Source organism: Microtus oregoni, unplaced genomic scaffold, assembly GCF_018167655.1.
Source record: "Microtus oregoni isolate MIOR12 unplaced genomic scaffold, Mior012 000018F_ref0000195, whole genome shotgun sequence".
Taxonomy (NCBI): domain Eukaryota; kingdom Metazoa; phylum Chordata; class Mammalia; order Rodentia; family Cricetidae; genus Microtus; species Microtus oregoni.
Window position 1 is genome coordinate 1,813,795 of NW_024543077.1, and position 141,478 is coordinate 1,955,272.

General features: G+C 52.0%; 3 protein-coding genes across 5 annotated transcripts; 2 read left to right on the forward strand and 1 right to left on the reverse strand.

Moving 5' to 3' along the window:
* Positions 1-5,619: 5,619 nt before the first annotated feature.
* On the reverse strand, positions 5,620-17,012 carry LOC121458606 (tsukushi). Of its 2 annotated transcripts, none has more exons than XM_041667921.1 (2): positions 16,935-17,012; positions 5,620-8,059 (listed from the first exon to the last, which is right to left on the reverse strand). In XM_041667921.1, the coding sequence occupies exon 2, from the start codon at positions 8,046-8,048 to the stop codon at positions 6,984-6,986; it is 1,065 nt and encodes a 354-aa protein (XP_041523855.1). In that variant the 5' UTR covers positions 8,049-8,059; positions 16,935-17,012; the 3' UTR covers positions 5,620-6,983. The 2 variants fall into 2 exon arrangements, with proteins under 2 accessions (XP_041523855.1, XP_041523856.1); XM_041667922.1 differs by lacking the exon at positions 16,935-17,012 and adding an exon at positions 15,965-16,179.
* Positions 12,557-100,323, forward strand: LOC121458641 (guanylate cyclase D-like). The gene is made up of 24 exons (XM_041667947.1): positions 12,557-12,646; positions 16,737-17,202; positions 21,009-21,109; positions 26,951-27,150; positions 27,793-27,883; positions 29,095-29,176; positions 70,637-71,392; positions 73,859-74,154; positions 75,181-75,535; positions 77,327-77,411; positions 77,939-78,035; positions 78,123-78,251; positions 79,975-80,055; positions 82,250-82,426; positions 82,950-83,106; positions 83,334-83,483; positions 86,440-86,588; positions 88,493-88,656; positions 89,753-89,945; positions 94,793-94,967; positions 95,152-95,250; positions 96,007-96,101; positions 97,740-97,825; positions 100,215-100,323. The coding sequence occupies exons 1-24, from the start codon at positions 12,557-12,559 to the stop codon at positions 100,321-100,323; spliced, it is 4,383 nt and encodes a 1,460-aa protein (XP_041523881.1).
* Positions 100,324-111,243: 10,920 nt separating this feature from the next.
* On the forward strand, positions 111,244-123,244 carry LOC121458617 (transforming growth factor beta activator LRRC32-like). 2 transcript variants are annotated; one of them, XM_041667930.1, is made up of 3 exons: positions 111,244-111,353; positions 115,318-115,412; positions 119,526-123,244. In XM_041667930.1, exons 2-3 carry the CDS (start codon positions 115,326-115,328, stop codon positions 121,428-121,430), a joined length of 1,992 nt encoding a protein of 663 aa, XP_041523864.1. In that variant the 5' UTR covers positions 111,244-111,353; positions 115,318-115,325; the 3' UTR covers positions 121,431-123,244. The 2 variants fall into 2 exon arrangements, with proteins under 2 accessions (XP_041523864.1, XP_041523865.1); XM_041667931.1 differs by lacking the exon at positions 115,318-115,412 and having other exon boundaries at positions 111,316-111,353.
* Positions 123,245-141,478: the final 18,234 nt, after the last annotated feature.

Consider the following 141,478-nt stretch of genomic DNA (forward strand, 5'->3'; position numbering starts at 1 on the left):
GAATTGAACTCAGGACCTCTGGAAGAGTAGCCAGTGCTCTTAACCAATGAGCCATCTCTCCAGCCCCTCACTTTTTAGATTTCTTTTTATTTGTGTGTGTGTGTGTGTGTGTGTGTGTGCATGCGCGCAAACATGCAAGTGCCCATGAGAGCCAGAAGAAGACAGAGGACCCCCTGGATCTGAAGCTATAGATGGTTGTGAGGCACCTGACGTGGGTGCTGAAAACCAAACTCTGCAAGAGTAGGAAGCACCCTCAACCACTGAGTCATCTCTCCAGTCCTGCAAAGACTGGTTTCTGCCCCAAGCTTACAGTTCAGCTTTGGGAAAGCCACTAAACCTCTCTTGACCCCCACCTAACCACCAGCAACTGGTGTGTTTATTAATTCACCAGATTTGTATGCCACCACCTGCCTATGCATCAGGCATGAGTGTTAAGGGCCCTTTAGGGACTGACAGCGGCTGTCTTCAGTATATGGAGGAAGCTGGACAAATAACCAAAGAGTAAGTGTGAGGAACACCACCCTGCTGGGAGGAGGCGGCCAGGAGGCTGAAGCAGGAAAGGAAGGAACTAATCTGGCTGGAAACTTGTAAACAGTGAAGCATTCACTGCCCCTGCACCCCAGACCTCACGGGGCTGTCTTCCTTCACAACGTGCCAGCGAAGTGAAGGTCTGTGTAGACGCCACCCCTGAACATACTCAGAGTGCAGAGCCCTTCCTCCAGCTGCACAGGTCACCCTCATGATTCTGGAGTGTGAGACAAACTGAGTGACCACAGGATATTCAGAGCTTGAGCTAAGTATGACTTTGATCCTATCTGTGGGAAGCAGAGAGGCTTTGACTTTGCCAGGGTGCTCTAGGAATGGCTCTGGGCTCTGACAAGCGCCCCTCCTCCCCCGTGCTCACTTGCTCTTTGTCCTGTCCGACCGCCAGGAGTCCCTCAGAAAGTCCCTGGGTGTGAGAAAATCTCTGGGCAGGGTGAAGACAGCCAAACAGAACAATGGACTCTGGTCAGCCTGGCAGGGAGAGGAGACAGATAGGGCAGGGCGAGGGTAACAGGTGCTCCGTCTGGAGCAGGGGTGGGGAGGGGCTGAGCTTGCAGGGTGGTTGTGATGTATGCAGGCAGAGGTGAGCCTCCAGCTGAGCTGGCCCCTGAGACACTTTAAGCCATCATCCAGGTATGGCTCTTGACGATGGCAATGTTCCAAGAGCATGTCCTTTTCACCTAGAACTTTCTCTGTATCTTCAACCACCCCCTTTCCCATGGCTACATCAACAGGAGGGCAGGAATGTGGCAGCAGGCTGGGGGTCTCCGGGGGGGCTGTGACTTGGGCTGAATTCATTATGGGCTATGCTAATTCAGCATCAGCCTAGAACAACAGCCACGTTATCTGCTTTTGATTCTGCAGCAGGGCAGGGATCCCCTGGTTGGCCCTTCGGTTTTTGCTGCCATTGGAATGAATTCAGCTGGGGCCTTCCACTTGCTTGGAGAGAAACTGAAGTTTCTCTTTCCCTTCACGTAGTTTTGGGGCCTTTCTATATGTTCTCAGTAGAATTTGCAAATGGCAGTCCAGGGCTGCCAAGGTAGCGAAGTCAGATCCTTTTAATATTTAGGTTTTATGCTAAGAATACACACACACACACACACACACACACACACACCACACACACACACACAAACACATACCACACACACACACACACACACACACACACACCACACACACACACACACACACACACGTATCAGTGGTGGGAAATTTGCATGTTCCAAGCTCCAGCTTCAATTCCCACAAAATTAAAAGTTAAAGATAAATAAGTAAGTAAGAAAAGACTTAGGTTTAACATGTACCTGCTTCTACAGCATCCTGCATTTAAAGTACATTACCCTGAGCCAGGCAAGGTGTCATATGCCTATACTCTCAGCACTCAGGAGGCTGAGGCAGGAGGCTGGTAAACTCCAGGCCAGTATGGGCAAGATCAAGTAATGAAACACGGGCCAACACAAAACTCAGTAGGGAAAGGTGGTTGCCACTTGACGCCCTGAACTCCATCCCCAGGACCCACATGGATGGAGAGAACCAGCTCTTGCAAACTGTCCTCTGATGTGTGTGAACACACACACACACACACACACGTGAAAATAAATTTAATTTTTTGCAAAAAAGAAACAAAATGAAAATACACTGTCCTAATCAAAGCCATAGGCTCAGCCCAGATTCAAGATGAGTGTGAAGGCCTGGCTGTGAGCCCCAGGCACCGGGGTTTCCTGGGACCACTGGTTGGATGAGGATATCTCATCGATAGGAGAGAGGCCATACGGGGACGTGGCCCTGTCATCCCACCACCTTCTCTGCGGGCCTGGCCCTCTCACCTCCTGTGTTTCAGTCTTCACCTTAGAAAGCATCTCTAGGAGCCGGGCGATGGAGGCGCACGCCTTTAATCCCAGCACTTGGGAGACAGAGGCAGGAGAATCTCTGGGAGTTCGAGACCAGCCTGGTCTACAGAGCTAGTTCCAGGACAGGCTCCAAAGCCACAGAGAAACCCTGTCTCGAAAGAAAAAAAAAAGAAAAGAAAGCATCTCTAGGGACCACACACTTTGACAGGGGGCAGACACCTTTTTGGAGCCTTTTAAAAGGGAGAAGGACAGGGTTTCCCACTAGTCTAGCGCATAAGCTCGAACTCCTGTGCCCAACCAGAGAAGTCCCCATGTCTGGGGCTGCTTCCCATGTTGTCTCCCCTGGGCATTGACAGTCCCAAGAAAACACAAAGAAGGTGGAAGAGGAGGAGGAAAGTGAGGAGGAGGAGGAGGAGGAGGAGGAGGAGGAGGAGGAGGAGGAGAAGGAGGAGGAGGAGGAGGAAGAGGAGGAGGAAGAGGAGCAGAAGAAAGAAGGCTTATAGATTTGGCCAAGGTGTGTGGGGGGGGATTCAAAAGAAAATATTTCACAGATATAGCATCTAACCGTACTGCGGCGGATATAGCATCTAACCGTACTGCGGCAGCATGCTAAAGTTTGCCAACATGACCTCCCTAGCAGGAGCCACCATCACTTTTACAGAGAAGAGACTATGGCTAAAAGACAGGGTGGACGAATTTCTCCAGGACTCAGAAGTGCCAGGCTTTGAGGCCAGGTGACCTGCTTCTGGATCCCAGGAGCTACCCAGGTCCCCTGAGTCACTGTCCTTGCTTCATTGGGGAACCCAGCTTTTCTTTCCTCCTCTTTTTTTTTTTTTAAGCCCTAAGTGGGGCTTTCCACCCTCTGTCTTAGCAGGAGAGTCAAGCCTCCCTGTTTGTCACTCTGCTTAGTAACTGCTTCTAAGAATCAGTTAATTAGAAAATCATCCTTAACTTGATCCTTCAAGTCTTCAACCAGTATCTCTTCTGAGTCTTCCTGTATCAATGTACACAATCACCACACACGTGGTACACACACACACACACACACACACACACACCAAGAAGCGTGGCATATGCTTGTCTTCCCAGTTTGGAACATTTTGTCTAATGAGTATGTGACCTAAAAAGACAAACAGTGCTGGGAATCAGAGACTAAACACAGGAGGAATTTCCCCTCCAAGCTCCTGCTGCGGCACGGAACCCTGGCACCTGTTGCAGGACAGAACCCGGCTCCTGAGTCTGCACTTAAGAGCCTTCAGTCTCACATCTGTGAAAAGGGGCCAGGGGGAAAATGTCTGTAACTTTGACCTTGGCCTTTTCTGCTCTGATGGGACCCACTGAGAGCTGTATGATCTCCCTGATTCATTTGCAACAGAGAAACAGCTTCAATCTAGTGGCTTTGGGTGTTTCTCCTCTTGGACTCTCGGAGTGCAGTGGTCCCCCTCAGGAGCAGTGACAGACAAGGAGGGAATGGTGGTACCCGACAGAGGAAGCCAGCCCTGGGCTGGTTTCCTCGTTTATGTGGTGATAAAAGTACTCGGTGTGGTAAGGAGAGAAGAAACGGCACTTCCGGGGCATCTTATTTTGTGACCGGCACAGTTTTTGATCCTACACAAATGTGACTTGATTCCCTCTTGTGGACAGAGGCATTTTCATTCTCGTTTCTCAGGCTCAGGTGAGTCACACAGTTGGTTTGTGATGAATCCTAAGAATTCAAAACAGAATCTTGGCATGAAACTGGAGAGCGAATATTTTGAAGCTCTCCTCCTAGGTGCCAGGATCTCTGGAGGGAGAGTAGGACCCTGTGAGTGTTTCTGAATGGCGGAGAGCAGAAAACAGCATTCCCGGACCTGTTCTGCCCGCCAGCTCCGACCTGGGGTGTATGGCCACCAGGTGGCGCTGTGGGCCAGATGCCACGCCAGAAGCACTACCCGTGAGGCTTTGGGTCTAAGGCAGGCAAGAGGCTATATAGAGAAAGTTCTGATGTCTCAGGTCACAGGGCAAGGCCGCCCCCTCTGTGTCCCCATCCTCACCCCAGAGCCTCCATCCCTGGCCCGTTTTTTGATTTTTATTTTGTCTAACGCATCGCAGGCTCACCTCCAACCTGGCTGCCCCAGACCATCACGACAGCCATGATCCTGGCTCTGCCTCAGGAGTGGCGGCATCACCGGTGTGCACCACCAGCTTCCCTGCTCCAGTTGCAACCCGAGTGCTGAGATCTTTCCCTACCCCCTAACCCAACCCCACATCTAGGCTTGGTCCCTATCTTTAATTTTTTTTATGTGGCTTTAAAAAATTTTTTTTTATGAGGCTTCCCTCTTCCCCACCTGAGGAAATACAGGGACCAGGACCCTTCCTTCTCAGCTCTTTCTGCACAGAGTCCAGAACAACAACGGGCATCCATCCAGGGAGTTAGATAGATATTCTTGCCAACGCAGTCACCATGGGAGATTTATTAACAAGAAACCCAGGACTCTGGGCCATTGACCCCTCACCCATGACCTTTCCTAAGTTAAACTTTTCTTTAACTAGGGATCCTGTGTGACCCCCGGGTCAGGGACCCCAGGGGTTATACTCTGCAGCTCAGTGCACTGCCTGGCATTGTAGGCATCAGCAACAGACGGCTGTCCGTGGAGATGACAGTGGTGGATACCTCTCTAGACTGGCCAGTCTCAAGAACCAACCTGCCGACAACCCAAAGCCCCTAAGGAGCCAGAAGTGAGCTGTCACTCAAGTGTGAGGTCACTGGAGGTGTGCAAACAGGAGTTAGAGACCACAGCAGCTCAAGGCCCGTGATGGCCAAAGCTGACAAGAGGGAGCTGAGGGAGACTTTGGAAAAGCTTCTAAGGCACGTTAGGAACTGGATGTCCTAGATGAGAGAGAGTTGAGGGACAGGATAAGGACAGAGTTCCACAGCTACAGCCGGAACCAAGACAAGGGTGTGTGCCAGGGCCTCACGGCTGAAGATGCATAGACGGTGGACAGGGGTGGGTAACTTGGATGGGGGTGGAGAAAGTGAACAGCGTGCAGGCTACAACGCGAGGGTTACCTACCCAAGTACCTGCCTCCCGTATCATCATACACACCCGACTCTGGAAGACTCTTGGCCTTTTAGGGAGAACAAGCTGCCCAAAGTGGGGTCTAGCTTGTCCTCGTAGCCCCAGTCCTGGTCCAGCGATCGTCAGCAAATTCCGGTGCAATGATGGGACAAAAAGCATTCTTTTATGTATTTATTAAACCAAGGACCACTCAGGGGCTGGGCAGAGCTAGTGTGGGAAGACAGAGCTCTCACTGCCTCGTGAGCATCTCCGGGGCCAGCCCCAGTGCCCACGTGGTCACCGATAGCTGGCTTCTTCCCAGTACCCCCAACACGAGCCCGGAAGAGTCTTACAAAAGTGAGCAAATCCGTTTCTCTTCGTTTCCATCCCTGGCCAGCAGAGGTGGGGGTTAAAAGTGACAGTTGGTGAAGAAAAGGCAATGACTCTTACAAGATGAAGAAGACAAAGGAAGAAACCCAGGGCTGGAGAACTGAGATGCGACCCCGGGGATAAACACAACGGGAAGGGGAAACCCTGTCTCTCTCTGCCCCACTCCTAGAGGACTGATGGGCCCTCAGCAAGTCCACAAGTCCCCTTGGAGTGCACGGCAGGACAGCCACAATTCCACAGACTTCTTAGGAAGCATCTTGAGGCAGGGTCTCTGGGGAGAGTCTGCACCTTTCCAGTCTTGATGCTATGGGGCCCCCACCTGAGAAACTGACGGGCTTGGGACTGGTGTGTCCCGAGCTTCTGAGGCTCTGAAGGGTGGACTGACTTTGCTCGTATCATAAACTGGCCACTGGACCTAGAGTCCCACCTCCCCCCCCCCCCCCCCCCCGTGACCTTGTCACATGAAGGGAAAGAGCACGGACAAGGTAACAGGGTGCCCAGCGAGGAGGAGGGATGGATGTCAGAGAGGAAGTACACAGCCCCCAACCTCAGCAGGAGGCTGGGCTCTCCATGCCTCTAAAGACCTCAGGTGAGCACATTTGCTGCTCCCGGTCCCTTATTCCCATCTGTCCTCCGAGGAGGCCGGATTTGATTTTCTCTCTAAACCCTTCTATATAATTAAGAGTCTATCCATGATTCCATGAGAATGGGGAAGAAGCTGGCCTCACGGGCCCAGAGCACAGACAATGTGAGGAGACACTGCGCTCAAAGGAGCCCTCAGTCAGACGACCCGAGTCAGCATTTGCAACGGTGGAGCCCACCCACCCTCTCACACCACGGGTCAGGTCAGCCCGGACCAAAGAGAAGGCACTTAGGGACAACTAGGGCAGGGGCTCGGGAAGGGACCAGAGTCTGGTTGGCATCAATGTCCCTCTGCTTACAGTTCCGGGAAGTGAGCCACTAAGACAAACGGGAAGATTTCGCTACTGGGTATAGGCCCCAGGTAGTAACGCTATCCCCGGCCCACAGCTTTACTGAGATGACGCCACACAGGCCTGTGGACCCCCCACAGGCATTGGCACATTAAAATATAAGTTAGCTGGGACCTGAGCGAGCCCAGGACGACAGTCTGTCCAGTGGCCCCAGGCCACGCCATTTGTCACAAGATGTCTGGGCCCCTGGCAGCAAACTCCTGAGTGTCACCACAGTGTAGGACTACCTTAGGGCTGAAGCCAGGCTGCCGGGGGTAGGCACCCTCCCGCACCAGGCGCCGGCACTGCACATCTTGGCCCACACTGACGCTCTGTAAAGCAGGGAGGTGATGGAGCAGCATCTCAGGTAGGGGTACCAGGTTGGTACCCGACAGGTCTAGTTCCTGCAGCAAGCCCAGGCCCGAAAACACCTCGGCTCCTGCCCACTTGAGCTTAGGGTTGCCTGACAAGTCCAGGACCTGCAGGCCTGGGAGCTCCCGGAAGCCATGGGGTACTAACTGGAGGGCACTCTGTAGGCTGGCCAGGGACAGGTGGGTGAGGCCCTCCAGCCCCATGAAGGCACCTGGGTTGATGGCAGCCAGGGGGTTCCCATCCAGGCTGAGGTAACGCAGGGGCAGGTCTTGGAGATCGGGCACAGCGCGGAGCCGGTTCCAGGCCAGGTTCAGGCTTTGAATGGTAGGTGCAGACAGGCTGACCCGGGGCTGATGGGGGAGCAGGCGGTGGATAAGGTTGTGGGACAGATCCACATGCAGTGCCCGGCCCTGGCTGTGGGTGGAGAAGGCAGATATGGAGACCTCCCGTAGTCGGTTATGGCTGAGGTTGACGTCACTCAGGGAGGTGGTGGTGAAAATCTCAGCCGGCAGGGCTGCCAGGCCATTGTGGCTGAGGTCGAGAGACTCCAGGTAGCGCAGGCGGGAGAAGGCAGTGGGTGCAATGTTGGCGAGGAGATTGTGACTGAGATCCAGGCCTGCCAGCGTGGTATAGCCCGGCCCCCCCAGCACCGACTCATTCACTGTCTCCAGCCGGTTGGAAGACAGGTCCAGGTGGGCTGTGTCCAGAGGGATGGGCACAGGCACAATGTGGGGGCCCAAGCTGCTGCAGTCCACCCGAGTCAGGCTGAAGCTGTCAAAGAGGCCGAAAGTCTCCTCCTCACACTGGCACCCGGGAAAGCATGGCCGGGTGGTCTGCACTCCGCCAGCAGCCAGGAGCAGCAGGAACAGGGAGCGCCACATGGCGGCGGCACCTGGAAAGAGAGCCACGGGTGAGGGGTGAATGTGCCAGACACGCTCATCCTGCCCTGTAAGGCACAGCTGGGATGCACCCCAGCTCCTGAACACTCCTAACTCCTACCCTGATCATCTTTTTTCTGGCCTCAATCTCCACACCTGCAAGGTTAAAGGGGTTAGGTCAGGGGGGCAGATCTTCAGCTGGGAGCATCAGATGCAAGCGGCCTGCTCTGGTTGAAGGGAGGGTACCTGGACATCTTGCCGTGAAACCTGCTGATCCAGGGCTCAGAGGCTGCTGGGGACCCAGGTATGCCGGAAAGGCGTTCACAGTACAGGGGCCAAGTTAGGGGGGCTTCATTAGCTTTGACCGAAAAGATGCCACAGGCTAGGAGCTGGGTCACCTCAGGGCACGGTCTCCTCCAACCCTCACAACCATCTACAAGGCGGGGTCCTGTCTCGATCTGACAAGAGAGAACTGAGCCTTGAAGGGCTGGAGCAAGCCTGGATGCAGCTAAGCAAGGCGGTGCCAGGTGGAGCAGACCTGGATGCAGCTAAGTAAGGCGGTACCAGGTGGAGCAGACCTGGATGCAGCTAAGCAAGGTGGTGCCAGGTGGAGTAGACACAAGAGCCAGGATCCTTTTCTGTCAATGGCAGGGAATGAGCCCACTCCTCCTGCAGTGACTGCCCTTATACCTCCCACCTTAGCATCTTCCCCTCTTGGAGACCCGGTGTCTAAACTCCCAGAGAGGCTCGCGGGACACCCATCACCCTAAGCCCCTGATTTCCTGCCTGTGCCCTACTCCTGGCTAACAGCTGGCTGACCTCTCTGTCCCTTTCCCCTTTAACTGCGAAAGGCAACTGGCTTGTTACCCCACTGTGCAGAAGAAATGGGGCTCAGGAAGAACAAGGACCTTGCCAACAAACAAGCACAAAACAGTCTTGAATTACACCTAGGCCTGCTCAGTTCTTCTGCCTCAGTCTCTTGCCTCCAGCAGGCCTGGTGGGAAGCAGGGCAGAGTCCAGGAGGGACTTCCCTCACAGATGCTGCAACTCAACCCACAGACCCACCCCTCGACCTCAGTTCCTTCTGTGAGATTACATATGCCTGACACTATGTGTATGCTATCACATCTAAGGGTTGCATAGGGCAGGCACACTCAAGGTCTGCGTTCACGTCTAGTTAAAGTCTTGCGGCACAGGTGCCGCTGTGAGGTTTTAGCATGGGCACGCACAAGAGGGTTATGCAGTGAGGACCTCTATGTGGCCCCCTCCTCCGCTAGGCAGTCACTCAGGAGATAGAAGGCTCTTCACTGGGTGGCCTGCCCTCCTGCCTGTTTCCCTTTCATGGGCCTCCAGGGAAGAAGATAGGGTGAGGTGGGAGGGGTGAGGACCTGCCCACCTTCTAGACTGGGGGCAGGGGAGCAGCTGGGTAACACTGCCTGCCTTGCATGAAACTTTAAAGGGGCAGACACTTGATCTGCACCCTGGCTCTGTCCTGGGCCAGAGAGAAGTGCAGCTGGGCTCTTCTCCCTTGCTCCACCCTGGGGCCCTTCTCATCCACCCCTTCCTTTCATAGAGACCAATTCGAGGATTAAACCCTGCCCAGGTGCATCCTGGGCCTGGTCCCAGCCAAGGCAGGACAGAGCGTTCCAATGTTTGCACCATGAGGAAAATATTAAGTTGCTCCAGGCCCCTTTTGTTCCCCAGGGAGCTCTTCAAGTGTTCATTACCACCACCCCTACCCCGCCCCCCAGCTAAGCGGATCTGTTCTTACCCACCCTCCCTGGGGGTTTAAACAAACAGCACAAAGGGTCCAGAGATTACCCTTTGGTTCCCAGAGGTGGTTATACAATGTGTCCACAGAATGCCAAGCTGCTTCTCCCAAACTCTAGCTTATATAACCGGCCGGGCAAACAGGGCACAGATGTTTCTCTCCTCCAGGCCCCAGCCCTGTGCTCCACACGGGACGGCAAGGTCTGTCCTGCCAGCCACACACAGGTCCACAAAGCCCCGCACACCGTATCCGTGAAGAGCCGAGCACATCCCTCCTGGATGCAGAGGTCCTCGTGCTGAGATAATGGGGACAGGAGCACAAGCGGAATCCCACCTGGGCCACTTGGCTGATACACACACTAGGCCAGGGCATTGCTCTGCTGTGCCATGGACATCTCCCAGAGCCACCACTGTCGTACTTAGACCCTGGGGAACTCTAGTGGGAAACAGGAGGTGACAGCCAGCCGCTCTCACAAAGTCTGCCCAGTGAGACCAACTGTCCCATCCCTGGTTAAAGGATCCGAAGAGTCACTTACTTGCCAACCTGTGTGATTTGGAGACCCTACGGGGGCAGGGGTGGATGACAGTTCTTCTAAGAGCTGCCGTAAGCACTCTGTGTCTTCCTACAGGAGACATTCTCAGTACAGCCAAGGCACTGCCGGATATACAGAGTGGGCCGCTGCGTCTCTCCAGGCTGGATGGCGGACCGAGAGCACCGCCCACCCATTCTCCTCCCACCCCCACCCCCCCCACACACCATGCTTCGCCACACTCCATCCAGGACTTGCTGGTAAAATAGCAATGGAGCAACTGTGTCGGGACAAGTCCAGTCACTGTTCCGCCTGGACTGTGGCGGTCACCAGTCCTTTCCTCTCTAAGAAACTCTGTTTCCCACCTTCACAATGAGGGGTTTAGTACTGATCCTAGCACAGACCATGGGGCTAAGCCTTGTCAGGGTGTGAGTGGGTAAGAATCTTAGGGCCCCTATTCATAGCAAACGCCATGAACATCTCGAACCCGGGAGGCTTAGGTTTCTGAGACGTTCACAGTTTTATTTCCAGCAGTTTGATCCCCTCATCTCTGTCCCAGCATGCCTGCGGCCCAGCCTCCAGTCTGGGATCTCTACTCTGGGAGAGAACGCAATGCAGACATTCAGGCAGGTGATGCAGACAGGCGGCCACCAAGGATGCCTGGGGCCAGAGAGACCTCTGGTCCAGAGATCTTTTCTACAAACCTCGCTCTGCACAAAAAAAGACAGTCAAAGATCAACAGAACAAGGCAAGATACTTCACACAGCTCCAGCCTGGAAGACGGCGGGCCCTGTGAGGCCCAACCATGAGCTATTAGAGGCCCACCACGTCAAGTCCACAGTGACAGAAGGTGGAGCATGAATGGCGTGAATGGGATGGGTCTGGCAGCTCCAGGGGGCTCTCTCCACATCACATCCCGAATCTGTCATGACTGTTTGCAAGACGACTGAGATCATCTTCTCCCAGACAGAAGGCCTCTGGAAGCTGCAGATGCCCTTCTCCCGTCCCTGTCTGAATCCTCAAAAGGAATGAGCCCTCTCTGTCATCTGGGTAGCAACTTCCCCAACACACCCACGGTTGTTCATGCCGTCCACAGACGCAGGGAATTCCAGGCCCTTGAGCTGCAGCGCCCTTGGAGATGATGGATGCCCGAGGCCCAGGGGGATGCAAAGGAAAGACATTAGGAGGACAAGGCCCAGGAACTGGAACCCACCACCTCACACTGCCCCGTGCATCACACACACCTCCCCACCCATCCCTGCCCGGCCCGTAGAACAAAGCCCTCTCTGTTCGCACAGTCTCCCACCACCCCTCCTTCCTGGCCTCTCGCACCTCAGGCTACCAATAGGCCTCCTTGAGAGGCAACTGAGAAAATTCAAATTTCAAACATCAAGTGTGAGCCGCTCCCCTCCTTAACCTAGGCTTCCTTCCCCACCTGGGGTCGAAGTCAGACCTGGGCGCCAGGAGGCAGCAACAGAAACCCAGCAAGAAGCCACGTGGGTCAGCTACTAGACCAAGGGCCAGCTGGGAATCCAGCCCTGCCCACTGGAGCCTCAGAGTCCTCCACAGGGACAAGAAGTGATGGCTGGGGAAAAGACAGTGACAGTGTATCCTGCTCTGTAAATGCTTAGACCCTGGCGGCCACCAACAGCCATGATTTTCTAAACTTTCTGGAGGTGGTGACTTATCCTTCATGTTCCACCAGGTTCCTGTACACAGAACCAAGCAAGCATCCCGCGGGTCCACAGTTCACACTGACCTCTCAGACACAGGTCTGCTGGTGAGGCCCCAGCCACCCTCCTCTTCTGTAGACACCTCTCTGGGATTAGAGGCTGAAGTCCAGGCTTTCCCTGGGTCTGCCTGCCAGGCCCTGGTACAGGGTGCCATAGCACTTCTGACTTACAAAACTTTCTAGCTTTTGCTAACATCTACATGGAACCTCTGGTGCAGGAGTCAGATGGGCTGGGGAATCGCTGTGGGTGGTCCCGGTGCCCAACACCCACCTAGGACGGGGCTTTCTATCAGCTGGCCGCTCCTCAACCCGATGCAGCCTTGCCCCTCACTCCCCTCAGTTATGAGCATCCTGACAGCAATGACATCCACAGGGAGAAATTTCAGAAGTGTCCTGCCCTCCAACCACGTAGTTCTGGAAATTAGAATTTGGGGGACATACTCAGAGCCTCCAGGGCAGGCTTTCTCTACAGAATCGATATGGCAAGCACATCAGCTCCCCGACAGCCCTTAACCGTGGTGATTATTATCCCCACTGCACAGGCAAACAGCAGCACGCTACTCAGCCAGGTAACAGAGGGACCAGACCTAGATCTGTGAGCTTGGCCTCCACTTAGAAACGGGCAGTGTGGACAGGCCCTCAGAGCTGGGAAGGCTGGACTGTAATGACATGTTTACCTTCCAGTCCTCTGTGGGCAGGGAGGGGGGTAGGATTTTTTATTTTTTCCCCCTGGATCAGGTACTATATTAAGATACACCGAGTACTGACTGGGTGTGGTGGTGTCTTTAATCCCAGCACTCAAAAGACAGCGGCAGGAGGAGCTCTCTGAGTTCAAGAGTTCGAGGCCAGCCTGGTTCACACAGAGAGTTCTGCAGCAGCTGGGCTCTATAGTAAGACCCTGTTTCAAAACAAAAAACCAATCAATCAAACAAAAATGTCTATAAGATCTATCAGGCACACAGACGGAGACACTGTTACCAAAGGACACCTCAGCCTGTCTCAGGAATCCTCAACTGTTAGCTTTGGTCACCCTGCGAAAACCAGGAAGTTAGATGGCATTGCACTTGTCTTATGGCTGTTTAAAGATTCTAGAGAGGTTCAATGATTTGTCCAGGGTCTCACGGTTAGTGAGGAGAGAAAGGCTGGACCCACGTATTCTGAACAGAGCACCTGGCCTCCCTCACAACATCGTAGTTACAGGTGGGGCCTGGAACTTCAGCACCCTCCCACCCAAGGAGTACCAGCTGCAGGAATATAGACAAGGCTCAGACGCTACCTTCTCCTTCCAGCTGATCTTTGGGAAAACTGCCAGGATCCCACCAATCTGAAACAGCACTTGAGAACACAGAGAGAGGCTGCACGGGGCAGAAGAAAGGTTTTGCAGACTGGGTAGCAACCTTGCAGGCTTCCAAAGACTGTGAGGACCGAGTCTGGTCTTGCATCATAGAGAGGAGCCCCCATGCTGCTCCCAACCTGGCCTGTTCCGACTACTTAGGGAAGCAAGAACTTAGCCCGCCGGCATCAACAGGTCTCAGCGCGTGTTCAGTCCTGCCTCTGTGGGTGACTGCAGGGTCAGGGAGGAGATGCTAAAGACACACAGGATGGAGAGCTCAAAAGCCATCCTTAGAGGCCTTGGAATCTCTCAGGGTCCCACGACCAAGCTCCTCTGGGATCTGGAAGTCATGAAGGCCAGAGGAGGCTGCAGCAATGGTGCCACCTATGACCGAAAGGGAATCTGACATCAAAAGAGCAGTCACTCCTGGGCAAGCAGGGTGCTGTGTCTCTCCTCTTCCTCAAGGTGGGTGGCCACCCCACCCTACCTAGGTCAAACTCAGGACACCTCTGTAGCCACCTGCCCTCTGGCCTCCACCTCTGAACACTGCTATAGCTCCGAACCACTGCACTGCCATGCTGGACACCAGCGTACAGACAGCTTCCGATTGAAGATCAAGACCCCACCGCCCACCGCAGTGCCCCATCTAAAACCCATTCCACAAAGACAGCCTCTCAGGCTAGAAGCCTATCACTCCCCGGGGACCTCTGCCTTTGCATAGGCTATTTCTTTTGACAAAGATGGCAAAGCCCCACACCCCTCCTTTTTTGGTCTTCCACAAACTCTCAATTGTTAGACTCAGAAGCTACCTGTTCTATGAGGCCTTCCCAGCCTAAACCAGTCCTCATCCCCTCCCCCCAAAGGCTCACTGGGCTGTGACTGTCGAGGAACGTGTCTGGTGTCCAGCTCCAGTGTGGATACTAGCCTGGGCGGGAGAGGGAGGGGGACTAGAGGAATAAAACGCCATGGGCAGAGAGGACTCCTTCTGCTTCGGGGCCTCCTGGAACTCAGAATTCGGCTTAGTGATAAAACCAGGTGTAAGATTGAGACCCAAGCTATTTCTGCCTCCACTGTGTTCACACAACGCAACCAGACACCCCAAAACCACATCTCAACTTATTAGTGTGTGTATAATCTGCTATGCTATTTAACATCTACAACCTATCAATCCATAACTCCCTCTGAAGGAGACTGAGAATCTGACAGGAGACAGAGGGAGGAAGCCATGGAGCAAGGACACAGCTCCCAGACTTTCTGACTGGAAGACATGCAGACTCCGGCACCATCCGAAAGCCAGGGCCAGGCTTTATACTGACCAAGGCCACCCCTTCCTCCAGGAGTTCTCTGCAGACAGGTTCACTTCAGCCCAAACTGATGCTCTATGATTCGGCCACTGCCTCCCCTCCCAGCCTCTGAGTAACTCCCATGCCTTAACACCCAAACCTTGCCTCCCTGCCCCCACCCCCCCACAAACAAAGGCAACCACCTGTGTGTACCACTTCCAGAACATGCACAGCCCTGCATGTACTGTGGGAGGCTCTTCCTGGCTCGGCTGTGTATTGGAAAACTTCAAAACCCTAAGTGGAATCATACGCCCTGCCAGGTCCCTCCCGTGGCCCCTCCTATGGAACCTGGAACTTCCAGGGTGGGCCCAGACCTCTTCAGGAAGTATCCCCAATTCCTAGGCTGGGTGTCCTGAGGAAGGATGGTTGAATTCCAACAGGTACATCAGTATGTATGTAATGACTAAGAGAACTGGTCTGGACTCTGTCTCTTGACCAGTCTGTCATGTAAAGATAAGCAACATCAGCTTTGGCCTTTACACGGGTCAGTGCAACAGGGTGGGTGGGAGTCCTGTGGACTCAAGTTCCCAAGACAGCGCATTCCAGCTCTTCCTAGGAACAAATTAATGCTTGGGAACACAATAGTTCCCGGGCTCTGGGATCACAAGGGAGTGATCACAAGGCACTCAGTACTCCCTCTTTCAAGAGGAAGGACTAGAAACGAAAAAGAAAGTGGCCATCCTTGCCTCTTTCCCAAGTTTGTGGCCAGCTCGTGTCCCTCGGCGCTCTCCTCCCCAAACCCTCTCCCCCCGCCCCCGCCCCCCCCCCCCCCCGCCGTAGTACTGGACAAAGTTCTTGGTTAAAGATTGTGGGGAGGGTTGGAAAAGAAGTGTTTGGCTTATCTTTGCCATCCAGGATCAAAAGCCCAGGCAGGACGGCACCCCTCCCACTCTGAGGGCTTTGTAAGTCTAGACTTATCCTAAAGGATAGCATGGAGCAAGGAAAGCTCTAAGTATGAGTCAGTCGCCTCTGGCCTGGCCAAGTGTCGGCGGGCGCTGGTCTCAGCTAAGCTCCCGGCGCTGGTTACCACCACTGCGCGCTCTGCTCCAGAGGCGGCAAGGAGTTCTTACCCCCATCTTAACAGTGACCGGATCTCAACGGGGCTTGCCCTACCCCGTGGAAAGTGTGCAAGGCCCCCCTCTCCCCAGAGCCCATCCGGGGTTAGGGGTCGCCAGCAGGCCGAATGCAAGCAAGCTTTTGGCCTTTCTCACCTATGGGATCGGAAGCTTGGTCCTCTCAACCCTGGAGTCCGGATAAACGCACAGCGGTACTCGAAACCAAGCAAGTCTCTCCACCAAACTGCCAGATTCCTCCATCCACACTCACTCTGTCCCAGAGGCGCTGGTAGGACATCGGCCAGCAGCGCGCTACTCCCGGGTCTCCAGCCTCAGGCCGGAGCCCAGACCAGCCGCGTCCCTACCTCCTCCCACTAGGGTCCTGTGAGAGTGTCCAGCATGCTCCGCCCAATCCTGGCCCGGGCCAGTCGCCAGGGACTGCCGATCACCCCCGACCCACCAATCCTATCCCACTCCCTGGCTCCTCGAAGGACCTCCGGAGGTGAGAAAGAGAGAGGAGGGCTGCCAGCAGGCGTTGCCGGAGGAACCCAGAGAAAAGTTTGAAGCCAAGTCGGGGGGAAACGGTGGACAGCAGGGGAAGCGGAGAGTCGGGGCAGCTCAGGCTCTGAGAGCGCACACATGCCCCACGGACACCCAACCCAGACACGTCGACAGGCACAGACCACGTATGCGGACACACGCGGAGCGCCCACCGGTCCCCACAACCAAGCGCCAGGCTGCGGAGCAGGGATACTGGCGCGAGACAGCCCTGCCAAGCCACGCACACACAAAGGCACCGGCAGATGCTGGCTTCTGAACCCAAATCCACCAAAGACCCACTCTAGTGAGATGCACGTGTTCCTACAAAGACCCTGGAGGCGCCGGCCCACGCCCACGGCCCCCAGACGGAGTCTTTGTCTCCTGAAAGCCCTCTCCCCTGCTGCTCCCCTTCCCCCGACCCTGCGCCGCTGTGGCCCGGTGTCCCGGGAAAGTTGAGGGGCCTCGGCGGGACCCGGAACCGCCCCTCGCGCCAGCCCGTCCACGGGACGGGGCGGCGAGGTTGGAGTCCGAGGCTCCAGACATCCCCAGGCACGCCGACCTCGCTGCGCCTCGGAACAGCACCCACCTGGCAGGTCCACAGCTGTCGCCTCGGCACGCTCACCTAGGCGGCCCGGCGCTGGCCGGTGGGCCGGCGCTTTTCTCCGCGCCGCACGTCCCGCCCCGAGTCCCCGCCCGCCGCCGGGCTCCCCTCGCTGGGCACCCAGTGGTTGTCCGGGCTCGCCGCCAAGAGGCTCAGGGAGCGTCGTCAAAGTGCAAGTCTAGCAGGGCGCTCTCGCAGCCCAGCCCCCGCCCGCCGGCCGAGCACGGGTTCCACCCTAGGGAGCGTCTCAAAAGTGCGCGGTTCCCTCCCACTCCACTAAGATTCTCTCTCCGAGCTTCCTGCAACCAGGATCCCTGCCCCCTCTGCCTTCCCCCTTTGGCCGGCCCAGTAATCTCAGCAGATGGCCGCTGGCTTGGGAACATCTGGAGGTCGCCAGAGAGTGTGTGTGTGTGTGTGTGTGTGTGTGTGTCCGTGCGTGCGCGCGCGCGCGCGCGTGCACACTGAGTTAGTTGGTAAGAATGGGTGGATGAGGATTTTCTCTCAAAGTCTCCGCCCTCCCACTAAAAAAAAGTTTAAAAAAGGGTCTAGAGCCATTAATGTGTGTGTGTGTGTGTGTGTGTGTGTGTGTGTGTGAGAGAGAGAGAGAGAGAGGAGAGAGAGAGAGAGAGAGAGAGAGAGAAAGGAAAGAGAGCTTAAGCAGAAAGCTGGCAGACAGCAAGTGAAGGAGAAAGCAACAGACATAACAGACTTATTTTTTCTTTGCTGGAGGGAATGTCAACTTCTAGCTGCATTTCCAAGAAGGGAAACTGCACTATAGTAGCGGCTTAAGACTTCCCCTCCCTCTGCAGCCTTCCTCTCCAGCCGAAATTTATGCAAGAACAATATATATACATAGATATACGTGTGTGTGAGTGTGTGTGTGTGTGTGTGTGTGTGTGTGTGTGTGTCCAGACGATGCCAGACTTCAGGGAGCACTTCCCGATAAAGGGTTGGTGGGAGGTTTGGTATTGATTCTGGACCCCCAGGAGCTTGCCACTTTGGAAAGGGCCCCTGGGTGGGGGAAATCCAGCAAGATTCCCCTGTCATGGCCCAAGCTTGTTTCTTTCTTCCTTCTTTGAAAACAAAAATCTTTGCTTGGGCTTGTTTGTGTGTGCCTGAGGAAAAGGAAGCTCTTAGTCGGTAAAATCAGGCTCACACTCAGAAGAAAGCAGATTTTCAGACCCTTGCCTCGTTCGGGGTCAGGGTGTGGCTGTGGGGACTCATCTGGGTTGAACCCAGCTCCTTAGGGGCCCACCTCTGTAAGTTTCCCTGTTTTCCCAGTACTGGGGAGATGGAGGCAGGATAACTATCTGCTTTTAGACAGCCTGGCTACAGAGTGAGACTGTCTCAAGAAGCCAAAAGAAGAAAAGAAGAATTCCATCGTCCAGGGGATTTCTGGGGGCTCTTCTCGCTGTGGCCTAGTCTGAGATGCTTCTGTGTGGGCAGGGTCACCCTTTCAGGTGGGCTGCTGGAATTTAGTGCTGCACCCTTGGTGTCCCTGGGAAGTCTGAACTCCTGTACCTAAAGAGTGGGGATATAAGGGGAATGGTACGGGGTCGGCGAAAGAATTCACCATTATACCAAAGTACACTGGGAGAATTTAAGGGAAGGAGGGAGTAACAGAGAACCATGTGTCTGCAGCTACACTTTATTTTTAAAAAAATAAAATTGTATATTGTATTTCTTTCATTGATCACGGAATATACCTGTCTGTGTGGAGGTCAGAGGACAGTTCGTGGGGCGTCATCCTGTTCTTCCACCACGTGGGCTCCAGGGATGGAACTCAGGTCACCAGGTTTGAAGGAAGGTCTCTTACTCACTGAACCATCTCACCAGCCCACAATCTTCTTTGATGAGGGTGACTCATCATGCCATTCCCATCACACAGTTTCCACCACACAAACAATAACAGTTCTGATGGCTCAGTGTTCGATTCCAGGGGGAGGCGGACTTGAGAGGGAGCAGCTCTGCAGCCTTCTGTGGAGGCTGGATTTGACTGGGCATGCTCGCTTGGTGAGAAAGAGTCCAATTCAGGGCTGTGATTGTCTTGATGACCATTAACAGTCTCGGTGGTTGGTATCTGAGATGTAACATACTGGCAAGATGTTGAGTGTCAGGGCCTAATGAAAGATCTGTCTGAAGGAATGGCCTCTTCTACATAGCACCTTAATGGGCTTGAGATGGGTCTCTGTTCAGGAGTGATAGGAGACCTCAGGAATGCCACTGAGAGGAGAGTTAGCCAGTACTGTTGAGTTTCTTGTATTAAATTATTTATTAAGGGGCCTCTTTAATGTCTGAACCCTCCCTGCCTTCTAACGGCCGTGTGTATCACACAACATTCAAGTTAGACTTTATTTGAAGGCCTCACTAGTCCCTTGTGTCTTGTTTAAGATGAAAGCTGAGCTATTTATCATCTGACTATCAAGAGGGAGACCAAAGTTGTAGCACGAATTCTAATTGCTATTAATAATAAAACTCAGAGTCAACTATCTGGGGGTGAAGGCTGAAAGATCAAAGAAGCAGAGTGGCCAGCCACTAGAGTTTTAATGCTACCAATGCTCAGACTGAAGGGGCAATCCTGTCCTCAGACTGCCTCCTCAGACTGCACTGAGCTCCTGTCTCCTCCCACCTTATATCCCTCTCTCTGCCTAGCTACATCACTCCTGTCTCTACCTCCCTAGTGCTGGGATTAAAGGTGTGTGACTCCCAAGTGCTGGAATCACCTTTGTGTGAACTCTGGTTCTCTTGTAAACTAGATCGATTTTGTGTAACCCAGGGTGGCCTTGAACTCACAGAGGTCCATCTGTCTCCTGAGTCCTGGGATGATTAAAGGTGTGTGCCATCACTGCCTGGCCTCTAGTGACCTAGCTCTGCACTCTGATCTTCAGGCAAGCTTTATTTGTTAAAACACAAACAAGCCGGGTGATGGTGGCGCAGAGGCAGGCGGATCTCTGTGAGTTCGAGAGCAGCCTGGTCTACAGAGCTAGTTCCAGGACAGGCTCCAAAGCCACAGAGAAACCCTGTCTCGAAAAAAAAAAAAAAAAAAACAACCCACAAACAAAATATCAGTACACAAAGAGAAAGATTACATGTTCAAGTGCTGTTGTGCTCTTCATGGTCTTTCTTGACTCAGTGGGAAAGGCTTTTATACAGCCAGTGCAGGTAATTGCTAAGTTGCCCATGTGCCTCTAAATAACCTTTCACCTTTGCTTCCATAAGCAGCCTTGATTAAACTCACTGACTCATTGAAACAAAATAAAGGGGGGGGGGGGTAGCTGGGAAGAAAGAGACTAGCAGGATTCCCTATGGGAATTCATGTGTGCTAAGAGCGTGTTTGGGTTCAACAGCAGGCAGGGACCACAGCCTTGTTGACTCAGGTTTTACACTAACCGGTAACTGCTGTCAGGTCTCTCACTATCAGTGTGGGATGTCACAAGGGAAGTCACAGGGGCCGAGTAGACTGATGGATACACCTGGACTTCTCGCTTGAGGGAAAGGACACCTGGGAAAGTTGGAAATTTTGAGAAATGTTTTGTAGAAGCATCACCTCCACTTCACAGACGTGGAAACTGGGATTCTCCTTGCTCCTCCGCGGTCACACCACCGAAACCCCTAATTGGCTCCGTGAGAATTCATAGTCCTCCTACTGTAAAACCCGGTGTGGGCTCCACCAGTACCTCAGCCGTCACTGTGTGATGAACACTTCTCCCCTCCTGCCAAGCCGAACGTGTCCCTAAATATTTCTCTCCCTCTCTCTCACCTCCACGCCTTCCCCCTGTCTGGAAGACTTTCTCAGCCCAATCTGCCAGCTGCGGTCCTTGCTATCTTCTGAAGCTGCCACCTCCTTCGCAAAGACATTTCCATTTCCCAGTTTCCCTTCCCCTACATTGGAAGCGCTTGTTTGATGCAGACTGCTCTTCAGCTCTGTCTGCGGCCTGCATAGTGTCTCGCCTGGGCACAGCTTCTTGCAGTTTGACAGATGCTGGTGTTTGCTCTTTCTTTCTACAGAGCCCCCCATGCCCAGCTCATCTCTTAACTTTTCAGGTAAACCTCTTTCAGGAAATCCCCCGCCCCTGGCACCCCTACCCTTCCACCATGGAGAACCCTTCTTCTGCTGCCACGGGGTGCCAAGGATACCTCTTTGCAAACACAACGATAAGGTGTGGATTCTGGAGGCAAACACTTCTCAGGTTTGAATCTCAACCTTAGAGCAGACAAGTTTCCCACAGCAGCCTCCCCATCCCCCATCCCCTGCCTTATGTTTCTCTTCTGTAACGTGAAGAAATAATGACCCGTACTTGAGACGTTGTAGTAAGGATTAACGGATTAATTCATGTTGAATGTGTGGATCTGTGCCTGGAATATAGCAAGCTTGTGATGAATATTAGCTACTTCTCTTTAATTTATTAATTCATTTGACAGCACTGGGAAAAAATATTTGTAAAACTGGACAGGAAAGACGATTCTGGGAAGCCTGCAGAAGAGGAAGCACCAGAAATCTATCTCCCAAATGTCACAACAATTGATTGTTGGATTCTGTCTGCCTTGCCTGCTGTGGAAATCTGGAGTCAGTGGAATGCTGGGAGCTCTCGGGGGGGGGGGGGGGCGGGACGGGAGCTGGGGGGCTTAGTTGCAAGCTGGTTGATTTCAGTCCATTGGGCTGGTAATCCGGCAGCAGCGACCTATAGCCCAGTCTTGTGGTAGGCAGCTGTGCAAGCCATGACCTGTACGTAGCTTAGAAAAGGGATGTAGGTTCTCAGAACAGGCTCAGAGTCCTGAGCCGTTTCTCATTGTCACTTCAGAGGTGGGGACACAGGCAAAGACCCCCTCCCAGCCTTTGTTAATGCCCCCTCCCCAGCTGAAGCCCCTACCAGGGGACTTCAAGATCTGCCCCCTTGGGAGCCACACACCAAAGATCATCTCTTCCAAAGAAGCCCTATAGACGGAGGACCCCGCACAGCCAGGGAAGGGCACAGGCTCAAGATGATCCAAAAAGACCTGTTTATACCCTAGGCTGATCCTCTGATCCTTGCCATAGCTTTTGTTTAATTTTGATTTATTTATTTATTTATTTATTTTTGAGACAAAGTCTCACTGTATAGTTCAGGCTGCCCTGGAACTATATAGTGAGTAACACAGAACGGCCCAACACGTGTATCCCCCTGCCTCTGCCTCTTCAGAGCTGATGGGAGCGGTATGTACCCCAATGTCCACCAGAACAGCTGTCTGCGAAGAACGACCAACCAACTAACTGACCACCATGAACCCTGGAGTGGGGAACACCAAACGTGCCCTATTTGAAGAAAAAAGGGGGACGGGGTGAGATGACTCTGTGGGTAAAGCGTGAGCCTGGTGACATGCAATCCTAGTAAAACATGTAAAGGTGAAAGGAGAGACTGGGCCGTCTTGTGACTGGCACATGCATGTCATGACATGCACACACAGCCCATACGTCATCAACATGCACAGCAACACCAATACAAATTGTAGTGATAAGCAGAGAGGCCAGGCATAGTGGCGCATTAATCCCAGCACCAGAAGGCAGAGGCAGACAGAGTTCCGTGATTTCAAGGCTATCCTGGTCTGTGTGTAGTGAATTCCAGGCCACTAGAGCTATGTAGAGAGACCCTGTTTCCCCCAAAAAATGAAAAATCAAAATTAAAGAAAAATCAGCATTAAATGGAAAGTAAGAAGGAACCGAAAACTGATTTCTTCTAGAAAACTTGAAAATAACCAAGGGGAAGTCAAGAAAGCGATGCATGAGCCTTAACAAGCAGGAAAAGATGTAAAAACCTCCAGGGGAACCTGGAGCTGAAGACACAGGAGCAGAGCTGGAAACTTCCCTTCAGGGATGCAGGAGGTGAGAGAAAGATCCAGCAACCCTGAAGTCAGAACGGAAACAACAAACAATTAGACAATGTAGACACCCCTCAGCCAATGAGAGGTACTTCTGCTTCATGAAGTCTGAGAGGAAGGGACATGGGTAGAGAATTATGTTTGGAGAAATGATCCTTAGAAATTTTGCAAATTTGATGTAATTTCAGCCAACTCCAAGGAGGCCCTTGAGCAGGGCCCGCCTGTGCTAAGACATTATAATCAAATCATCGAAAGCCAGACATAATCTTGAAACTCTTGACAAAAGCAGCCTAGAGAAGCAGCTACAGGGGTTCCCAGCGGGAATCTCAGCTTTGAAGGCCAGAAGCAGGGATGCTGAGTCAGAAAACTAAGAGGGAACCAAGCACAAACCTGTCAATCAAGAATCCTGCACCTCGCAAAACTTCAAAAATGAGAGGGATGAATTAAGACATCTCCTTCCTGTCCCGCAAGAAAACTGAAGGGTTTCCCTAGGGTGAAAGAAAGCGATGGGGCAGCCACTCAAGCTGTAGGCAGAAGATTCTAATAAGGATAAACGCGCAGACAATTATAAACGCTAGTGTTGCTGTAGGGGTGACTTGTAACATCACTTCCAGTTTTCTGTGTTGTTTGAAAAGAATTGTTTGTTTAGTTTTTGAGGCACATAGTGAGTAAATGTGTAATTTTGTGATTTCAACAAGTAAAGGGGATAAGGAAAGGCTGTTAAGGGACTCTGTGTGTGTGTGTGTGTGTGTGTGTGTGTGTGTGTGCGCGCGCGCGCGCGCGCGCACGCCTGTGCATCTGAAGCTAAGCTGTTGTTATAAATTCAAATTAGAGCATTGTACCTTTAAGATATTAAGCATAATCCTACAGCTCACAAAGAAGACAGCTATAGAATAAAAATGAAAGCAAATGAGGGAGCTTTGCTGCCAAAAATCAGCCAGACATAGAAGAAAACAGAATGCAGGAAACAAGAGACAAAACTACAAGACATGTATAAAACAACCAGACGCTAGAGTAAAGCCTCCACACCAGTACAGACGTCATCCTTCTTGGAGCTAGAAAACATCATACTGAGTGAGGTAACCCAGACCCAGAAAGACAATTATCACATGTACTCACTCATAAGTGGTTCTTAAACATAAAGCAAAGAAAACCAGCCCACAAATCACAATCCCAGAGAACCTAGACAACAACGAGGACCCTAAGAGAAACTTACATAGATCTAATCTACATGGGAAGTAGAAAAAACCAAGATCTCCTGAGTAAATTGGGAGCATGGGGACCATGGGAGAGGCAGGGAGGGGAGCAGAGAAAAATGTAGAGCTCAATAAAATTATATATATATACAAGTGGAGGAGGATATGCTCCAAGAACCCCCCCCCCCCACACACACACATACTGCAGAGGGTGCTGAGCCCTATACAGGCTATGGTTTTCATTGACATCCACAACCGTGGGAAAGCTTAATTTATAAATCAGGTGCAATGAGAGATTAGCAGACATAGTTAATAAAACAAAGCCATGGAGCCCTCACAGCAACGTACCATAACAATGGGCAAATATTTCTCTCTCTGACACAGAAGGCATTTATAAGGATTGTATTATATAATGGATACAATGGATTATATAAGGATTATATTACAGAATGGAGAATCTGGATAAAGGGGATATTTGTGTCCTGGAGGGGATAGAGTGGGACAGAGCAGAACTGGGTGAAATTTCATCTTGCTACTCAGAGCAATTTAAATCTCTTGAGTTATTTCTGGAATTTTTCATACCTTAATTGACTTTGGGCAGTTTAAATTGTGGGAAAGAAAACTCTGAACAAGGGAAAGTACTGCAAATACTTTATCATTTTTATTTACTTTTAGAGACAGGGTTTCTCTCTGTAGCCCTGGCTGTCCTGGAACTCACTAAGTAGACCAGGCTGGCCTTGAACTCAGAGATCTGCCAGCCCTTGCCTCCCAAGTGCTGGGATCAAAGGTGTGTGTCACCAAGCCCAGTTCCATTTATTTATGTAGAATCTCAATTGTAGCTGAGACTGGTTTGGAACTTGCAATCCCTCTGCCTCAGCTTCTCCAGTGCTAGGATTAGGGGTGTGAACCACCAAGGCAGGATGGACAGACAAAAAACAGGGTTCCAACGAGAGCTGCTCTTTATTTACAACTGGTTATGAAACAATACACCCACTTTAAGCTGGAATACCTTATTAGAACCGTGCTCACACACCTAATCCGGGAGGCATCTTGGTTTAGTACAATGACATACTGGAGGGGACAGGTTGTACTTGTGTCTGGCTGACTGGAGCCTCCCAGCATTGTAGGAGAACGTCGGACATATTATCGGTAGCTGGGGAACGGCTCAAAGCGGGGCTCCTGCTGATTGCCTATAGATTTTACATTACGCTGTGCCAATGTCAAGTGAAAAATAATTAAGTCAAATCAACGATTACGCGTCGGTTATCAGAGGCACAAAGGGAACCTTGAGGGACCATGGGTAGGGGCTTCCCAAGAGACAGTTACTTTAGATTCAAAGACAAATAGCTCTACGATGAAAGACTGGCAAAAAGATCTTTCAGGCAAGCTGTACCCAAGCGTGCCGGGGTGGCTGCAGCAGTATTACACAAGTAGATTTGAACTATAAACAGTTTACTCCAGGGACAGACCCCGCTGACACAGTGAGGGACTGAGGAAATGACAGACAGACAGACAGCTGGGTTCAGGCAGTCTGAACTCTTGGATGGAGAAACCTCACTCCGAGGTGCAGTTTCGGTCTAACAAGATAAAAAGATTTAGAAGGGCGGTGTAAGGGCGGCACAACCTCCTCCTTTCACCAAACCAAACACTTACAAAGGGTTAAAGCTGGGGGGTGGTGTTCACCTTCAAGCCCAGCACTCTGGAGGCAGAGGGAGTCCAGATCTCTGTGAGTTCAAGGCCAGCCTGCTCCACACAGCAAGATCCTGACTCAACAAATAAACAAATAAACAAACTGTTAAAATGTCCTCTATTAACTGCCTTCTGGACTTGTGACAGCTCAGAAGAAGCAGTTGTTGTCACCTGCTTAGATCCCAACCTCTGTGCTCCCCAATTTGGTTGTGGTTGGAGATCAGAGGCTGTTCTCCAAGTAGTTGTCACAGTGGTCTCTTTCTAGGGGTCTGGACACACACCTGAGACACTTGAGGCCCTCCCCTCCCCTCCCCTCCCCTCCCCTCCCCTTTTCTCCCTTCCCTCCCATCCTCTCCCTTCCCTGTCTCTCTGATCCCTGCATCCAGGAGCAGAGTTCTCCTTCACTCCAGACAGCAGGCAATGTTCCTACCCCTATGGCTCAGACATGGGAGCTGGAAGTCCTGAGGATTCAGTAATCATGAGGCACTTTATTCCCCATTTGCCCCTCACTCCTCAGGCAGGAGTCTAAGGCCCAGAAAAATGCATGACTTGTCCAAGGCCATAGAACTAATAAACAGGACAGCTTCCAGACTCCCAGGCAAGGGCTATCATTTCTACCTCTCTGCCTCTCTCGGTCGTCTGTCTGTCCTGCTGTCTTTATTCTCTGTCCGTTTCTCCACCCGTCCACATGTTTCCCGGAGGAGCCCCTGACACACGTCTGATCTTGACTGTGCTCTGGGAGTTCACAGTTGAGGTGGACTTGCCGACACAGGCCTAACACGGATCCTGAGGAATTTAAATGTCTGCCAGCAATAGAGACTCCGTATCCAGAGCAGTCAAGGAAGTTGTCAGGGGGCAGGGGCTGAAGGAATCCTCTTGGGCCCAGAAAAAGGGATGTGGGCTTAGCAAAGGAAGAATATAACCGAGACTGCAGGGGAAAGAGTGGAGCAAGCAGTGTCCAATGTGGTTGAAGAACAGGGAATGAGGGACTTCAGTGAGGTCCGGCCGGAGAGAAGAGGGGGGAGTAGAGTCTTGGGGAGTCACCTACGTGATTAGTCTGCTGGTCTCTCCACAGAGGCCTGGCAGTTCTCTTGCCTTTCCTGCCTCCCTCTACATATCTTCTTACTCATTCTCCTCACCTGAGCTCTGTCATTTCGTTCTCTCCTGGGAGCCTTGTGGGGAGTTGCTAGCAAGGCGCCCCCTCCCACTCATCCCCTGTCCCATCTCCCTGCTGAGAACCTGGCCATACCCTTCCACTAGATTGTGCAGGCACCCGGTCTTCAAGACGGACCTGGGATTCCTGGCTTTGCCACTGCTGACTCTGACGTTAACATGGCCACAGGAAGCTTTCTGGCCACCAGAATCCTTCTGGACCATTGTTTCATTGGCTCCCTCTGGATCACCTGGGTATGGAAAGAGTCCATTGATAGCGCTGTCATCCAGAAATCTGACCAGATTAGGTATCCCAGATTGCCAGTGGACCCTGGGGACCTCTGTTATCTTACTCAGGGTGATAACTCTGTTATCGGAGCTTTGCGTGCAAAGGGCTGTGTACTCGGCTTATTACTTTCTTTCCCAGTGTAAACAGAACTCTGAAACTTTACAGTCTCAAAAGGTTGATCTCCATGTGTGCTAGGGGCAGTGGCAGCCAAGAGCAAATGGGTTTTATCCAGAGATTTTTAGATGATGATACATGATAAGAAACACATAGTACACAACTGGCCACTCTCTCTCTCACACACACACAGAGAAAGAGAGAGAGAGAGAGAGAGAGAGAGAGAGAGAGAGAGAGAGAGAGAGACAAAGCCCACATTTGAAAGAGAAGTTCTGTAGCAGTGGTCTGGACCTCTAATGCCCTCTGATGGCTTCTTTTCTGCCCCGTTTTGTTAGGAATAACAATGATGGTCACAACTCTACGACCTGATTTCACATCCCATCAATAGTTATAATGGGAAATGTGGAAACGCTGCTTTAGTCTGTCGTTAAAACAAAATGAGACATGAGGAAAGAATTCTTTCCCAGCCTCCTTGTTCAGCTCAGAGGATGAAGGGCAACAGGCACTCATCTTTCCAGCTTTCCCACCTGCCCTTCTTCCTCTGTAGAAAGGCACAAACCGACCTCTGCTCCCTCCGTGCTCTGAGGCGGCATCCTGGCTCCTACCCCGCCTTCCCTTCCTATCCGGGCACTCCCCACGTTTGTATTTACACACACACAAACACACTCTCACAGGGTTCTTGCTCAGGGTACTCTCTCCAGTGGTGGTGCACGCCTTTAATCCCAGCAGAGGCAGGGGCAGTCGGATCTCTGTGAGTCTGAGGCCAGCCTGGTCTACAGAGTGAGTTCCAGGACAGCCAGGGCTACACAGCGAAACCCTGTCTCAGAAAAAAACAAGAAAAGAAACTCTCTCCCCTCCTGTCCTTGCATACGGTGTTCATCAACAGAACCTCATAGCTCACTCAGCTCACAAGAACTGGGAACCGAACCCCAGCCTCTGACTCTGGGGCCCCCACTCTTTCTGCTGCTCCGTACAATCCTCTTATGTTTCTTTCCTACCTCGTGTCCTGGAACCTGGACAGAGAAGCCCGATGGGGGAAGAGGTGGGAGTGGGCCCAGCTCTTTGGTAGACACTCAGCTTCACCACTTTCCCGGGGAGCTGTTTGAAACCTGCTTCCTTTCCTGCAAAATGAAGACAATTATTATCTTGCAAGGTGGCAGAAGGGACTCCTGGAATCATATGGAACCCGACACAATCCTGGGTATGGCAGCAACTGGGTGGTGTCTTAGCAGTAACAGAGGCAGGGTTAGGAAACCTTGTGGAACAACAGGGGTGACCCCACTCACCAGTTGCCTCCAGAGCAACGGGAAGGCAGTGAGCAGGAGCCTGGTGGTGAGAAGAGTCTAGAAATCCTTGGGCACCCGCGTTGAGCCAGGCGCTACACAAAGTGTCGCAGCTGCTGGTGTTGACCCCGAGTGTTCACGGCAAGGAGCACTGAGCTGTCTGGTTTCATAGGTGGGAAGCTGAAGCAGAAAGGGACGCAAGGTTCTGCATCCCATGAGAGCAAACACAGATCCACACCGTGGGCAGCTGGACCTGAGAGTCCCAGGGCAGCCTCCATGTTTACAGATATGTTCCCTCTCTGCTCAGAGGCCCACTCGGTTATCTTTGTTGGGCCATGCTGGGTCCTGGTCCCAGGGGAACACCGACTATCAGAATCTTCCCAGCACCTCTTCCGGTCTCTATTCCCCCATATTCCCGAGGATCACCATGTAAGGTCCTGCCTGCCGTCTACTCTACTTCCCTCTTCAGGACTGGCTACTCCCAGTCCCAGACAGTGTCCTCTTCTACTGAGTGGGATTGGAACCTGTGGTGCCTTGGATGCTCTCTGTCCCTTTTCTCTTTCCAGTTCACAGAATGTCCCGTCCCTTTAGCCCTGGAGACCGAAATCCAAGCGTTTCCAGTTAAAGATGCAAGAGCTGGGAGGCCAAGTAAGTTCTGTTCTTAAAACTGGGAGCCTGAAGGGAAGAGGGGAGGGAGGAATGAGAGGAGAGGGTCAAGGGGCAGGCAAGAGCACTATTACACTGTGTGGGTATTCAAGCACCCTGCTGTCCAGAATCAGGACCCTGCCAGGTAGTGGAAGAGCGTGATCAGCGTTGGCATCCCAGGATGGATTTGACAGGTAGGTTGTTCCAGTCCACCCACAGAAGGTAGTGATCTGCCAGGGGCTAGTGAGCTGCCTGTGGCCGAAGCAGGCAACTCCCTACCCTGGCAGCCCTAAATGGTGCTTTGCAGCTGCGGGAGAGAAACTGCCACTCAGGAAAGGAGAAAGGATACTTGTCCGCACCTGTGGTTTTCGTCATTGCTGGTGGCTGAATGTCGGGAGCGTTTTCTAGACTTCATGGTGAGGCAACACCTGAGGCCTGCGGTGACCTTGGGGGGTGAACTCCTACCCATTTTACAAATGGAAGCTTTGGGGGAAAGGAAGGGAGTGCAGGGATGCTTGAAGTTAAGGTTTTACATGGTCAGCACCTATCATCATAACTGGAGCTCCTGGCAGACATGACATAATTCTATTCTTAGTCTTCTCAGGCCCACAAGGAGAACCCCGTAGTTATTGCTCCCCTCTTCTGAGGGAGAAACAGACAAGACAGCGTTAGCTGCCTCCCTCGGCTTCCAGAGCAGTAACGGGAAGCTTTGGATCCAACCTTCTACATCAGAATGGCTACCTTTAATGGCTTCTCTCAGAGTGTTGGGGAGGGAAGTCTGGAGGAGACCCATCCACCAGGGAGGGAAGTCTGGGGGAGACCCAGCCACTCTCCTTGTACCCTCACTGATGGGTGGTGGTGCATCAGGCTCTTCAGCCAACAGCACAGTGAGCTGGCCTGGCCCCAGGGGCAGGTGGACTGAGGGCTAGCTGCCAGCCTGGTTCAAGGCACTCCAGGTTGGGGTGCCCTAGACATGGTAGGTGACCTGGGCCAACAGTTCTTATCTCTAGGAACACAAGCCAACTGTGAGTCTGTTCAAACAGTAAGGCCGCCGTTGCTTGCTCAGCTGAGGCAATCAGATGATTGGGAGGAGAGGCGAGGGTGGTAGGGCAGGACTGTAAATCCCAGTCTCCTGAACCTTGACCCCTCCCCAGAAAAGGTCAAGACCACTCCCCCAGGCTATTTAAACTGCTCCCCAAAAAATAAACTCATGGTTTTCCCTTTCCCCCGGTGGTCATGTTGGCAGCTTTCTGGTTTCCCTTGGGGCCACCCGAGAGCGTAGGAGTCCAGTTAAACCTGGATATCTTTTAATTTGGTCTGATTTGATTTGATTGGGATTATTTTGGGTCAGCAGAGAGCTCATGTTAGAAAATATTCCTAACAGGGACACTATAACTTGTGTGTGCTCCAGGGCATTGTAGAATCCCGAGGACAGTGAAAGAATTTCCTCAGAATCAGTATCCTGGGATCAATTTGTTAAGAAGGACATCCAGGCCACAGCAGGCAGAGTTTTCTGCTCTGGCCAGGGGACCTGGATTGATAGAACCAAAGACTCTGGAGTCTTAGGGAGCGGGGGAGGGGGTGCCCTTCCATGGCTCAGGGCTAGCCCCCCCCCCCCCCCCCCCCCCAGTCTTAGCAAACAACTCTGCTCCGCGGGTCCTTTTCAGTCTGGCCTTCCCACTCTGCATGCTGACTTAGGTGAGACTCACTCTTCAAAGACAGGAAACTGTGGCCACGCTTCTTAGAGAGGAGGAGTCCTGGCAGCTTTTGAATCTCCACGATGATCCTCACCGCTCAAGGAGCTGAGGACGGTAGGAGAGAAGCCATGCCGTCCAGACATGGGCACCAGAGCTACAATTATCCGTAGACGTCTCCACTGACCAAGGACAGAAGCCTTCTCTGCACTTGCCCCCCCCCCCCCCCAGTCTGGGCTTCCCAGCAATCTAATGGCTCATGCATGATGGGCCTCTGCCCAGTCAAGGCACCATACCCCGACACTGCTGAAGTGGACACTGTTAGGAATATTTCCTAACGCGAGCTCCCTGCAGACACAAAACTCCCAATAAAGCCAAATCAAGAAATATCCAGGTTTAATGGGAGTTCTGCGCTCTCGGGTAGCCCCGAGCTTGGGAAGGAAAAGGGACCACGTGTTCCTCTTTTGGGAGCTCATTTAAATATCCTGGGGAAAAAAGTGGTCCTGCTCCCACCCCCAGGGAGGGGTCAGGACGTGGCCTGCTGGGATTTGGAGTCCAGACCAGGCCTAGGGGCTGGAATAAATGCAAGGGGCTGGGGACTACGCTCCCAACTTGACAAAAGTGCAGGGTGGTAGTGGGTCAGGTTCACGCCCTTCTGACTCCTGGTGTGAGCATGCCCCACCCCCCAGCCTCACAGTCCTGGTGCTCACCCTGAGACACCTGTGGATGAAGTCACGTGTATGGGTTTGACACACGCGTGCAGGCCAGCAAGCAGTGTTTGGGTACAAGGGAAAGGGGGTGGACCAAAGAGGAATCTAAAAGACCCATGGTCAAAGCCTGGCTGTCTCTCATTATTATAGGCAGACTCCCCCAGTCTCTCTTACAGGTCCTAGAGTATTTTGGAACGTGACTATCTGGGGAGAGGTACAAGTGACAATGAGTTGAACGGGCTGGGCCTTGTTTCCGTGTTGCTGGTGTCCTCCTAGGGCGAGCAGATTTGCATGTGGATCTACGCGTTGAAAGCCATGTAACTGTAAAGGTGGCGTCTACATGTCATGAAGCGAGGGCTCAAGAAACCAAGCTGAGCCCTGGACTCCTGGCCCTCCAGGACAGTAAGGTAACACAATTCTGTTGTTCAAGCCTTCAGGTACACAGGGACAGGAAGGCACTTACAAGCCAGACCGCCTACGTGGCAACTCCTTCCACTCTGCATTGGCAGAGGAGGCCAGAAAATGCCTAAGAAGAGGCCTGATGAGTAGCAGGGCCTTGGCGAAAGTTCCTCGTTTGTGTCCCTAGAACAGGAACAGCAGATGGCCCTCTGGGGAGAAGAGACCTGGAATACTGCAGAGTCATTCTGGATCAGCATGAATCCATGATCCCCTAGCCTCGACTCCACCCTCATCTAATGCCCTGACTGGCAGCTAACCCTGCCCTCAGCCCAGCCCTGGCCTTGGACCTGGGCTTCCAGCCAGGTCAGTTGGGTGCTGGGTGCATAACTGCCTTCACCTATGCCCAAGTTCAGAGCAAACCTATCATGGTTCATAGGCCATCTTGGCATAGGGCACAGTTGTCATGGAGAGGTAGAGAGGACTCCTGGTGTGACATGCCCCCCCCCCAAGCTTCAGGAGGGGCTAATGTGCATCCCACTCAGGCAATCTTGCCTGGGATCAGCACCTTGCTATCCAGACACACCCTGACTCTTTGCACCACCAGACTGCTTACAAGCTGCTCCAAGTCTTAGGGAGGCTATAGGATAGGGAGACAGTGGGACCCAGGAGTCAAATTTTAGCTGGGCCATGGATGGGCTGTGTGGGCTGTGTGACGTTGGGCCCTCCTTCAGAGGAGACTAGTCAGGCTCAGACGGACAGAGGCTTCTGTAATGGGAAGGTCGTCTCCACCCATGGGGCTCCAAAGGCCCTCCATAATGGTATCTATTGTGATGGGCTCACAACTGACTCCTCAGAACGGTTGCTGAGTCAAATTCCTGGAGAGCCAGGAAGTGTGCTGTGGGCAGGGGCTGTCTGGCACTTCCAGGGACCAGAGAGCTTCCTGCTCACAGTGTCCCCGTCCCAGCCTGAGAGGATGGGGAGCAGACCTGAGCCCGAAGCCCTGAGTTCTCCCAATGCTCTATACTTTCTAGTGTCTGTTACCACCCAAATGTGTCAGGATTTTCATATGTTCTGTGGTCTCTCCTCCCCTTCCACTTAGGAGAATGATGACCATGTTGCAGGAACTCTGTTGATCACCGTTCCAACTCCCACACCCAGAACAGTTGCCTGGTGCTGAGACCTTCCACGGCATGGGTCCTGGAACTGCAACCTAGGGGTCACAAAGAAAATGAAGGAAGGGTAGACTCATGAATTCATGCACACAAAATTACATGCACACATAGATACATGTACACAGAAAAACCCTCAGGTAGGGAAGCCACAGCACCCTGGCAACTCAGCCTGTTATTATAAACACTCTAACAGGGAGGCAGGTTTATAGCATATAAAAAACAAAACAAAACAAGGGGGCGGGGTTTAGGGTGTACAGCTGATCGAGGAGGCTGGCTTGGCTAATGTCGGGGAGCAGTCTGTCGGGGAGCAGTCTGTCGGGGAGCAGTCTTCAGGCTGCACATATCTTGGTGGGGACAGAAAACTATGGTGGACATTTCCTGTCCACATTATCGGTATCCACACGCACATCAAAGGGAGGCTTTGCCTCTTGCCTGGGACTGAGGCACTGGTCCTTGACATGGTTTTGTCTGTGACAAACAATGCACACTCACATAAGACTTTACCCTCTTCCTACAGCCTGGCATGTAGTAGGTGTTCAGGCAGTCTTTGAGGGAGGAGGGGAAGGAGGAAGGGAGCCAAAGATCCTTTGTAGTCAGCCTTTAACACATCAGGGACTATTGCTTTGTGTCGGAGCTCACTTCTGCCTTCTAGAGACTTCTATCTGATGCAAGACAGAGACACAGACACAGTGACTCTTAGAGTAACCTGGTCCTTGAGAAACACCAGGCTGGGGACGCGAGAGCTGGCAGCAGCTGATGACTTTCGTGGGAAGCAGAGAACCCTTGCTGAGAAACCAAAGAGGAGCAAGAATTAGAGGCACAAGGCAAGGGCAGCTTGTGGGTAGAGGACAGCACTTGCAATGGCACCTTGTGCGTGGGGTGGGGTTGTGTGGGGTTACAGGCACATGATGCTGTGGGGGGGTACGGTTCAGGAAGGTGCTAGGTTAGGGTCCCGTGGGATGTGCAAATCCAGCCCGTGGCTTCTCTGGACCCTCAGAGGCCTCCTGCTGATTGAGACTGAGGGCTGTCCAGGGACAAGCAACTGTTGCCAGGGGTCTGCCCATCCAGAATTTCCCAAGTGAGCTTACTCTCCTGAACTGGTGTCTCTGTCTCTGAGTCTCTGAGTCTGGGGTATAGGCCCAGTCCAGCCCAGCCAATGTAGCTTTGGGATCTTGGAGTAGTCACACCTACCCTGAGGCAGGATTTCCCCTCAGACAGGCAGCGGGGGTCATGGGGCTTTGCCTGGGGCTGGGGCAGCTGAAGCAGAGGCAGGGCAGCAGTTGGTAGAACCATCTTTTCACCCCAGAAGACTATGGGACGAAGTCTTTCTGCTGGGCTTGGTTCAGGATCAGGGTGAGGTCCTTTTCCACGGTTTGTCATTGACACTCCTGGTGACCTCAGTAAATCTTCTGCCTCCCCCAGGTTTTGCTCCTCTTATCCGTAAGACAGTTACAGCTGTCCCTTCCTCCATCTTCAGAGATGGGATACTTTCTCAATTCATGCTGGGCTCCAGGGGCATAGAAGACTCATCCCTGTCTAGTGAGGACCAGAACCACAGATGAATCCACCATCTGTGTCCACTCCAAACGAAATAATAATGCAACTGACATTAAGAGCTTCTCGCCCCAGATCTCGTGACCCAACCGAATGCCTTCATTGCTTTTCTTAACGAGTGTGCGGGACAACCCTGCCAGGTGATAGCTCGCACTCCCATTGTGTGGAGAAGAAGACTGAGGCTCTAGTAATCAGACATTTCTCCAAAATCCACACAGTTGGCACAATGGCTCCTGATTTCAGTGTGGACGGAAGTCACTCACGCACTCCGCTGTCCCTCGTTTGTGTGTCTGTTGCCTCTGTGGCCAGGAGTCTGACGTTTTTCAGGTCCACCCCTGACTAGCTGTGCAGTTTCTAAGTCAGGGGAAACAGAGCAGGGTTTCCCGTTAGCCACCTGACTGTGGGGGCTGACTTGGGGTCAGAGGCCTCACCCCTGGGGTCTCAAGATCCATTTTCTCCGGAAGATTCTGAGTCTTATGGTCAATTTTTGGATGCACACTCCTCTGAGTGAGGAGACCCCTGCTCAGCACCCTCCGATTGCTCATTTCTGCCAGTTAGCTTGGCAGGGAGCCCAGACCCCAGGCTGCAGCGCTGGCTGTTGCTGGATGGGTCATGTGTTCTTGCAAAGGTCTACCCTTTGGGGTTCATTTGCTTGTTTGTTTTTGAGACAAGGTCTCATGAATCTCAGGCTATAAACTTGATGTGTAGATAGCCAAGGATGGCCTTGAATTTGTGATTTTCCTGCCTCCACTTCTGGAAGGCTGGGAGGGTAAGGTATATCGCCACCCCTGACTTTATGTGGTGCAGGGTTGTGCGTGCTAAGCAAACATTCCACCAGCTGAGGTACACCTTCCGCAAGTTCTCTCTGTGAGATGGCAGATTCCAGATTTGCAGACATACAACGTATAATATGAAGTAATTGCGGATGAATCAAACCCTGTCTTGGTTGGGTCTGGAAGGCTGGATGTGGTTCCGAGTGGTCTCCCCCACCCCTCCCAAGGCCCCTCCTAGATCTTGCGGCTGCTCACATGGCTCCACCCTGTATGGAAGATCATTTAGGCAAGCAGACAGTGATGTAAGCAGGAGGGACCCAGCAGGGCTGAGGTCACTGTGGCTGGCTGCCCAAGCATGTGTGATGGAGGGTGTCCTTGGATCTTTCCCACCCTCTAACCAGCCTCTGCCTTCCATCCTGTAAAACAGTGATAACAATAGTGCCTACCTTCAGAGGGTTGTTAACAGTGAGCATAAAATACGGACTGACGGGAAGCATGTTTGAAACACACATGGCATTGAGCCTGGGACATAGTCAGCACTCAGAGAGAACGATTTGGCAAGACGATGATGATGGTGGAGACGGCAAGGAAAGGGAGAACGATGACGTCAACCACAACGCTGTCTGGCTCCACCCGTGGGCTTATTCCTGGATGCCTTTCTCTAAGACATCCCACCTTAGTACAAACACATCCAGAGACACCAAGTAGCCAGGGCCTGCCCTGTGAGTTGGGAAGAAGCCAGGTGCTGGCCCTCATGGACAGATCAGTGCCCCGTGGCTGTGTCCTGGTCATGCAGACCCTTAGCTTTGAAAGAATTAGCAGAAGTCTTCCCAGGGGAGGCAGGACTGACGGAAGAGTAGGAGCGGGCTGATAGAGGAGGAGAGGATTTCTCTTTCCCAGTTAGAGGCATCCCTGAGATGAAATAACAGGAGCAGAGGCAGAGAGGTGTGAAATGGCCCTGCCGAGCCTGGAAAGCTGTGAGAGGCACAGCGTGGTTAGACAGTTGGGAGCAAGTGGCAAACAAGGCTGTGAGGGAGGAGGGGAGGATGTTTGGGGCAGATCTCACAGAGCCTGGGGCACTAAATCACGCCTGACCTAGCCTGAAGGCTGAGCTGTTTTGTACATCACGCGATTGACTTTCCAAGTTTCTGTTCAACCCCCGGCACTTACATGGTGGTCACCATGAGTACAGCCCAGATGCCTCTGCATCCCCAGGCTGGATCCTTCCTTCTTCAGTTGCTGGGATTTCCAGTGGTTGACTCCCCTCCCTACCATTACCTCCCTTTCTTGTGTCTGGTAACTGGTTCGTAAGAAGCGTGGGGGTCCAGGACTCTTCCCTCAATTTGGGACAGTCGTGAGAAGTCAGTTAGAGGCTGAAGAGAAGGTTCAGTATGAAAAGTCCTTGCTGTGCAAGCCTGAAAACTCCTGGGTGTGGACCCCAACATTTGTGTAAAATTCAGGTGCAGAGGCACATATGTCGTGTGTGAACCCAGCGCTAAGGAGGTGAAGACAGGAGGGTCGGAACTCCCTGGTCAGTCAGCTCGTTCAAATGAACTCTGTGTCTGGTGAAAGACCTGGTCTCCAGAAATAAAGTAGAAGGTCAGTGGGATGGTTTAGTGGTGAGGTGGGGCTTGCTGCCAAGCCTGACAGCCTGAATTCGATCCCAGGACCCAAATGGTGAAGAGGGAGAAGGGACACCCACAAGCTGTCCTCTGATGTCCACATGAGAGACATGGTAGAGCTTCTGAGCACACACACACACGCACACAAATGAAAACAAACTTAAATGGGGAACAATTGAAGAAGACACCCAATGTTGACCTCTGATCTCCACAAACATGTGTTGCACCGGCACACACTCATGCATGCACTCACGGGAACACATGTATCTTAACACACTCACACTCCTGTGCACACATAGCCCTTTCCAGCTCCAGACCTTCAGGAGAAGCAGGCAAAGGCCTTTGAGGGGTTTGCTTTGAAGTCCAATCTGTCCCTCTGCCTGGTTCTACTTTATCTGCTCCCCATAGAGACCAATTATGAGAGAACTCCCCCAAAGAGCATTCTGCCAGCGAATCTTCCTCGTGGTCTCCCTTCCCAGGAGCCCCACCTGCAGCAACCAGCACACAGGGAGGGTCATGAGGGGTGACATCTCATCAAGGGGTGATGAGGGACTGTGCTTTTTGAGGGCATCTTTGTCCAGAGCAGGAGAATGAACTGGAAGGACACATTGGAATCTGGAAGTCAGAGAAGACATGGCTGTTGCAGTTTAGCTGATGTGGGCATGAGGTGGTGGAGGCGGCAAGAGGGGGGATCTGAGGGAACCTAGAGAACAGGGGAGACTGATCGGGGAAAGGACTCGGAACCCTGGAACATAGGGGCAGAGGTGGCACCAGTGCCTGGGATGACAAGAAAGATTTAACAAGAGAGACAGTTCAGTAAGCACATGGGCTACCAGACCTCTGGGTGGAGGGGCCCTGGAGGTGTTTCAGAGGCTGTGACCTGGGGATGCAGAGGTGGGGTAACAGCAACTGGTGGTTCTAGAGCACTGGTTCACCCATTGTGTCTGTTAGCAGTCAGAAAGATCAAGTGTCCTGGAGTGTCTTGCTAGGTTGGGTGCAGGGACACTCGCTCTGTGGGTAGCAGCTTCTTACAAAGCAGTGAGCAGTATCCTCAAGGTACTGCAAGCCCTGCCCCTCCCTCTGAAATCCTCCCGAGAACCCGCCAGACAGATACTTCAATCCTCGTCACAAAGAGGAAGCCAGGGCTCAGTGAGGCTCCTGCGTTGGCAGGAACCGGGCAACTCCCAACAGCAGAGCTGGAGTTGAATCCAGGCTCATCTGGCACACGCCTGTAATTACAGGAGGGGAGATCGGGACCCAGAATGCTTGGCTCTTTAATCAGAGCCCTTTCTCCTTGCTCAAGTGGCCGCTTCCTGTGGTGGATTCCAGAACTTTTGATCACGAGCCAACTTCTTCCAAGAAACGGAGCTGAGAGTGACCGATTTGTGGGGATTTGAGGTGGGGCGTGTAATTATTTTAGCAAGAATTTCCAGGCCTGGGAATCCCCCAACTCCTGGTCTAGAGGCCTGACACATATGGGAAGATCTCTATAGCAGAGGCAGCAGTAGTCTCTCCTGTGGATGTCACCTCCCCAGCGTCAGGGGCATGGGGCCCCTAAACCTTCCTTGCTTGGGCCCATCACCTCCAACCTGTGCACGCCCATGGGAAAACAGGCTCTCTTGAAGCATCTTTTCCCAAAGTATTTCCGTAGAGCCTGGCTGTTTCGTTGAACTGGGAACGACCGTAGCCTCCCTTCTCCATGGTTTTGTGTTCCAGGGCTTCCGTGACCCACTGTCCACCATGATCCAAATACATTAAATAGAAGCAAGTTCTGGCAGAAGCCTCTTGCAATTCCAGCCCTAGGGAGGCAAGGGCAGGAGGACGAGGAATTCCAACTGCACAGTGAGACCTTGTCTCAAACAAAAAAAAACAAAACCAATTTTCAAATGGAAAAATTCCAGAAATGGTTTCTGACCTTTACGTCACACACAGTTGTGAGCAGCATTGTGCTCTTTCTATGTCTCGCCCAGGAAGCGAGCCATCTTTGTACATCATACACCCTGCACATACTGCCTGCCCACTGCTCCTCAAGGAGACACCGTAGTTAAATCCTCCCAGTGGAAGGGTCAGACAAACACCCCAGGGAGTGACAGAAAGCGCAGGGTGTCCATGGTTTGCTCTTCTCACCCTGGAGTGGCCCCAGCCTTGCTCGCTCATACACAGGTCCAGAGAGAGTCACAGCAAGAAGACAGTTGAGTTGAAGCCTTCGCATCACAGAAATGGACAGAGTGGGGTCCAGAGAGGGCAAGGACCTGCCCAAGGCCACCCAGTGCTCTGGTGTACAGCCTGTTCCAGCCTGAGTGTCCCAACCGGCAGCTCAGTGCCTTTCCGTGTCCCAAATCAATGTGAGTTGTGGCGTCGGGCCAGAGGGTTAAAGGAATTTGGAAACTGACTTGATTTCAAGGTCTGGCTCTGCCCTGGGCTTGCCTGGAGATCCTGGCAAGTCGCCAATCCCTCAGCCTCAATTTCCTCGGCTTTGAAATCAAAATAATGACTTCTTCCTTAGGCAGTGCTCGTGTGAATGTAGAGAGAAGAGCGTTGTGGGAGATACACAGTGGGCTTGAGCAGCTCCAATTAACGATCATTTTCATTAATACCGACACAATCAACACCCGCTGAGCACGCTCAGACACAGCGCTGACTCCAGTCCCATCCAGAGCACTGGAAACTGCCGGCGCAGCATCCACAGAAGGCTCCACACATGACGGATACTCACTAAAGCTTGGCTTCTCTCACTCTGCCTGCAGTCCCTTCTGCTTCCATGGGTTGCTGCAGGGGGCCTGTCTCTTTCCTGGTAACAACAACCCAGTAGACGAAAAGAGACAAAATTGTGATTGGGAGAGGAAAAAGAGTACGGAGCCAGCTTCCAAATCATCTTTTCATGGAAGTTTGAAACAAAGCCGCTTGTGTTTTAAAACCTGGCATAGCTCGAACCTCTCTGGTCACACCCAAGACTTCTACAGGCCCTAGGGAAGGACCCAGGACCTGAAGGTGATCTCTTCCTCTAATCTCCCTGGCCAGCACTGTAAAAGAAAGTTTCTGTCCCACCAGGTCTCACAGCCATTCAGTCCCAAATAAACACATAGAGGCTTATATTAATTATAAACTGTATGGCCTGTTGTTCAGGCTTATTACTAACTATCTCTTACAACTTAAATTAACCCTAAATTCTTCTTTAGCCATGTGGCTTGGTACCTTTTCTCAATGAAGCATTCTCATCCTGCTTCCTCTGCTTCTGGGTGACTGCGTCTCTGCCTTTTCCTCTTCCCAGAATTCTCCTAGTCACCCCACCTACACTTCCTGCCTGGTTACTAGTCAGTTAGCATTTTATTAAACCAATATGAGTGACAAATCTTTATAGTGTACAAGAGTATTATACCACAACTTTTCCCTTTTTCTTTTCAAGACAAGAACTCTGAATCTAATCTCCTTTGTTTACCTTTTTCCCTAACCATTATCCATAATAACTTATAACCCAATACTCTAAATAAAGGCAAATATCCATAATCCATTTTTGGGGAATGTGGGCATAGTTTTCTAGGCTACTTCCTGCTGATTGGGGGTGCTGATAATCTTATGGGGACCCAAAGAAAATGTAGGATTATGGTCAAGTCCTGACTGGAGTCTTCTGTGAGGCTGGATCATCTCAGCCAGCAGTCTTGAGATTGTTTTGGTTGCTTTCGGCGTCCTGAGAGGCCATCAAAGCCGCTGCCTCCTGTGTGCCGTGACAGAGCAGATGTCAGAGGAGATAGGAGCCATCCAAGCAGCCAAAAAAGAAAAGAAAAATCCATCTACTGAATTTACCAACTGGCCAACAAACCTTGAGACACGTACAGCTTTGGAGACAGGAGACTAGTCTTGCTGGTGAAGGGCTCTGCATGGGACCCACCTGGGACTGGGTAATCTCATGAGGAAACAAAGCCCCAGTCACAGGGGCTAAGTCACACACGGTCTTTGGATTTCAGAGTCCTGAGGTATGGGGGCGGGTTGTGGGCATTATCAGAGGCCTGGCTTCAGTTCCAGCTCAACAGGGTCTCCTCAAGGAGCTGGACCTCCCTCTGGGCCTCAAATCCATGCACGGAGGGGCTGGGACATGGGATTCTAAGACTGTACACGTTCCAGGAGAAAACCACAGCAGGGTGTGTCCCCTGTCCCCGTGTCCTCCCCCAGAGCGGTAACCTGCCCCTGCATGAACGCCTCCCCAGCTTCTTACAGCCTCCAGGACCTCAAGTTCCTTTCCTGCTTCCTTGCCCTTAATTATCCGGTTCCCTTCCACCCTGACTTAATTACTGCATCGGAGCCCATTTGAGCTCGTTACCTCTGGCTGCTCAGACTTGCTGTGAGGTTAACGATGCCGGCAGTGCCGGGGTTCCAAGAACGGTGGGGCCTCTGGGAGCCCACTGGGAGGCTGAGAGTTCTGCCCTTGTAATACACCGACCCCTGCACTTTGTGTGTCTGGCACTGTGGATGCTTGATGCTCACACAGCTGGGATCGGACTAGGTGGGGATGGGGGTTTAGACTCTTCCTCCTAGCTCAAGTAGGGCTTGTTTGTTTGTTTGTTTAGGTTAGTTAGTTTTTCTTTTCCAATTTTTCATTTCATTACAATTTTTAGTTATGTACCAAACGATGGGTTCTATTACTACATTTTTATACACATGTAACATTAGTTATTGTACCAAACGATGGGTTCTATTACTACATTTTTATACATATGTAACATTAGTTATTGTACCAAACGATGGCTTCTAGCAGGACATTCTTACACATATAGCATTGTGCTTGGCTTGTATCCATCCCCTCACAGCCCTCTCTCCCATTCTTCTTCCACCCATTCTTGTTTTTTCCCCTTCTACCCAAACTGAACCTCTTTACTTTTACGTCATACGTATTTATATCTAGATTCTGCATGTAAAAGAAGGTATAATATTTTATCAGCCTTTCCCCTTGTGTTCTCTCATTCCCCCAACTTTCCCCCTTAGTTCCCCTCCACTACTAGGCTGTCAAAGTCATTTCTTGCACGATAACATCTATCAGTACGTCTGTATGTCAGTTTTCATGGTCTGTATGAGCCCCTGAAGTTCAATGCCCAGGTCCTTCATGACTGGATCTGCCAGTTGGAAATGTGGGCTCAGCAGATGCCTGGGGAGAGGCTGGCAATGAAGGCCCCCCCCCATGGGATGTCAGTTTGGAGACAGTCACCCCAGGCAATCTTCTGGCATAGTACCTCTACCTCCCTCCAGACCATAGATGCCCCAGGCAGAAGGGCGACCCCCAACACAGAGCCTGGCCAGCCAACCACAGACTTAGACACTGAGGATGCACTTCTGTGCCTAGCCCTGATACAGGCCAGTCCTCTGCTTCTGGGGCAAATACACAGTGTATTTAAAATTCTAGTAGTGTCAGATGGTCTCCAAAAAACGTTGTACCAACGTATATGGCCAGCAACTCTATTTTCTTTTAAAATATGTATTATTTTTAATTATGTGTCTACATACGGATATGTGAACATGAGTGTGGGCGCCCGTGGAGACTAAGTCACAGGTGGTTGTGAGCCACCCTACGTGAGTTCTGGAAACAAAGTAGAGCAGAGGATTCTCAACGGCAGCCGAGTCACCTTTCTAGCCCCCGCGTGAACTGTAACTCTTATCAACACTGGATGTTGCTATGGGTTACTTGTGGTTTGGCCCTCAGCAGTTCGTGAAAACTCAGTCGCTAATGTGATAATGTTGAGAAGTGGCATGGGCCTCTAAGAGACAGGTGCTAGGTGGGGATGTCTTTGGCCATTGAGGGCTGTGTTTGGAAAGAATTGTAGGCATTTCTCTCGACTTAGGACCCTTCTCTCTGGCTTCCTGTACGACAACAATGTGATTACTTCCTCCCATCCTTGCAACCATTGCGACGTCATCTAGACCCTTGAGTCCCCAGAAGTGTATTATAAAAAGCCTCAGGTGTTTCTACAGTCAAGAATACAGGCATTGTCAATAGTTCGTCAGTCTTTTTTTTTTTAATATTTATTTATTTATTATGTATACAATATTCTGTTTGCGTGTATGTCTCCAGGCCAGAAGAGGGCATCAGACCTCATTACAGATGGTAGTGAACCACCATGTGGTTGCTGGGAATTGAACTCAGGACCTTTGGAAGAGCAGGCAATGCTCTTAACCTCCGAGCCATCTCTCCAGCCCTAGTTCGTCAGTCTTATGGATGAAAACTGATCTCAAGCAATGCTATTTCAGACTTGCATCCACAGACAAGCAGCAAGGAGGACATGGTCACACGCACGAACCCTTCCTGTCCCCCTCTGTGACGTTCCTATTGAATGCTTTGCCCAGCTTTCTGATTTGGCTTGCTAGTTTTGTGGGTTCTCTGTCTCCCTCCCTTCCTCCCTCCTTCTCTGTCTCTCCCTCCATGATTCCTGGGCCTCACCAGTCTGGCAAAGCGCAGCTCTCAGTTTCCCCAAGTCCCTTATCCATAGGCCTGAATTCCACCTTCACACCGCCCCCACGGGTCCGCTCCAGGAAGGTCAGTGAGCTTGTGTTTGATGTTACCATTTCCTAACACTGCTTTGTTGAGGCAGTGGGGTCCTGGGAGGGTATTGCAGGTTGGATGGCAGGTGTAGATACTATGACTCACGGGTAAGGTCATCTGGGCCTTTTCCAGCCTAAAGCCGTCCCACCTCTACCCTACCTAGGCAGCCTGGCCCCCTCCTGTCTCTAAACAGCTCCAGTGTCCTGGCCAGGAGCAATTTCCTTTATGAGGCTGCATTTAATTTCCCCAGAGGGCTGCTTGCCTTGGTCACCTTCATCTCAGAGTCTGTTGGGCCATTAGCCATCTGAGAGGGGTTAGATTCCAAGACACAGGGGTGTAAGAGACCCAAGCAAGAGGTGTCAAGACAGAAGTAAGAAGGGACCGAGGTGGGAACTGACTGGAACGATTCAGCCCTGATGGATTCTGGGATCGGCCTTGCCGGCATGTGGAGGGGGTAGTGGTGGGGTCTTCGACAAACTGCTTCCTGATCCTAGTCTGTTTCCGCTCCTGAAGACAGAATAGAGTTCCCACTGTGCAGTGTGGTAAAACGGGAAGGTTATGTTACAGATGAAATGTCCAACATGGGAGGCTCGCTGTAAGTTTTACTTGAGGCAGAATTGAAAAACGCTAGACAAAGGAATAAGCTAGGAGTCGGGGAGCGGGGTTTAAACCCCATCCTTGCCTCCTGCGATTGCCGCAGGGAGGACGTCCAGAAGAAAGTAAGTGAAAAGAGGAGAAGACGAATTGTAACCAAAGGCAGTGGGTTCACATCTTCGTGAGCACAACACGAAAACCCACAACTGGGACATAAAGTGGAGAGAGATGCACCGCAGCAAACTGGGGAAGCGCTGGGGTGATTTGTGAAGAGGTGCATTCTGGGAACAAAGGAAGCGTGGGGATTTAGTGGGAAGCCTGTACGTATTAGTGTAGGAAAACCCTGTGGAGGCAGGCACATCTCTAGGCACCATCAGTTCAAAGGTCAGGGAGCGCACATTCAGAAAGAAAAGATAGCGGCTGTGAACACTTCTGGGCATGCGCACTCCGCACTCCGTTCAGGATTGCAGCGAGCCAAGTTGACTCTAGACTGCCTAAAAGAATGAATCAGAGCCGGGCGGTGGTGGCGCACGCCTTTAATCCCAGCACTCGGGAGGCAGAGGCAGGCGGATCTCTGTGAGTTCGAGACCAGCCTGGTCTACAAGAGCTAGTTCCAGGACAGGCTCCAAAACCACAGAGAAACCCTGTCTCGAAAAACCAAAAAAAAAAAAAAAAAAAAGAATGAATCAGAATGACTCTGTGACCTTGGCTGGTTTCTGGTAAATTTCTCCGAAGTCTTTCAGCTAAACGCAAAAGGGAAGAACGAATATCTTTGAAGAAATGTTAACACTCTTCCAAAGGGATAGCAGCTTTCCCCGAGGAGGGGTAGGAGTTAGACTATAAGGGTACCTGCCTCGGGCAGCCGTTAAATGATTGAATCTCAGTCGCTGATCAGCTGTGGCCTTGCGTACACCACAGGTCCTCGGGAAAGCCGAGATGGAACATGCGTGTACACTGCAGTTTGCAGGAGAACGAAATTTAATGAAAAACCTCAAAGTGCGTGATCTGTGCTCAAAAATACTAGTCCGTGTATAATCTACAAGTTCCGTAGTACAAGACTTGAAATGCAAAATTCATCATTCAAGGGACGAAACGCAATACAAAATGGTGGGACGGTGGCCCCATTTAGGCCTGCACTGCCAAGGATCTTGGGAAAAGGGCCCAGCCTGTCCACAGTGGCCCTTAGGTCCACAGCAGTTGAGAGAAGGTGCCTGGAGATTATTCTTGCAGGTTTTTGATCAAGTGCCCAGCGAGCTGCTGAGGAGCCAGCCGTCCAGCCCCAGGGGAACTATGATTGGAGCAGGCACATGGAGGCTAAGGTCAGAGGGACGGTTCTGCTGATGAGGATGTAGGCCCAGGGGTTCGGCTGTTTCCATGACTACGGCTTTATTCTTTTCTTGTGGTCGTGATCTGGGCACCAGGCTCCTGTCCCGCCTACCAGGGGCCAAGATCACATACTAGGCAGACAAGCGGATTCCTGATTCTGGTTGCCCTCAGACGTACCGCATGTCATAAGTCTGTGCCTCAGCTCCTGCCGTTCCTAACACCAGGGTCATTGCAGTTTGGCCTTCTCTTCCTGCTGATAGCCTACCTACCCTCAACTCTACCGTGAACCCTAAGATCAGGTCAGAATGACTCATTACTGACTCTGGGTTACCTGATCAGTGAGCCTCAGCTCACTTGCTTGACGGATGGAGTTGTTTGTCCCGACCTGTGAGCCTTACGACCATTAGGGAGACGATTTACATGAGATTATGACGCTGGCCCATGAATTCATCCCGACACTTTCTTCGGTGGAAATGAGTCTTGCTTTCTGCCTTATGTTGGTTGGCATACACCGTTCCTCAGAATGAGAAGTCCTTGAGGACCGGGTCATTCGTACCCCTGATGCAATCACTTAAATGCTTAGTGATCATCTACGAGACACGAGTTCTGTCTACAAGCTTGGGTGACATCAGGGAATAAAAGTCACAGGCCTCATGCCTTCTGGTCGAGGGGACAGACAACCATCAGCGATGGACTTCAGAAGGTGACAGGGCTCTGGATGGAAATAGATTGCTGCTGGAAGCGTGGTGGGGAGTGGGTGGCAGTCATCGTGGGCCACCACAGGCTGGAAGGAGAGGAGGGTGTTTTCCAGACAGAGGTCAGGGAGGGAGGGGGTGTTCTTGGTCAAGGGCAGCAGGGCAAAGGCCCTGAGGTGGAGCCTACCTGGCTTGTTAAGGTGGAGCTGGCAGCAGAGGAGTCCAGGTGTGATGGATGAGGGCACAGTGCAAGAGACGCCTTAAAGGCCATGGGGAGGACTTTGGTTTTCCCACGACTCGAGCCTCGAGAAGCTGTGACCACAGAAGTTACCCTGTTCATCATTGTTTTAGCAGGACCACCCCCACTTGGCTTTTTCATGGGCCCCAGGCCCAGCTCCCCCTTGTCACTGTCTCTGTGAGTGAGTGATTTCTCCCCCTTGCCTCACTTGCCTCTGAAAAAAGTAGATTAATACTATGCACCTCCCAGATCCTTGGCAGAAATTCCTGTCTGCTTCTAGACCTAAGAATAGCACTCCTTCTGAGCAGTTGGTCGGCTTCGCTCATGAGCACAGCGTGGCTCATGCTTCCTTGCTTCCCTGGAGCCCAGAGTGCAATGCTCGGCTCACAGCAAGCGTGGCCATCTTCACACAGCTCTGACGTGGCTTCTGGACTTGGCTCTTTCACACCGACTTTAAAAATACATTTTAAATGTTATCTCCTTTAAATAACGCTTTGCAAATCACGTTTTCCCTCAATTACAGAAATAAGACCGTCACTGTTAGATATTTTGGAAAACATACAGGAAAAGGACCGTGAATGAAAATATGTGTAACTCAAAGATAGTACTTTAATCTTTCTGTAGTCTTTCTCGTCATTGTGCGTGTGCGCATATGAGTGTATGTGTGAATGTGTGGAGTGTGTAGCCAGAAGAAAATGAAGCTATTAAACATTTTCCACCCTTCCCCAGTCCCCTTAGCCTCAAGCCCTTGGTTTTACTCAGCTGTTGGGCCTGATACCTCCATGCTAGGGTGGGTCTCATGCAGTGTGGCTGGACCCACTTGACCTTTGTGGTTGGAGGGTCAGCCGCTCATTCAGAAGGCCTCATGAAGGGTCAAGCCCTCACATTCTAAAGCAGACAGCATTCTGAGGGAGGGAGAGCTGGAAAAAAGGTAGGGGCTGGCTGGGTACACCTCACCCCACTTTGTCCCAGAAAGAGAGATGTGGAAAACAGCTTCCAGAGGCAAAAGGCCGCCGTGGGCTCTGAGAGCAGGCTGTGCCTGTGGCAGAGGCTCAGGCTGGAAAAGCAGAGGCAACTGAGGAGACAGACCAAGAGAGCCTCATAAACGTCCCTTGCCCTGGGAAGGTTTAGAACAGCTGAGAAAGGATCTGGGTCCCTGGAGTGTGGACACAAAAAAAGCGACCTGCAGGCTGCATGCTGAGCAGCTGAATCCGACTCCTGAGGCCGTGTGTCCTTTCATCATTCTGGGAGCCTGGAGCTTGAAGTTGGTGTCAGAAACTGAACCAGTGTGTTGGCAGGCTGCATGCCTCTGGAGCCTCTGGGACAGGCGTTTCCCTTCCTCTGCCAGCTGCTGGTGGCTGTCAGTCCTCCGTGAGGGGCTGCCTTTTCCCCCCGGGCCTTCTGCACACATCTCTGTGTGTCTGTCCATCTCTCACGATAGGCCCCTCCCTTGAAGAGCATCGTCTCCACCAGCTCTTTGGCCACATAAGGTCACAGTTGCTTCCAGAGCTTTGCCACTGAAGGTATCTGTGGGTAAAGACATCACAGTAGCCAAGAACACTGCTTGGAATCAATAAACCTTCTGACAAGAGACAAGGGTTAGCAGAGACTAGTGGGAGCTGGGTAACCAGGGCTCAGACGAGATCGTGAGATGTCGTCTGTCTTAGGGCGTGCCACTGCAGACAGGTGACATCTGAGGATTTTCCTATCTAAATAAAAAAAGGATATGGGGACAGGGATCTAGGAAAGATTGAACCTTGTAGAATTAGCTTATCATAGAAATCAAACTGAATTAGAAAGATGAAATTGGCAGTTTTTGTTTTCTTGTGTGATCTAAAATTGTAACTCATTATTTTCATATATGTGAACATAAGTAGGTATATAATCCTTAACCGCCAAATGAGTTTTTATCAGTAAGTATTAACTTGTAGGCTAAGCATTCTAACCCAATAAAGACCTTTAAACAATTTTCCATGTTGTTAAATGTCCTTGATTGTGATGGCCTTTGACCGTCCGCTGATAACTGAGTATATAATCCTTACACACCACACTGTCTTGTAGGTTTGTGAAATCTTAGCTGGGCCACAACACCTGAAATCCCAGGACTCAGGAGGCCGAGACAGGAGGTTTTCAAAAGTTGAAGCCAACCTGGGCACGTAGTGAGTTCCAGGTCATCCTAGGCTATAGAATGATACCCTCTCTCAAAAGATCAGAGAGACAGAGAGAGGAGAGCCCTCTAATAAGCCACACTGAATCCTGCTTTTCTTTTTTGACAAATGAGAAATCAACATATTTATTGAGTTGCTATGAGGTTGCTATGAGGATTAACTATAATTCTGTATATGTAAATTTTAGAACTGAATTTTTAAAAATTCAATCCAAGTTGAATTTTAAAAATTGGATTTAAAATCCATTAAAATTGAAATTTGTCAAAAATCCATTCTCTCTCATTGCTGGGAAAGTGCTGTCCAAATTGGAAACTCTCCTTCTCCCACCACCCTGTGTGTCTAATCATCGCCAGCTCCCTCCCTCTCCTTGTACTGGGGACCTCCTCAGGGTCAACCAGTTCTGCCCACTCTCGTGGCTTTTTCCTGATTCAAGTTCTGCCGTCCCTCCTCTCTCTCAGCCTCCCCCTGGCTATCTGCCTTTGGGTTGCCCCCAAAAGCAGATCCTGAGATGATTGAGGTCACATAGTTTATTTAGAGGGTGCGTGATCACAGAAATAAGCAAAGATCGGAGAGAGTGGGGAGAAAAGGCAATAAGGTAGGGAGGGAATGAGCTCTGGTTGCCGGGGGACCCCGAGGTACTCGTAGGTAGCATAGGCGTCTGTGAAAGCCCCCCTCTCTCTCTTCATGGCTCCAGAGGCAGGAGGTGGGACTCAGTTAACTGTTTCCTGAAACTAGGAGGGGTCTTTCCAGCTCCCCAGTGGGTATCACAGCATCTGCCGGCTTATGTCTCCTACCTCAGTCTCCCTCTCTAGAAGATGGCTTCCTGAGGCTGTGGGTGCAAGGCTGTGCTGTGTGAGCATGGGACAGTGGTTGTCAACCTTGCTGATGCTGTGCCTTTAATATAGTTCCTCATGCTGCAGTGACCCCCAATCATAAAACTATTTTCGTTGTTACTTCATAACTGGAATTTTGCCACTGCTATGAATTGCAATGTAAATACCTGATGTGCCACCCGTGAGAAGTGGGTGTCTGACCCCAAGGTTGAGAACCCCTGGTATAGAGGGCCAGGGAGGGGGCAGACCTTCCTTGGATCTGACTGGATTGGAAATCAGGTGTTCTTGGCTTCAGGTTGCAGGGGGTGGGAGAGGGCAATGAACCGTATGAGATTGCACCTTGGCCGTGACCAATCCCCCCCCCCCCCCCCGCCAGCACAGAGTCTGCCCTGTGCCTCAGAAGAAGTCACGAAAGGGTTAAAGATGTATTCCAGACTGCGTAGATGCCACTTCTTACCTTATAAACTCCCTGCAGATGGGGAGGAGGAAGACTGCTCCCGTTGGAAGACTGCCAGTGTCGACAGTGAAAGGGACGTTCGTGTCTATGTGAGGTCTGCTGAGGGACCAGCTGTCTGGATGACTGACGGTCCCCAGCACCTCTGAGACATGGCACCTACAAGGAACTCCCAAAGAAGCTTGGGGACCAAATCCCGAGGATGGCTGTAAACAGGCCCTATGGCCTACGGCAGAACAGGTCCTTCTGGGTCCTCTCAGAAGGACAGATTTTGTTATATACTGATTAAATATCGAACCCAGCAGCTACTACGTCCTCGCACGAGCCAGCCAAGAGCTTGGGTCTGGAGTGCACAGATGGTTCCCACATGGTTTCTACTGACAGAGACGCTGATGATCAAGACAGGACGTCACTTCGATGCCGAGATGATGGTGGCCACCATGAAGAAGACGGCTGCAGAAGATGCCAGGATCGCTTTTGAAGGACATCAGATAATAAAGCCATTGGCACGGAATAGGAGGGGCATCCCAGAGCTAAAGGAAGAAAGACAAACAACGCCAGAATTTACAAGCTGCTTGGAATGGCATCAGGCTCACACACGATGACTGTTTAATGATACCCTGTCAGACAAGAGATGTTTTCATTAGCTGTTCTCAAGAAGAAACCCAGGACATGTTAGAAGCAGCAAAGAAAGTTTGCAAGAAGAAATGGATGCTGTCAAAACCAGCTTGGCATCCATTCAAATCTACTTCAAATGGCATGGAAAGGAAACTCATTTTGGGCTGGCATGATGGCTCAGTGGGCTAAGAGCGCTTGACACTTTCCTAGAGGATATCGGCTTAGTTCCTAGTACTCACAGGAACCTGTCATTCCAACTCCAAGGGATCTGGCGCCCTCTTCTGGCCTCCTTGGCACCTGCACAGAATCTGGCGCCCTCTTCTGGCCTCCTCAGCACCTGCATCCACATGCACACACATAATGCCTACTTTAAAAACGAATCTTTAAAGTCTTTCATTTATTTGATGGAAACTTGCCTGTTTTCACATTTTGATTATTTATTTTTATATTTTTTTGAAGAAGACAATATTCATATATGTATTTTGCATGATGATTAAGCCAAATTTAGGAGCTTTGTGTTATGTTATAAATAAAAAAGCAAACAGATAAATGAATAGTCTCGTATACCAGGATGGAAGGAGGCACAGGCCACACAGTGGCTTGATGAGATGAAGGAAAAGGAAGCTTCTGAGACAAGGTGACAAAGAGGTGAGCATTGATGAACAACTGAGCAGGAGTTTGTTGAGTAGGTACATTGTGGGCATCCCTCCAACTCTGTTTCCTTATGTATATGGTCTTTATGAAAATGATACATACAGGAACCTTGGGGCTAAAGAATCTGAGACCCAGAAAGGCAAAATGACCTGCTCTGTGTCACTCAGCACTTGGAGACGGATCAAAGGCTTCAGCTCCCTGGGTCCAAATCTTTCCTTACAGGGTATGACTCCAGAGGACAGACAAGCAGCGGTGATAGCACAGCTTCCTGCTCTGAGCCTCCGAGCATGCCGGTGCACCCACGCTGACTCCACTGCACAAGTAAATAAGTCATAGTCCTTTAGTTCCTGTTCTGTTGTTCTCTCCGCCTCTCAGGCTGGGCGGATATCAACATTCAAGCTGAGCCTTCCTGCAGCCCGTGTCACCTGATTGGGATGGGTGAGCACGCAGCACGCTACAGAGTGAACCTGTTACTTTCGCAGGGCTGTGACTCTGACCTCTGACAGAGACAAGGAGGGAGGGCTTATTTTGGTTCACGGTCCCTCAAGGCATCACGTTCCCCAAAGGTGTGGCCTTCACAGGGGAGGGAACAAGCGGAGTTGTAGGCTATAGCCTTGTAAGACCTACCTCTAGTGCTAGGCACAACCTTAAAGGCCCCACAGTCTCCTAGAATATTGCCACCAGTTGGAGAACAAGCGAGTCTATGGGGACAGTTGACAAAGAGGACGGGGGGCTGAATAGTTGGCCTTTTATGGCCTAATTTCAGTAGCTGCATGAAACCCTGCCGGCTACAGCCTATCACAGCCTATCACGTAAGGCAGTCCCCAGTATCTGAACAGTTCCAGGGTCCTGGGGATGAACCTTCCCTCTTGGCTGGGAGTGGCAGGGCCCTCGGGAAGCATTTAAGACAGGTGTTGTCCCAGCTGTTTTTGGAAAATACAGCCCTGCCATGCCCAGTACACACCTGATTGCTTGCTGTATGACACCGTTTCATAAACAGAGCTTCCAATCGCTACAGTAACCGAGTTTATTACAGGCTCTTCCTTTCTGTTTGCATCTTTAATTGTCTTGTTAGAGTTCTTCCTCACCTCAGAGTCAGTTGACAAAAACAACCAGCTGACCCACGTTAAAGACCTCGATCCACCTGGAACTGGTTTTTGTGTTGGTTGTTGAGCGTGGATCAAGTCACAGCTTTTCTGCAAGGACAACCAGAAGTGTCCGTGCCATTTGGGGGAAGGGCTTTTCTCCTCCTCCTCCTCCTCCTCCTCCTCCTCCTCCTCCTCCTCCTTCTCCTCCTCCTTCTTCTTCTTCTTTCTTCCAGTGCAGCTGTCATTATCAGGTTTCCATAATTTCCATATGACCTGCGATCCGTCTCAACAGCTAGTTGGACAGGCCTGTTAACGTATTTTTCCTTTGGGGAGAATATCTTGGCCTTTTGCTAACTCATTTAACAAAAGAAGAAGGAGGAGAAGGAGGAGGAGGAGGAGGAGGAGGAGGAGGAGGAGGAGGAGGAAGAACCTATTTTGTGGGCTACGGACGGCTCGGTGGTTAGAAGCCTGTACTGCTCTTCTCTAGTGAATTCAGGTCCATTGGGTGGTCCACTCATAGCTCCAGCTCCAAGGGATCCTATGCCTTCTTTTGGTCCCCAAGGACACCCACACATAATAAACATGCACAATTAAAAATAACTAAGTTAATCTTCTTTAAAAGCCCATATACAAGTGACTTACACAGTTCTCCAGGACAGTCACTAGAATTTGGATTGGAAAGGCACATAATCCATAAATCTACACCGATAATTGATATCTTTCAGTATATGGATCTAAAATGTCTTGCTTCTTTATAGGTCTCTGTTGGTGCTTCTCAACAATGTTTAAAGTTTTTCTCATAAAGTCTTATTTGTCTATTATTAAATTTGTTTCAAAGTACATTTTAACTTCTGTTAGTATTATAAATACATCTTTTAAAATTATGTTTCTGAACTTTGTGGTGTCAAGATATACAATGTGCCTGTTTTGATACATTTATCTCATACCCATGCACCTTGCTAAACTCTTATTTTAATTATGTGTGGGTGTTTATGATTTCTATGTAGACAATAGTATCCTCTGCGAACAAAAGGCTTTAGTTTTTTTCCTTCCATATCTTTATGTCTCTCATTTCTTGGTGTTGTTTTATTGTGCTGTCTAGGGTCTCCAGGGGGAAATGCTATAGAAATTATAACAGCAGGAATCTCTAGCTCCTGTGGAGTTCTAAAGAGGCTTTAAACAACAAATTCCCCCGGTGAACCAGTGTTTGCTCCTGGGACTTTTGCAGGTGTTTTTTCTTTTTCATGAAATCAAAGAAGGTGTTGTCCTTTCCAAGTCTGCTGAGTTATTTTTAGAATCATGAGTGGACATTGAACTTTATTGAATCCATTTTTTTTTCATTTATGAGATGAAGTATAATCTTTCTCCTTTAACTCCCTGTGGGTTGAATGCTAGGATTGGGTTTGGCTGCAAATGACTAAAAACCCCAAAGTATTGGCTTTCCCATGAGGGAGCTGTCTTTGTTAGAGACAAACCTAGAGCAAACAGTACGGGAGGAGTTTGGCAAGCAGGCATCAGGAGGCATCAGCACGCAAGGTCCTCCCTCTGCGTGCTGCACCTCTTCCCATGAGCTGACGCTGTTGGCTCAAGGTGGTACCCTGGCTGGCACACCCTTTGTCCCAGGGCAAGCAGGAGGGTGGGACACGGGCAAAAGGCTGGCTCACCCAAAGAAGGGATCCTGGGAGCCAGTGCCTGAGTTCTCATGTGTGTTATTGGGATTTTCACATTCATGCTCCTGGAAACATGATTTTACTTCACATATAGACTTTGGTTTAGATATGGCCGAGTAGTGAAAACTAGGAGTTATTCATTTCTAGAAAGTTTGGTATTGTTTATGGGAAAAACCCTCTTTGGGAGTTTTATTGTGTGCACACACACAGAAAGTATTCAAAGGTGCAAGCTGGACAAACCATTGTGACCGACAAAACAAGGCCGTTTCCCTGTATACAACAGGACCATCAAATCAAAGAGCACAGTGTGTGTGTGGATGTGTTATCCCCGTCTGCTTCTTAGGCTCTTCGTGGGTTTCTTCAGCTGTCCCAGTAAAGTCCTTTAGAGCCAGTGATCCAGTTTAAAGTCTCTCACCGCCCACCCCTTAGACTTGAAATCAAGGCAGAGCTGCAGACCTGACCTGCCCTTCGTGTAAACAAAACTCTAGAATATGACAGGCTCGCTCCCTGTAGTACGATGCAATTCACCGTGGCTTTGCCTGGTGGGTCCTTGACAGGAAGGGTCCAGGTACCGCTGTCGTGGCCTCCTGTCAGGGGCACATGACGTTACCCTGTCCTAACACTGAGGGTCTCTGCTCTTTGGTCTCTTGAAGACTGCTTGTCAGGCTTCCCCACTGTAAGATCTTGGAGAGAAAGGATCCTTTCCCATCCCGTGCACAAGGAACAGCATTTTGCAGGAAGGTGTTTCGAGCGCATGTAAATATCCCATGCACCATTGAGTGTCCCTACCTCCTTCTGCCTCCAATAGCTTGGGCTCCTGGTCTCATTATTTTATCAAGGTCTCATTTATTCTGAGGCACAGAATAATCCGGCTTTGCCCTACGGGAACCCTTTTGGGTTCTTTCTTTCTTTTTTTTTTTTTTAAATATTTATTTATTTATTTATTATGTATACAATATTCTGTCTGTGTGTATGCCTGCAGGCCAGAAGAGGGCACCAGACCCCATTACAGATGGTTGTGAGCCACCATGTGGTTGCTGGGAATTGAACTCAGGACCTTTGGAAGAGCAGGCAATGCTCTTAACCTCTGAGCCATCTCTCCAGCCCTTTTTTTGGGTTCTTTCTGAAATGTCCCATAACCCTTTGAACGTGAACTTTCTGACATCTCAAGCTGTTCCAGGTTTGTTGTGTATATTCCCTACTCCGGGCTTGGAGTCAGTCATGTCTGCAAGAGGCTTTGACTCCATTGCCTTTTAGGGAGGGGTGTGCTCCCCAGGCCCTGATGGCAGAGAAAGCAACAGAAAGTTTCTCTCCATGGGTTTATGCCTCCACCCCCAATTCTATGCCAGCACCACGGGATTCATTCTCTCACGGTCTTCCCATTCAATCATATAGAACTCCCGCATGACCACAGGCCCCAGTGTGGGGATACCCTCTTTTAACTGCCGTAGGCTGACGGCTGCTGGACCCTGCCTCCTCGTGCCCCAGGACCTGGCACAGTGGAGACAGAGAGAAGTGAATGTTGCTCTCACCCTCTCGGGGCTCAGTCTGACTTCAGAAAGTCAAGGCTTATGTTCTGAGCTTGTCTTTTAGCTAAGCACTGCAAAGGAAGCATTTGCTTTTGTAACCGGCAGCAGCTCCTAAGCCCCACCCTGCCGCACCTTCTTCCCTTCCCTTTGGGGCCGCCTGCCCATCTCTTTCCTCCAAGTTTATTTTACTTGGCACTCTGAATCTTGTGTTTGCAGCCTGATGCTGCCGCTGTACCGGGGACCCCTGTCTCTCATCTGAGACATGGGAGAGGGCTCACCGCTGTGAATACTCTGCCTTTCCCAAGCACAGATCCCGAGCGCCATCCTTTATTTGCTCCTGGTCTATTATTGCATATTATTTCGTCTGCCTCTCGTTCTCTTAGGACCTCCCTCCTCCCTCCTTCCTCTTTTTCTGATCTCTCCACCTCTGCCTTCCAGCATTTACTTCCTGTCTTAACCTTCCTCAAAAATCTAGCTCTCCTCCTCTCTGCCTTTCTGTATCTCCCTCCACCCTTCTCTCTTTCCTGTCCCAGGCAGTTTTGCTGTTAATCCTTCTCTGACCTCATTGCTACTTGGTTCCTGCCTCTGGCTTCCTCCCCACCACTGCCGTCCAGTCCTTCCCTTGCCCAGGTTTCTGGGTTCCTACTCATTTCACTACCTCCGATCAGAGCCCCCTTCCCAAGGCACCCTGACTGAGGACTGAGAAGTTATGTCTCACAGCTTCATCTCCGCCCTACCCCCGGAGCAGTAAGGGCCACTCTGAGGCCAGCTCAGGGAAGCATGCAGGTCCAACAGGCTGTCTCTGTCTCAAGGGAGGCTTCGTAAGCCAGCAGCAGCACTCAGATGGCAGAAAGTCCGTCACAACCCTGAACGCTAAGAGCAGACATAAGCTCCACCAGCAACCCCAGCCCTGGTGGGCGATACAATCACACGCCATGTATACACGCACGCGCACGCACGCACGCACGCACGCACGCCTCCCCGCAGCTGGGCACCAGCCTGGCACTCAGCTTTCCTGGAAACCGCTGCTTTTGTTCAGGTTCAACTTTCTCCCTCCCTTTGGGGTTGACTCCAGCCTTAATTGCCAGCTCCGGCTCCAGCCTGGCCCCTGAAATGTTCTCCTCACGAGTCAGTGGGGAGGGAACAGGGGTGGGGCCACCCGCAGTTTAGGAGCCGAATCCGGCTCGTGGATTCTGCACCTTGTAGCCTGGCTTCCACGCTTTCTTTAAAACTCGGATCTAACACATGACATTCGCTGCGTATCTGCAGCTCCAGGCGGGCCAGTCACTTCCTAGGACCTCCATCGTCACCCTGCAAGACAGGCACCATTGCCGTCTGCATCACAGGTGTGGCAACTTAGGCTCCAGAGGTCACAGGTCAGGACAGCCCAGCTCTGGTCATATTGTCCTCTATCCAGTGACAACCACCAGACTTGAAGAGTTGGCTGCGGCAGCGGGGTGGGGGTGGGGGTGGGGGTGGTGGGGTCAGCTGAGTCAGCAACTGGACCAGCTTTGGGAAAGGCTCCACAGAATGAAGCATCTCAGACCTGCTATCCCAACAGGGACCATGCCAGAGTTAGCCAGGATGAGGCAGTAAGTGAGGACCCGTGCCTTAGAGTAAGAGCTGGGGGAATGGGCACATCACAGTCCCTTCAGAAGGAAGAGGGTCTGGTTTATCAGACAGAGGACCTGCTTCCTCCCTGGCTCACCACTCAGGGCCAGGGACCACAGAAGGGTCAGCATCTGTGCTGTACACTGTACAACTCCTGAAAATACCAAGTCAGGTTGGCCCTGCTGGGACACTGGCCAGGTAGGGAGAAGGGAATGGACAGGTGTTTAGGCTCCAAATGTTTGCACCCCAGGCCCCAGGGCACTGCCGGGGCTCAGTTCACATAAATGGGGCTCCCTTTTGCCAGACACCATGGCTCACAGCGTCTGTATCTCCCACCTTACGCCTATTTGCTGCTAGCTTTATGCAGGTGACGGGTCCCCTGCAGCCTGCCCACCATTGCTTCTGTTATTTTAGCTGCAGAAGGGGGTGAGCTAGCAGAGGGGGGGGGGGGTCAGCTAGCAGAGGGGGCTGAGCTAGCGGGGGGGGGGAGCTAGCAGAGGGTGCAATCACCCGCACAGTCACCAGAATGGAGGGGCGGGAATCACCAGGTCGGGGATCCCCTTCTCAGTTGCCCTCCGCCAGGTCCTAAGGGTCTGCCTTCTCCACCCAATGATGGCAGTTGCCCTTGTCTGCTGACGTCCAAACAAAGAGCAGAGTAGGACATGGGGGGCAATGCAACCCACACGTGCATAACAGCTTCACAACAAACAGAACTGGTGGATGGGATGCACTGGAGAACTTTATGAGGGGTGGACACAAAGGAAAGGCCCCATGAGCCCAAGACGGGGTACAAATCAAAACAACTCTGAGATTCCATCTTACACCTGTAAGAATGGCCAAGATCAAAAACACTGATGACAACTTATGCTGGAGAGGTTGTGCAGTAAAGGGAACACTCCTCCATTGCTGGTGGGAGTGCAAGCTGGTACAACCCCTCTGGATGTCAGTGTGGCAACTTCTCAGAAAATTAGGAAACAACCTTCCTCAAGGCCCAGTAATACCACTTTTGCATATATACCCAAAGGATGCTCAATCGTGCCACAAGGACATGTGCTCAATTGTGTTCATAGCAGCTTTGTTTGTCATAGCCAGAACCTGGAAACAGCCTAAATGCCCCTCGACCGAAGAATGGATAAGGAAAATGTGGTACATTTACACAATGGAGTATTACACAGCAGAGAAAATAACAATAGCTTGAAATTTTCAGGCAAATGGATGGATCTAGAAAACATCATATTGAGTGAGGAAACCCAGACACAGAAAGACAATTATCACATGTACTCACTCATAAGTGGCTTTTAGACATAAAGCAAAGAAAAACCATCCTACAAATCACAATCCCAGAAAACCCAGACAACAATAAGGAACCTAAGAGAGACATACATGGATCTAATCTACATGGGAAGTAGAAAAAAGAAACAGGATCTCCTGAGTAAATTGGGAGCATGGGGACCATGGGAGAGGGTTGAAGGGCGGGGGGAGGAAGGGGAGCAGAGAAAAATGTAGAGCTCAATAAAATCAATTTAAAAAAAGAGTTCCTAAATCCAACAAAAGACAAAAAAAGCTGCGTTTGCACATTGCTAACATACAGCTGGTGATCACGGTGGCGTGGGAAGCGCGCACTCGACATCCTCCCAGGAGGCAGGATGAGTCCTTTTAACTCAGCACCATGTGTTTGCAATGACCTTCCCCAGCCTCAGAACATACCCCCCAACGCGCGCGCGCGCGCGCGCACACACACACACACACACACACACACGCACGCCCACTCCACTTTCATCAGACACTTCACTTTCAGAGAAGCCGCACTGGCAGTGTTTAGACGTTGGACAGCTTATTTCCCACCTTGCTTGCTGGGTGGTCTCGGGTGACTCCGAGTTCCAAACGCTCCACACTGCGGTACATTCCGCTCACTTCTTAGACACGTGTGGAAGACAATTACATCACTATTTCCCCTCGGGACTCCACGGCAGGTGGCGGGTGGCACTGAGTATCTAGTTTGTGCTTTCTGTCTCTGTTCTGTGCTCTGTGGACTCTGGCTTGGTCCTCTGCACCGTGAGTCCCTCCTCTCCCAGGCGCACTGTCCTGAAGCTCAGCTTTCACTACAGGTGAACCTGCTGGCAGGAGGTGGCTCACTAAGAACTCTAGCGGAGGCCAGTGAGCGCAGTTCTGGCGCCCTCTGCTGGCAGAAATGCTGTGACCGCGTTTCTAAAGTGCTTTTAGTCCGCCTCCCTGTCCTCGTTGACTCGCCTACTCCCTGTGTCATTCCGCTAGTCACTCATCCATCTGCCTATCCGGATACCAATCCTCCATCCACCCATCCACCACAAATCCTTTGATCTTCTCGTCCACATACTCCTCAAGCTACCATCCACCCATCCATCTACTTACCATCCATCCATCATCTAACCATATATTCATCCATCCACCCACCCATTCAGTTATATCTATCGATCCATCGATTCATCGATCGATCGATCCATCCATCCATTGATCCATCCATCCATTGATCCATCCATCCATCCATCCATCCATCCATCCATCCAAGCATCCACCCACCCACTCATGCACGTATGCACACAGCCATCCATCCATGCATGCATCCATCCATGTATGCATCCATATGTACATTCATGCATGCATGCACCCATCCATGCATCCATCTGTCCGTCCATCCACCCACCCACATCTGCCTACAAGCCCCTGGCTATATCTATACGCCTACTCCCACAGCCACGATCGTTCCCCCGACTCCCGGTATCACTTGTGTCTCAAAGACACCGCCCCTTTCCCTGGGCTTTTCATTGCAGTATCCCCATGTCTTCCTCTGCATTGGTCCCGGCATTGGCCTCAGTGCCACAGAGAAGGATAAATAGAGTCCCCATCCGTGGGCTTCTTTCCCACTGTCTGTCAGCAGCTCGGAAGCCTTAGGAGCCCCACGGACCTGATGGGGAACTGGAACACGGCATTGCCTGACAGCAGAACGTTAGGAACACTGCAGACAGGGAGCGGCCACACCAGTCAATCTCGGGCTCTCTGAGCCTTAGATTTCATCGGTAAAGTTAACCACTCGGTGACTATTTGCTGGGTGTAGCATGTGCCATGCGTGGCCCTGGGACCCTCTTAATTTTGCGCTGCGACATCGTGAAGCTCACGTGACACAGACACGAGCCACCATCTCTGTCGTCACCACTTCTGTAAGAACACAGAAGGGAGCGACTGGCATGTTTCAAGACAGTTCCCATGGTTTATTATTGTTCTTACGTGTGTCTGGAGTGATGTTCTGCCTCTCACCGACCCAGAATCAACTGTGAGCCCCAACTGGTCTTTCTTCCCTGAATGGTTTTGTCAGCCATTTGGTCAAAGCAATGAAAAACTAATGGATACAACAATTCTCCCTGCCCAGCCATTCCCAAATTACAGATGCGTGAGCAAAATAACCGGGGGGTTATGTTAAACATTCACCTCTCAGGTATCTGTAGCTCATTAGCTAACTAATGCCGTACTCCACTCTTCCCCTTCAGAATTCAGAGAGACACTTCTAGAACATACAGCATGTCCTCGCACGGCTGTGCCTTCTGTGGGTCTCAGTTCCCTCATCTGCAAAATGGGACAGCAGTTGTAGCGTCTGGAACGTTCAGACTAAGCCACACCACTCCACACAGCTTGCTTTTCATTTTGCTGCGGTCTGGTGCGACTTTTCACCAGAGGCCACAGCCTCTCCCCAGGCAATCACCTGTCTGTGGGGGCTCCTGAAACCACCCTCTCCACAGCCTGAACCTGTCTTTAAAGGTTTTTAAATTATTAATGAATTTGTTTAGAGTGTGTGTATGCCAGAAGAAAACCGTTGGAGTTAGGAGTCTCCCTCCTCCATGTGGGTCTCCAGGACCGCACTCAGGTGGTCAGGCTTGACAGCAAGTACCTTTACCCACTGAGCCGTCTGTCAGCCCACTACCCCCATCTTGAGCATAGACCTTTCTGAGTAAGGGCCTCTTGGAGTTGCACAATCTGGCTGTATGTTTTCTGTTTCAATCCTAGGTTTAGGGGTGCTGGGAAATGACCAGCCCAACAAGACAATGGAGCTGATTTGTTGGAACCAGAACTATGATCTGGGACAAAGCATTTACCTACGCAGAAGGCCTGGGTCCCATTCCTAGAACCATAAAATAAATAAGGAGTTGAGTTGTGAAATACAGGTATATTCCCCTGTATTTGTGCAATACTAGAATAGTCTTTTTGCCGAGGGAGAAAGGGAAGAAGCAAATTGTCCTAGGTGGTAGAATGGGACAGTACCTATCCTGGGATGTCACAGGGCTCTGGCACTAAGCCCCTGTGACAACGATAACAATTGTAAGGATAGTGGCGAGCTGAGACAACATACTTACGGCCACATGTTCCTTAACAGGGATCCAGTCTGGAGAGCACACTGCTGGGCACTTGTACTGCTATGTGGCCGTCAGAGCCTATATGTACAAATTCTGATGGCACACAGCCTTATGCATGCTTAGACCACACAATCACACCCCCACATATGCAGTCTGTCATCGACTGCTATGTGATGTGTGTCTATATGTGGGAAATAAAGGATGCAAATTATCATCACATAATTGAGGGCTTCCATGACACCCAAGTCCCTCACGCCCTGCAGGGACAGTTATGGCACAATGGAGGCCCAGACTCAGGATCCGATGACAGCATTCAGTCATGACCTCTTGTACTCCAAAGGATGGGATCCCAGCCACATGGGACAGACATTTAGGGACCAGGGATGGGTGTAAGAATTCTAAAGCTTCAAGTTGTCTTGAACTCCTTGCAGCAAAGGCAGATCCTGCAGGTCTTTCTGGGCACCCCTCCTTTGCTCCCCAGACCCTGCAGGTCTTTCTGGGCACCCCTCCTTTGCTCCCCAGACCCTGCAGGTCTTTCTGGGCACCCTCCTTTGCTCCCCAGACCCTGCAGGTCTTTCTGGGCACCCCTCCTTTGCTCCCCAGACCCTGAAGGGCTTTCTGGGCACCCCCTCCTTTGCTCCACAGGCCCTGCAGGTCTTTCTGGGCACCCCTCCTTTGCTCCCCAGACCCTGCAGGGCTTTCTGGGCACCCCCTCCTTTGCTCCCCAGACCATGCCTTCATCACTTCACTGCTTTCAGACCACAGCCAGGGTTCCATCCCAGCACAGTCTGGAGAAGCCCAAGGTCCAAACTACTAGCAATGGGTTTCAATGTTAGCATGCAAAAAGCTGGGTCTGATCCCCGACGACAGAGTCAACTGGTTATGAGGCAAGGGAGGGGGAAGGAAAGGCTTTATTACCATGAACTTAGCTGACTGGAAGATGGAGGACCACCTTGTCCCGGAGGGTGATCTTCCTGGGAGGCTGACTTGGGGGTGGTACGAAATGAGGGTCAAGTGAGAGGCTCCGGTACCCAGCCTCACATGCAGTGAAAGACTTTGAAGTCCACGCCAATCCCCAAAAGTTTAGATCAAGAGGGGGGAAAAAACGCTAAAATTAGAGTGGGCCAAAATCACTGACACGGGAGCTGGTTTTCGGGATCAAATATTTTGCCTTGATCACTCGGGAGTCTTTTCATCTGCTGGGTGGATGAGCTGGAGTTTGCATTCAACAAAGGCCTTCCTCAGAGAGAAGAAATGTCAGAACGTCTTTGGAACAGGGAGAGGGATGCATCCGGAGGCCGAGGGGAGCAGACACATTGGGGAAGAGGATAAATATAGCACTTGCTAGCCTCCTAGGAGAAGCAGGAGCATGCTCCCTGCAGCAGAGCAAAGAGTAGGGCCCTGCTCATGCTGAAGACTTCTGTGGGGGGAGGGAGAGGTGAGGTCAGTGTGGACAACAGTAGCCCGGGAGTCTAGATAGGGAAGAGCCCCTGCCCATCAGAAACAAATGAGTGGATACAATCGCCAGAGTGAGGCAGTCCAGACTTACCAGTCCAGAGCGATTGTGGAAGTGTTTCTGGGAGCTGTGGGAATTTCTTACTAATCGTTGTATCCCTGTCACCACAGGCAGGATGTTCTGGCATGAAACTAATGGAGATAAGATGGGGAAAAAGGTACCAGGTCAGACAAAGTGACTTGGGCGTGTAGCTGGCTGGCAGAGTCTTGCCTAGCATGTGCAGAGGTTCAAACTCTAACTCTGCAAAAGATAAAATCACTTTTGAAAACATAGACAAGATTTGAGTGGGGCGTAGGCTTGTGAGTAGAAGTGAGCTAGCACTGCCCAAAGAGGTAGCTGGACCTGCCCACTGAGCATAGGAAAGGATACACGTTCCTCTGATCTGCTGCAGTCAGATAAGCTGGGTATAGTTTCAGAAGATGGTTTATCTTCTCATGTACAAACATCTGGCTGTGAGGTTTGCAAGCTAACCGAGTAGTTATATTAACCCAGGAGAGGCCAAGTTACTTCGCTGTGGACACCAACATCTCTCATGGTGCCCTGGCCTTTAGTGTAGTCATGGCCCTGTGACAGAAAGAAAGACTTCCAGTGTTTGGGCTACTGAAGAGGCAGCAAGGTTGCGAAGAACACGTTCCAGCCCCAGTGGGCATTAGGCCAAGTGAACTCTGCATGCTCGTTCACGCACAAAACATCGTAAATAAGCAATGTGTTTCTACATGCATGGCCAAGTAGAATCCGGCTCCCGGGGCAAGATGGTAAAGGGTCAGACGCACACTATGAAGACAGACCAGGGCAAGATGTCAAAGGGACACACACACTCTGAAGACAGAGATCCCATGTCTTCCACCTGGTTAGTCCTCCTTCAGACATACGTGTATATATGAAGGATATATATATATATATATATATATATATATATATATATATAGTCTGTGTTTTCAGTGAAAGTACTTGTTTTCCATGGCGATGATAGCGTGGAGCTGAGACTGTACCACCCAGAGACAGGGCCTCAAGATTAGTGATTTTTAATTAACCAAAAGCAAGAATTGTCACTAGGCTCAGACCAGACATCTGAGTCCATTCTTGGGGTTTGCCATTCATTTCATAAGATGAATTTCCCCCTTGGTAGTGATTTCTACCTTGCCTCCATTTACTCCTTGATCATGAGGGATTTGAGTGAAGCCACCCTGAACCTCACCGGCTCATGGGTCCCTATAAACCTCCTGCAGGCGGACCTAGCCTTCTGTGTCACGTCTGTTGAGAGGGAGCAAGGATGGAGCAGAACTGTGCTTAGAGTGGGTGGCCGGTTAAGGACTCAGAGGGTTTCCCCACTTTTCTCTCCTTGTGGGGATCCCTGCCGCATCCACGGGGAGAAAGAGGGCAGCCGTCTGCAGTTCTGCTTGAGAGTCAAACACTATCTGGAGTCCCCACAGTGAGGATGCATTGCTTCACAGTCAGTCCCCTGCCTCGGAACCTCACCGAGGAAAGATGAGGGTGGACACTGGGTCTCTTTGAGCCAAGTGGACACTGAGTCTCTTCCTGCATGGAGGAGGGAAGCTGGAGGTTACTAGACACAGACTCTGACCACTGAGTGTTAGCTGCCAGGAAATAAAGAGCAAGCAGGGCGCTCTTGGCCTGGGCCTTCCCCATGGAGGAAGTGGTAGGTATTCACCCAGTTCCAGAAAGACTTGATGGAAGTGGGCATGTACAACAAGCAGACAGGTGGCCATCTGGAGTCCCCGACCTGGAAAAGGAGGGCTCTGGAGGAGGGAATATGAAACGGGAGCTTCGAGACCCCTGCCCAGAGAACACAGCCAGAGCAATACTCCATCCCTGAAGGCCTGAAGGGGAATGCCTGAAAAAAGGGTAGTCATTCTTATTACACCTCTATTAGCTTGCATTTCTTTAAAAAAATAGTATTTTATTATTATGTGTGTAGGGGTGCTCACAGAGACCAGAAAGGGGGCTGGATTTCCTGGAGTTGCAGGCTGTTATGAGCAGCCCAGCATGGATTCTGGAAAGTCAACTTGGGTCCTCTGGATGAGTGGCAAGTATTTGTAAGTGCTGAGCCATCTCTCCTGCAACCACACTGGCATTTTGACTGAGGAAAAGAAGATGGATGGGTCCTTGGGGACAGAGACGATTGTCACCCATGCAGCCTGAGACAATGCTGAGGAAAGCTTCTAACCTGGCTGGCTTTACTGGACGGGTCAACGGTCTCTGGCCCCAGCTCTGTGGTTCTTGTCCTAGCGAATGTCTTCCATCCCATTCCTCAGGAAGTCCATTAGGAGCAGTGTGCAGGACACAGAGGTCTCTATTGTTTTGTCCCCAGAGCGATCCAGCGCTCCAGTTCTCTGTCATAACAGGGCTTAAGGGACCTTGGCTAAGCTGGCTGTCCCACGGAGTACTGTGGCGGTAGATTGTGTTGATGCCGCTTTGCTAATTGGACCTGATGCTAAGGGGGGTAGCTGGAATCCTAGATGTCACCGTGGTAAGAGCTAGGAGAGCCAGCGGTTCAGGAGGCTGTCACCCCAGGGCCCAGATGGCCTAAGCCACCTTGGAACATCATCCTTCCCTTCCTCCTTCCCTCCCTCCCTTTCATTACCTTCTCTTTTCTTTCTGTGTGTGCATATTCATGGGGGGGCTGTAGGTGTGGGCACAGTTGTGTTGGGGTTGGGTTGGAAGTCAGAAGCCTACCTTGAGCATTGTCTCTCAGGAACTATGAACCTTTTTAAATTTAATTTTTTAGATTTAATTTTTAAGAAGAGTAGAATTAATGTTCCATTACCACTTATCAGATGGCAGTTGGGTATAAATTTCTGTACTTGATACTTCTTCACAGATTAGAAAACAACAGGTTTTAACCAACTGGTGGCTGGTTTTACCTTTTCAGAACAAGGTTAGGCAAATCCATTAACAGAGGCTTCTAGGTTTTCCTTCTTAGCCCCAGAAAAAGCCACTGGCCTTTGGACCCACGTATAAGACTTGAAGGTCAGCAGGCCTGTGAGTTCACTGTTCGCGGCAACGTCCTGACAGTCCTCCACAGCCACTTCAAGGAGTGTGGCACGCTGGATACTTCTCAGAGGGGAAATGAAAGGGGCTGATCCTTCTGCAAGGTCTCCAGTCTGGGAGAGCCAACATTCCAAGCTTACTTCCTGCAGCATCCAGGGCCTCCTGCAAAGCTTCCATGCTCTTGATCAGCTTCACCATTTGGGCTGTTGTGGGAAGGCACCTGCTGAACTACTGAAGAAACAGACCTGAACCCCCAGACAGAGCATGCGCTAAATTTAATATAATTTATTAGTGTTGTGTGTGTCCATGTCCTTAGCACTTCGGTATACAAGATGACCTGTGGCTCTCAGTCACGCTTCTCCCATACCCTAGGGCTCCATCAATAGGTGGAAGAAGCCTTGGGAGCCAGAATGTAGCCTACACAGGGCAGTGTGAACTTCTATTACGGCTACGCCCCTGCTGTGTGTCCAAGCAGCGAACAGCAGAGGGCGCTGCTGAGCAACAGTTCCCGTAGCGGGGAAGGTAACAACCTGGAGATTAATTCTACTCTCCCTCGCGGAAGAGAAGATCCCTTTCCATACAAAGAGTTAGAAGCTGGGCTGCACATGTGTCTGTTTCCCTCACCTCCAGCGGTTTTGTTGAAGCCATGATGGCAGGTCACACAGACCTTTTGCTATTGTCGAACGACTCCCCTGCCTGGAGGGGGTGTTTTATTGCTAGGGCACAGGAGCAGGGAGCTGGCTGGCTTTACCTCCTCTGTCACCCAGCGCCTTGCTGATGGGCTAGAGAAAGGAATTGCTAGGGCTGAGACAAGGTCAGTTGGGGCCGTGTCGTAGGATGTATGTGGATGAGGGGGTGTGGGCTAATGGCCGGATGTACCTTTCCATAGTCAGAGCAATGGGCCGGGAACCAAGCAGTGAAGGTGGGGTCGGTGGGAGGGGGTCTTTCACTTCCGTCCTGCAGATACACTGCAGGAGGGCCGCTGGTTATCTGTTGCCCGTTTTTTGTCGTCTTGGACTTGGGGTTCTGGAGCAGCTCAATCTAGCAGCGGCTCTCAATCTCCCTAGTGCTGCAAACCTTTAACACAATTCCTCTTGTGGTAGCCCCCAACCATAAAATTAAATAACTATAATTTTGCTACTGTTATGAAGCATAATGTAAATATCTGTGTTTTCTGATGGTCTTAGGCCACCCCTGTGAAAGGGTATTTGGTTCACAAAGGGGTTGCGATCCACAGGTTGAGAACTATTGCTCTAGCGGGTACAGAGGTTCTCCTGATGAAGTAAGAAGAAAACAGAAAAACATAGTTCAGAAATTTTTTAAAAATATTTATTTATTATGTATACAATATTCTGTCTGTGTGTATGCCTGCAGGCCAGAAGAGGGCACCAGACCCCATTACAGATGGTTTTGAGCCACCATGTGGTTGCTGGGAATTGAACTCAGGACCTTTGGAAGAGCAGGCAATGCTCTTAACCTCTGAGCCATCTCTCCAGCCCCCAGAATTTTTTTTAAGTGCCGTGTAAGTAAGAAAAAGAAAACAAAACCTAACTTATTAGTGCTGAGGAGTGAAATTCATAGCCCTACATAGTTTGTTGATATTATTACTTTAACTGATGAACACTTTCAAATACACACAGAAATACAAAGAAGTGTAAATAGCTCAAAATATACCTACAGAGTGAGGGGGAGAATTTCCCAGCTTCTCCCTTTCTCTGTCCTCCTGATGTCTGTGAGTGTCTCCCACTGGCTCAAACCAGCCAGCAGCCATAACAAAGCATGCTGGGAGTTTCTGGGTTGTCCCTGCAGCGAATGCAGAGTCCTGGCTTTCCTCCCTTGCTCCTCCCTCTGAGTTTAGCCCAGCAGCCTGCTGAGGGTTCAGAGAAGGGATATGAGAGCCAATGGGGCCCACACCTGGCACATCGACAGAGGCCCTGAAGCCCTCCCGGGCTATATAAAAATACACAGCCCGAATAACTTATGACATATCTGCTCTTTCTTGACTGTTAAAATCATGCTAAAGACTGTGTAGTGATATAAAACTCTTGTGCGAAATTATGTATGTGGTAGTTGATGCTCATTTGACAACATCCGTCTCCTCTCAGCAGTAAAATGACACCTACCTACTTTATAAAGTCCCAATCCTTGATAAAAAAAAGTCTGTGAAGAGCAAAAATCTTTGTTCTTTCCGTATGATGATGGGACCTAATTATCTAGGGAAATATGTAGGAGGAAGATGAGTTTGGGGAAAAGGGTGGGAATTAGGGGTTTAACAGAGGGAAGCGGGGGAAAGTGGCTTCGACTCACTCCAGACAGAACTGGGAAATGAGTGCTTAGTGATTTGCAGCTGAATGAATAACGTGACAAAGAAAACGAGACACATTTTCCACTCGACAAAGTTGTCTAAGTGGTGAGGCGGGGCATAGTGCCAGCCCTTAGCAGACACAGGGCCCTCAAGAAGAGCTGGCTGCCCAGGTAAGAGGGAACAGGTGGAGAAGGGATGCGGGGAAGCCCACTGGAATGAAGTATTATCCAAACCAAAAGGAGGGTAGAAAAGCCCCCTCATTCATGACCAGCATGGTGCCATGTAAGGAGAAGCCACTGACTGGTTCTGTACCCTACCAAATTGCCAAACTCTCTGGACCAGACTTTGTTTATCTCTAAAGTGAAAGTAATAATAGAGCCTCTGTGGGTAGAATGAACTGTGCTCGGCACATGAGGGATGCTGACTGATGCTGGGTCCTGGGACTTGTCCACACTCCCTGCCTCCCGGGTGCCCCAGCGGACAGGAGCTGTCCACAGTGCTGAAGCACACACCTTCTCTCCCCTCCTCCTATCCACAACTTTCCGTTCCTTTCTGATGTGGCTCCCCAGAGCCCTGGGGTCTGAACAGATCCAATTTTCCAAATGGTTTCTCTGGGCTCCTAAGGGGGACAGGAGGGAATGAACCATGTCTGAGGCACTCCCCAGGCAGGAGTCTCAGGAAGCTGGCACACAGCAGGAGCGGCAGGGCAGCCAGGACACCACGGGAGGCCCTGGGCCAGAGAGCGCTCAGACAGTTTGACCTCTGAGGACTGGGTGTGGGGACCTCAGGACTGACAAAGATGCAGTGTCTACTCTAAAGGCCACCATGGCAGGTGAGTATACTGGGAGCATGCCCCGAAGAGAGGGGTGGGGTAAAGGGGGTGACCCTGGGCTGATAGGAATTCTCCATCCTTGTCCTGTGGGCTGCTATCACTCTGGTTTGGTGTCTTCATGCAGACAGACTTCTCCATCTCTGAGTTCCAGGACTCTGATGAGAGCCTTTAGCTCCGTGTTCTTGGCCTCATAAACCAAGCAGCAGCTAACCCTAAGGTCATCCCCAATTCTAAAAAAAAAAAAAAAAATGTAAATCCCCTCCCCACTTCAGGGTGGCCCTTTCTGTGGCCATTACAGTGGGACCAAAGGAGCTTACGCCCTGGGGGGATATTTAGAAGAGAACATGGGTAAGCTTAGAGACAGAGATCCCTGTCTCTAGGTGTTCTACCAGCTCATGGAATATCAGTGCTGAAGGATGTTTAGAGACTTGAGATGTGCTCCGAGCTCTCTTTGCACAGTTGAGGAAACCAGGGCCCAGAAAGGTGTGGACCATGTGCTACAAATCAGGACCAAAGCTGTAGTGAAAGGCTGCCCTGCCGTGTCCTACGACAGGCCACTGGCTGTAGTATTATTTAGGGACTGTGTCCTACCAGCAGGAACTCAGGGATATGGACTCTGTGTCCTGAATCAGCAGCAGAGCTCAGGTGAAAACCAGCCATTGCCTTATTCAGAAGTGGGCCTGTTAGGCTCTTCGGCTCTTAGGGTCCCTGCAGGTCACTGGCTACAGAACTCTTGAGACGCTGAGTCTGCCAGCAGGGAATTTTGCTGATATTCTGTAGGACAGAGAAAAGTGTACTCAGAGGGAAGTCCAAGCATCCTGGTTGAGAAGGTCAAATTCTGGGTGGAGCCTCCAAGCTGGATAGACTTGGGTCACAGTTCATCTTCCTACTAACTTCATGTCAGTTCCCCTAGCTTCTTCTTCTATACAGTGGGCTAGAGAGGCCGTTTAATCCAAGCAGGTCTGTGAAGGATGCCAGGGATGGAACACATAGGTGTAGCATGAACACTGTAACTCCAATTCTCTTGGACACACCCAGCACATGAGCTACAGCACTTGACACGTGGGCTTTGTTCCCTGGACCTTGGACTCTGCAGCCAGGACCTTTGGGTGGAGCTAGGCTTGAGGTGAACAGCGACACGGCAGGGAGGGCTTGGTCCTCCTAAGGACAAGAGAAAGAAGAAGCAGCAATCACAGGGTAATAGAGGTGGGACATTGAGTCCCACCATACTGAGACTTCTGAGGAGTTTTGCTGCTTATATTCTCAGAGGAAGAAGACAGACTTGGAGGCAAGGGATTGGGTCTTGGTGTTATTTCTGTAGGCAATATCCTGTTTGAAGTCCAGCCTGGGGCTCAGCTTGTATTCACAGTTCTGAGCCAGTCCTACGGAGTCCTTCAGATCATGGCTCCAAGTGTCTTATGTACCAATATGAGAAACGGCCAAAAGGCTAGACAGTGAGGCTCATTCATGCTCCTCCCCCAGGACTGCAGCAGTACCTGAACCTTGAATGCCAGGACTGGATAGCACCACACAGGAAGACCCGACTTCCCTGCCAGAGCCGGTGGGGGCTCACTGTCTGTCATCCGAGGAAAGCCTCTTCCATATCAGTTCTCACTGTGGTATTTTGGGGTGTCCTGTGGGCTGACTCCCTTTCCCCGCCAGCATGGGCAAGAGAGACCTTCATCCTTGGAATCCTGGGTCCCTGGGACTGTGACCCCATCTTTGCTCAGGCACTCCCCAGCATGGCTGCCCAATTGGCTGTAGATCGAGTCAACCAGGATGCCTCCCTGCTGCTGGGCTCACATCTGGATTTCAAGGTCATACCCACAAGCTGTGATACCCCCCATGCCCTGGCCACATTCGTGGCCCACAAGGACACAGTGGCTGCTTTTGTGGGCCCTGTCAATCCTGGATACTGCCCAGCGGCAGCTCTGCTGGCCCAAGGCTGGGGCAAGTCCCTCTTCTCCTGGGCCTGTGGAGCTCCAGAGGGAGGAGGTGAGTTGGTGCCCACTCTGCCTTCTGCTGTCCATGTGCTACTGTCTGTCATGAGATACTTCGGCTGGGCCCGCTTGGCCATCGTGTCCTCTCACCAGGACATCTGGTTAGCCACAGCCCAGCAGCTGGCCACAGCTTTCAGGGCCCACGGGCTCTCCATTGGACTGGTGACCTCTTTGGGACCTGGAGAGAAGGAGGCCACGAAGGTTTGCAAACAACTACACAGTGTGCGTGGTCTGAAAAGTAAGTATGCCTAGGTCCACTCTGCTGTAGGCAGCCGGGACATCACATGGTCACAAGGAGACCCTGTCTATACCAGCTGGACTGAGCGCTTGTCAAGTCTCCATCCTTGCTGAAGGCTTCCTCTGGCAGTCCAGAGAGTGAGGAGTTTGTCATAGTATTCTGGCAGAGCGTCAGGATCATAAGCTTGGTCCAAATGTGGGTTGTGAAGTCCACGGCATTCTTGGTGGTTGTCTTTGAAAGTTTCAGGAGTGTAACAAAGATCTAATTGTGGCTAGCATTAAAGAAAAAGAGAGGAAGAAAGGGAGGGAGGGAGGGAGGGAGGGAGGGAGAATAAAAAGAATAGAGAATAAAATAAAATAGAACAGTGTGTGGTGTGTGTGTGTGCATGCGTGTGTATGTGTGTATCTGTATGTGTGGTGTATGTGTGAGTGTGTATCTGTATGTGTTTGCATGAGTGTGTGTATGTGTGTGCATGTGTGTGTATGTATGTGTGTATGTGTGTAGGTATGTGTATGAGTGTGTGTGTGTGCGTGTGTGTGTGTATGAGTGTGTGTGTAGCTCTCAGAGCTACTTTCATTGTATCCCACAGGTTCTGATCTGCTGTGTTTTCATTTTCATTTGATTCTAGAAATTTTAAAGTTCACCCTCCAATTCTTTGACAACTCATTCATTATTCAGGACTGCGCCGTCCAGTCTCCAGTTTGCACAGGTTCTCTCGCTATTGATTTATGGTTTCAGTACACTGACATCAGATACAATAGATAAAATTATCTCAGGTTTTTTTATTTGTTCAGAGTTGCTCTGTGTCCAAAAACGCAGCCAGTTAGTCATCCACTCTTACTGTGCTGAGATCAACTGGCACCTTTGCATCCGGTATTGTTTGTTTCATGAAACTGGGTACCTCAGCGTTCAGTGCATATATGTTCATATTGGCAGTACCATCCTAAAAGACCATTCCTTTAACCAAACACACTGACTTTGTCTTTTCTGATTTTTTAAAATTTGAAGTTTATTTAGCCAGATATTAGAATTGCAACACTTGCATGCTTTCCATTAACTTGGAATATCTTTTATTATCCTTCAAACAAAGGCTGTCTTTCTTATAGACAACAAATAGATGGGTGCTGTTTTTGCTTTTTTTAATTCTTTGATATCTAATCCAATAATCTATGTCTTTAATTAAGGAATTGAAACTGTTAGCATTCAGGATTTTTATTGAAATGCATGCATTCATTTCCGTCACTTTGTTATTTTTGTAATATTTGGTACTTTCCCAGTCCTAAATGAGTTACATCTTTCTTGTGTAGTTTATCCTTTTTTGTCTCCTTATGGATGTGTTTATCTTTCTCGTTTGTGTCATGCTATCTCAGTGGTCATGAATGTCTTTGCTTTTGTTTTATATAGAAGGATAGTGTGAGGAATAACTTTGCTGGGAATAGTAATCTGCGTTCTCAGTTAATTATCTTTCAGGGATTGAAGTACTGTCCATGACTCTTAGGATTCCTGTTGAGCCATCTGCTATTACCATGCTAGACCTGTTCTGGATGGGACTTGGCACTTCTCTAATGCAGCTCTCAACACAGACCCTTTGCTCTGAATCATCAGTGTTTCAGCTGTGCTATGACACGGGGCTGTCTTGTCTGTCTGACATGCTAAACGCCTCTTTATCTGGATAGTCCCCTAGGTTTTGGAAATTCTCTGATACTCTTATTAAATGTATATTCCATGCATTTCCTTGGAATTCTCCTTCTTCTATGTCCATGGCTCGTAGGTCTAGCCCTTTAATGGCACTGAATTGACCTCATGTGCTCTGTTCACACTTTCTTGTCTTCACCACTGTCTGAATATTGGAATTCATGTACTTTGACTTCAAGACCCGACAGTCTCTGTCTAACGCTTGATTCATTTTGCGCTGAGGTTTTCCACTAAGTTTTTTTTATTGAGTTATTGAACTATTCACCTTCACTATTTGAACTTGACCTCCAGTATCTCTTTTGAAATCAGTAATGATGGTGATGATGTGTGTATGTATGATGATGTGTATTATGATGTGAGTGTGTGGATGCCCATGCTATGGAACACAGGCGTGTTCTGGGGATTGAGCACAGGCTGTCAGATCTGCAACATATGTGGCAAGCATCTTTACCCACTATCCTCTTCTTCCAGTGTTTCTTTGTATGGAATCCCCTTCCATACAAATGCTGACTTCTTCCATTTGCTGCTTGTTTGTGTCCTCTTTAGTTCATGCAGTAATTTCTTTGCAGCCTCTTTGATTTTAGGATTATAGTGACCTCAGCCATAATCACTATGGAGTCAGACTGAGGTCACCTCTCAACTCATACCCGGAATGCTTAGGGGCTGGGACTAGAAGTGTGACCACAGATTTGGGGAGCTCTGAGGGCCTCGGGATTTGGGTTTCCGGCAAGTGCTGAAGTGTGAAGGTGACCCTGTCCTGTTCACCCCCAGTTGTGGTGCTGTGCATGCACTCGGCGCTGCTGGGGGGCCTGGAGCAGAGTACGCTGCTGCGCCGCGCGTGGGAGGAGGGCCTGGCAGACGGGAGACTCGTCTTCCTGCCCTACGACGCTCTGCTCTTTGCCCTGCCCTACCGCAACCGCTCCTACCTGGCCCTGGGTGACCGTGGACCCTTGCAGGAAGCCTATGACTCGATTCTCACTATCAGCCTGGAGTCCGGTCCTGAGAATCATGCTTTCACCGCTACCAAGATGAGTGGAGGGGCTCCTTCCCTACTGGAGACAGAGCAGGTGGGTGTGTCGGTTCGCTGCAGCCTGAAAGGTGGGACCCTGATTCAGAATATGGGCACACTGCATCCACTACAGACCTCTGCCTGGGCTAGGGACCCACTGGGATAGCCAGCCCCACCCCACTGTGGCCACATGACCTGTGCCTGCCTAGCCGGCAGGTGCTGGCTTGTGCCCGCCCCCATCTTCCCGCCTGCTATATAACCTCCAGGCATGGTGGACTCAGTTGCACTTTCTCTTGGGGCACCCCACTTCTCTTCCATCACATCTCTCTAGCCGGCTGTGGAGACTAGAAGAAGGTGTCGGGAGTGGGTTTCTGGAGGTCACCACTGTGAATCTGAAAAGGACTAGTGGAGGTGGGGGAGTGACTACTGGCATGGTTTTGGCTTATAGGAGTCAGCCGAATCCCAGTGCCTGCTTTGAATGAAGGAAAACAGACTGCCTTGAGGTGGTGACAGGGATGCAGGAGCTGATGGAGGTTGTTCATCTAAAGATAAGAACTGAGGCTTTCATGTGCCACCATGTCAGGTGACAGGGGGCTGGTAATAAAAAAGACAAGGTTCATTCTACTGGGGGATGTAAACCAAAACCAGGAAACAAGATAAACAAATCCAAACAGTGATCATTCTGCCAAGAAGGTAGACCAGGACCGAAGGATGGAGAGAGGTTAGAATAGGGGAATGGACAGTGGGGACAAGATGGACCAGAAAGACCTCCATGAGGAGAGGACTCTTGAGTGGAGCCCTGAGGGATTGGGAAACATTCAAATGAGGACCCAAACAAAGAGCAACGAGGTAGAAACTGCTAAAGCCAAGAGTTTTGCTTTTGGAAGGTTTGAGATGCCTACAAGACTTCTGAGATAGAGGAAGAAGCATAGTGTTGGCAGTCATGGAGGCAGTGAGGTTGTTCAGTGGGGCTGGGGCAATGTGTGTCCAAAGAGACTGTTTGGGGGAGAGAATGACCATCTAAACAACCCTGCAAGCCCGTGAGATGTCCAGGGTGGTAGGATGAAGACTTTCTCTTCCACAGGTGTCCCCACTCTTTGGAACGATCTACGATGCTGTCATCCTCTTGGCCTATGCCCTGAACCGCTCTGAGAACCATGGAGCAGGGCTCTCAGGGGCTCACTTAGGGGACCACACAAGAACTCTTGATATGGCTGGTTTTAGCCAGAGAATCCAGATGGATGGGAAAGGCAGAAGGCTAGCCCAATATGTCATCCTGGACACAGACGGTGAAGGAAGCCAGTTGGTTCCCACCCACATCCTGGACACAAACACATGGCAGGTACAGGCCCTGGGAAAGGCTATACACTTCCCTGGAGGGAGCCCTCCAGCCCGTGATGCCAGCTGCTGGTTCGACCCCAACACACTATGCATAAGAGGTAATTCACTGCTCACCCACTAATCTCTCACCTGTCTAGCCATTCATCTGCCCATCCATCCATACACCTCTTCCATTCATCTGTCTACCCATCCTTCATCCATCCATCCATCCATACACCTCTTCCATCCATCTGTCTACCCATCCTTCATCCATCCATCCATCCATCCATCCATTCATCCACCCATCTTCTCACTGGTCAACCTATCCTTCTATCCATCTGTCTACTCATCCACCCATCCATCCATCCATTCTTCCATCATCCACCCATCTATCCATCCACCATCTTCTCACTGGCCTAACTACCTTCCATCAAGGTACCACCAACTCTATTCACCTATCTAGCCCAACCATACACTCGTTCATGACTCTATCTTTTCTCTCCAACTGTTTACAAATCCACCTTTACTAAAACTCTCTACGTGGATAGTTCTGTAAAGGGGGGCAAGAGAAAATATAAAGAAGAGCTATGACCTTTAAAAGGAGGTGTGGCCAGTAGCTAAGAAACACCAGGAGACCAGCAAGGCCTCCCTTGAGTGATCAGGGCTAGGATGCCCCCAGCTCACAGATCTCCTAAAATTCCCACAGCATTACCTCCCATAGACAACATTAAAGAATTGAAGTTCAGAAAGTCTTGGTGACTTGCCAGAGTCACACAAGAAGTCAGTGGCTGAGCTCATGCTGGACCCAAGTCTGTTGGCTCCAAGTACAGGATTCATTTTCCTTATGTCCACTGGGGGCTGCGGGACAAGACACCCACACAGACTGATTTCTGTCATTCATCCATCCTGGCCATTGTCCTTTATGACACACGTGACTATGAACGCAGGGAAGTGCACACATGTGCATACAGTCACATACATGCAAGCACATCCCCTAAAGCACACATGCTCACTGTGGCAGCAGTGACAGGTGGACCAGGCTTGGGTATGTTCCTGTCTGTGCCTCCTTTTGTCCCAGGCTTGGCCAACCCTGTTCTTCCAGACCAAATCTGTAGACACAGCAACTCTTGCACCCTCCCAGACACATGCCACCCCATCAGGCCTCCCTTGGCAGGAATGCTTGGGTTTCTGACCCCAGGGCCACCTCAGCTTGCTTGAGCACATCTTCTCTGAGATGTGTGTGTTCCTCTCATAAGTGAGCACTCAAGCCCCGAGCCACATCCCTGACTCCACGGTCCTTACACATCAGCTCCTCCCCTGAGTTTCACGCACACAGCAGGGTGCCTAACCAGGCAGCATTGTAGCTGGAGACTTTTCTCTAGCCTGCCTGCTCCCGCTGGACTGGGTTTCTCTCCCGCCTGCTGGTCCCTGCAGCTGCTTATAAAATAATCACTCGGAGGCTTAATATTAATTATGATTGTTTGACCAATGGCTCAGGCTTCTTACTGGCATTTGTTTACCAATGGTAATAAAACGGCATACAGAGGGGCATCCCACATCACGGGATATCCTCCTTGCAGACGGAATGTGAATACCAAGAAGCCTCCTTGGGGAGGGAAGGGAGCTGAAACCCTCACCTGCCCATCTGCCCCTCTTTTCTTCTACAAATAGCAAATCCCACCTCCTGTTCCGCCACTGCTCACTCTCAGGAGGAGAGAGCAGAACATAGAGCGCCCTCCCGTGGATACTCTTGAAAACAAAGGCCTCCAGGAGTTTCAGCTTGTGACCCGCAGGAATGGCTGGAGACCTCACAGGGCAGGGACTGGAGGAGGCAGTAGCCGGGCTGTGAGGGGATGGTCACTGCTTTAATGACACCTGCCTCTTTCCCTCCTCTTACCCCCCCCCCACAGGTGTGCAGCCACCAGATGGCCTCCTGACTCTGACACTGGCCTGTGTCTTGGCACTGATTGGGGGAGTCCTTGCTTACCTCATCAGGTGAAGCTGACAGACCCAGCTCAAGCTTTCTGCATCCCGTCCAATGGGGTCCTGTCCATTAGCAACCGACAGGGGCTTTCCCCACCTCTACTTCCTGATCTCAGGGCCTACAGCCTCCTAGGAGCCCTGGTTGCCTCCTGAGAGCTCTGCTTGAGACTTGTGGCAGAAGCCTGTGGTTCTGGATGAGGCTCTGCCTCTGAGCTTCAGGCTCCTGTTTGTGCAGTGCGGGACTAGCCAGATCCAGCCCAGGGATTCCCTCAGCGTTACAAACTCTTCTTCCCTCTGTGTGCCTGAATTCAGAAGCTCCAAAGCCCCAGCCATATCCGCTCTCACCTCTAACAAGGAAACAGGTGTAGGCATCAGTAGGCCCATCAGGGAAGTGGCAGACCTGATCCCAAGGCCAATGGTCTGAGTACACAGTATTCAGTGCTTACCAACCCTGAAGCTGACACAGGAAGAGATGTGGAAAGACGAGTTGGAGGCAGGGCTGAGAGTCTGACTGAGGCCCTGCTGTCTCTCACTTCTAGGTTAGGCCTCCAGCAGCTGCAGCTGGTGCGGGGCCCCCATCGAATCCTGCTGACAGCCCAGGACCTCACCTTCCTCCAGAGGACTCCCAGTCGGCGGGTGGGTGGGCAGACCTGGGCTGGGTGGGCAGGTAGGCAGAGGGGCAGGTTGGGTCTGACATCTTGATCACCCCTGCTTCTGTCCCAGAGGCTGCGTGGGGATGGTGGCAGCGAGCCAAGAAGTATGGTGGAAGGTGGGAGCCCAAGGTCGGTGATTCAGGGGTCAGCAAGGAGCCTACCGGCCGTCCTGGAACATCCCAACGTGGCCCTGTATCAGGTGAGGGCTGTCGCTACCCTACGCCAGCCCTGCAAGACTGTCTTTGGCTTCTGGGGTCTCCTTCTGTTGCGACTTTCCTGGTTCCCCTAGCACACAGACAGCAGCCCCAGAACTAGGAAACAGGACACTTCCCTCCCACCAGCATGGTTCAGGGGCTGACCTTGGGAATCAGTTAGTCTCAGCGGCTTGGCTTTTTTCGGCTTTGGCCCAGAACGCCCACCTGCTCAAGCAGTGAGATCCCCAGACCCTAAAACCCAGGTGAAGGCAATACCCAGTCACAGGCACCTCCAGCTCACAGGGAATCTACAGAGTCAAAGGTCAGAAAAGCCATATCACGGTTGCTGAGAACATAGCCATTTTCCAGAGGCCATTAGTCTCAAGTACAAGTATTTACTAATATATACTAATATATGGTTCTTTGCCTATGGCTGCTGTGCTTACTGAACTTGGCTAATTGTTTCCATAGGAAACAGTACAAGGCTCTTGTGGCTTATTTTCCACCTTCTCCCCGCCCCTCAGCAACCCCACCTTTTTGTTCTAAAGCGGGGCTTTTATGACACATAGAGCACAATAGCCAGCAGGCTGCAGGTGAGGCTACGCGGAGGTGACCCGCTAGGGACCAGCGAGCCACTAGGGACTGTGGGGGCAACCCGCTAGGGACCAGAGCTGGGGGGCGGCTGGGACCACGCTGGGAGCTGGGCCTCATCCTCTCACACCCTTCTGGAATCCCTAGACACAACTTGAGTATCACAGGTGCCTGAGCCCTGCATGGTAAAGCTGGCCTCCAGCCAGGACCTGCTCGTTGGCTGTACCTCATTAGTCCTCATGAGCCCGAAGCTGAGGCTCGGACTAGATGTTATCTACCTAGGTCTCAGGGTTCCAGGGAGGTAGAGTGAGGAAGGGTCCACCAGTCAGAGCCTTGCCCCCCCGAGTCTCAATAAAGTCTGTGTAGTGAGGAGCGGCAGGCCGCTGCCCGGCTCCTGCACAGCTAGCTTATGCCCTGAAATAGTTACACGGAAACTGTATTCTTTTAAACACTCCTTGGCCCATTAGCTCTAGCCTTTTACTGGCTAACTCTCACATCTTGATTAACCCATTTCTAATGAGTGTAGCACCACGAGGTGGTGTCTTACCAGGAATATTCTTAACCTGCGTCCATCTCAGAGAGGAGAGCTATGGCGACTCTGCCTCATTTCCCTTCTTCCCAGCATTCTGTTCTGTCTACTCCGCCTGCTTAATTTTCTGTCCTATCAAAGGCCAAGCAGTTTCTTTATTAATTAACCAATGAAAGCAACAGATAGACAAATGACCCACCTCCATCAAGTCTGCTTACTGCTCCCATTGACAGGGTATGCCCCGCTCAGAACGCAGAAGAAGGGGATGTATAGGGTAGCAGCTAAGTGCAAGAGATGATGGATTGGCCTGAGATGGCCCAGCTGGTGAACTAAAGCGGGCAGGCTCTTGTTCTTATGTTCATGTCTATTTATTTATGTTTTCTTTAGCATCCCGACCACAGCTATCCCTCTCTGCTCTCCTCCCAGTGTCCCCCTTCTCTCCGCACCGATCTACTCCTTCACCTCTGTTTCTCTCCAGTCCTGGAACTCGCTCTGTGGACCAGGCTGGCCTTGAACTCACAGAGATATGCCTGCCTCTGTATCCCGAGTGCTAGTGCTGGGATTATAAAAACAAAACAAAACAAAACCCTCTTGTTTTGCTTAAACAGGGAGACTGGGTGTGGCTGAAGAAGTTTGAAGCAGGCACGGCTCCTGAGCTGCGGCCGAGCAGCCTCAGACTCCTGAGGAAGGTAGGACCATAGACAGAGGGGTGCAGGGGGCCAGAGAGGCATGTGCTCAGGACACCCCCACTGTCTAGACTGGTCCCTACTCCCTGGGCAGGCTTCTGGCCCGAGAGTCATTGCTTTCATTGTTAGCACTGCCCAGTGACATGTCATCATCGTGGTCACCATCACACACCAGCATCCCGCAAGCCATGTAACATAAGCCTTATAGCTCTCTGGCAAACTCTTCCTCCCCCAGCAATGGAATCTGGGTACCACCAAGGGTCCTCAGTCTGTGCCTGCTTCCCTGTATCCATCCCTGTATCTGTTGTTTACTCATAAGCCGGGCAGAGTTTGGGGCTTAGGAGAAGAGGTTCTGTTTCCCGAGGGAACTTCAGTCACCATCAAGGACCGTATAAGCACCTTCTCCCAAAAATATCACCATCAGAGAGGCACAGGGGAGGGAAGGCAGAACTCAGGAAGATCTCCTGGTGTCCCCTCCCTGTAAGACAGAGCCAACACTACCCAGCCCAGGAGAGCTGTGAGAAGGGCAGGGTTCAGGGAGATCTCCTGGTGTCCTACTTCCCTGGACCACCTGGTGTCCCCTCCCTGTAAGACAGAGCCAACACTACCCAGCCCAGGAGAGCCGTGAGAAGGACAGGGTGTATACAGAACAACCCAGAACTGTCCCTGGCAAGTGGCATGCCTTTGAGAAATGGGGGATTTCATCAGATTGTGGCTTTAGTTATTTTTTATTATACCCAGCACTGGCTATCTGAAATGAAATTCCGAGAGATTACATGACAGGGGCAGTTAGGCACTTCCCTTGTAGCCAGTGTGAGCAGCATCTCTGAGAAAGGTCAACCAAGTTTGGGGGCTGCTTCAGGGTAGCCCCAGAACTTCTCTGAGTCTTCACTGTGTGCCATTCTGACTATCCATTGGAGTATAACAATGTACTCCAAGACACAGTGGTCAAAAACAGCAGTGCTTTTATGACTTACACTTTCGTAAGGAATTTGGTTAGGGCTCAGTTGGGTGATTCTGTTCAGTTTTATGATGGGTGGAGATCAGCGTATGGGGTTCAGCAGTCAGAACTGGGCGAGCCGTGACCTGTAGACCAAATCCGACCCATTGCTTATCTTTATAAAGAAGTAGGGACACAGCCATGCTCTCTCCTTTATGTTTTGTCTCTAGCTGCGATCCCGTCTCCCTGGCAGGGTGAGTATTTGTGACGGAGATGTGCAAAGCCTAAAATATTTATTACTAGAACCTTTTTAGAAAATCTTGTGGTTTCTTGGTTCAGAGGGCCCAAAGATCTCCATTCATGAGCAAGGCCAGTGAGGATGGAGTCTGGTGTGATCTGACTTCTTTCTTAAACTCTTAAAGCTGTCTACTGGTCTCTCCGGATTCAGGGACGGTCTTGGGGTACTGCAAGAGATGGGAAATAGGAGCTGTCATTTCCTAAAACCTGGACCCCAAAACATATAAGACTGCCCCTGCGGTGTTCAGTAATTCATGGTAGTAACAGGGCACACTTAGAGAGGGACAGAGGTCACCTCTCCATGGCAGGAGTAGGAACGGCTTTGAGGCTGTTCTTGGGGCTCTCAGAGGAGGGAGAACATGCAGCCACCCCTCCCCATTTAGTTGATCTCTGAGCCATCTTTGTGAAGAAGGCCTTGCCAGTCAAGGGTTTGATCTGTCCAGTTTGGGCCCTGCGTTAGGGAGCTGCCTTCCTTCGCTGCAGTCAGGAGCCTTCTGATCAATATTGTAGGCTGCTGCAGAGAGGATTGATAGGATTCAGATCAATGGTATCAGTCAGGTGGAGAAACAGACCTAGATCTGACTCTGGAGGTTCCTACATCTTCTCCACTCATCTATCAATTGATGCTTCCATTCATTCATTCATTCATTCACTCATTCATTCATTCTTCTACCAATCTGCCCTTCTATCCATCAATGTGTCTGTCTGCTCATCCCCCCACCTCTTCACCCATCCAATCACTGTCCGTCTATATTCATCTGCCCGTCAGTCCATCCATTCAATTATCCACCCATCTACTGGCCATCCACCACCCGTACCCACCCACTACCCCTTATCTATCCACTTATCCTCTTGTTCATCTGCCCATCCACCCACCCATCAGCTCACACCATCCATGCACCCGTCCCATCCATGCACCTTGATGCCCAGGGGTCTCTAAGGTGCCGTTTGCCTCTGCAGATGCGGGAGATGCGGCATGAGAATGTCACTGCCTTCCTGGGCCTTTTCGTGGGCCCCGAGTTTTGTGCCATGGTGCTGGAGCACTGTCCCCGCGGCAGCCTAGAGGACCTGCTTCGGAATGAGGCCCTGAAGCTCGACTGGACCTTCAAGGCCTCCCTGCTGTTGGATCTGATCAGAGTGAGAGGCTCCCCAGGAGCTAAGAGTCAAGGGGGTGGGGAGATGGGACACGCTCAGATTTCCCACAGCTTTGTGTAAACGGAGACCCCACTTTCACTTCCCAGCCCCCCAGACCCCAATAATCACACAAAAACTATATTAACTACAACACTGTCTAGCCAACAGCCCAGGCTTATTCTTAACTAGCTCTTACATCTTAGCCCATTTCTATTATTTTACATTTTACCACAAGGCTGCCTCACCTCTTGCTTCTTGGGCAGCTATGTGGTGTCTGTCTGACTCTGCCTTATTTCTCCCTCTCTGTTTGAATTTTCCATGTAGCTACAGTCTGCTCTGCCATAGGCCAAAGTATCTTCTTTATCAACCAATGGTGATAAACATATTCACAGCATACAGAGAGGAATCCCACATCAGCTTTGAAATCTGACAATATCAAACACAAGTTGAGGTCAGAGGCCTCTGGGTCCCGTGGACGTTCTATGGTCCTTCTCACTCCTCAATGACCTCACATGTCTCCTCCCAGGGTGTGAGGTATCTGCACCATTGGCGGTTCCCCCACGGGCGCCTCAAGTCCAGGAACTGTGTGGTGGACAGCCGTTTTGTGCTCAAGATCACTGACCATGGTTACGAAGAGTTCCTGGAATTCCACTGTTCTCCCAGGCCACAGCGAGACCCAGAAGGTTGGCTGGGTTATGGTAGGGGGCCACCTGTAGGGTGTGCTGTATTGGCATTTGTGAAGCAAGGGGAGGGGGAGGTACCCATAGTTTTTGTGTTGGGACCTGGAATTGGTGGGTTTTCTGTTCTGGAAGAACCTAAGGCCCTTGACCTGGGATTGCAGGAGAACAGATACTCCTAGGTCCTCTTGGGCGCAGAGTTGGCAGCAGGAGACCCTTTCTTACAATTGCAGAGCTTCTATGGACAGCTCCTGAGCTGCTGCGGGGGTCTGGGGGATCCGGGAAGGCCAGCTTCAAAGGCGATGTCTTCAGCCTGGGCATCATCCTGCAAGAGGTGCTTACCCGAGGCCCACCCTACTGCTCCTGGGGACTCTCAGCAGAAGGTACGTGTCCTCCTACCCCATCCCACTGTCCAGTCCCAAAGAACTGTCCTGCAGATTTTTGGGGTATCTCAGCCAGAAAGGTGGGGCAGAGGCACGCCGAGCTCTTGATGGATGGCCTTTTAATCCATAGGGGCCTGACTTTTGCCTTCTTCCACCAAAGTCCTGCCCAGTGGACACTGCCCATTTCAGGCCTGGGTTTAGAGAGTCAGGGAGGGGCAAGGTAACAGATGCAGGGAGCATTTGGTCTCTGTGCCTCACATCTGGAAGACCACCCAGATAGGCTCTGTAAGCCTTGCTTCCAGGTGAGGCCCTCCAGGTAGGGCATCAACCTTTGGGTGAGAGGATCAGAGACCTTCAGATGGGGATCAGCCCAAGCCTGCTTCTTCCTGGAATGTGCTTTCTCCACCCTTGGAAAGAGCAGAATCCAGAGCTTAACTTTCTGAACTAGGTCTAGAGCCGGCTCCTCAACCATGCACCCTGCAATTTTGAATAAATCTTTTTTGGGTCAGTCTCAGTTTCCTTGCCCGTAAAATGGGGACCAGTGGGCCTGCCTCATAAAACCACCCTGTGTGCAGATTTGCACACAGATCCAGGGCCTGAAACGTGATAGGTGCTCAGTCAAATCTGCCTGGGTGCTTTGGGGATGGGCTAATGGGGGGCTCCCACATTCTCTCCTGTATCCCACATTTTGGAGGATGCCTGTGTGCATAGGGCCCTTTGTGGTTTCCCAGGCACTCTCTCTAGCACTCCCTCTAGCACTCCGTCTCATGCCCTGGTTGTAAGGGATGACTTTTTCAGAGAAGATTTAAGTATTACTCAAAGCAGGGCAGGGGCTTCTCAAGTAGGGAAGTGGGATTTGGGTGGCGCTCTCCCCATCCAGGCATGGTGTGCTTGGGGACCAGGTGAGCAGCCTCCTACACAGAAGCCAGCACTGTCGAGGTCAGTGTCGAGAGCAGTGGGTGTGAACAGTAGACTTGGCACAGCAAGAGGACCCGGGGACCACCCCAGGGCTATGTACTCACCATCCTCTAGGATGCTGAGACCCAGGCCTGGGGGAATGGCTCTGTCGGCAAAGTGGCAAAGTGTTTGCCGTGCAAGCATGCAGACCCAAGTTTGGATCCCAGAACCCACGTAAAAAGCTGCATGTGGTGGTGCAACACCAGAAAGGAAGAGACAGGGGGACCCCAGGGATTGCTGGCCGGACAGCCAAACTGGCAAGCTCCAGCTTTAGCGAGAGAGCCTGTCTTTAAAAGTAAGATGGAGGTTGATCAAGGGAGACACTTGGCATTGATCTCTGGCCCCTACACGTGTGCCATCTGCGCACACGCACCCCCAACACTCCCACACACACACCCTTACACGGAATGCCGGAGCCTCCACACTGTCCTCAGCTTTTACTATCTGATGACAGACGCTGCTCAGAAATCTGCAAAGCTTTGAAATGGATTTACATCTCATTCATCACAATGCAATTGGCGGCGTGCTTTTAAAAACACAGCTGTGCATGTGAGCGTGCTCTGCATCACTTCCATCTGCGTGCTGTAAGCACACCGCCTCCCTGCGTCTGTGGTCTGAGGCCCTTGGGTCTGCTGCCTGAGGCTGGGACCCTCTAGATGAACTGAGTGGAAAGCCAGCCTACTGTCATGTCTGCTCTTTGCTGGCCTGTAGAGATGTTCCCTTATGCTCTGAGCCTCAGTTTTCCTGTTTGTAATACTGGACATTAATAGCCAGTGTGTGGTAGCACAAACCTGTAACTTTAGCATTTGGGCAGCGGAGGCAGGAGGATAGCGAATTTGAGTACAGCCTGAGCTGAACTGTGAGTTTCAGACAAGCCGTGGGCTGCCCTCTGCTTCAAACCTGCTTCAGGAGCACAACAACCAAGGGCAAGGGATGTCGATCGGGACGAGCACCCAGGAGAGCCGTAGCCTAGCATGAGCAAAGCCCTTGGTTTGAACCTTAGCATAGCATAACCAGGTGTGGTGGCACACGTCTGTAGAACTGGGATCAACACTTGGCATGCATGAGGATCAGAAATTTAAGATCATCTTTGGCTATGTAATAAGTTTGAAGCCAGCCTGGGGGAGATCCTATCTCAAACAAACAAACAAACCCCTACCCCAAACCATAGAGAGATGGTAACCTCTCACCATCCCCAACAAGGCGGCCAATCTAGGGTGGGGAGAAGGGGACTGTAGAGGAAGAGAGGAGGGCCCCAGGCCTCCTCGGAGGTTACCCTGCTATGGCCCAACCTGTCCAGATGACCGATGTCCTGCGTTGACCTGCGGGCTCAGAGTCCGAGCACAGAGCCCAGCCCCTCTTCTTCTCAGTCTTGATGATCTCTTGGCTTTGCCAGAAGCAGTTGTCTGGGGTGGGGTGTGGGACGCAGGCACAGGGTGGCAGAGCCAGAGAACTCGAGCGCTGGTCCCTGTGGCCTCACCCGGTGGAGCAGGGATGTCTTGGATGTCAGTCTCGTGAGGCGTGCTATGGTCTCCGGGTGTTGAGACTGGTATGGAGGGCTAGGCTGTCAGGTTTCAACCACAAGGCTGGGAATCTCCAGAACAGCAGCCTTGGGAGAGCCTGCCACATGCTAGGCACTGCCTTCTGCACCTCCTACCTCAGCGCCCCTCAAGAGGAGGTCCCCTGATCCCGTTTCACAGATGAGGAGACTGAAGGTAAAGGGATTTCCATCTTCTTTGCCACCCTATAGAGAATGGTAGCAGATTTGGAACTGAATCCCAGCTCTCCTAGTCAAAGGCTGAGATCTTTCCTCTGGCCACAGCCTGAGGCAGACCCAGGAGAATAGCAAGGCTGTGTGCCCTGACCAGCTGTGCAGGAGACATGGAAAGTCCTGGCAGAATCCCTCAGGGCCCAATTCTCCCTTCCCTGCCCTACCACAAGACCCATCCCATAATCCCTCAGGGCATTTGACTCAAGGTATCCATGGGATTTGCTGCAGAGATCATCCAGAAGGTGGCGTCTCCCCCTCCTCTGTGCCGGCCACTGGTGTCCCCCGACCAGGGACCCCGGGAGTGCGTCCAGCTGATGCAGCAGTGCTGGGAGGAAGATCCAGATGATAGGCCCAGTGTGGACCAGATCTACACGCAGGTCGGTGCTCCCCAGAGGCGCAGGGCCTTACAAGCACTTCTGTCCACAGGCCTGGCTCGGCCCAGGGCAGGCCACATGCATCTCCAGGGCCTGGAAAGGATGGGTTGTCAGGGGACACACGTCAGCAGTACCACTCTGAGGAGGACAGCCATAAGAGAGGGCCATGTGTGCCGTCCTGCCGGTCCAGCCTTTTCTCAGCCACTCTGTCTTTACGGCAACCTTCTGAAGCACACTGCCATGGTCTTGGCTCTGTAGAAGATACAGGAGGCAGAGGCAAGCTCCCAAGGGACCTCACCAGGTGACTGGTTGTGACCCTGAAGAGCTGCTGAGGAGCCGCACCCAGGACCAGGCCTCCCAGCACCTGAGCACAGGAGACTTTAGTCACAATGGAGACAGTCCTGGTCCCCGAGTCAGTGAGGGTACTCAATGAGCTCTGGGGTCCCCCTAGCCTGCTTTGGGATGGCAGTTGGAGGGCTGAGGCAAGTCTGCACCTAACTGAACAGGATAGCTCTCCCCCAGGGCCAACCCATCAAACCCAGATCTACGTCCTGTTCCAGTTTCATCGTCCCCAGCCACAACACCAAATTACCAAGGTGAAGTTCAGCATCTCAGACAGGCAGGTGAGGAGAGACAGAGGCAGCATGGCAGACCCAGACGATCTACAGGGCTCCTTGGGACATTGGCACATACCCCACACATACTGTGGCATCATGGGGTAGCACCCGCTTCACAGATGACCCTCTGGATTTCAGAGTTAGCAAACTCCAAGGGCCACGATGATGGCGGGTAGATGAGTTAGGACGATCAGAGATGGCTGAAACACCAGGGTGATATCTCCCTGGGGAGGTTAGAGGTCATCCTGGCTAGAAAGCCAGGGGAGGAGGCACTGGCATTGCTATTCCATATCTGTGACTGAGAAAGACCCCTGTCTGTGGCCCATGGCAAAGAAAACTACGGGCACACACTGTGCTAGCATGATGAAGGTGGGATTGCATCCTGCCTCAGAGGGCAGGGTCAGAAGGCCTGAACAGCTATGCCAACTCTCAGCCGTTGTTTGGGGTAGCTAACCTCCCCTGTTCCCTTGGCCTTTTTCTATGAGGGCTGGAAAGAGGTGTCACTTGTGGCCACAGCGACCTGGTATGAAGACCCAAAAGAGGCTTCTCTCCGCTTGGCAGTGGCAGTAGCTGTTTTTCTTTACAACAATGGGTTTAACCCTCTGCTGTCTGCATGGGCATTGGTGGATCGTGTGATCTGTGTTTCCATTTTGGTTTCGTTGCTAAGAAACTTGCTTCCAAACACTGATCAATTTCTACATAGAAACCCCACTCCTGAATTTAGTCTTTTTTCCCTTAATCTTTAGTTTCCTTTGGTTCTAATGCTCCTGGATACTTAGAGAGGGAGAAGAAAAACAGAATTTTATATTTTCTACTTATCCATTTTTCCATCCTTCTATCCGCCCATCCATCCATCCATCCGTTTGTCCATCTGTTTGTCCATCTGTCCCTCTGTCCATCCATTCATTTGCCCACAACTCATCCATTCATCCATCCCTTCATCAGGCCCTCATTCATGCTTTCACCCATCCATAACGACTCTGTCCATCCATCCATCTGCCTTGGAGAAGAACACAGATTATCCTGTCTACAATGTTACTGTGAGACCACATGTAATTGAGTTTTACAAATGTCGATGATGATGCTTGTCCGAACACAAATTCCTCTGCTAAACTCATCCAATCCAGATATTCCCCCACCTCCCTCTGAACTCCTGTGTCTTCCTGATCCACACATCTGCCTTCACTTCAACCCATCTCCCCAGCCGGGGGCTCCGTCTGGCTACTCCCAAGCTGTGGGCAGGAGGTGTTGATCCGTACGAGTGAAACTGAGATCTTGTTCTTTCTCCAGTTCAAAAGCATCAACCAAGGCAAGAAGATGAGTGTGGCTGACTCCATGCTGCGGATGCTGGAGAAGTATTCCCAAAGTCTGGAGGGCCTGGTCCAGGAGCGGACTGAGGAGCTGGAACTGGAGAGGCGGAAGACAGAAAGGCTGCTCTCACAGATGCTCCCTCCGTGAGTTTCCTGTGGGTACCATGGGACCAGCCATGGGGGGCAAGAGGGCAGCTTGGTGCAGCACCACTCAGTAGCCCGCGGCAGCTCATACTTCGGGAGTCTGACCCGAGTCGCTCACTTCAGGCTTTTTGAAACACAGAACGATCTGGCGAAAAACTGTTCTAGCAAAGAGGAACTCAGTCCTGCGTGCACAACAAAGCTTGCCTGAATCTCTTTGAGGATCAAAACCAGCTAAATACAGATCAGACCCGACCACGTTGAAACTCTTTGTAAAGAGCATGTGACATCTTTCATAAAGATGGGTTCTGTAGAGTGACAGAGAAAGACGTTAGGAAAAGGGTCTGAGGGGGTCAGGTGCCGGCTCTGGCCACACAGATTGCACAAAGCTCACCAGGCTAGGAAGAAAATTATGGCGGCTCCAGCCTTCTGGGTGGAAAGCGGGTTTTGTATTCTTTTCCTTGAAGGAACAACCCTGTGTGTTGATGTTCTAGGTTCCCCTTGTGCATGTCTGTGAGCACAGCCGCTCCGTGCCCCTGCACATGTTTCCATGCCTGAGCACACATGTGTGCGCCTGTGTGTGAGCACAGAGTTCGGCTCAAGTGTTATTTCTTAGAATACCTTCCACGTTGGTCTTTTGAGGGAGAGTCTCTCTTCAAGGTCTGTGGTTTGGCTGGGCTGACGGGCAACCCCAGAGCTCTTCCAGGCTCTGCCTCCTCAGACTGGGATTGCAAGCATGCATACAACCCTGGACTTTCACGTGTGTTCTAGAAATCAAATCAGGTCCTCACTGTTATACAGCACCCTTACCGACTGATCCTTCCCCCCCCTCTGCTGCCACTTCACTGCTTCTCATTTATCTGACTTAGCCTTCTAGCCTTTCCTCATGCATTGGGCACTGAGTTATTTATACCGGTGTTGGGTTCCTACTGCCCATGTCCTGGGAGCAAGGAGTGTCCACAGTGCTCCCCATCACTTCCTAGGAAGTCAGGACAGGTCTGCTCAGCATAACTGGTACACCGGCCAACCAGGGACTTCCTCCCTCTCATATCTCCAGCTTCCAAACGGGGTCCTCACCTGGCCCCTCCTGTCCCTTCAGGTCCGTCGCCAATGCTCTAAAGATGGGGAGGACCGTGGAGCCGGAGTACTTCGACCAGGTCACCATCTACTTCAGCGACATCGTGGGCTTCACCACCATCTCAGCCCTGAGTGAGCCCATTGAGGTGGTGGGTTTCCTCAATGACCTCTACACGCTGTTTGATGCTGTTCTGGATAGCCACGATGTGTATAAGGTGAGGACAGTAGGAGACTCTCCTCCTCTCCCTCCCTCTGAAGCCGTGAGCTGCAAATCTGTTTCCATGCACATATGTGTGCATCTGCATCAGTTAACTGCAACATTACACAACTGTTGCTGTATAAGGAATGATCTCAAAGTCCAGGAGCATACGGAGAAAGCGTGGGTTACAAGCCTCAGAATGGGCTCACACACACACCTCTGGCTAGCTAGCTGCGGGCAAGGTGGGAGCTTTGTGATCTTAGCTTGGTTCTCTGTCTCTGGAACCTTGACTTGAGGGATTCAGCTCTGACCTATCACTCTCTGAGATAGTTTACATGTGTGGTTGGGTTCTAAAAGAGGGCAGAGGCGTGCTGGCTTCTTGAGTTCTTACCTGAGCTTGGCACACTGCTTTCCTTGACAGACTCTGTTGGCCAAGGGAGAAGATATGGCCAGCTGGAAGATGGGGGAGGAGCAACACCAGATGTGGATGGAAGTCATTGTAGCCACACTACAGGGATGGGAGCCCTTGCAGCCACCTTGCAGGGATGGGAGCCCTTGCAGCCACCTTGCAGGGATGGGAGACTTTGTAGCCACATTGCAGGGATGGGAGCCCTTGCAGCCACACTGCAGGGATGGGAGACTTTGCAGCCACCTTGCAGGGATGGGAGCCCTTGCAGTCACCTTGCAGGGATGGGAGACTTTGCAGCCACCTTGCAGGGATGGGAGACTTTGTAGCCACCTTGCAGGGATGGGAGACTTTGTAGCCACATTGCAGGGATGGGAGCCCTTGCAGTCACCTTGCAGGGATGGGAGACTTTGTAGCCACATTGCAGGGATGGGAGCCCTTGCAGTCACCTTGCAGGGGTGTGGCTCCAAGGAGGGATGGAGAGTGTCATCGGGGTGTATTTGTTCACGATGCTCACACGTCCTTCGTCTGTCTGTTTATCCTTTATCGTCTTCATGGGCAGGCCCCTTTGTGTCTGGAGCATGGATGTAGAGACAAGCCAGTCCTAGTCCCACCCTGCAGGGACTCTCAGTCCTGTAGGTGTTAGATGGCAATAACCCTCGTGACCGTGACAATGGCCGAAAGCTGAGGGAGTGAAGAACAGGTGTGAGGATAGTAGGGAGGGTTCCAGAAGAGGAAACTTCTCCCCAGCACCGTCCAGCTTGGGTAACGCCACTTCAGCAGGCCATGGGACCCAGATGGGTCACTGTGGCGGGGCACAACATGGGCCAGCAGCCGCAGAGAGGGGACAGGCTTCAGGGTCTTGGCAGAGGCACCAAGACCTTCTGTGACCTGATTCTAGTGTCTCTCTAGATCCTGGGTTTCGTTCCAGAGTGGCCAAACGTGTTGCTTTGGCCAAATATCTTCCCCTCTCTGGGCCTGCTTCCTTGTCTGTGGATCAGACAACCTTTATCCTGGCAGTTTACATAGAAGCACGTGTCAGCTGCGATTGGGAGAGCAAGGGGCTCACTGATTCCTCTGCAGCTCCACTGTGCTGTAGAGACCCTCCTGCAGCCCTGCCTCTCACACCCCTGCCTCCTTCACCCTAGTCTCCCACCCCCTGCCTCCTGCAACCCTGCCTCCTGCAGCCCAGCCTCCCACACCCCTGCCTCCTTCACCCCAGCCTTTCACACCCTGCCTCCTGCAGCCCAGCCTCCCACCCCCTGCCTCCTGAAACCCAGTCTCTTACTATTGGTCTAGGAGCTGGTGCCCAGGGCAACTCCAAATGGGACAGAGAAAGTGGGGAAGGGGGTTCAGGTGTCATTCTACTCCAGCCCTGTTGGCTTTCATCCCCCTGTGTGGTCTTTGAGCCATAGCCCTGGGAGTGGCAGGGGGAGGTGGAGTAAGGCAGGGGCAGCTTCTGGAAGGAGTCAGGGGATGGGTCGGGCAAGCATACTGTTGACTGCATTACTTGTAGTGTCTGTCCCAGCATTTATGGAGCACCTACTGTATACAGGATGCTGTGTTAAGGGCTTTGATCTGTGAGGAAGGTGCTGGCCCCCTAACTTACAGATGAGATGGTGTAAGCCCGTGGTTTATGTGAACCCAAGGCTTGAATTTACAGTTGGGTCCTCAGCCCCTTGTAGGACGTTCACCCTCTTCATGACGAAGACTCTTTTAGGATAACGTGGCAGGTCACAGTGGTTCACAATGGAGTCGACCCACCTCTCCTGAGTCACTTGCCACTCCTCCTTCTCTGTGGACCTTCGTATTTCTCTGAGGGTTCGAGTCTCACCAGCTCCTTCCCCCTCCTGGTTCGTCCACCTCTTCCTCTTTGCCTGCTCCAGACTTAGCCAGACTTCCAGGCTCCCATTGGCTCCCTTACCTGCTAGACGCTGTGAGGTGTTCTGCTTGGTGCTCTCAAAATTCCCCCTGGCAGAACTTGGTGGCTCAATCCTGAGCCCCAGAGAGGACGGAGGCCTGCCTGCAGCCGCACAGACAGAAACAGAGCCAGGAGGAACCCGAGTGTCCTCAGGGTAGAAACCAGCCTCTGCAGACATATGGTGGGGACCCACAGAGGCCTCTGCTCCTGCCCCTGGAGTACTCGGAACCCCCCCTGCTGCCGGGGCGGGAGGGGGATTCCATGGCTCCAAGTGGTGTCTGGCAGCCCACACCTCAGCCTCCTGTGAGTCCCACAGGTGTCTCCCTGGAGCCCCCTTCCTTTGATCTGCCCTGAGTCACCTTGGCCTGTCTCTCCACGCCTCTGCTAACCTTTCCTCACACTTGTGCCCCTCCCTGCTCTGAATCATGCCTTGGCTTCTTCGCTCTGAACTCTGGCCAAGAGGCCTGCATCTTCCCGGCAGAGGGAAATGAAATCAAACAAGGCCTGCACACCCCTCCAGATGTGGGGAGCAGCAGGCCCAGTCCCTGTGATGTGTGACGCTCTCATCACTCATGACATCTGCCTTGGTTTCCCTCCCGTCCGCAGCAGGATCTAGTTACAGCTTTGGATCTTTTCTGGCCTGAAAAGCAGCCATTCAAACAAACACATGTGTGGGGATCGGGGTGGGGTGAAGGGGGGAGAGTGGTAGCGGTGGGGGTGGGGAGGAGGGGTGGGGCGGGGCTGAGAGGACCACCCCAGCATCAGCATGGCTGAGTAAGCTCTGCTCTGACTGTAGTGTGGAACTGAGTGTTGGGGCTCAGGGCCCAGGACAAGGCATGGGACAGAAGATAGGGGGATAGGGGACAAGGGTGTGACTACCCAGCTTGGCCTGGAGTGTGGAGGTGTGAGGCCCTGGCCACCTAAGCTGTTAAACAGCCCTGAAGCTTGCCTGCCCTCCCAGCCTGAAGCTCCTGTTCGAGAGGCAGGGTTGAAGAGCCTATGGCTCAGGACGCTCTGCTGATTAGCAGAGAAAGTGCCGTCTTTCACCAAGTCACAACATAATGTCAGCACCGGCTGCCTCAGCTCTTCCCCACTCCCAGCCTCCACTGAAAACCTGGACGGAAGAAGCATGCATGCTGAGCAAGGACCTTAGGAGGGAGAACTTGACTTGAAGGTCTTCACAGCATGCCTCTGATTTAGCCCTCGATACACACGAGGCTCAGAGAAGACAAGATCCCTTGTTGAGGTTACACAGCGAGTCAGTGGCCCAGTTAGACTCCACTAGAAGGCCTCCCTCGATCTCACTTCTCCTCTGCGGTGACCTTGCCCCTTCTGAAGGAAGCATATATATGACAAGCAGCCACAACCTCACTTACAGGTGGCTGTTCATCACCAGGCATCTCTGGGCACACCAGCTCTGAAGGAAGAACTGGGCTGTGGGAGGGACAGCCAGTAACAGCCAGCATATGTGGCTGTGTGATGTGTGGCGGGGGGGGGGGGTATCCTGAGAAACAAATAGCTCTGACAGTAGGGGGTGCAGTGGAGGGGGCATCACACTGACCTCAGGTCCTGAGGTTGGCAGGGGTTCTGTGGGGCAGTGTTAGAGCTGGCTCTGTGAACACATTCCACTCACCGAGAGAAAGCTGAGCTGCAAGGGAAGCTGTAGCTGCAAGGGAAGCTGTAGCTACAAGGGAAGCCCTCTGCCTGCACAAGCGGCAAAGCTGGGGTGGAACCAATGGTCTGTCTAGTTCCAGAACTTTCTTTCCTTTATCTCCTCCTCCTTTTTAGTTGTGTGTGTGTTTGTATGCATGTATGTGTGAGTGTATATGTGTGTGTAAGAGAGAAAGAGAGAGAATGTGCTTGTGTGTGTGTGTTTGTGTGTATGTATGTATGAGTGTGTGTGTGTGTGTGTGTGTGTAAGAGAAAGAGAAAGAGAGAATGTGATTGTGTGCCTGTATGTGGAGAATGAGGACAACTTGTGAGGATCAGTTCTCTCCTTCCACTTTGAGGATTCTGGGGATCAAATTCAGGTCATCAAGCTTAGCTACATGCACCCGTACCCACTGAGTCATTTCAAACCTCCCCAAGCCCTTCTCCTTTGGAGTCAAGGTCTTACTATACAGCCCAAGGATTGCTGGCCTCAAACTTGCAGCAATCCTCCTGCCTCAGTCTCACGATTTCGAAGAACACAGGCTGTTACAGGCTGCCCTAGAACCCACTTTCTTTCCAGTATCCATGGAAGCCACTAGAGTCAGGACATCAGATTGCCCCTGATAGGTGGCACCTTCAGATGAAGCCCTGGCTGGCTGTGACCTAATGCATATTGCTCCCTGGGTCTGCTATCAGAGACAGACAGTCACCTACCTTATAGACATCGGCTGCCTAAATGGCTCAGTGCTGAGTGCCTGGGCCCGAAGGCTGGAAAGGCTGCAGAGTATATGAGATCTAGAGGTGGGGGACGTGGGGGCCCCCTGATTGGTGGCACGTAGGTTTGGGTGCAGGAAAGGCTGTTCCAACACGAGATTGTCATCTGCAGGTAGAGACCATCGGGGATGCCTACATGGTGGCATCTGGGCTTCCTCGGCGCAACGGGAGTCGGCATGCGGCTGAGATCGCCAACATGGCCCTGGACATACTTAGCTATGCAGGAAACTTCCGGATGAGGCATGCACCCGATGTGCCCATCTGCGTCAGGGCCGGTCTGCACTCAGGTAGAGAGGGCTGGGGGCTACGGCCAGGGTGGTGGGTCAGCCCCAGGTGCTGCTCCTGAGCCTCTGGCATCCAGACTCTCTGCAAGAAAAGCTCTGTGACCCTTGACTGCCCTATCCCAAAGGCTCTGGGCACTCAGATTCACACCTTACTTGGTTTAAGACTTTCTGCCTATTTGGGTTTCAGGGCCCTGTGTGGCAGGTGTCGTGGGTCTCACCATGCCTCGGTACTGCCTCTTTGGGGACACTGTCAACACTGCCTCCAGGATGGAATCCACAGGGCTGCGTGAGTATCTTCAACTCCTATCCCGCCTGGGGGAGTCTTTCTCAGCAAACCCAGACTGGCTGTGTGGGAAACAGTACTTAGTCACCGTGTCCCCAACTGGTGACAGCACATGCTAGGTGACAGCAAAGGGAACAGAAGGGAGGGGGTGTGTATTCTTTAACTGTCCATGGCGTTTTTATGATGATCTCAGGGGAGAATTAGCAGAGAAGACAATGATTCAAAAGGGCAAGAAACCTAGGTCTTCCTCCTGGATCTGCAACTGACTTGCCCAGTGTCCTTAGCAAGCTCCGCCTGGAAGGCCTTGGTATTCTCCTGTTACAGTGAGGTGACCCCGCCCCTTCCAGTTTGGGATTTTATTTGGCTGCATGCTAACTCCTGTTATGCTAGGTCAGCTCCAGCACCGCCATGGAGACATCTCTAACATTTTAGGCCCTTACTTTTGAAGGACCTGGAAAAAGCCACCCCAAACTGCCAGGTCTTAGGGCCTCTGCCTTGGGTGCACAGAAGGCGCTGTACGGGGCACACACTGTGTAACTGGGTGTGGTAGCCCCACAGGTAAACATCGTGTTCCAGGGATCTCCCCTCCTAACACTTCATTTACGTGGCTTGTTTGTTCTTCTGGGCTCTTTCAGTGACCACCTGTCTCCAGAACGAGAGGTTTGGGCCTTGTGAGGATGACTAGGGCCAGAGTCACAGGCTCTTAGAGAAGTAGACGCTGCCAGGGAGCTGTGGCTTCATTTCTGCCTTTCTCCTCAGCGTACAGAATCCATGTGAGCAGAAGCACCGTCCAGACCCTGCTCAGCCTTGACGAAGGCTACACAATTGATGTCAGAGGCCAGACTGAGCTGAAGGTGAGGGACTGACTGCCCTAGGGAACACAATCAATGTCAGAGGCCAGACATTGATTGCCCTGGGGACCAGTTTCAGCAGGCCAGTTTGTGTGAGCTGGGCATAGGAGGTGATTCTCTCTGCTCCCCAAATTGTGAATCAAGAAAAACTTCTTCCTGGGAGCCATTTGTTTCTTTGCAAGAGTCAGGGGCAGGGCAGAGAAGTTGGGGCTCTAGTGAACCACCTGTGCAGCGCCCTGGTGCCCAACACACGCAGCACACGAGGCCCTCGGAGCAATTGTGCAAAGAACAAATCAGCCTCATGTTACACAGTTGAGGAAATGCAATTAGCAAAGCAAAGGCCCATCCGGCGAAGGCCCCCAGCCTGTGCTGTCTCTATAACACTCTTGGGCTTCTGTGCACCCTCAGAACCCAGTTCAGACTGCACTTTTCACTAAAACCTACCCCGGCCCAAGAATATCCCCACTTTCTCCCATGGCTGTCATAACTTCCCTGTGCACCCATAAACGGCTTTCCACAGTGTGACCCTGGCTGAGCTTGCCAGCGAGTGCCCTCCTTCAAGGCAGAGAAAAGCTGTGAACCCTGGATTTCCCTCCTTCCCTCATTTCTTCCTTCTTCCTTCCTCCCTCCGTCCCTCCATCCCTCCCTTCCTCCCTCCCTTCCTTCCTTCCTTCCTTCCTTCCTTCCTTCCTTCTTTCCTCCTCCCTTCCTCTGATGTGGTAGGTGAGCTTTGTTGTGAATATGTTTTATTGACATTGGTTAATAAAGAAGGCTGTTTTCAGCCAGTGGTTTAACAGAGTAAAGCCAGGCTGAAAGAGAGAGAGTAGGTGGAGTCAGGGAGAAGCTATGGAGTGCCAGAAGAGTTAGCTAAAGATACGCTTAAGCTATTGGCCAAACAGTGATTTAAATAATATAGTTTCTGTGTGATTATTTCAGGAGTCTGGCCGCTGGGAACAAAGAGCCTCTGACAACATCCCTCCTTCCCTGCCTCCCTCCCTTTCTCCCTCAGTTTCTTCTTCTCAATCTCCCCATCCTGTCCCCTCCCCCAGTTCCTCTGCTAGGGGTATGGCTGACTAGGAGACAGGGACCACCTAGTTTAAAGGTCCCTGGGCTATGACTGGACCTCAGAATCAGGCGGGCTCTGTGACTCACCTCCTGACACTGTGGATGATGTCTCAGCAGGAGGAGCAGTGGTGGGAGGCCTTCCCCAGCTCCTGAGGGCCAGTGTCTGCCTGTGTCATCCTGGCCTTGACAGGGCTGGAGCAGGCTGTGGGGGAGGGTGTGGACTGTTTGACTCGGGGACATGGTGTACCCTGAGAAACTCAGAGGGGTGGGATAGCACACCCCAGAGTCCTATAGCTCCTTCCCACATAGTCCCAGGGGAGGCTGCAGGGTCTTCCAACTGGAAGGAAGTCTACACGATGCCTGCCTCAGGTTTTAGCATTCCAGGTCTGCCTCCATCTCTCTGACTGGTAAGTATATCATTAAATCCTCACAGTGGCTTTAGGGAAGAGCAGAGGAAGCACAGAGAGGTGAAGTAAGTTAACCAAAGTCACACAGCTGTCAAGAGGCAGAGGCAGGCTTAGCCTCACCTGGAGAGTTTCCTCTGGGCCTTGATCTCTCACCTCTTCTCTGTTCTAGGGTAAGGGCTCAGAGGAGACCTATTGGCTGACAGGGAAGGTAGGATTCTGCAGGCCCCTCCCTACACCTCTGCCTATCAGACCTGGGTGAGTCCCCAAAGCCAGAACATGTCCCCATTAGGGATGACCCATTATTTTAGATTTTCAAAGACCTAATGAGACCGGAAAAATACATAATTTGCCCGGTGCTAAGAGCTGTCTGCATTGCTGGGTGGTAGCTATCTCTGCTCTACAGCCTGGCTCAGCCAGTCCATTTGGGGAGCACTTGGGGGGTCCCAAGACGCCCAGTTGGCCCGCATGAGAGAGCATCCTGAATCCCCACAAAATCTGCATAAACAGGCCATCTGTGGGGACAGCACACAGGGGCTTGCCGTGCACTGCCAGCCCGAAGGGTCTTTCTATTCTGAGCTGACCAGCTGTGTCCTGGGTGCCCTCTTCCACAGTCATGAGACTCATATTAAAAGGACACCAAAAGGCTGCATAGGGAGAGACCTCAGAGCTCGGGCCTCTGAGAGCATGCTCTCTGCCCTGCATCTTTGGGGGTATCATGTCCCTCACCAAGGGCCGTGTGGAACAGTACTAGGTTCCTCCAACAGGCTGTCCCTCGTTCCCCTGCCCACATAAGAACCTCCACAGGCAAAGGGAGCAGGCACAGGTATCCTGGAACCAGGATGGCCAAGGGGCTCAATCCACCAGGGGAGGTTGGGCTGGGAATGTACCCCCCTCCCAGGTGACCCAGCATTGGGTTAAAATTCTCCCTCCACCAGTGCCTCTAACCCAGTGGTTCTCAACCTGTGGGTTGCAACCTGTTTGGGGCTTGCGTGTCAGATGTTTGTGTTAAGATTCATGGCAATAGCAAAATTACACCTATGAAGTAGCCATGGAATAATTTTATGGTTGGAGGAGGGTCACCACGGCATGATGAACTGTGTTAAAGGTCTGGGCATTAGGAAGATTGGGAAGCACCGCTCTGGTTGGCTTAGCCACTTCCAGGTCTGCCCTACCCAGCACTTGCTCTGCTCACGGGCTCCTGGGCTGCCTCCCAAGGCACACCTCAAGTCTCCCTGCCCCAGGGCCTTTGCTCTTGCCCTTGCTATGGCTTAAGAAGCCCTTTGTTTGTTCGTTTGTTTCGGTCATCAAGTGTTTCATCTCTTTTTAGCACTGACTGGGACTCCACTGAGCCACACCAAAAGCCCCTTTCTGCACCCAGGGCTCCACTCACAAGCCCCTCTGTGCACCCGACCTGGTCATACCCTGATGATACCCCAGTCCCCTCCCCCAGCCAGGCTCTGTCCATGTCCACACTTCAGGGAAGCTCTCTCTCTGCCCCCGGCTACCCTGTCCCAGGACTGGGGACCCTGTAGGCCTGGCTCCCATTTATCAGCCAGAGCTCCGGTGGCTGATGGCTTTTCCATTCCTAGACAGAAACTTTAGAAAGTGCCAGAAATGTTTTCATCTCCTGGCTCGGGGGGGGGGGGGGGGGGGGACCGGAGATTAACTGCAAGGAGCATCGCCTGGCCCAGAGCCTCAGGCAGGCAGTCAGGGGGGCTTGGGGGGTCTGTGCTCAGAGCCTGCCCATGAGCTGGCAAGGCTCTGCACTTGTGTGTGCGCGCACACACACAATAACACACACACGTACTCATGCATGCACACACGCATGCACACACACACTCACGCATGCATACACACGCATGCACGCAAATGCACTCAAGCATGTATATACTCACACAGGCACTCACGCACTCACAAAGCATCTGTTTGCACACACTATTTCCATCAAAAGTCAGGCAGAAGTCAGGGACAGAAACCCTGCCCTAACCATGTGATGGCATAGCCACCGACCCAAGGTGGCCGGATTTAGGGAGTCCCCTCCCATCACACTTCAGGGAGACACCCCACAAAGTTCCCTTTCTCTCCCTTCTGCCCTTGCTAACTACCATCAAAAGTGTCCCTAACAGCTGGGAGTATGGTTCAGGGGCAGATTGCTTACCTAACATGTCTAAAGCCTTGGGTTTTACCCCGAGGGTTAACAGATGTCCCCTATGGATTGCTGTGAAGTCTGGGCTGTCCCTCAGATGTCTGCTTCATTCTCTTGACCAAAGCAATGCCTGGGCTGGCCAGTTCCAGGCACTATGGGCAGAGCATGAGAAAGTGAGCTGGATGTGTCCAGGGAACCCCGCAGCCCCAGGGTCTCCCAGAGCCATATCCCAAGTAGGACACAGAGAGGCGGCCACACGGGCAGCTGAGGAGCCACTGGTGGCCGTGGAGAAAACATGACATGTTTGAGCATTTCTCCCACATCGCAAAGGTGGGGATGATCAAGCCCGAGTGCCCAGTGTGCCCAGTGTGCCCAGGACAGGCTGCTGGGTGTCAGTAGACATAGAGTGAAAGGCGTGCCTGCCACCTTTAAAGGCCTCAGCCACCTCTCATCATTGTCCCCAGTTGTTTATGAGCCTCCTCTTTCCATCCTCCTCAGAGACCCATGGCATGACCGCATAAACCAAGAAATCCGGACCGGCTTTGCCAAAGTGCGCCAGAGTATGGCTGAGCCCGGGAGGCCAGGGGAGGCTGGGCCAGGTCCCTGATAGAAAGTCAGTGAGCAGACCTGGCAGCCAAGATGCCCGCCACTACCCCCTGCAAGGAATGCCTAATCAGCTCCCTGGAGATCTTCCACCCACGAGTGACAGGAGCTGGTGTCTTCCCTAGTGGCTCCCGGGGTGGCCTTACTCCTGCCAGGGAAACAATAAAACAGAAATACTCCCTTTGGCCCTGCAGTTATTCACTCTGTTGGACAAGCCATTCTGATATAGAGAAGTCATTGTTTCCAAGTCCCTGGTTCCTACGGCGGTCCCCACCTCATGGCTAAGCAGCCAAGGCCAGAGAAAGGCACAGTTCTTCTGAGAAAGTAAGATGGGGAGAGGGCTCCCCAGGCTGGAACAGCGCCCCCACCCCCGTCACAGCTTGCAGAACCCCAACACACAGAACCTGGGTCTCATCCTCTCTAAGAGCACTCAGACTGCTTAGATTATTTCCGTGGTGCCACGGGAAGGGCCCAGCCCCGCCTACTCCCCTCCGCTGCCTCATCAGAACCAGCCCACAATGTCAGCAGCTGGGAGCACTATGCCGAGACCCAGTGGGTGCTCCCAGAACCTCAGGGTGTAGAACTGCAAATTCCTCGGCCATTAGGAAAATGAGAGCTCTCTCTTTCAGAAGAAAGCCTGACTCATCAAACTGCGACCCATCAAAGAACGCTCCCCGAATCCCTGTGGGTGATTTCAGAGCCAGAGAAATCAGGCATACACATGTAACTCATTTCCCCACCGAGGGGAGAGCCCTGGGATGGGGGTCAGGTTAAACCACTAAACAAACTTTCCTTCCAAAGATCCCTCGGGAGGGGGACTGTAGGACTGTGAGGGTTCTGGGAAAACCTGTATAGGGTCACTGTGTCCAGATTCTCTCCACCAGACCGCCCTACCTGCACAGCTTTGGGTCTTAATCTTGTTAAGCAAGGATCACGAAGACATCCTGTACCACCCGGCCATCCTGGACTTTGGCACTTGAGTAGTATGCAAAAGCAGTCAGCCAACTGGTCACCCAGGAGATGTCCCCATGCTGGCTCAGGCAGCCGCTCTCAAGTTCCTGCACAGACCCCTCTGGGAGAACCTGGGAGCTTGGGGAGGGGGGTGAGGTAGCTCTGGCTCCAAACTGGCCCACTAAACACAAGTGGGCATGTAAGTTGCCCCTCTGAGGTCCTTTGCCCTACCCTTCCCTGTCATTCAGAATTGGGCAGGGGTCTGTACTCCTCCCCATGCCCTGCAAACTGCCTGCCCCCAGAAGACAGAAAAAGTTTGGGTGTGGGTAGCATGCCCTCTCCCTTCCCCAACCTTTGCCTCCTGAGGTGTTAACACTGCTAGAGGAGCCCATAAAAAACAGCCATGGTCCCCAATATTCTCCCAAGGAGCTGCCTCAAGGACCATGGCTCTGCTCTACAGAGCTGGGAGGCCTTCAGAGCTGGGCACTGAGGTTCTGGAGAGGAGCCAGCCCAGTGTCTGCGTGAGCTCACACACATCCTCAGGTGGAGCCTGAGCCTAGCCCTATGTGGGCATTCAGATGGTGACGGAGAGGCCTTCTGTCCCACCAGCCTATCCTTTGAAGTGGGTTCCCAATGAAGGGCCATCCTGGCCCTCACTAGGAGATGGGGCCACACTTTGGCAGAGGGGGGCCTGGTAGTGCCAGGTGATTGGAATCACTGAGTCCTACAATCTGCAGCTGAGCACAGTTTTGGGCGGAGGACTTGGAAAACTGCAAAGGCTTTAGCTTGGCAAACTCTGTACCTGCCCCCACCACAGGCTCCCGGAACCCCCAGACTCTGTACCCACCTGTTCCACCACAGGCTCCCAGAACCCCCAGACTCTGCACCCGCCTGCCCCACCACAGGCTCCCAGAACCCCCAGACGCTGTACCCGCCTGCCCCACCACAGGCTCCCCGAACTCCCTGTTCGTTTGCTTGGCACACTCTCCACTCTTCCCCTGACCCCTCAAAGATACCACATCTTTACTCCTGCTGCTGCCTACCAAAATGACCTTGGCCCTTTCCAAGGCCCAGTAAACCCCTACACACCCGTCAAAACTTACCTGAAAAGCCCCTTTCTCCTCCTCTTGCTACAGACCCCTCTCACCCGTCCTGTGAAGGAATTAGCAGATGCTATGACCGCCATCACTGGGGCAGCAGCCATATTCAGCTCATCCTTTAGCTCAATGCCTATGTAGAAGCAGTTAGAAGGGACAGAGCTACTGAGTGGACAAGGGGCAAAGCTAAGAGGTTCGTAGGCTTCTTACGACAACCCTTCCCCGGGATGCTTGGACTAACGCTCACTCGGGATCCAGTGGTTTTGGCTCTGCCGTGGGTCCGCAGGTCTCAGCCCAGCCTCTGCTCAGTCCCTCTGAGCCTCCAGCTCTGCGCCAGCCTGGGTGTTTCTTCCCAGATCCTGGCTTCCACCCCTCCTGACAGATCCCTCCTCTTCTTCCAGTCTTTGCTCGCTGATACTTCCGACAGGAAGCCTTCCCTGAAGACTTTCCTCCCTGCCTCTCCTGGCTCCTCATTCCCAGCCATTCTGGCTGTACGGTTCTCACTGTGAACGCTTCTACTGTGGAGTCCAGGCTTCCTGAGCATGGCGGGGTCTACATTTTGCTTTTGTGTCTCTGGTGTCTGGAGCTTAGGGAGGCAGCAGAGGTAGAGGCGGCTACAGTGGTCAGGTGAGCATCAGTGCCGGGATACTCATGTGTGGAGCATTGCTCCAAAGGGAGAGGCTACATTCCGGGGGAGACTGTTAAATGTGGCAGCGGAGGACACAGGTTTGGGGCACACATAGTCTCTGGGAAGGCTTGAGGTCCTGGGGAGAAGAAGTCAAGGTCCCCAAGCCAATCCTGGCTTCCTACTGAAGGGTCTGCCAGAAGTCCCTGCTCCCGGATCCTCACACACGTCTGCTTCAAGGTTCCAGTCTCAGCAGGATGGGTCTTAAGACATCCACTAGGGGGCAGGCAAGGCATTCCAGGAACAGACGGACTTTTTCGGCTACAGGCTCCCGGCTTGACTGTCCGACCTGAAGAGGGGGGGTTCACTCAGCTGGAACAACCTGCCTGGGGATTCTCCTGACCACTGAAGGGCAGTGAGCGGTTGCAATGTCCTGTCACCGCACAGACGGCCTGGAGGCACTGGGAGGCGCGTGTTAACGGGTTTATAGGCTGCCATTCCTTACACTTGCGGGACTGCTCAGTTTGAGCACTCTCCCTGGCTCACGTGGCTTATTGTATCCTCTCTCCGGGGGCGGTCCCAATTGTCCCATTCATGGTCAGTGACTAGGTACTCTACCACCGAGGGCTCTGACCTTCCTTCGGGGCCCCAGACTACAGACATCTCCTCGGGGAGTCCCAGATCTCCCGACTGTGCACGGTCGAGCCAGACCTGTGGTGTCCCTGTCCTCACCCTGTGACCCCCTTCTCTCTGCCACATACCAGCCACCAACCCAGCCAATCCACCAGAGTGCACTCCACCCTTTTGTTTTTTGGCAGTGCTGGGGAACGGAACCCCGCCTGAGCACATGATACCCAGCAATCCTCCCATCTACATTTTGCCATTGCCTCAATCTCAAAAGTCCAGCTGTTGTAAGGGCAGAGCCTCTCTTGGTCCTCTTACCATTACTGCAACCCTCAGACCTGGACCCCTTAAGGCATTCTCCTGGACTGGGCACACTGCGAGGCTCTCATGGATCGTCGGTAGAACATCTTTTATGTCACCAAAAAAGGGAACTAACAGGGATGGGGTGTGTGGAGCTCCATCTTCTCCACAGTCCCACAGGGTAAGCAGGGGCCACCTTTTTAGATGAATGGCTAAGTCAGTAACATGCTTCCCATGCAAGCACAAAGACCTGAGTTCTGATCCCCAGACCCCCTATACAAAGATGGATGTGGTAGTGTGAACCTCTCATCCTAGCAATCAGGCTGGGTTCAAGGTCACCCAGGAACCCCATGAAAGAACTGAACCTCAGCTCCAGAGCCACCTGGCAACCTCACAGGCTGCAGAGTTGTAAAGTGACGTCAACAGCTCTCCCTCCACACACAGAGAGAATGGGATCCCAGCAGTGAGAATAGCACTCTGGGATAAAGATAAAGGGGGAACTAGTTAGTCCTACCCCATGCCCAGATGTCTGCATGGTGGAGAGAGGAACTAGGAAGGGCACTGAGGACAGGGACAAGCCAATGGTGTGTGAGTGTAGGGCTGGGGGAGAGTAAAGGGAAAGGCCAGAGACCCAGGCCGCTTCAGGCTTCTGTTCATGTGCAGTAGCAGCTTCCATGGTGTGGCCCTCTCGTCCTCTCACGGTGCCCTTTCCTGACTCTTGAGATCAGAGTCAGGATACAAGGCACCCCTTTGGGCCACTTTTGCTCGGTCAGCATGGAGCCCACAGGGACGTTTCTCCAGCCCTTGCCTCTGGAATTTTCCATGAGGCGGTGGGGAGGGAAGCTGGAGAGGAAAGAAGGGTGACTGGGGAGGGCTTTTGGTGGAGATAACCAGGCGGGTTAGAGAGAGCAGGAAGGAGAGAGGGACAGAGGGCATGTGTGGGTGTGTGATTTGGAGGGTGGTGTGAGCAGAGACAGGAAAATGGAAAGGGTGGTGTGAGCCCCACCCCCAGCGCCATCATGAATCTTCACGCAGCGGGTGGTCTCGTCCGTGACTGCCACAGGGACCCTGGACTAGAAAGCCATTCTGGGGAAAGGTTCCAGGTTCAGAGAGGAGGTGGGAAGTAAGAGAAGACAGAGGCAAGGGTGCAGACCCGTGGGTGAGGAGCTGTTGGACAGAGTCCATCCAGGGTGGCACTGGCCTGAAGGCTCTGAGGAGCTAGAGGCAGCAGTGGGAGACAGGGGAGCAGTGGACTCTCTTCTAGGTCTGGCTAGGAAGGGGCTGGGAATGAGGGCTCTGTCCTTACTGGTGGAAAAATACACTAGGAGGAGAATTGTCTAGAAAGTTCCTCCTGCAGGATCTGTGTCTGGCAGCAGGCAGCACAGACAGACTGCCAGGAGGCTGGGCAGACCTGAGAACCACTTGGACAAGGTCAAGTTTGTTCTGGAAAATGGAGTTGAAACATCAAGCCCCGGTGTCCTGCCTGCCTGCCACACAGAGGAGTGGCATAGCAGGAAGACAGGAGTCACTTAGCCTGAAAGAGGCAGAGAGCAGAAGTCCTTCAGGCCCAATAACCACATCCAGACTTTCAGGATAGTCAAGTGTCCACGGACACAGTCCAGCCTCCTTGTATCTGCCTGGATTAGTCACGGGATCCCCAAGACTGCGGCAGTTTGATGTCAAAACTCGTCTGTCTACCCCGTTCCTTCTTGTACCCCAGGAATCAGCCCCAGTAAAAGGTACCTGGTTCATGTATGGTCTAACACTGAGAAAATCTTGTGGGCCTGAAAATGCAGCCCAGTTTCTATGAACTGTGCACTGTATTACAAGTGTGCCTGTGTGACTGCGTATGTGTGGGTCTGTGCACACAGACGAGAGGCTTTTCTCCATGTCCCTGGTGTACAGTCCAGCAGTTGGGGGAGTTGGAGCATTTTATCCCTCTGTACACATATGATGTGAGCCACATTTTGCATTCTGTATCTCCTGTATGAGCATGCATTATGTGTGTTCCTTGTATGTTTGTGGTGTGTCCTGCCCAAGTCATGTGCATTTGTGTTGGATTTGTGTAGGGTGTGTATCCATGTGTGGTGATTATGTGACTTATCTCTCTTCTGTGTGATGTAGATGTGTGTACATGTTTGTCCGGGTGCACACACATGCTTGCATGTGTGTGTGAAGGCCAAAGGTCAAGGTTGGGTTGGTTCCTCAGTCACTCTCTACCTTCTTTATTTATTCATTTTAGAGACAAAGTCTCTTGCTAAGTATGGAGCTCACTGATTCAGCTAGACTAGCTAGCCAGTGAGCTCCAGGGATTAACCTGTCTCTTAGCTTCCTCCATCCCCCAACTCCCACAGCCAGCCCAGCCCAGCCCTAAAATTAGAAGTGTTGCCACCACACCCAACTTCAGTTCTGGGGATCCAAACTCATTCTTCACACTCGATCAGAAAGCACTTTTTCCACTGAGCCCCGAGAAGGCTTTTCAGGGCATTCCTATGAGCTTGAGGGGTTGGTGATGCTGTGTGCCTATGTGACATTTTAAGGACTGTCGTGGGGTTGGGCGGATTCGTGGCACAGCACAGGAGGCTGGATTTGCTTGTTAACTCCTGATTCTGTGATCTTGAGCTGGTCACTTACCAACAGCACCTGTCACCTTCAAAATGGAGATGATGGTGATGAAGATGGTGATGATGGTGATGATGATGATGGTGATGGTGGTGATGATAATGGTGATGGTGGTGGTGATGATGGTGATGATGATTTATAAACCTGTCTCATTAGGTTACTGATGCTTGACTGGGCTATAATCAAAAACTACCTAGCTCAACCTTCCCTTCCCAGCTTGGAATCACCCCTAGCAAGGAAGACCGGTGATCTTGTAGCAGGCTGTATGCTCCGTCCCCTTCCTTGTTTCACCTCTGCCTCACAGGTGAAGGCTGCCTGGCTGTAAGGATAAGGGATGGGGCACTTGCAGTGTCTCCCCATTGTCCCTTTGCCCCATCGCCCACTATCCCCCATCACACACTAAAGCCATCTTAGTCTAGGTGCCTCTCAGAGGGCAGTCCATAGACCAGCAACCTCAACACCACCAGGCTTAAATGGAGGTGCAGATTCTAGGGCTCACTCCAGCCTATGGAACCAGACTCCCGGTGGGGGCGGGGGGGGAGCAGCACTCTACTTTAACAAGTTTCAAGAACTCTTATGAAGTGGGGAGCAGGAATCTACCTTCTCTGAAGAGGCTGCAGTGTGAGTCTGGAGGCCCCATGTCTAGTGTGAACTAGATCAAAGAGAGCAGGCTGGGTTGAGACAATTGGACTCTTCCCCGTGTGACCACGGGCTGTGTTCCCACTTACTGACCTGGGAGAGGAGGCAGGTGGCATTCTCTGAAGTGTGGGAAGACGAACCTATCTGTGGTGACCAGCCTGGCTCGTGGGAGCCAGTTCCCAAGAGGCTCTGCCGAGTGTGAGACTTCTAGGCTCTGAGGAAGATGGAGCCTGAAGACTACAGCAAACAGGAGCCTGGCATCCAGTCTCCATCTTGGGAAAGAGCCTCAGGAAGCTGCCAGGACAAGGTGCCCACTGTGAGAACTTTGCCACAGCCGCTCTCCCAGTTGCTGGGTACATGGAGCCTGAAGGGCAATGTCTCCCTGTTATAGCTTCCCCCATATCAGGCCTCCCAGGTCCTTTCTCCCTGCTGGGACTCCCTTCCTCCCATCACCCGCAGAACTCAGGCTGTCCCATGAAGAAGATGACACTACCAGCCAGAATGACCCAATCCTATGTCATTCTCTTTCCCTAGTGCCATCAGGCCCCCACCACCCCTGAAACTGGGCTCCATTCTACAGAAGCTGATCTTGAGTCTACAATAAGGATGCTGAGCTGGGTATGTCCCATTCCCCTCTCCTCCGTGTGGAGCCCAGTTCCCATGCTATACCACCCTCATGATCCAGAAACACCCAGGGACCTGACCTTCAAACGGTTAACCGGGAAGCCTGTGAGCTGGGTCCCCCCCAGTTCCCAGCAGTCCCCAGCCGCAGTATTGTGGTTTCACGGTCCTTGGCTCAGCACAGATGCGCTTGGAGTTTCATGTTTGTCTTAAAAGTTTTCGCTTGGCACCTCGCCACTCCCTGGGGGCCTGGGGAGCCTGCAGGGGGCTTAGTCAAGGTGCTCACTGCAGGGACTCAGAGCCTGGAGCCCCTGTGGAAAAGTGGAGGGAAACCACGCCTCAACACCTCCTCCTACCCCTGCCTGGATGTCTGACTACCACATATTCCACTAAGCACAGAAATCCAGCCCTCTGGGGTCATCCAGGCTCAATGGCCTGCAGGCTTCAAGATGCCCTGCCCTGCCCATTGCACGGTTATGGCCAGAACCCCTAAGACAGTCCTGAAAAGAAGCGTGATGACCACTAAAGAGGAGAACTCCAGAAAGGCACCTACCCTGACCTCATCCCAACTCCCCAGTGCCCACGACACACCTGGTCCCTGTGCGGGCTTGCTTCCCTGGCTCCTCAGCATTGGCTTTCGGCTTCAAACTCCCTTCTCTGAGACATCTGACATCTAGCTGCAATGACTGGACTTTCTTATTGTCCCTCCAAGAGCCATGCTCAGAGCCACGTTCCTCAGCAGGTGTGGTCAGTGCCCTCTGTGTTTAAGGGAAGATAAATAGGGGAAGAACTGGGGAAGCCAGGGTTCTGCTCCAGCAGTCAAGACCCTGATATCAGCTGATGGGGAACTCCCTGACTCCCAGGAGCCCATACGGGTGCTGGGCAGGGGCACAGAATGAAGACAGCCAACGCTGAGCACGAGATTCTTGTGTAGAAAGGAAGCCTGGGATTAGTTGCTGACCCCGAAGTTGTATGGCTTGAGACAGTTACTAGGTCTCTCCGAGCCTCACTTACCAGTGAATGAGAATAAAGACACTGTAGCCATTTGTAGCCATCGTTACTCTGGGACACCAAATAAGGATGACTGGCCCAGAGCGGGTGCTCAGCCTAGAGCGATGGAAGCTAAATTAGGGAACCGTGTTCTCATGCTCCTTCTCACTCTAATCAGTTGTCAAACAGGAAGTCAGAGAGGTCTAGCCCTCTGCTCCAAGTCCCACACGCTATAGACACCATTCATTGGCTTTCTGGATCACTAGCTCCAGCCTGTGTCCTCAAGTGTCAGCCTGCCTGAGCAAAACCCTCCCAAGGAGCCTTGAGCAAGACTCTGCCTGAGAGACACGCTCTCAGAGTGTGAGCAATAAGGGCCCAGGATAAGAAGTGTCAAGATGGAAGCATTTCCACTAAAACAGCTAAGTTGGTGTCTGACCTGCCACCTGATGACCATACTGAGAACACCCGGCTTCTGGTTTTTTTTTTTTTTTTTTCTGGAAGGAAACTGTTCTCCGTGGGCCTTAGAATAAAGCACCCCACAGTGACCTTGTAAATCAGACCCTGCTTAGATTCTGGCCTCTGTCCCCTGCAGACTCCAGCTCTGCCTCCTGGATGAGACCCTTTACACCTCAGGATCAATCCACCTCCTTGTTCTCCCTCAGCCTCACATCTGCCCACAAGAGAGGCAGCTGAGAAATTTTATTTCCCAACAGGGAAGGGGGTCAGGCTCCTCACTGGGTTTCTAACCAAGGCCATCTTATGTTTTATGTTTTATAACGTCTCCCAGGCAGCACAACCATTGTCTCCCTCCACAGCAAGTCACCTTCCCTGCCTTCACACAGCATGACAGCTCAAGATGGGGCTGAAGAGTTCCGGTTTGGTCCTCAAGCCCAAGAGACCTCTGTAGCGGTGGCCATGCTTGGCTGCCCCTATATCTCTTACCTCTTGGGGAGCCCCATCCGGGCACTGAATACGATAAGGCAGAACTTCATGTGCTTCCTAACCACAACCGCAGACTCTGGGGGCACAAGGGAAGCAGCCACTCATCCTGTAGCCCTGATGCCAGTCCCGCCCTGCCCCCACCTTAAGCCAAGCTCTAGGGCAAGCAAGACAGCCTCAGGCCCTAAGAGGTGAGCAGGCAGGGAGAGCCCCAGCCTGCCTGAATCTCTTTGTCCATCCCTGTTCTGATCACTCTGCAGAGTAGCCACGAAGTCCCTTCCTCTAACCGAGACCCCAGGGAAACGAACCTGGTGTCCGCCTGATTGACGCTGCACAGGAGGGGCATTCTCTAAAGCCCCCTGGGTGCTGGCCCCAGCCTACATTCCTTTCTTCCCATCCCGGCACCACAGCACCACAACCAAAATGCAGCTCTTGACATCCCCGCGTTACAGAGAGAGACTGAGTTCAGTCTGACTAGATAGTACAGAGAAGTGCGGAGGGATGAACCAGGACTCTGGGAGCCCCAAGGTGGCTGGGCGGTGGGTGGGGGAGCCGGAAGCTTGCCTACTCTGCCTGACCTTACTGCATCCTTCACCTGCAGCCCCAGCCGACTCCACTCCTCATAGCGACAGGCGCTGCCTCCTTCTCGAAGCTTTGCTTGACCTCAGGCTGAGTCAGGACTCTGGGCACCATGAGACTTGCCGCTACTCCTTTTCACGCTGTTAGGATGGGGTGGACGTTCTCCCAGCGCTGTGACCATCAGGGAGAACATTGTGACTGAGGAGCCAGGCCTGGAGGACAGTGGCAACATTCTCCTCTCAAGAACACCTGTCTTTCCAGTCGGTGCTCCAGGCAGGGTGTGGCGCCAGTGACTGAGAAGGGCCAAGTATCTCTTTGAGGAAGTCCTAAGACTCGATATGCAATTTAACCTTCCCGAGCCTCGGGTCCCCCAACTATACATGGGGGCCTGGCTAGCCTTAGCTAATTGGGTTTTTTTCACATGTATTTACGGTCATATCACACCTGCCCCCCACCCCGCAACTCCCAGCCTCAGTTTCTCCATCAGTTATCTGGGAACTTTGACAGGCTCGGAGATGACTTAAAGACAGGAGAGCTGAGGTACGGGGAACCCCCCTCAGGGCCGTCCCAGGGCCAAAGAAGGGTCACTTCCTTCCGTGCCGGCGGTTGTCAGTCACCTCTGGGTGGCCGCCGCCCGGGTGTAGCGGCGCCAGGATTTCCTCCGCGGACCTCGGACTCCCTGACCCCGGGCCTCGCGGGCCCACGGCTGCACGTGCGGCTGCCCGAGCAGCCTAGGTTCCTTCGATTTCCTCCTCCCTCCCGGGGTTCTTCCAACCCTAGCGTGGGCCGGGCAGTTCCAGGTCAGAGGGGATGGATGCAGACTCCGTTCCCAGATGTCGCACAGCTGGAGAGGCGGCGTTAGGACCCCGAGGCTCGGAGTCCCCCCCAGGGGGCGTGGCAGGGCGGGGAGGGCGATTTAAAGGGCGGGCGCCGCCCCCTCGCGGCCGGCGGGAGCGGCGCTGCTGCGGCCGGGGCTCGGCGGGCTGGACCCCGGCGGGCTGCGCAAACGATGTGCCGAGGAGCCAGGCGGCGGCGGCGCTGAGCCAGGTAGGGGCGGCGGACAGCGGCAGAGACTCGGGAACCTGGGCCGGACCCAGGTCTTAGTCGAACTCCCCCGGAAGGGCTCAGATGGGTGGTCCCATTTGACAGCTGGGACAATCAAGGCAGGAAGTCCTGGACGTGCTTAGGAGCACACAGTAGAGCTAGCGGAGGAGGGTTTGAATTCAAGTCTTCCCGAGGCGGACATGGACTCTCCAGAGCCCCACTGCTATTTTTGGAGGGGATACCCCAGGGCTCTTTGGAGAGACTTGAAGCAGACCTGCTTTGAGGGTGATAGATTGGAGGCATCCCCGCTCCACCTCCTCACTGACATTCCGCATCAAAGCCACATTCCTTTGGGTTAAGGTCTGATTCCCCTGAGATGTGGGATGGCTCCAGAACGGGGCTGCCCTAGTGATTCACTGCCCTGTGAGTCTCGAAGCTGCCCTCCCAGGCCCCCTCTGCCAGTACGTCAGAGCAGACCAGAGCACTACCGCCCAGTGTGCTCGAGAGAAGTCTTGGCAGCTCCTTTGGAGACAGAGGGGCTGGATTCTGGCTCCCTCTCTTCTATTTACTGTACAAGTGACTTTGGGTAAGTCATTTCTCCTAATCTCCTGTGCTCCAGGGGGCCAGTGGGGTCAGTGCCGCTAGAGACCACACAGCAGGAAGGGTCTGTAGATCTGTGCGAGTTCCCTGCCCCACATCTAGGGGCTGGGGATCCGGCACTTCGCCTTCCTGTGCCTCAATCTTCTGATCTGTACATAGGAATTGCAGTAACTCCCTCCCTTGGTGGTTATGAGGATGAAAAGACCTGAGATCAGTCAAGGGCTTAGGAAAACGTGTAACCTCCTTGCAGAGTAGGGCATTATCTCTATCTGTCCTTTTCTCTCTCTGTCACGCACAGACACACACACAAGCACGTACACAGAGAGTCTTTAACACTTCTCCACGTCAGAATGCAGTCACGTGCCTGCAGACCTCTGTTCCTAGTGTACCTCGCCCGGGATGCTCAGCCCTATTGGTCCCTGTACCATCTGGGAAGGACACTGTGGTGTCCTGGTACTTCCCACCTGGGCTAAGGGTGGACAGTGATACAATGGGAACTGGTGTGTGTTGCGGACGGCAGACGGATTGCCCAGGTAGGAGAGGTGAAAGAACTTGCCCTGGGGGATTCAGACTAGCTAGTGACGGAGCTGGACTGTGAGCCTGGATTCTAATGCCCCTGGTCCTCCCTGTGAGAGGCTGAAGGGGAAAGGCACAGCCATGGCTTCTTTCTACCATAGATCTGCGGTGCAGTGGGGGCTGTCCCTTCTAGACGTGCAGAACCTCACGCTAGGGCAGAACAGGATTTGACAGAGGGGGGAGCAATGGAACCCCTGGGCATCTCCTCCTTAACCCCGGGTCTGCTGTGGGAGCTCCTGGGTCCTAGTGTCCTTTTGGCAGCAGAACTTCTGCCCTTGGTCAGCCACTTGTTTCTCGAGAGAACTTTAGTGAGCATCTACTTGAGGAACAAAACAGATGGGTGTCGGGGAACTACAACACAGTGGAGCCTGAGCAAGAGCATTCTGGGTAGAGGGAGCACAAGGCAGAGCCCCAGGCAGGCAGTGAAGGTACTGGGGTGTGACTGAGGAGTTGTTGGAGATGAGAAGGTGGTAGGAGGAGCTGTTGGGAGAGAGAGTGAAACCTGGATGCTCCTGGAGATTTCAAAGTGACTCCTGAGATCTGCCGGGTGATTTTGAAACATTGCTGACCGCCATGTATGGAGCTGGTTGTCCCGTAGTGGAGGGAAGCGAGAACTCAGAAAGTATAGTTGGCTGTTGGAAAGTGAGAACTCAGAAAGTATAGTTGGCTGTTGCACTGAAGGTTGGCAACTTTGAACCTGGTGGGATATGGAAGGATGGGGGCAAGGGGACACAAGGAGTCGGGAGACCTCCCCTTACCCACATTTTCTGCACTGGAGACTCAAATGTTGGTGTGCGTCTGGGGTGCTTTCCTTTCAAGGGCTGGGGAGCATATTGGGGTGAGCTCCGCGCTCCACACTGGGTTGTCCAAAGCTCAGCAACTGTAAGAGTCTGAAGAACACAGCCCAGGGGAACCAGAAATGGCTTCCCAGAGGACATGGCATCCAAGTCACGGTCCGTGAGGTGGGGAGGTAGATATTCAGCCATAGGGAGAACAAAAGAAGGCAAGGCTTGGGCACTGAAAGTACCCAGAGGTCCAAAGGAAATACACGTATTCAGGACCCAGAAAGTTGGGGGGGGGGTATGATGATAAGAAGCCAGAGATGAAGACCAGGGGTTTTCATTTAGTTCTGAGTATGCTAATGTTCAAAAGCAGGTGGGGACTGCTTTTGAACCAAAAGAACAAAATTTCCTGTGAACTCACGACCTGCAGTGAAAGGAGAGTGTTGTGGGGCAGGGTTGGGCCCTGGGGGAGTCAGGAAGGAGAGTTAAAAGGGCCACACTGGCCGGGCCATTGTGTGTCTCATCAAGATGAAGGCAGAGCAACCTTCATGGCCGGTGGGTCCTGACACCACGAAGGCCTGCCGATCTCCCGAGGCCACCCTCAGAGAGGTAGCTCTTACACTGAGCACCCTCTGTGGAGACCTTCAAGTGTAGAGGTAGCACAAACCCAGAAGGTAGCCTTCCCCTTAGCTGTGATGCCTTAGGTGTGTGTATGGCTCAGCCTCTCTGAGCCCTGGTTTTGTTTTGTTTTGGTTTTTGTCATTTGTTTGGTTTTTCCCCTCTTCTATAAGAAGAGAAGTGTAAGAAAAACGGAACCGAGTCCTTGTGGGGACTGAAAGAGTTGGTAATTGTCAGGCTTGACAGCAGAGGTCTGATAAGCTGTGACACTCCCGTAGACTATGTCCCGTTTATCCTCAGCAGAACTTGATGTGGTTGTCATCTACCTCAGGGAATAAGGTCAGAGAGATGATGGGACCTGTATAGGGTCACTCAGCAGGCACCAACCGGAGAGAAGGGAGCTGCCAGGTGTTCAGCTCTGAGTCCCGTGGTCCCTTCTTGTGAGCCGGCTGTGTCCAGGCTGTGATCTCTTCAGCACATGCTCATGACTGTTTCCCAGCACAGAGCTAGATGTGAGGTGACATCCAGCATGGGCACAACTGGATTCATTCATTCGTTAATTAATCAGATGAATTGGCTGATCTGTCTCCTCAGCTCGTGGCTCAAGGATTCACCCCTACTGAGGGCCTCTGGGGTCCTCGTGGGCCCCCACCCTGCTTACACGGCAGTGGTCAGTGAAAGTAGAGGGCTGGCAGTGCGCTGGGGTGGGGCTTCCGGTTAGTGCCCTGGCCAACCCCGAACAATGACAAAATCTGAGAATTCCAACCGAAAGAAAAAGGTCAAAATGAGGGAGCATCTGGAGCCTATGAGGCTGGGCTTGGGGCCTGCCTGGGACCTGGGGGGAAACCGAATTGAGGTTTTCCTCCAGCCAACCCTGCCCTAGGGTCCCTTTTTGTCTTGAACACCCCTAATTTTAGCACTCTTAATTTTCTTCTAGTTGGTTGACCTTTATAATTTTTTTTTAAATTACATTTTCTTGATTTGAAGGGAGCGGGTACATGTGTAGAGATTAGTGAAGTCCAGGGGCCAGTTTTCTCCTCCCACGTGGGGGTCCCAAGACCAAACTCAAGCCACTTAGGCTCACTGGCAAGTGCCTTTAGCCCTGAGCTATCTCAACGGCCTCGGGTGGGCCTTAGGTAAACCCAAAGCAGACAAGTCATGCATTGCTTTAAAAGTTTTGCTTCCTCTGAGTAAAGACTCAGCTTGGCCTCAAAGTCCCAATCTCCAGCCCCAAAAGTTCTAGACACCACTACTTTCAGCTCCCCTGAGTCGCGAAGCCCGTATGCCTCTTGCTCTTAGCTCTGGTCTAGAAGCTTCGAGGGAGGGCAAGTGGGTGCTGCGGTAGTGCAGGGAGCAGTGGCCTCACTATTCCTCTTTCCTCTCCTCCATAGGCAGAGCCATGAGCCACCAGATCCTGCTACTCCCGGCCATGCTGACTCTGGGCCTGGCTATCTCTCAGCACCGGGACCAATTGCCCTGCAGGACGGTAAGACACCATGCAGGCAGAGTAAGGGTGCCTGTCCCATCCTTGCTGGGTGAAGGGTGTCCCACAGCCCAGCACAGGAGCAAAGGTTGGAGGACCTAGGAAAAGTGCGAGTTTTGCCTTGGTATTTGTTGAGCATACCCTAGACTGTTCAGAAGCCTGCTTACCCAATGCTCTTGTTCCTTGTTTATATAAGGAACACAGGTTTGGGGGAGGTTAGGTGACTTAACCAAGATCATTAGGCTAGGGACAGAGGGACACCCACCCCCGGCTCTCTGTTCCCCATCTTCTGGGAGCTACTGGGGAAAGGTGCTGGGGAAGAGACAAACTGGGAAAGACTCCCCTGTACTGATTCTCCTGGGCACAGATCCCCTTCCCAGCTGGGCTCCTGGACTTGGCCTGCCTGCCGGTTAGAATTCCCTCACTCAGTATAGCCAGGTCAAATGCCACCTTGCCCAGAAAGCCTCCCCTGGCATTGCTGGCCGACTCTTTCGGCTACTTCTCTTCCAGCTTCATGCCCTTCCACCCACCTCCATGCTGAGCAGACTGAGGATGTGGGGTGCTGGGTGCATGGCCCAAGGCTATCCTACCCGGTAGACCAAGAGCCCCTCGGGGACAGAGGGCAGGCTTGACCTATTTCTGTTCTTTTCCTATTCCAAGCCGGACAGATGCTAAAGACATTGTGACCCTGTGAAGGATAAGGAAATGACCCTTTAGGTCAGTGTTTCTCAACCTGTGGGTCATGACCCCCGCAGGGGTCTCTGCAAATCAGATATTTACATTATGATTCATAATGGTAGCAAAATTATAGTTAGGAAATAGCAACAAAAATGAGTTTATGGTTGGGGGTCACCGCACCATGAGAGACTGTATTAAAGGTCACAGCATTAGGAAGGCTGGAGCCACTGCTCTAAGACATTTGTGAAGCAGACTTGAGATAGGAGAGGCCACCACCAGCTGCACTTGGGCACAGAATCACACTGCTTACAGAGGCCAGAAATGCCAGCAGCCCTTTCCTGGGGTCTGTGTGCCCTGCGGTGGCCACCACTTCTTCCTTGGAAGCCTCTTATGAGTCTTACAACCAAGAATAACAGCAGGAAAGGCTTCAGATATCACCCTATGCCCAGGGACTTGGAGGGCTGAGGCCCTAGATGGTGAAGGGTTTTGACCCAGCAGATAGAGGGCTCGGGGCAGAGATGCCCTGAGAAGCTTTCTATGATAGACAGGAAAGGACTTTCTGAACCATCACAGAAAAGTCCTGTATGCACACAGCAGCAGAGAAGACTTGTGGCCCTGAGAGTAGAAGTGACAGGGTCTCAATTCAAATCCAGCTCCGCCTGCACGGTTCATGGCCAGTGCTTCTCCTTACACAGGTTCTTCCTGTGTGTGTGGATGGGAAGAGGAGTTGGAAAGCATGTCCTTTTCCCCATCAGGAAGAAAGCAGAGCAGTGGTTGATACTGCAGTGTGAGTAGGGATGCTAACCCGTAGCCAAGGCCTATTCCCTATCATCTCTGCACCAGAGACTCCTGGCAGTCCATCACTGAGATGGGATTCAAGGATCCTTCTGCCCCAGGTGCTCCCTGGGCCTCTGCAGTACCTGATAGACAGTCTCAGGTTGTGCCAGCTCCTGCCATGGTTCCTCTGGAGCTGGTGTCCTGGAGAGCTTTTGCTCATCCAGAGGGGAGGGTATGTGGGTGTGGGCTGACAGGGGAGAGTGTGGTGTGTGCACCGCAAATGAAGGGTAAATCGTACATGGTGGTTGTCCAGCTAGCCTGGGTACCTGGGTGTTGAGAGCTCAGCTTACACAAAAAGAAATTCATGCTCGCAATGGGTCATTCTGCTGCAGGTTACAGCAGGGTGCTCCTGTACAGGAGGTGGCAAATAGGTATCTAATTTCTGTGGGCGAGGAGTATTGTTGGGTCTCCTAGAATCTCATTTGGCAGCTTTTCCTGGAAGTGTAAGGCTAATCAAGGTACTTTACACAGAAGGCGTTCACACCAGTGCCCATGGCCAGACAGTGCCTTACCTTGCCCCTCACCTCGGGGTCATCAGGAGGAGCCTCAGAGCTAGACCAGGCAGAAGTCACGGACTTGTGTTTCTTCCTGGCTACCTCAACCACTGGATCCCTGTAGGGCCCAGGCAAGTCACTACCAGGGCAGGCCTTGACTTTGGCATATGGATAGCAGGTGGGCTGGTTCCCTTTGCTCTGATGTCTCCCGTGGCTTTAATGTGAATATCCGAATTAGCTCTTCCTCCCCCTACCACCCAGGATTGATTGGATCAAGGCCCCAGCCCTTTACTTAAACACAGATGTCTGCAACTCATTCATCAAAGACATTTCCAGAGCCCTTCTGAGGGCCAGGTCCGAGACATCCATGTCCATCAATGGAGTCCTTCTTTCTCTGCTCCAAGATTACTGGCTGCAGCTCCCCACTTGGCCTTTGTTTAGGGGTACCAGGCCATAGGGAGAACACACAGTTGGAGGTGTTGGGTTCTCCGCGTGGAAGTCTCATACAGATCTGATCCACACGTGTCCAGATGGACGTGAAAGAGTGTGGGAGGAGTGGCTAGGTAGATTGGACTGAGGCCAGCAGACAGGTTGGGCAGAGTCTTGATGGATTCCGCTCCATGCTAAGGCCAAGCATACCGTAGGCAAAGTGGGCTTTGAGCTGTCTCTGGGCATTTAGACGGTGGGTAGTTCAGTGGTGGGGGCGGCCGGTGGAGACAGGCAGGGACAGGGGTGAAACTAAGCTGGCTGGTTGTAGAAGTCCCACTATTTGCTAGGGAGGACTGAGGGACCTAGAGTGACAATCTGGGAGCAGATAGAGGTATGCATTTACATATGACCCTTAAAGACGTGCTTTGTGGATGGACAAGCGTGGCAGAAAGACCTATGCTCAAATCCCAGCTCCTTCCACACCATCTGGGTGATCCTGGACACTCCCTTATCCTCTCTGACCTGGGCTTTGATAAAAATGTGTAATTCCATCAGATCACCCCTATACCTGGGGCTGTAGTTGACAGGGTGACCAGTCAGAAAACCCTGATATATAAAGTAGGTGCTGGGAACGACAGTTAATTTGGGGGTAAGGAACTGGAGGGTTGCTGTGACTTGGTAGCAGTCACCCAGCTATCATCAGATAGTGCTGGTCGGGCCCTGGCATTCCTTTCCCCTGCTCAGTCTTCTCATTCCTGCCACCTTCAGGGTTCCGTGCTGGACCAGGCCACCAGAAGTGGGGCCACTGATGGGGAGGAGGTAGCAGCTGCAGAAAGTATTGTGTCCAGAGCCTACTCCAGGTCATAAGAGGAATGAGATCTGAGGCTGGGTGGACCAAATCAAAGCAGCTGGTGGAACACCCTGCAGGAGTTCCCAGCCCAATGCTGGGACTTTATCTGGGATGTGGCCACGACCCAGCTGTGGACCTGGAAGCTGTGGCCATGTTGTACTCTGAGTGGAGCTTAGCTTAGTTTCCCGTATAGCAGGACAATAATCAGCACGAATCTATTCTTAGATTCACCTACTATTTCTGTCTACTACCTCCCTCCTGCCCAGCATCCACTAGACTGCCAGAGTCAGGGCCAGAGAGAAGGCTGGTGTCATTGTCTGGGTGAAGAAAAGGCTCTGGCATCCTGGGAGTCCGTGGGGAAGCCCTTGTCTTAGTTAGGGTTTCTATTGCTGTGAAGAGACACCATGACCACGGAAACTCTTACAAAGGAAAGCATTTAACTGGGGTGGCAGCTCACAGTTTCAGAGGTTCAGTCCATTATCATCATGGCAGGGAGCATGGCAGTGTGCAGGCAGAGATGGTGCTGGAGCAGGAGCTGAGAGTTCTTACCTCTTGACGCAAAGGCAACAGGAAGTGGTCTGAGACACTGGGCATGACTTGAGCATCTGAGACCTCAAAGCCCAACTTCACAGTGGCACACTTCCTCCAACAAAGTCACACCCCCGATAGTGCCACTCCCTATATGCTTATGGGACCAATTACATTCAAACTACCACCACCCCCTAGCTTGGAGAGAGTTAGCCATCTTTCCTAGAGAACACTGTCTGTCCTGTTCTACTGTCTTGCTCCTATTAATGCCAACTTCTCCGCTACCCTTGCTCTCTCTAGGTGAACAAGGAGGCCTTGTGCCAGGGCCTTGGCCTCCTTCAGGTCCCCTCTGTGCTCTCACTGGACATCCGAGCTCTCTCCTTGTCTGGCAACAGGCTACAGAGTATCCTGGTCTCCCCCTTGGGCTTCTACACGGCACTTCGTCACCTGGACTTAAGCGTCAACGAGATCAGCTTCCTCCAGCCGGGAGTCTTCCAGGCCCTGCCCCACCTAGAACACCTCAACCTAGCCCACAACCGGCTCGCCATGAGCGTGGCACTGAACAGCGGCAGTCTGGGCCGCTTGCCCCTTCTGGCCTCCCTGGACCTCTCCGGGAACAGTCTGTATGACAGTCTGGTGGAGCAGCTGTTGGGTGAGGCCCCGAGCCTGCGCACTCTCTCCCTGGCAGAGAACAGCCTCACTCGCCTGGCACGCCACATCTTCCGGGGCACGCCAGCCCTGGAACAGCTGGACCTCCACAGCAACATACTGATGGACATCGAGGATGGTGCCTTCAAGGCCGTGCCCCACTTAACCCACCTCAATCTCTCCAGGAATTCCCTCACCTGCATCTCAGACTTCAGCCTCCAACAGCTACAGGTACTTGACCTAAGCTGCAACAGTATCGAGGCATTCCAGACGGCCCCAGAACCCCAGGCCCAGTTCCAGCTGGCCTGGCTCGACCTTCGGGAGAACAAGCTGCTCCACTTTCCTGACCTGGCCTCATTCCCAAGACTTAGCTACCTAAACGTATCCAACAACCTCATCCGGCTCCCGGCGGGGTTGCCCCAGGACAGTGAGGACCTTCATGCACCCTCTGAGGGCTGGTCAGCCTCTCTACTATCCAACCCCAGCCGGAACACCAGCACCAAACCCCTCTCCCAGCTCCTGAACCTAGATCTGAGTTACAATGAGATCGATCTGGTTCCTGCCGGCTTTCTTGAACATCTGATCTCCCTGCGCTTCCTTAACCTGAGCCGAAACTGCCTGCAATCCTTTGAGGCCCGGCGTGTGGGCTCCCTGCCCTGCCTGGTGCTTTTGGACTTGAGCCACAATGTGCTGGAAGCGTTGGAACTGGGCACCAAAGCCCTGGGGTCCCTGAAGACATTGCTCCTGCAGGACAATGCCCTGCATGAACTGCCACCCTATACCTTTGCCAGCCTAGCCAGCCTGCAGAGACTCAACCTAGGGGGAAATCAGGTTAGTCCCTGTGGGGGCCAAGCAGAACCAGGTCCCCCAGGCTGTGTGGATTTTTCTAGGATCCCCACCCTTCGTGTTCTGAACATGGCAGGGAACTCAATGGAGATGCTCAGGGCCGGCAGCTTTCTCCACACCCCACTTACTGAGCTGGACCTCTCTGACAACCCTGGCCTGGATGTGGCCACTGGAGCCTTGGTGGGCCTAGAGGCATCCTTGGAGGTACTGGAACTTCAGGGCAACGGGCTGAACGTCTTGAAGGTGGACCTGCCATGTTTCCGCCACCTCAAGCTCCTTAACCTTTCTGAGAACCGCCTCAGTCACCTGCCTGCCTGGACACAGGCTGTGTCCCTGGAGGTGCTGGATCTGCGGAACAACAGCTTCAGCCTCTTGCCCGGCAATGCCATGGGTGGCCTGGAGACTAGCCTCCGGCGCCTGTACCTGCAGGGAAATCCGCTCAGCTGCTGCGGCAATGGTTGGCTGGCAGCTCAGCTACACCAGGGACGGGTAGACGTGGACGCTACTCGGGACCTCACCTGCCGCTTTGACTCCCAGGAGGAGGTGCCCCTGAGCCGCGTGAGTCCTGAGGATTGTGGGAAGGGTGGGTTCAAGAACATCAACCTCATCATCATCCTCACCTTCACACTGGTCTCTGCCATCGTCCTCACCACGCTGGCCACCTGCTGCTTCCTCCGCAGGCAGAAGTTCAGTCAACAGTACAAAGCCTGAGGGATCTACCTCGGTGTGGTAGCCAGAGGGGCAGAGAAGCTGGAGGTCTGACTCAGGTTACACAGTGACCAGAGGCTCAGCATCCTGAATCCCACCGCATAAACAGGTAGTTGCTTCCTAGGCTGTGTATGTGGTCCAGCTGTGGCAGTTTACAGAACAGAGCGTACCAACAGCTCTCCACTGAGCATCTGCTTCAGGCCAGACCCTGTCCTCTGGCAAGAGAGACTGTCACAGAGCCAGTGACCACACAATGTGGTGGGCCTGAGCCCCCAGACCTGCAGTCCCCAGCTGGTCATGGAGAGCCCACCCTGGCTGGCTGTGTTTGGGCAAGAGAGAGCCCAACCCGAGAGATGGTTTGTCTGAGCCACTTCCACACAGAGCTCTGTCGCGTCTGCCGATAATGACTTTCAGTCTCTCGGCAAATGAAGAATTTGTGACCGGAAGAGAGAGCCAGAACCTCCCGCAAAGGTCTTGAATCTGGACTCCTGCGCCAGATTCTGATGTTTCAGCTGAACCAGCGTGGACTTCCAGCCAGACCCAGGTCGGTCTGTGTCCTGCCCTGGACAAGCCCTTCACCCCAGTGTGCTCTCCTGTTACAGACACTGACCCCAGTGCTGCCTGGATTCCCAGCCCCCTGCTCCGGCCTCCTTCCATCCGAGCCCCACCCTGGCTTCTGAGCCAAGAGGGAGAGAGAGCCTTGGCTATCTGGTTCTATTTTGCACTCAGCTTAGCAGCTGCAGAGGCAAGTCCAAGCCAACTCTTGGAGGTTTCTGTGTTATCTGCCTTATATGCAAGAAGAAAACAAGGTTCCTTTAAGAGTCTGTGGCTGAGAGAGATGCCAAAGCCAAAAAATGAATCAAACCTTCGTCCTCCCATCTCCAGGACCTGAGCCTTGCCAGCACAGTGCCTGCAGGTGGTCAAGTGGACTGGAAGTGGCCCCACCCTAACCAGGATCCGAGCATCCTTGCTGCACACTCCTTCTTCTCAGACAGGCTCCTACTGACCTTCTGCTTTTCTGCCTCAGGGCTCCTCATTTGCACACCAGTATGAGTCTCCCTTTCTCATCTTGCCCCCACAATCCCACTCTCCCTCCATCCAGCATACCTTGGGGTTTGACACTATCGAGTATAATCCCCACCACTAAACAGAAAAGGAAAACAAAGTTTATGGGCTTGCTCAGGGTCGCACAAATCAGCGGCAGGAACTGTGGGAGGAACGGGAGAAGGCCAGCTGGACTCTTGCTGGTAGTGGTAGAGCGTTGGCTTCGCACGCCCAAGGCCCTGAGCTAGGTGCCCAGCAGGGTCACCTGTGTGGTTTCTGACTCACGGTGCCAGCTGTCATGCCTATCCTCACCAGGCATGGAAAATAAGAAGCAAGACCCCCTCAGGCTCCCCACTCATTCTCGTGGGCTGCAGGGAGAAAAGGGAGCCTTGGACCCAGTCCTAGAACCTGCTTCATCAGCTTCGCTGTGCCTTGGCCCACAGTCTGCAAGCATGCTCGGTAACGTACAGGAAGATAGAAACACCGTTCTCTCTGCCCCCCTTTACAGATGAGGAAACTGGGCCCAGAGAGGGTTAAAGGCTCAGAGAATGGAGGAGCAGTCTAGGGCTAGCATCCCCACCGGCGCAGCCAGTGAGGTCTAGGTGCTACTGCACACAGCACTCGGCCTGGAGGCCAACGCACGGCCCCGGTGCCTGAGCTCTGGAGACATTTTATCAGGCTGCTGTCACCTCCCAGGGCTGGCCGCTGCCAGGCCCTGGGACCGGCTCTTTGTATAACTCACATGAATGTATTAAAGTATAATTTTGGAGAAACTGTGACCTGCCAGTCTGCTTACTTCGGATATCCCAGGCCGTGGCATGCACTTCCTCGTGAGGCACCTCGGGGGACACCGACTCTCTCAGCTGGCTCCACCCTGCTCCTCAGCCTCCTTCATAACCCTGCCACATCCAACGTCACCTTTGCCCCACCCCAACTCTCAGGAAGTAGTGACTGTGACCCCTCCCACCCGTCTGCAGCCATGTGTCTGTGTCCCCAGCCCCCCCTCCCCCCCCCCCGCCTTTGTTTAAAGATTGGAGGAGGATGGGTACAGAGAAAGGCTCTCCCTCACCATCTTAAAGCCAGTGGCAGAGCCTTGTACACTCTCCCATTCCACCTTTCCCAGCTCTCTATGGCAGATCCCCTCCATCCATTCCTCAGCCCACCCCACCCTGTCTTAGCTGAGGTCTCCCAAGGCCTCCTTATATAAGATCTGCATACTTTCAGAGTCATGTCTTTGTGCCCGGTCCCCACAGCTGTCCACCTCACCCTTGGCCTCCTTCACCCCATCCATGAAGTTCTCTCCTCCCTCAGGTCCTCTTTCTCCAGCCACCTCCAGATGAAGTCCCATCTGTCCCTCCCAACTGAGGTCTCCGGGCCTAGAGGGTTACAGTCTCCTAGGGACTAGGGAACCCAGGGAGAGTTTAGTCAGCAAGCCATCAAGATGCAGAATCAGATTGAACTTGGAAGCAAGAAAGTTTTGAGGAAGGGAGGATCTGCCTCACCGAGGGCAGCGGTAGGGAGGTGGTCAAGTGGGAAGTGGGTTCAGAATCTGGAGGGTGAACAGCAATGTCTGTCTCTTTACTTGGCTTGCGGCACTTTAGCTGGTCTCTCGGGCCCAACTCAGTACAGCAACACTCAGGCACTGGCCTCTGCGTCTTCCTCCCCAGCCCGCCCCTCTTCCATCCCAGCCTTTTCCCCGCCCTCCAAGCACCTGGAAGCAATCCCACAGCCAAAGTGGCCACTGGGCCCTGGATAGACAGCCTTGCCTTCTCCTGAAGATTCCTTCAGTAACTTCTCTGCCTCCAGCCTCTCCCGCGCATCCTCGGTCTGCACTCTCACACCCCTGAGAAGACACAGCTGTTTCATAGGACAGCCCTGGGCTTGGGAAGGCACACTGCATGGGCTCCGTGAAGGCATAGTTGGACTAGGCCATTGTATTGGCTGGGTTCTGTGGTACCTGTGGACCTCGCCTCCAACAGGACCCCACCAGGGCCCTGACCCCCTTTCCTGGCAAACAGGGGAGCCTGCTCACCTGGCCGAGATCCCCAGTGGGACAGAGATTCCTGTTTTCAGGGAAATGTGAACACGGCTGCCAACTAGGTCATCAGAACATCCGGTTTACTGAACTTTCAGCCAGTTCTAGGAGAGGGGGCCCCTCGTGTGCTATGTCACAGGCACCTGGGGTGTCACGCTCAACCCACCCAGTTCAGTGGGCTCTTAGGGTGCCCCACCCTTCCAGCTGCCTCACCATCTCACTCCACCAGACCCAGGGTCCTGGTCAGCTGCCCACGCAAACCCCCTTGTCTTCCAGACAGCCTCCACGCCCCTGGGAGGTAGTGACAGCTCCTCTCGGCTGTCACCGTCTCTGTGGACCATCCAGCTAAGCCCAGGCTGAGCAGTTGATGGACCTTCTTCCTACAGGGCTTGAAGAGATTCCTGTTGTATCTTGAGATTCTAGAGGTGAGACCTAAACCAGGTTCTTCCCTCTCTGAAGCCAGTGAGTTTTTTCTTATTGGTTTTTGTTATGTTTTATTTATTTGCGTCTGAGCCCACGTGCATGGCGGTCAAAATACAACTTGTGACGATCAGTTCTCTCCTTCTACCACTGCAGATATGGAGGCTCGGACCCAGATCATCGGGCTTGGCAGCAAATGCTTTTACCCACTGCAGCTATCTCTCCTGCGTCTTGTTCTTTGGTTTTTGAGTCACGGTATCCTGTGGTCCAGGTGGACCTTGGATTGACTATGTCACAGAGAATGACCGTGAGCTCCCCATCATCATCCTGCCTCCTCCTCCCACGTACAGGGATGGCAGGTGTGCACTACCACGCCCAGCAACGAGCTGATGACCTTGACTATTGGTGACCCTAGCATCTGACCCTCACAGCCCCAGGCTCACCCCTCCCCAACAGGTCTGTCCCCGCCCCCTGACCCAACCACAAACTCCTGCTGCCTCTGTCTGACTGGACCACCTCCTCCTCCGAGACGGCCTGGGTTCCTTCCTCCTGCTGCCTGTATCCCCATGCTGTATCCCCATGCTGTATCCCCATGGACCCCTCAGCTCTAGCACTGGGTTTCTGTCTGACCCATCATCAGATCAAGAGCCCTGGGAAAAAAAATTCCTACCCAGAGTCCCCTGTGTGTCCCCCGGGAATGTGAGCTCAGAAAAGATTTCCCAAATTAATGGACCCTGGCCCTCCAGAACTTATGAACTCTTGGATTTAAATCCAGCCTTCAGACAGGCCCAGGGGATCCAGAGAGGACAGAGGCAGTGGGTGGTGGGATGCAGACTATTCAGGGGCAGCAATAGCGCCATAAGCGTGCCCTCTGGCCGGCTTCTGTTGTCCTCCGGCTCCCCTCGCCTTGAGGATACTCTTATTTTTGTCCGCCCGGTCTTCTCATCCCGTCTGTCCACCCCACAGCCATCTCTGTCTCCCTAGAAACAGCTGTGCTGAGAACAGAGGGGGCTGGAGGGAAGGAGAGAGGGCTGAGCTGTTTATAGAGCTGGAGGGGCTCCATCCATCAGCTCTGTTTGGAGTACAGACCAAGCATAATAAACAGATTGGTCCCTCCACAGCTGCGCTTTCCCTGAACTTGGCCCTCCCAACTTCAAGTCTCTCTAGCCAGCTGGTTCTCAGGACCCAGCTCCCACCCCACCCCTCCCATTGGGCTGGCCTGGAGGAAGCTCTGCCTGTGAAATCAAACTCAGAACCGGGGCCACTCTTGCTCCGAGGGCCACCTTTGCTCTGGAGGTGAGGGCAAATTGCACTATTGCGTCTCCAGTTGTCCATCTGTATAACGGGGCTCGTATGCATGCGTATTTGTCATGCCCGACTGCTTGGGCATCCCCGAGATTCTGGGTCTGTGGGAAACATGGAGACAGTTAGATAAAACCTCTGCTGTGGGAGGAGAGGAGACGCGGGCCATCAACTCGGGAAGCTGTCAGGGGTGAGGGAGGTTGTTTGCAGCTGATCACAGGCCTCACAGCTGGAGGACTGAGTGGGCTTGGAAGGCATCTGAGCTGCCTACAGGGACAGCAGGATTACAGCATGAAGCGGAGAGGTCGAAGGGAGAGCCAAGCTCTGGCTTGACCTGGCTGCAGGACAGCCAAAGCTCTTCGGGCTCTCATCCTTGAGCTCCCTGGTCCTCCAGTATTCCGGGAACCTTCTCTTCTCAGCAGAAGACCTTCCAACTTGCCCAGGACCACTTTTCCAAGCTGGGGATGCCTCCCCCGGGTTCTGTTGTGAGTCAATCCCTCCTCCCCCAACACCTCCTACTAGGTGGCGGGCTCGGATAGTGAAAACCTACTGATCACCAGCAGCATGTGCTTCAGGGGAGAACTGAGTATCCGTGTGGATGGGAGAAAATCTGCCATCTGCCCAACATGATCTAAACATAGACTCTATTTGTTGACATAGAAAAATGATCAAAACTCAGTGTCTTACTTTCCCTGTTGTCGGGACAGCTACCTGCCAGGGCCACTCCAGTGACCCACACTCACTTATAAATACCACCCACATATAGTTAAAACAGTAAAAATAAATAAGCAAAACAAAACACCTACATGGCTCAGTGAGAAAAGGTGCTTTGCCACCAAGCCTAGCAACCTGAGGTCAATCCCAGGGTCTCACATTTGGAAGGAGAGAAGGAACTGACCTCCATGTGTGCTGCACACCGCGCCCCTGTGTCTGTACTCTGTGCGCTGGCACCCAGTTACCTAGCTCGGGCAAGGGGGCTGGAGGTTAAAATACACAGAGACACACACACACACACACACACACACACACACACACACACACACACACACAGAGAAAGAGACAGCGACACGGGTCATCCTTGAATTCCCCAAGAATGCCCCCTTTATTGTGTTCAGGGGCAGATTATATAGAGATAGCCACGCCCCAGCCAAACCCACCAGAAACCACTCTCCTGCCATCAGGAACTCCCGAAGGTCTCGTGCTCAGAGCAGCTGTAGGCACTCAGATCAGGGGATTACAAGAAATTCAGGATCTGGGGTCTCACTGTTCCCAATGCATGTGTGTGCTATGCCACACAGACCCATATACACACCACAATAAATAATGAATTAATAAATTCAATAAAAGTTTAATTAAAAGTAAAATGACTACAAACCAGTCAACAATCAAACTGACCTTTTCTCCCTCCCTCTCTCTCTCTTTCTCTTTCTCTCGTTCTTTCTCTCTCTCTCTCTCTCTCTCTCTCTCTCTCTCTCTCTCTCGGAGGCAGGGTCTAGAGTAACCCAAGTTGGCCTTGAACTTGCTATGTGCCTGAAGATGACACAGAATGTCTGGCCCTCCTTTCGGTATCCCCCAGGTACTGGGATTACTGTGTGCACCACTATTCCAGATTTATGGAACGCTGGGGACCAAACCCAGGGTTTTGTGCATGCTAGACTCTACTAACCCTGGCAGACATTTCATCCTTGTCTTGTCTCCCAACTCATGCTCACAAGGGATCTAACCTGTGCCCTCGCTTGCTGGAACTGCCCTGCATGGCCTCACCATGATCCATCTGTTTTCCGTAGAATACTTTCCCCACTCCCCTGCATGGTTCCCCAAATCCACAGCTCCCATTGCCACATAATCGCCCAACTGAATGTACCCTCAAGTTCCCCCAACAGTGTGCCTCAACATTTCTGATGCCACCCTCTTGCTACTATAGAGCCTATACCCTGGCTGCCTGCGACTGCTCACACTATCTGCAGTCTTTCCCATGCCTCCCTTTTTTAGTACTGCCCATCTCAGCCTGAATGGGCTGCCTGTGTCTGGAGGGCTTCAGGCCCTTTTCCTGAGTGCCTACCATGGGCTGGCTCGGCTCTGAGGCCAAAGACACACCCTTCACCTTAGTGCAGGCTCTCCACTGCAAAAAAAAAAAAAGCTGGCTGAATACCGGAACAGATACGCGAAGGCCATATGCAAATGAGGAGAAAGCATTACATCTGCAACAGGAAAAGAAACTGTCTCTTGGATTCTCAGATGGTGTGCTGGCTACTGTAACAAAATGGCAGAAACTGCAAGGCTTGTGGTTCCGAAGGCTGGAAAGCTCAAGATCGAAGCATTAGCCTGGCTTTGTGCTTTTAAGCACTAGAGAGGATCAATTCCAGACCTATCTTTTAATTTCTGATGTTCTAGCCTGTGGCGAAGTAACCCCACTCTACACACGGCCTACTGATATACATGTTTTCTACCCAAAATTCTAAAAATGCACCAGGCACTATATTGTATGCCTACCCTACGTCATTCAGCATGACTTCACCCCAGCCAGGCTCCATCTGCAATGACCCCAATCCCACAGGGTTCTGGGGTTAGGACTGCAACACATGAATTTGGGGGAATGAGTGGAGACTCCCCTTCTAACAGACAGTCCCAGACCCAATGGACGCAGAGGCCCGTGAAGGAAGGACGCTTGGCTTCCGCCCTCTGTAGGGCAGTGAGGGGCTGAGCTGCTGATGCATTGGCCAGGCTGAGACCAGGGGGAAGTTATATGACAGGCAGGGGCCCAGGGCTTTGGGTCATACAGGTGATACAGGTCCCAGCCTTGGAGGAGGTGTGAGTGGGCCTGGCTGAGACAGGAAATGAGGAAGAATTCAGTCTGTCCTTTAACGTGGGAGAAAGCAATGACTTTTAACATTGGACTCTGCCAGATACATTCATTTGATTCTCATAAGCATTTAATTAGGATGTATGTGCAACCTCATATTGTACCCATGGGTCCAAAGGCACGGAGAGTTCAGAAGTCATACTTGAATTCCTCAGGATGCCTGCCATGTTGCTTTTGAGACAAGGTCCCTTGTGGACCTGAAGCTTACCCAATCAGGCTAGGCTGGCTAGCCAGCAAGCCTGGGGGTCTGCCTGTCTCTGCCTCCCCAGCTCTATGGTTTGCAGCACACGCCACCATACCTAGCTTTTTAGTTGAGGATATTGTGGCTCCAGGGTGACATGGGCTTCGTGTGGATCAAGGTTGGAAGTCGGGAAACCTGACAGCAAAGCTCATACCTGTCCCACTCCGAGCACGGCTTCTTCAATACCCAGCATTCACGCTCAGCTGAGCTCCAGCCATCCTCTCAGACTGACGACTAAGGATGCTTCTGCACAGCTACCTCAGCTTGGGCTGGATGTAAATTACAGTCAGGGTGGACAATTCCTTACTGGTCCAGGCTCTACCCTCACCCTGTGTTGAAGGTTTCCAAGGCTGCTTGGGGCTCTTTGATATCATGGGGATGAGGCTGCGTAGGCAACACTGCTCAGATGTCTATAATCCCTCATCGGGAAGGGACATGAGTCAACAAGTCCCTTCCCGGCTTCCAGAATGTATTGATGATTCTGGGACTATTCTGGGGCTTTCTCAGGTGATGGATGAATACAGCCCCCTTGTCCACAGTAGAGACGGATGAAATACTCCCTGGTTTTGGCTTCTCCATTCCCTGACCCCTCTCTTCACCCCCTCACTCCTGATACATGGGCAGCTAGCTACACCAAGCTCTTGTTTCATACTCTGCTGTTTCTGGAGGTGGATAGGGGCCTTGTTTGTTTGTTTGTATGTTGAGATGGGATCAGATGTAGCCCAGGAGGTCTTGAATGTAGCCAAGGATGACCTTGAACCACTGATCCTCCTCTCTCCACCTTCTCAATACTAGGATTACAGGCACAAGCTGCCACATCCAGTTCGTGAGGTGCTCGAGAGAGAACACAGGCCTTCCTGCATTTAGACAAGCAGTCTACCCATTGCGCCGTACCAGACCCACACCCTACTTTTGTGGGAAGGCAAACTCTAGCAATATTGGACTAATCCCTCTCCTGACCTCTTCCTGCTACTGAATCAAGAGGGACTCCCCGGGGGACTGCTGGAAGCCCTAAAGCCCAGCAGGGCGTCTCTGCCTCTTGCTTCTCCACGGTCTCCAGCACGTGTCTAGGCCCAGTTGGGGGTGGGCAAACAGACCTGAGACCAGGCCGCTGCTCCCCAAGATTCTCAGCAAGAATACTATGATTCTCCCAGGCCTCCAGGCCCAGAGGAATAGTCTGTCCTGGGAAAGAGGGTGAGACAGGACCCATGCCAGTCTTTGGAAATCTCCTCATTGACTCTGCAGCAGCACAGGCCCCAAAACAATCCCAGAGGTCCTAGGGGAAGCTAGTCTTGCCAAGTCATCCCCCTGCCTCAGGCATGTGGCCAGGTGATGCTGGGGACGGCAAACCAGGCAGGGAGATGGGGCAGTTCTGGCTGTGAGTATGAGTCTTGATTAGTGCTTAGGCTAGACACAGCAGGACACGGCAGGTCACGACAGGACAAGGCAGGTCACGTCAGGACACATCAGGACACAGCAGGACACAGTCCTTCTGGAGAGGAGGCCTGGAGTAAAAGCCACCTTGCACAGCATCTGCAGTGCGGATCCTGAATAAGGGCCCCGCTGGCTATGCCTTCTCAGCTGAGGGCCTCCTCTATGGGACAGCACTCCCTCACTGTGGAGTGGAATTGAGCATATCTATGTGCCTAACCCCCTGATCAGTTCCTTCCCATCATCCCCTCATCCATTCTTCTGTGTATTTTATTCACAGCAGACCCCCCCATCCCATAGGTTCATAGACACCCCTCCCAGCAGCTCCAATCCCAGGAGGCTGGCAGTTGGATTAGCTGCTTTGTAAAGTGTGCTTGGATGGGGAGGGGTGCTGGAGATAGCTAAGGAGGTAAAGGCACTTACCGCCTAGCCTAGTGATTTCAGTCTGATCCCCAGAACACACACAGTAGAAGGAAAGGGTCCTCTGATCTACACACTCACGCTACCAAGGGCCCTCCCATAAAATAAGTAAACAAATAAGATGTTTAAAATGTTTTTTGTTTGTTTTCTTGAGACAGGGTCTCACTACGTAGCTCTGGTGGCCCGAAACTCACTACGTAGATCAGGCTAACCTCCAACTCAGAGATATGCTTGCCTCTGCCTCCCAAGACATGTGCAACCACGCCAGGCCTGGTTTATACTTTTTTAAAAAGCATCACGGAGGAACTGTGAAGTCCAAAGTCAGGTCCCAGCTCCAGGCTTTTCATTTCCAAACCTTGGTCCCCTCTCACCTTTACAGGTTCTCCACACCCTCAGGGGCCCTTTCCCGCGCATCCTGAGACTTCAGAACACAGTAAAGGATAGGGACCAACTCTGAGCTTCCCAGGCCATGAGAGGAGGATAATGGAGGACTTAGCCAGTCGGTCTAAGGGGGGCCGTCCTGCGTGTCTCTGACCCTGCAGCCACACCTTGCCCTGGTCCTCGGGGGTCCGGGATAAATGTCCGTGGAACTGCTGAATGAACCATATCTAGTTGGGCCTTCTGGGTACCAAGACAAGCCCAACACGCATGCGCATGCCCAGGACAGAAAGGATGTTGGAATTCAGAGCCGTGTATGAGCGTAGACCTGCTGCATCCCTGGGGACCAGGACCTTTTCTTCCCCTCTTGCAAGAAATCAAGGCCTTGGCAACAGCTGCAGCCTGCTGGCACCAGGTCCCCAAAAGGTCATTGTTTGGCAAAAACAGGAAGCCGCCTGAGGGGAAGTGTGGCCTCGCCTCAGTGAACCCCTGAAGAACGGCCCCCGAAAAACTGGAGGACGTGCAAGCAGACACAGGCAAGTTGCAGCTGTACCTCCCCTGCACCTCAGGCTAGGGTTGGACCTTTCTCAAGCCTAGGGCAAGAGACAAGGCTGGGAAACCGGGCCTGAGTTCTAGTCCTGTGTGACCCACGGGCAGGTTACCAACCCTCTCTGAACTAATGTCCTCTTCTGTTGCCGAGTAGATTCAAAGCCTGCCAGCTCCCCACAGCTTGCTGGTGCTCAGTGTGTCTGGCAGAAGGGAAACCTGGTGATTCCACAGCACTTCACAGTTAACAAAAACCCACACCCTAGCCTTGGATCCCAGCTGAGATCTGTCAGCTCTAAAGCAACTTGGGTGATAGGTCAGTACATGCACCCACAGGCTGGAACAGAGCTAGCCCTACCGGGCAGACCAACTAAGCCTGGAGAAACCACGCAGGGGCTTGAGGGGAGCTTGTAGCCCGCAGGATTTGCAGTATACATATTCTTTGCAATTCTGTCTCTGGCACTTACCCTCTGGGTGGCCCTCACTCTTCCCCTCTGTGCCCCAGTGACCTGGATGTCCCCCCTGATTCAGCCCCCCTGAGACTGAGGGGGCCACAGGCACATCTTTACTACTTCAGAGAACCCCAACTCTGTTTGAATGCCCCCCCCCCCCCGCAAACTCCTGGCCCTCAGACAGGATCCCATGTGTTCTAAGCCAGTCGGCATGGGACATTTCCAGAGAGACTGTAATTAGATGGAAACAGGCCCCGGGTTGTCCCATTCAGAGCATAGAGAAGGAATTCCAGCGCAGGCACGGCCACTGGCAGCCATCTCTCTCCAAGGCCATGGAGTGTAACAGCCGTCCCGGGAACCAGCTGAGGCCAGGAGAGACAGCAATCTGTGCTGTTGCAAGCAGTAGTTTATGTGGGGCTGGGGTGAGGCTAGCCCTCCAGCCAGGCGACACCTAGTGAGCCCAGGAGAGGCAGGGTTTGCTTTCCAATGCTGTCAGTCATCCCGGGCTTGCAGCCCTGATGCACAGAGGGGAAATGGGCTTGCCTCCCCCACCCTGGCTCGCTCCAGGCAGATGGCACCCAGCCAGAGCCCACAAGTTGTTCACAGCTTTTTGGACGTTCTGCATTCTTCCTCTCTGTCCTGCCAGCTGAGACGATTGATTCCTCTCTCCTGCATCTGGTCTCTGGCCTGGGCCCAGGCCACCCTGCTGCTATTAGCCCTGCAAGACGGATGAGGTGGAGAAACGGAGCTGGGACCGTGAGCACACCCTGGCATTCCCTTTGCTCAGGCTCCTCTCCTGCTTCCCTGCAGGAACCCTGGCTGCCTGTGGAGCTCAGGATTTTGATGGCATAAAGGTCTTCCGAGATGAGCCTGTGCCACCTTCTTGGACTATTGGAAACAGAGCAAGAATCTGTTCCAGGTCACATTCAGCAGATGGGAATTCAGGCAGCCTAGGATCCAGGGCAGATTTTGTCTATAAACGGTCATCTGTAACAGTTGGTGCAACTTTTCTATTCTGTGTCGCTGATATTACTCATCTCCATCCTCTCGTGTGGATTCTGTCATCATGGTGTGTCCACACTCTCTCCGCATGGGATGGCCTCTCCCTACATTTGCCCAGTTCCCGCCCTCAATCTTGCCCCCAGCCCTAGCAGCCTCAGGACTGATCTCAGTTTGAACATTACCGTCCTGCCCTGCTTTACCGTCTGTGGGATAAGACTCCGCGTCTCTGGACGCGGCTTGGAGAGCCCCACTGCCCCACCTCATCTGTCGAGAGTTATGTTCCTACCATGACGCTCATTCGTTGCTACTTCCAACAGCTCCCCCAGGTCCTACCATCTTGGACTTGTGCAATCAATCCTTCACAGAGTGGGAGGGTCTGACCCTGGCGTTTGCTCCTCTGCCCTGTGAGTGCTTACAAATCAGACCTGCTCTGCATCCACACTGCCCCTCCCCTCTGTCAGTTTCCCCATTGCCTGTGTGTGGCTTCCCCCGTGGGCACCAGGTCATCCGTCTAAAGCCTGGGAAAGCAGAGATTACGAGTGGATGCTACCATAGGCCCTTCCTTGTTCAGGGTGGGCCACAGTCCATCCATCTTCTGAGTGGTCTTGGGTGTGCATCTGGATTAAGACTGAAGACTCTGAGATGCAGGCCAAGGCAGAGACTCTACAGAGTCATGGGCAAAGCTTAACTGACTCCCCTCTGAGTGTGGCCAAGAAAAACCAAGAACTTGGATCACGGGGCTGGGATTCCAGGAATCAATTCTAAGGAGTAAAAACCCAGAATGCGAACAAAGATCAACGTGGTAGAGTATTTTCATAACACCAAAAAATCTGGAAATGATCTGGAAGTTTAGCAGAAACAGAAAAGAAATATACCAACGCGTGTCAAAATAGGGAAGGCAGCATGCGGCCGTTCGTTGGCAGGGCCGTCGTGAATGGGGCGTGTGGTTTGGATGTTGGCTGTCCCTCCCAAAGGTTCATGCTTTGGAAGCTTGCTCTTTAGGTGGTGAGGTGAGAGCAGATAGAATATTTAAGAGGCCAAGTCTAACATGATGTCCTGAGGTTGCTGAGAATGCCTCCTCCAAAGAGATTGACGCGGCTCTCCTGAGACGCCGTAGGAGGCTGAGCCGGCCCACCCGTCTGTCCTAGTCAGGTTCCTACGGCTGTGATAAAGACCACGTCAAAGCAACTTAGGGAGGAGCAGGTTTTGTTCACCCCCACAAGCTGCAGTTTTTCATCAAAGCAGGAACTCAGGCAGGAACCAAGGGGGCACGATGTTCCCTGACTTGCCCCACTGGGCTTGCTTTGCCTGCCTTTTTATGTCCTCCAGGGCCACCTGCCCAGGGGTAGCACCATTGCAGATGAGCTGGGCCCTCCCACATCAAACACTAATCAAGAAGATGCCCTACAGACTTGCCTCCAGGCCAATCCAGTGAAAGCGGTTTCTCAATCAAGTCCTCTTTCCAGATGGGTCTAGGTTTGTGTCACGTTAACAAACACCCATCACACCAGCCCTCCAGCTTCCTGTTCCAGATCTCACCCTTCCATTCCACATCCATCCTCCGCCTTCCGTGTGAGACCCTTCCCAAGGTCAGGCCCTCAGTGCTTGGACTTCCAGCATCCAAAACTGTGAGGAAATAAAGCTTTTTTTTTTTTCCAAGAGTAGCTCACCTCTGACAATTCATTATTGACTAAAACACATGCTGAGTGTTCGGGAAGAAACCAAAAGGGGCTGGCAGGTGGCTTGACAGACGCTTGCCACCAGGCCTGACAGCCTAAGTTCAGTGCTTGGAACCCACATGGTGGAAAGAGAGAACCAGCTCCCACAAGGTGTCCTTCGACCTCACACGAGCACTTAGCACAACCACCCCCCGGCACACTCACACACACAAATAAATAGATTACATGTTTTAAGAAATAAAAAGAGTGTAAAACATGGGCAGAAACATCAAGCCTGGGGAAAAAAGGGGTGACCAGGTGGAATTTTCCTGTTTATGGTTTCTTGTGCTCTCCAGACTCTGTTGGGTGCCGCTCTTCATTTTTAAGTCAGAAAAAAATAATACTTTAAATCATACAAAGAGAAACAAATGAAAGCAGCTCTAGTCCCAGCCATGAGGCCCATTGGACGTATGACCTGGGTCCCGTCAGTCACCCTCGTCAGTACTTCATTTCCTAAACTGTTTTCCTACCTGATCGTGGGTGTGCCCATGTGGGAGGGGATGGTGTGTGTGTGTGTGCGCGTGTGTGTGTGTTTGTGTGTCTATGTGCATGAGCACACTTGTGTGTGTGTATGTGTGTGTGTGTGTGTGTATGTGTGTGTGTGCACACGCACCCATTTTTGTGTGTGTTTGTGTGTGTGTGTGTGTGTGTGTTTGTGTGTCTATGTGTATGTGCGTGCCCACTTGAGTGTGTGTGTGTGTTTATTCCTTTGTTTCGAGCTCTCTCCACGCTGGGCACTGGGCACCCAGAAGTGAATCCGGCCCTGAGCATACAGGAAGCTCTAAAGCTTCTGCATGATCAGACTAAAGCTGGGCCAGGATGCTATTTTTCATCTATTGGACTGGCGACAGGCCAAAGGCCAGAGAGCAGACCCCCTCGGCAGTACCGTGGGAAAACGGACCTTCTCACACACCCTGTCTTCTGGGAATATGGGATGGCGGGAACCATATATGGAGGGGAATTTGGTGATTTCTAGAAAAATTATATGTGTGTACCCTTCGTCCTGGCAATCTCACTTCTAGGAATTGGTTCCAAAGGCACGCTGGCCAAAGCAAAGCACACGCGTGTGAAGCCATCACGGCTGGGCCCTCTGCACTGTGAACACTTGAAGGGCCACGGAGAGGGGAGGTTTGCCCAGGAGGGAAGGAGGGGCTCTCTGACTGTTCTGATGAACGGTCTCCAGGGTACGGCGTCAAGTGAGAGAATCAAGTTGGATAAAATATGCGCGATGCATGATCACTTACCAGAAAGGGAAAGAGGATGCACAAACGTGCATTTTTTTTTCATTAAAAACTCTAGACCTTCTGCATAGCTGTGGCAGTTGTGTGGCTTGGTCTTCCAGTGGGACTCCTAACAGTGGGAGCAGGGGCTGTCTCTGGCTCTTTTGCTGGCTTTTAGGACCCATATCTTCATGCCGGGTCGCCACATCTAGCCTTCAAGGAGAGGAAAGAGTGATCAGGTTGTAAGATGGATAGATAGATAGATAGATAGATAGATAGATAGATAGATGATAGATAGCAAATAGATAGTGAATAGGTAGGTAGTAAGTAGGTAGATAGATGATAGATAGATAGATAGATAGATAGATAGATAGATAGATGATAGATAAAATATTTTAAAAACATTTAGAAATTGTTATCTGTCGAAGAGGGAAGGAATGGGTTCAAAGAGTAGATGTAAAAATATCTTCACTGAAAATACCTAACTTGTAGAATATTTAGAAACAAGAAAATATATTTCATAAGAATAAAAGAAAGTTAGAGCTGATGGAATGTCTCAAGGGGTAGGGCAGCTGGTGCCTAGCCTGCCATCCCAGGAACCCAAATGGGGGCAGGAGAGAGCCAACTCCTCCAATCTGTCAGTAACCATGTCAACATCAATAGCAAGTAACATTCCCAGCATGAGGTATAGGCGTCCGAATATAGATGCAATATTTGCTTGTTTTTCAGAGTCTCATATAGCTTAGGTTACCCTCTAACTATATAGCCAAGGCTGATCTTTAACATGTGATCCTCCTGCTTCCAAATGCTTAGTTTGCAGGCACATATCACCATTCCCAATCATTGGGAGCTGTGAACCCCCAGATCCCGAATTTCTGGTAAACAACTTGTAATGCTTGCAGCTGCTCTGAGCATGAGACCCTCAGGAGCTCCTGATGGCAGGAGAGTGGTTTCTGGTGGGTTTGGCTGGGGTGTGGCTATCAGCTAAGGATCCCCATGTAAGCTGCCGCGGGACACAATAAAGGATTGTTTCAAGGATGACCCCTGTCTCTGTCTGTGTGTCTCTGTGTGTTTCAATCTCCAGCCCCTTGCCCGGTTCACGGACTGTATGGTAGCGCATAGAGCACAGACGGGCATGGTGCACTGCACCCAATGTATGTGCTCCCAGGAATTGAACCCAGAGCTTAGTGAATGCTGGGCATGCACTCTGCCCACTGAGCTATAACACCGGGGTTTCTCTGGGTAGCTCCAGCTGTCTTGGAACTCACTCTGTAGACCAGGCTGAGCTCAAACCTAGAGATCTGCCTGCCTCTGCCTCCTGAGTGCTGGGAATAAAATCATGTGCCTGGCTATGAACTCTTGATATATGTTTCATTAAGAAAAATAAATTGCCAGCTCTGCTTACTGAAAATGTCTTAAAAAAAAAAAAAGACCAACAAAACGGCACTAAAAGCAACCAAGCTCCCAGACTTGAGGTCACTAAATACCACTTTTCATAAAAAGAAACAAGATTCCTGCGGAGGGGAACAGGATTCTAGGTCTCCACAGAGACTGCAGTCTGTACATTTTGTCATACCAGAAAGTGAAGAAGTTACAAAATATTCATAGGATTGGATCAATAGGATGCAGGAGGAGACAAAGATCCTTGTGGGTCAAAGATGTAGCAAAGCAGATGACATATAAAAAAATCAAGATGACACCTGCCAACACTGTCCCTCAAAGGATAACTCATGCTGAGAACCCACTGATTCTGAAAATCAGTAACATAACTAATAAGAAACACAGTATTTCATCTCTCTCTCTCTCTCTCTCTCTCTCTCTCTCTCTCTCTCTCTGTGTGTGTGTGTGTGTGTGTGTGTGTGTATGTGTGTGTGTATACAGAGAGAGAATTATTTATTATTATTACTATTATTATTTATAGAACAGTATTCTTGAAATGCCATGTAGGTTACAATACTTACAGATAAAAGCCCTTGATATTTTGAATTGCCCCCAAATAACCCAACAGGTCAAGAGATGAGCATCCCCCTAGGGAGGGAGAGGGCAGCCAAGTTTTCCAGGGGTGACTACCAGCAAAGGTGAGGGTATGAAAAGGGTGGCTACTTCTATAGTCTCTGAGAAGGGGTCTTTGAAAAGAACAGCAGAGGGGAGGGTGGGGCTACATGAAGTTGCCCCCAATGCCCACCGAAAGCACCCTGGGACTCTCTGCAGCTGGAGGGTGACGTCATGGATTCTGTGCATCATTAATGTCACCAGGCCACAGAATGAAGGATGGACTGAAGGAAAAGGTCGGGATGTGTAGGGGGAGACTGAGCTGAAGCTGAACCTGCCCTGGAGAAGAACAAGGAGGCCCATGTTGGGGTAGCCTAGCAAGGGCATGAGTGTTATTGCAAGGAGGGAGGGAGCTGGGAGGCAGCTTGTCCGGGTGGAGGATGGGTTCTGAGCTGGGCGAGATGGTGGACATGTGGGGTCCTTGTTAAAATGGATGAGGAAGATGCTACCCTCCCTCCGTGGACCTGGGCTGGCCCACAGGTCTTTGGCCTCAGATGAGAGCTCTGCTAATCTCCCCGGGGGGCATTTGCATCTCACCCTGCTGCTCAAGTTTCCAGAGGATCACGAGTTCTCCTCGGCCCTGCTGAAAATCCAGTGTTGTGATGTCAATGGCATTTCCCTTCAGAAAAAGGGAAATGAGCTTACTACGGCACACTACCAGGAAAAGAAAGTTAGCTGAGCCCCACCCTGCAGCCAGCATGGTCAGCAACCCCTTCCCCTGCCTGAAATAATGTCACTATTCAGACTGAGGCCGCAACACAACAGCTTGGCTTCCCAGCAAAGCTGGTCCACCCCCAACAGAATCAGCACCTTCTCTGGAGCCCATTGCTCAGTGCCCCAGCTATACTGGGGGATCAAAGATGCTGGAGGGATGTGTGAAAAGTCAGAAGGTGAATCCTTTGTACATGAAGAGATTGAGGACCCAAGAGAAACAAGGACTTGGCCAAACTCACAAGGGAAGACAGAGAAGAACTCAGGTCCAGGTCATATGGCTCCTGGAGACAGGCATTTCCAGAACGTCCCTATAGGACTTCCAGAAGGCTGTTCCTGGCACGTGTCTCCAGAAAGTTCCTCTCCAAGAACAAGCGTTAAGTATCTCAATTAAACAAAGCCATTCCCAGACCAGGTGCTGGTGGCACATGCCTTTAATCCCAGCACTCATGAGGCAGAAGCAGGTGGATCTCTTTTCGTTTGAGGCCAACCTGGTCTAGAGAACGAGTCACAGGGCAGTCAGAGCTAAGTCCTTCTCTAACCTTTAAGTTTTGGCCTCTGGAACATTCTTTTTTTTTTTTGGTTTTTCGAGACAGGGTTTCTCTGTGGTTTTGGAGCCTGTCCTGGAACTAGCTCTGTAGACCAGGCTGGTCTCGAACTCACAGAGATCCACCTGCCTCTGCCTCCTGAGTGCTGGGATTAAAGGCGTGCGCCACCATCGCCCGGCTGGAACACTCTTTAAAGTGCTATTTTGCATGCAAAATGAAAACAAATATCAATGTGTCTAACATAACTGCTACCTGCTTTCAGAATCTTCATTACACTTGTGTGTAGGCACATGTGTGGAGGTCAGGAGATAGCTTGTAGGAGTCGGTTCTCTCCTACCACGTGGGACTTGAGGGTTGGATTGGAGTCAGCAGCTTGGCAACAAACACCTTTACTAGCTGGACCATCTCACCCGGCCCTGTGCGCTACTGAGTTGGAAAAACAAGTGGCAAATTTAATAAGACATTCAGCATTTAAATCCAGCAAACTGGCCACTCGAAACATTGATTGAGAGTTGATCATGGGGTTGACACATCTTTAGAAAAATGCCTAATATTCCCAGAGGGCCTGCTCAGCATCTTTCCTGCAACCATGCACCCCCAGTCTGACTCCAGACCTATTCCCCTCCCCTAACCCTTGGGCAGTCTGCATGAAGGAAGCCTCAGGGTTTTGTTCCCTCCTTGTAGAATAAACTGATTCTCATGCTGAGCCTGACTGTCTCAAATGGCTGGATGAACCCATGGAAGATGATCAGCTAGGGTAGCCCTGGTCACACAGACACACTGATGCTGTAACAGCTTGGAAACCCCCCTGAACCCCACCCTGCCTTCACTCTTCTGACAAGATAGCTCAGGTCATACTTTCCACCGTGACCCCCATGTGGAAGGCTTGACCTCCTACGCACAAGGGGCTGGGGGTTTTCAGGGCTCAGAAGAGGCCGTGTGAGCACACGGTGAACAGCAGTGGTACTTTTGTATGTGTCTCCATGTGTAGTGTGGGTATGCAGGCGTGTGCAAATGACTCAGGTGTGTTCTGAGTGTGTAGATGTTCTTTATCTGTGGTGGTTGTTACTGGGTATGGATATATGCAAAGTGAGTATGTGCATATACTCGTGTTTGCACAGATCAACCCTTGTTTTCGTAAGAATCTATTGATACGCAAGATTTTATAATTCAGACAAATATCCTCTGAGTATATGCACCTGCTTGTCACTAAAGTGTATGATAGTGAGGTATATGTCAATATGTGTAAATTTATGTATTTTGTGCTTTTTTTGGTTTTTCGAGGCAAGGTTTCTCCATGTATCTCTGGCTGTCCTGGAACTCACTCTGTAGATCAGGCTGGTCTTGAACACACAGAGATCTGCCTGCCTCTGCCTCCTGAGTCCTGGGATTAGAGGTGTGCAGGTTGTCCTTTTTATATAAAGTATGCATGTAAGTATATTAATGTGCAATAAGTGTGGGGGCATAGGTATGTTCATGTAAGGTTTCTGTGATGTGGGGGAGGCAGGCATCCTGGTGTGGGAACATGAGTAGGTGTTTGTATTTGTTGAATGAGTGTGTGCTGGAGATCCTCAAGCCTGCATTTGTGAGGCAAGTGTGCCCGTGCCAGTGGCACTTGTGTGTGAGCGCACACAACAACGGTAGCTCTGTCTTTTCTTTCTTTTTCTC

What these genes read in the sequence shown, in the direction of transcription:
- LOC121458606 (XM_041667921.1), bottom strand. Translation starts at nt 8,048, where the DNA reads ATGTGGCGCTCCCTGTTCCTGCTGCTCCTGGCTGCTGGCGGAGTGCAG.
- LOC121458641 (XM_041667947.1), top strand. Translation starts at nt 12,557, where the DNA reads ATGGCAAGCACATCAGCTCCCCGACAGCCCTTAACCGTGGTGATTATT. An exon ending in TGCTGTTGGATCTGATCAGA is followed by an intron (nt 82,427 to 82,949) that starts GTGAGAGGCTCC and finishes GTCTCCTCCCAG; the next exon opens with GGTGTGAGGTATCTGCACCA. An exon ending in CTCTCACAGATGCTCCCTCC is followed by an intron (nt 88,657 to 89,752) that starts GTGAGTTTCCTG and finishes CTGTCCCTTCAG; the next exon opens with GTCCGTCGCCAATGCTCTAA.
- LOC121458617 (XM_041667930.1), top strand. Translation starts at nt 115,326, where the DNA reads ATGAGCCACCAGATCCTGCTACTCCCGGCCATGCTGACTCTGGGCCTG. An exon ending in ACCAATTGCCCTGCAGGACG is followed by an intron (nt 115,413 to 119,525) that starts GTAAGACACCAT and finishes TGCTCTCTCTAG; the next exon opens with GTGAACAAGGAGGCCTTGTG.